We start from the raw sequence: 144,179 nt of genomic DNA, 5'->3' as shown, positions 1-144,179 counted from the left end.
CACTCTGCCTGTGATCAATGAGGGGGAAGGTGGGTCCGGCAGCTCTCTGCTTCAGATCGGTGGAGGGTGGGGGAAAGGGGAGGGTCCGCTGCCACTCTGCCTCTGATCAGTGAGAGGGAAGGGGGGTTCTGCTGCCACTCTGCCTGTGATCAGTGAGAGGGAAGGGGGGTTCTGCTGCCACTCTGCCTGTGATCAGTGAGGGGAAAGGGGGGGTCCACTGCCACTCTGCCTGTGATCAGTGAGGGGGAAGGGGAGAGGGGGCTGCGATCGGTCTAAGTGGATGTTGGGTGGGGGGATAAGGGAGTCAGTAATGTTGTGGGGGTGGGGCAATGTTTGTGGGGGTCTGGGGGAGGCATTATCCAATCCGGGAGGGAAGTGGCAAGCGAGCCGCATTCTATCATTTTTTTTCTGCGCATGCGCAGTTGAAGGGGCCAATTGGAGCTGCAGGATTTCGGGCGCATTAATCCCCACCCACAGGCTTGTGCAGCGCAATTCAGAATCGCTGATAATTTTTCACGTCGAGTGCTTATGGGGGCACCTGAGAACGGGTCTAAAAGTCGGATCTGAAACACTCCCAGTTTCAAGTATCCCAGCACTTAGAATCGAAATGGTAAAATAGGGCCCATCTGTCTGGTTTTTGAAAGATTTTGCAAGTAGCGCACCAGCATTTACAGAATGCACCAAGAGATGGAGAGATGAAGGAAGGTCACTTGGATGGGGTACTAGAAATTGGACTGATTCCGGGGATTTGGACTGATTCTGGGGTTTGGACTGATTCCAGGGAATTCCATTCCTTCCACAGTCCGAAAAACCTGCTGGCTAGGAGTATTGGCCATGCTAAATTCTCCCTCTGTGTACCCCAACAGGCGCCAGAGTGTGGTGACTAGGAGTAACTTCATTGCAGTGTTAATGTAAGCCTACTTGTGACACTAATAAATAAACTTAAACTTAACAATATTAGATGGAGCATTTAGCAGTCAGAAAACATGCTATACAAAAATTTAAATTTTGTTGTCCTATTGCACTGATTTACTGCAGGCATCATCCAGTAATTTTGGGATTATAAATCTTTGGAAGTATAAAAGATTAAGGGGTGATCTGATTAAGGTATGTAAAATGATGAAAGGATTTGATAGGGTAGATGGAGAGAAACTATTCCCTCTGCTGGGCAAGTCCAGAACAAGGGGACATCAGCTTAAAATCAGAGCAAAGCTTTTCAGGTCTCATGCCAGGTAGCAGCTCTTCACGCAATGCTTAATGGAAATGTGAAACTTTCTCCAGAAACCGTTAAGATCAAGTTAACCGAAAATTTCAAATCTGATTAGTCGGCAGCTCTCGAGAGGAGGCTTTCCTGAATCTGTGGCGGAAGTCCCACTCTCAGCTTCTTAAGTTTAAAGTTTATTTATTAATGTCACAAGTAGGCCTACATTAACACTACAATGAAGTTACTGTGAAAATCCCCTAGGGAGCATTGAGCATGGCCAATGCACCTAACTAGCATGTCTTTCGGACTGTGGGAGGAAACTGGAGAACCTGGAGAAAACCCATGCAGACATGGGGAGAATGTGCAAACACCACACGGACAGTGAGCCAAGCCAGGAATCGAACCTCAGTTCCTGGTGCTGTGAGGCAGCAGTGCTAACCACTGAGCCACCGTGCCGCCCTAAGTCTACTCCCACAGTATTATCTTTGTATGTATGCTTTGCCTGTATAATGCGCAAGAAACAATACTTTTCACTATACACCATGACATGTGACAATAATAAATCAAATCAAATTATCGCCGCCCTTTTTAAAGCTGGCAAGCTGCTGATCAATTTTACACCCTGTGAGGCAAGCGATACTCCTTTCTGTAAAATTTATCTTTTCATGTGGGTCTTTGAAGCTGCAATGCGGTGGTGTCACAGCGCTTAGAAACTGGTCTCATTGCAATGCTGGATAAAAGCAAATCACTGCGGATGCTGAAATCTGAAACCAAAAGAGTTTTCCAGCATTTTCTCTTTTGCTCTCAAGGCAATGCTTACAGGTTTGGATCACTACATGTGAATCTTACGTTGTATATAGAAGCTGACCTCCTGTGAATGCTTGGGCCAGCTGCCTGTCTCTTGAGAGGAAGTTTAAAACAAAGAACAATACAGCACAGGAACAGGCCTTTCGCCCACCAAGTCTGTGCCAATACAGATGCCTCTCTAATCTAATATTTTCTTGCATCTACGTGGTCCATATATCTCTATTCTCTGCCTATTCATGTATCTATCCAGATGCTTCTTGAACGTTGTTATAGAACCTGCTTCCACCACCTCCTCTGGCAGCACTTTCCAGGCATTCACCACCCTCTGCCCCTTACATCTCTTTTAAACTTTCCTCCTCTCACTTTCAACCTATGCCCTGAGTAATTGACCCTTTGACCCTGGGTAAAAGATTCTGACTGTCCACTCCATTCAAGACTTTCATAATCTTGTAAACCTCTATCAGGTCCCCCCTCATCCTCCGACGCTTCAATGAAAATAATCCAAGTTTGTTCAATCTTTTTTCATAGTCCATATCCTCCAAACCAGGCAGCATCCTGGTAAATCTCTTCTGCACCCTTTCCAATGCATCAACATCTTTCTGGTAGTGTGGCAACCAGCATTGTACACAATACTCCAAATGCGGCCTAACCAAAAGTCTTATACAGCTGCAACATGAGTTTCCAATTCCTATACTCAATGCGCTGATCGATGAAGGCCAGCATGCCATACACCTTCTTGACCGCTTTGTCCATCTGAGTTGCCACCTTCAAGGAATTGTGTGTCTGCACACCTAGATCCTGCTGTATGCTAATATTGCTAAGAGCTCTACCATTTATTGTATACTTTCTTTTCTGCAGCAGACCTTTCAAATCACATCACCTCACATTTGTCCGGATTAAATTTCATCTGCCATCTTCAGCCTAGGCCTCCAGCCGATTTATATCTTGCTGTATCCTCTGACAATCCTCCTCACTATCCGTTACTCCCCCAATTTTTGTATCATCTGCAAATTTACTAATCAGGCCACTTACGTTTTCCTCCAAATCATTTACATATATTACAACACCGCTTGTCACAGAGCTCCAGTTAGAAGAGTACTCTTCCACTGCTGCTTTCTGTTTTAAATGCCCAAGGCAGTTTTGTATCCACCTTACCAGCTCACCTTGGATCCCACATGACTTCACCTTCTGTATCAGCCTGCCATGAGGAACTTATCAAAGGCTTTACTAAAGTCCATGTATACAACATCCACCGCCCTGTCCTGGTCAATTTCTTGTCACTTCCTCAAAGAACTCAATCAAGTTTGTGAGACACGACCTCCCCTTCACAAAACCATGCTGCCTATCGCTAATAAGCCAATTCTCTTCCAGATGTGAGTACATCCTGCCCCTAAGAATTTCTCCAATAATTTCCCCACCACTGATGGAAGGTTCACAGGCCTGTAATTTCCCGGATTGTCTCTTCTGCCCTTTTTAAACAGGGGAACAATGTTACCTACTCTCCAATCATCTGGTACCTCACCCGTGGCTAAAGAGGATACAAAGATTTTGGCCAAGGCCTCAACAATTTCTTCCCTCGCCTCTCTCAGTATCCTAGGATAGACCCTATCTGGCCCTGGGGACTTGTCCACCTTAATGTTTTTGAAAACCTCCAATACCTCCTCCCTTTTTATCCCAACATGTCCTAGAATGTCAACATCTTCCTTTCTACACTCACCATCCACCACATCCTTCTCCTTCGTGAATACTGATGCAAAGTACTCGTTAAGGACCTCACCTACCTCATCTGGGTCCACTCACAAATTCCTTCCATTGCCCTTGAGTGCACCCACCCTTTCCTTAGCTACCTTCTTCCTCCTTTTATACGCATAAAACGCCTTGGGATTCTCCTTAATCCTGCCTGCCAAGGACATTTCATGATCCCTTTTTACCCTCCTAAGTCCCTGTTTAAGCTCTTTCCTGCTCTCCTTGTATTTCCCAAGAGCCTTATCTGTTTTCAATTTCCTAAACTTTATGTATGCCTCCTGCTTTTTCACAAAGCTCACAATATCTCTTGTCACCCAGCATTCCTGAATCTTGCCATCCTTATCCTTCATTTTTACAGGGACATACTTGTCATGAATTGTTAACAGCTGGCTTTTAAAAGACTCCCACATATTGGATGTGGATTTACCCTCAAACAGCTACCCCCAGACTACATTACCTAGCTCCTGCCTAATACTGTCGTAGTTAGCCTTCCCCCAGTTTAGTACTTTCACTCTGGGACTATTTCTATCCTTTTGTATAAGTATCTTGAAACTTATAGGATTGTGATCATTGTTCCCAAAATGGTCCCCCACTGAGACTCGTTTCCCAGAACCAGGTCTAAAACGATCCATTCCCGAGTTGGACTATCTACAGATTGCGGCACCATAGTTAGCACTGCTGCCTCACAGCGCAAATGTCCCAGGTTTGATTCCCTGCTTGGGTCACTGTCTGTGTTGAGTTTGCACGTTCTCCCCGTGTCTGCATGGGTTTCCTCCAAGTGCTCCGGTTTCTTCCCACAGTTCAAAGATGTGCGGGTTAGGTGCAGGAGAACCAATCTACAAGCTGTTTCTATGGGATGCCATAACAGCGTCATCAGCAAATAACGACACATAAACCATGACATTACGCATTTTGGTCTTGGTGTGCAATCTTGCCAAGTTGAACAGATTGCCTATAAAATAAGGCTCTAACAAAATGATTAGTTAATAAGGGGACTGGTGTAAAATGAATGTGATTTGCCTTACTTGAGTTTGTAGAACTTATAAAGAATGACTGGCTTGTCTTAATGGTAATGTCCCCTGTGTTCCATGTGACATGAAAACACAGGGCAGCAAGGTGGCACAGTGGTTAGCACTGCTGCCTCACAGCGCCAGGGACTTGGGTTCAATTCCCAGCTTGGGTGACTGTCTAAGTGGAGTTTGCTCGTTCTCCCTGTGTCTGTGTGGGTTTCCTCCGGGTGCTCCGATTTCCTCCCATAGTCCAAAGATGTATTGGTTAGGTGGATTGGCCATGCTAAATTGCCCCTTAGTGTCTGGGAACTAGCTAGGATAAATACATGGGGTTATGGGGATAGGGCCTGGGTGGGGTTGTTGTTGGTGCAGGGCCGAATGGCCTCCTTCTGCACTTTAGGATTCTATGAACAAAGGACAAAGAAAATTACAGCACAGGAACAGGCCCTTTGGTCCTCCAAGCCTGCACCAACCATGCTACCCGTCTGAACTAAAGCCCCCTACCCTTCCGGGGACCATATCCCTCTATTCCCATCCTATTCATGTATTTGTCAAGACACCCCTTAAAAGTCACTATCGTATCTGCTTCCAATACCTCCGCCCGAGTTCCAGGCACCCACCACCCTCTGTGTAAACAACTTGCCTTGTACATTTCCTTTAAACCTTGCCCCTCGCACCTTAAACCTATGCCCCCTAGTAATTGACTCTTCCACCCTGGGAAAAAGCTTCTGACTGTCCACTCTGTCCATGCCCCTCATAATCTCCTATCAGGTCACCACTCAACCTCTATCATTCCAGTGAGAACAAACCAAGTTTCCCCAACCTCTCCTCATAGCTAATGCCCTCCATGCCATCTTTTCTGTACCCTCTCCAAAGTCTCCACATAGAATCTGCTTCCACCACCTCCTCTGACAGCGCTTTCCAAGCATTCACCACCCCCTGCCCCTTACATCTCTTTTAAACTTTCCTCCTCTCACTTTCAACCTATGCCCTGAGTAATTGACCCTTTGACCCTGGGAAAAAGAATCTGACTATCCACTCCAGTAGTGTGGCGACCAGAATTGAACACTATATTCCAAATGTGGCCTAACTAAGGTTCTATAAAGCTGAAACATGACTTGTCAATTTTTAAACTCAATGCCCCAGCCGATGAAGGCAAGCATGCCGTATGCCTTCTTGACTACCTTCTCCACCTGCATTGCCACTTTCAGTGACCTGTGTACCTGTACGCACAGATCCATCTGCCTATCAATACTCTGAAGGGTTCTGCCATTTACTGTATATTTCCTATCTGTATTAGATCTTCCAAAATGCATTACCTCACATTTGGCCGGATTAAACTCCACCTGCCATCTCTCCGCCCAAGTCTCCAACCGATCTATATCCTGCTGTTTAGGATACATCCTCTGATGGTCCTCATTGCTATCCGCAAATCCACCAACCTTTGTGTCGTCCGCAAACTTACTAATCAAACCAGTTACATTTTCCTCCAAATCATTTATATATATTACAAACAGCAAAGGTCCCAGCACTGATCCCTGAGGAATGCCACTTGTCACAGCCCTCCATTCAGAAACGCGCCCTTCCACTGCTGCCCTCTGCCTTCTATGACCGAGCCAGTTCTGTATCCACCTTGCCAGCTCACCTCTGATCCCATGCAACTTCACCTTCTGCACCAGTTTGATTCCATGGTTCTATGAAACTTCCAAAGAAATTCATCTGTTTGTTCCAAAATGATCCTCAATCAACTTAACCACATGATGGTGCTGTTGTCCACAATTTGTTTGAGGCTCTGGCACTTTCACGCTGAAAGCTTCGTGCGGTTTATATAGGCTTTCAATTCAACATTTCAAATCATTATGTATTTTAGCCTTGCTGGGTACAAGCATACAAGCATTTAACGTGCTTACATTACACAGGAAAGAATTTCATATTGACATATTACATTTTTGAACACTAGTATCACACAGTGAGATGTTACAACTCTGAATCAATTAAACTTCCTAATAATCCAGAGTAAAACTGACACCACTACATCCGACAAATGAAATTATTAACTGGTCAATATCAGACATGGGTTAGAAGAGACATAGTAACATGGTGACACAGTGTTTCATACATGAGAAGATCTTTGTTCTACCCGCCTATTCCAAACTGCCCCCTGGTTTATTTCTTTCTCCTGAGTTCTCTGCCTGAAGGTGGATCTGATCATCACCACCACAATCTCCACCACAGATAAGGGAAGGAAGCAGTTCCAATATCCACACCATCCAGAATGGGGATCAAACGCCCTGGTACTGGCACCAATCTGATCCACACAGGCCGTCCAGCCAACATAACTTTGGTACTTAACCTGCTTGGCTGCATTATGAGTGTGCCTTCATAGAAATCATAGAAACCCTACAGAGCAGAAAGAGGCCATTCGGCCCATCGAATCTGCACCGACCACAATCCCACCCAGGCCCTACCCCCATATCCCTACATATTTACCCGCTAATCCCTCTAACCTATGCATCTCAGGACACTAAGGGGCAATTTTAGCACGGTTAATCAACCTAACCCACACATCTTTGGACTGTGAGAGGAAACCGGAGCACCCGGAGGAAACCCATGCAGACACGAGGAGAATGTGCAAACTCCACACAGACAGTGACCCAAGCCGGGAATCGAACCCAGGTCCCTTGAGCTGTGAAGCAGCAGTGCTAGCCACTGTGCTACCATGCCACCTTCCTCGACCCCACCCAGTACTGAAGTAGGGCTTGCACACCCAGCTCCTGGCTCAGAGGCAGGGACGCACCACAAGATTCCCAGTGTATTTCTATTAACCCTGAATCCCATTTGTTGGCCAGAACCTGTCTAGTTCCCAGTCAAGAAATGTAAGTTTTTGTGTCGGTAACTAATGTTTTTATCGAGTATATTTATTGAAGGACCATGATGCAGGACACTAACAAAATGCAACGGTTAAGTGACACTACATTCAGATTTTATTCGCTTAAAGATTAAGGCTGGTAAGGAGTTTCAAAGTTTTTGATTTCAGCGCGGTTGGAATACAAAGGATCGGGGGGAGGATAATTACGCAGGTTTACAGATTTGAAGTTCTGTAGGAAGACAAGGCCAGTTGGAGATGAAAGTCCATAAAAAATGAATAAAGTAGAGGGGGAGGGAAAGAATCGTTTTAATGATCTGAGGTTTTTGACAAGTTAACAGAGAGTATGGATGAGGGTAATGTGGTTGCTGTGTTGTACAGGGATTTCCAAAAATCATTAAATAAGATGCCACATTGTACACATGCCAGAAAAGTTGAAGCCCATGTAATAAAGGGAAGAGTTGCAGCAGGGTTATGGATTGGCTGAGTGACAGGGAACAGAGCAGTTGTTTTTTGGGGCTGGGGGCAGATGTAGCATGGACTATGTATTAATGATTCAGACTTGGGTGTGCAGGGCACAATTTCAAACTTTGTAGCGGTCACAAAACTTGGAAGTATTATGAATTATGAGGAGGATAGCGATAGGCTTCAAGAGGACATAGGCAGGCGGGCAGACTGGGCAGTCATGTGACAGATTAAATCGAATGCAGAGAATTGTGAAGTGATGCATTCTGGTTGGAAGAACGAGGGGAGACAATATAAATTAAATGGCACAATCCTAAAGTGGGTGCAGGAACACAGAAAGCTGGGTGTATATACACACAAATCAGTGAAGGTGACAGGACAGGGTGTGAAAGTGATTAAAAAGGCATCTTGGATCTTTATAAACATCTTGGGCTTTATAAACAGTGTCATAGTGCCAATGCAAGGATGTTATGATGAACTCTTATAAAACACTGGTTCAGACTCAGCCGAAGCAATATGTTTAATTCTGGGCACCGCATTTTAGGGAAAACGTAAAGATTTTAGAAATAGTGCAAAGAAAGGATTTATGAGAACTGTTCCAGGGATGAAGGACTTCAATCATTTGAATAGACTGGAGAAGTTAGTTTTGTTCTCCTTGGAGGAGAAAAGATTAAGAGGAGATTTGATAAAAGCATTCAAATTCATGAGGGGTCTGGACAGCGGAGAGAGGGAGAAACTGTTCCTATTATTGGTAGGGTCAAAAACCGGAGGACACCAATTTAAGGTGAATGGTATAAGAACCAAACATGGCACGAGGAAAAATGTCTTCTTGCAGCAAGTAGTTAGGATCTCGAATGCACTTACTGAAAGAATTGTAAAGGGAGGAGCAATTGTGGCTTCCCGAAGAGAATTGGATAAGCACCTGAAGGGGAAAAAAATTGCAGGGCAATGTAGCATAAGCATCTGGCACACAGAGTAACCTGGACAGAGTACAGTATCGCACACACATCGATGTAAGAGAATCATAGAGACATTACAGTGCAGAAGGAGGCCGACTCTTTGACACAGCATCTTACCTAGGCCCTGTCCCCCGCTCTATCCCTGTAACCCCACACATTTCCCATGGCTAATGCATCTAACCCATTGCAACAGGTCAGTGTAGTGTTGAACAGAATCATGTGTCGAAGCGTGGGTACAGTTCCTATCCTGAATCTTCACTGTACCTGTGTATATAGTTTCTAGTACTTAATAAATAATTCCTGTTAAATACTTAAGATTAAGAATACCTAATAAGACCTATCGAACTGCACCCAACAGCTTAAAGCAGGCGATGGGAAAGGGTGGGGGAGTGGGACTAGCTAAATTGTTCCTGATAGAGTTAGCACAGACTCCACAGGCTGAATGGCCTCCTTCTATGATTCTCTGGGCAGGATTTTCATGCTTTGCCAAAGTCAGAATGGCGATCGACTTTGCCTGAAAATACCAGAACTGGTGAGCGAACATGTTTCCCAATCCTGTTCATGGTGCTTGCCATTGTGGCTGAGGTAGATTCATGACCATCAGGGTTGTCCCCACAGGACAGGCAGCTCATTAAGAACCTTGTTAAAGGTAAGTTTAGAAGACTCTGGAATTGTCCAGGTGACCTCCAGTTTACTGATATGACGGCGAGGTGGGGGCGGCTGGTGACAGGGATTGGACGGTAGCAGATCAGCTGCCTGGAAGTGGGTACCTGACGATAGGCCAGCAGGATATGCAGGGCTCGACGCAGGTCTGTGGACCCTCCCAGCCTGCCTGGGTGTGGGTGCAGCTAAAGGCTGCTCTGTAGAGAGCTCCACCCTATTATAGAAAGGATATTATTAAACTAGAAAGAGTGCAGAAGAGATTTACTAGGGTGCTACTGGGACTTGGTGGTTTGAGTTATAAGGAGAAGGTTGATAGACTGGGACTTTTTTCTCTGAAGCGACGAAGGTTGAGGGGTGATCTTATAGAGGTCTATAAAATAACGAGGGGCACAGATCAGCCAGAAAGTCAATAGAGGTTTACAGCACGGAAACAGGCTCTTCGCCCAACTTGTCCATGCCGCCTTTTTTTTTAAACCCCGAAGCTAATCCCAATTGCTCGCATTTGGCTCATTTCCCTCTCCCCATCTTACCCATGTAACTGTCTAAACACCTTTTAAAAGACAAAATTGTACCCACCTATACTACTACCTCTGGCAGCTTGTTCCAGACACTCACCACCCTCTGTGTGAAAAAATTGCCCCTCTGGACACTTTTGTATCTCTCCCCTCTCACCTTAAACCTATGCCCTCTAGTTTTAGACTCCTCTACCTTTGGAAAAAGATATTGACTATCTAGCTGATCTATACCCCTCATTAATTTATAGACCTCTATAAGATAATCCCACAGCCTTCTACGCTCCAGAGAAAAAAGTCCCAGTCTATCCAACTTCTCCTTATAACTCAAACCATCAAGTCCCGGTAGTATCCTAGTAAATCTTTTCTGCACTCTTTCTAGTTTAATAATGTCCTTTTTATAATAGGGTGACCAGAACTGTACACAGTACTCAAGTGTGGCCCTACCAATGTCTTGTACAACTTCAACAAGACGTCCCAACTCCTGTATTCAATGTTCTGACCAATGAAACCCCAAGCATGCTGAATGCCTTCTTCACCACTCTGTCCACCTGCGACTCCACTTTCATGGAGCTATGAACCTGTACCCCTGGATCTCCCCTAGAGAGGTTAGAGTAGTCTTAAGAATTTCTTCCCTGAGATAATCTTCTAGGTATTTTCAGCATCTGATCTCCTGTTGACATTTTTCTCAACAGGCTGTTCGAGACTGATTTAAAACTCAAAACATGAGGCTATTATTTCTGGGATAACCCCCGTGGGGTCCATGGGGAATCACTGATTGAACACCCTGTGAGGCTTGCTGACTATGAGTTCCCTGACAACAGGCAGTGGCCTGCCCAGCTGGAATTCATTACCTGGGCTTTTTACAAGGCAGGCCCAGGACTGGGCCTGCTGAACTGAAGTCCCAGGCAGGCCCTATTGTGTAGATACACCATAGACGTGTTTTTACTTTGCATTCTGTAATAAACTATGTTCCTTTTCATTTGGGTTTCCTGACTCATTACAATTTCCCAACTCCAAAGTCATTTCTGTAACAATCTACGTAGTGAGTCCCTTATCTTTTTATAATAGATGGTTGTCCGTGCAATAAAATGCATCCTAAAACAACTCCATTTTTTAAATAGGAATAGAGGGTCCACAATTTCCCCGTGAGGACTGATGGCAGAAGAGTCAAACTTGGCAATGTTGAGAAATGATGTGGAGATGCCGGCGTTGGACTGGGGTAAACACAGTAAGAAGTTTAACAACACCAGGTTAAAGTCCAACAGGTTTATTTGGTAGCAAAAGCCACACAAGCTTTCGAGGCTCTGAGCCCCTTCTTCAGGTGAGTGGGAATTCTGTTCACAAACAGAACTTATAAGACACAGACTCAATTTACATGAATAATGGTTGGAATGCGAATACTTACAACTAATCCAGTCTTTAAGAAACAAAACAATGGGAGTGGAGAGAGCATCAAGACAGGCTAAAAAGATGTGTATTGTCTCCAGACAAGACAGCCAGTGAAACTCTGCAGGTCCACGCAACTGTGGGAGTTACAAATAGTGTGACATAAATTCTGATTCTAGGATCGCATGATCTAGGATCGCATGATCTAGGATCGCATGATCGCATAAATTCTGATTCTAGGATCGCATGACAGGCCTCAGTGCTCAGCGCCAACAACTGCCAGTTTCCAGATGCAATTTTACATCTCATCCGCTTCATCCTGGACCACAATATCTTCACCTTCAACAACCAGTTCTTCATCCAGACACACGGAACAGCCATGGGGACCAAATTTGCACCTCAATATGCCAACATCTTCATGCACAGGTTCGAACAAGACTTCTTCACCGCACGGGACCTTCAACCGGTGCTATACACTAGATACATCGATGACATTTTCTTCCTTTGGACTCATGGTGAACAATCACTGAAACAACTCTATGATGACATCAACAAGTTCCATCCCACCATCAGGCTCACCATAGACTACTCTCCGGAATCGGTTGCATTCTTGGACACGCGCATCTCCATTAAGGACGGTCACCTCAGCACCTCACTGTACCGCAAGCCCATGGATAACCTCACGATGCTCCACTTCTCCAGCTTCCACCCTAAACACGTTAAAGAAGCCATCCCCTACGGACAAGCCCTCCGTATACACAGGATCTGCTCGGATGAGGAGGATCGCAACAGACACCTCCAGACGCTGAAAGATGCCCTCATAAGAACAGGATATGGCGCTAGACTCATTGATCAACAGTTCCAACGCGCCACAGCGAAAAACCGCACCGACCTCCTCAGAAGACAAACACGGGACACAGTGGACAGAGTACCCTTCGTTGTCCAGTACTTCCCCGGAGCGGAGAAGCTACGGCATCTCCTCCGGAGCCTTCAACATGTCATTGATGAAGACGAACATCTCGCCAAGGCCATCCCCACACCCCCACTTCTTGCCTTCAAACAACCGCACAACCTCAAACAGACCATTGTCCGCAGCAAACTACCCAGCCTTCAGGAGAACAGTGACCAAGACACCATACAACCCTGCCACAGCAACCTCTGCAAGACGTGCCGGATCATCGACACAGATGCCATCATCTCACGTGAGAACACCATCCACCAGGTACACGGTACATACTCTTGCAACTCGGCCAACGTTGTCTACCTGATACGCTGCAAGAAAGGATGTCCCGAGGCATGGTACATTGGGGAAACTATGCAGACGCTGCGACAACGGATGAATGAACACCGCTCGACAATCACCAGGCAAGACTGTTCTCTTCCTGTTGGGGAGCACTTCAGCGGTCACGGGCATTCGGCCTCTGATATTCGGGTAAGCGTTCTCCAAGGCGGCCTTCGCGACACACGACAGCGCAGAGTCGCGGAGCAGAAACTGATAGCCAGGTTCCGCACACACAAGGACGGCCTCAACCGGGATATTGGGTTTATGTCACACTATTTCACATAAATATTTCTGCTTTTTTCCTCCTGAGTCTTTATCATGCGATCCTAGAATCAGAATTTATGTCACACTATTTGTAACTCCCACAGTTGCGTGGACCTGCAGAGTTTCACTGGCTGTCTTGTCTGGAGACAATACACATCTTTTTAGCCTGTCTTGATGCTCTCTCCACTCCCATTGTTTTGTTTCTTAAAGACTGGATTAGTTGTAAGTATTCGCATTCCAACCATTATTCATGTAAATTGAGTCTGTGTCTTATAAGTTCTGTTTGTGAACAGAATTCCCACTCACCTGAAGAAGGGGCTCAGAGCCTCGAAAGCTTGTGTGGCTTTTGCTACCAAATAAACCTGTTGGACTTTAACCTGGTGTTGTTAAACTTCTTACAATGTTGAGAAAGTCAGGGAGGACATCCTGGATTTGGTCAAACAACGTGGAGGGGGAGGTTGGGGGAGGGGGAAGGCATCGGGGTCATGATACTGCATAAAAAAGTTCTTCCTTATGTCCCCTCTACACATACTGCCACTTATCTTGAATCTATGTCCTCTGGTTCTAGAATTCTCCGCCAAGGGAAACAATTTTATCCATCCATTATCTCTTCCCCTCATAATTTTGTACACCTCTATCAAGTCCAGAAGAGTAGGGGCCGGTTTCCTAGTGTCCTGGTTCATACTTATTCCTTGACCTACATTAATTTTTAGTTTTACATCAGTTTTATCACATTTGTATCAAAACATGTCATGGTATTTCCACTGGACGAACTAATATCAAATTAAAATATATTTTCAAAGTACAAATTCCATTAAAATCCAAGGTGATGATTTACAAGGAAATACTTTAGAATCATAGAATCCTACAGTGCAGAAGGAGGCCATTTGGCCCATCGAGTCTGTACTGACCACAATCCCACCCAGACCCTATCCCCGTAGCCCCATGTATTTACTCTAGCTAGTCCCCCTGACACTAAAGGGCAATTTAGCATGGCCAATCAACCTAACTCACACATCTTTGGACTGTGGAAGGAAACCAGAGAACCACGCAGACACAAGGGGAACATGCAAACTGCACATAGACAGTCACCCGAGGTTGGAATTGAACCCGGGTCCCTGGTGCTGTGAGACAGCAGTGCTAACTAACCACTGTGCCACCATGACGCCCATACTGATTGCAGAATAATGTATTGTCTCTTGACTTAAATGCCACATCAGACCAATGGCATTCAATGTGCTCGGTATTGAATAAATCATTGGAAAAGCACAATTGATAAGGATCATTGCATAACAATAATGATGTGCAGCAAAATAAATCAGTGGATAGTTAATAATTCAAGTCTTGCTTTAATATCATAATGTTTATAATAGTGCATGACAAATTGTTTAGTTACAAAATACAACTGATTGCAGAAATCTATTTAGCAACAAGGTTACAATAATTAAAGCAAGCTCAAAAGTTGCAAAGAGAAACATTAATAAGTTAATTCAGATTGATTCTCTCCTCCTTTATTGTTTCTTTATGGTTGAAGTGGTAATAAGCAGTTATTAATTGGATCCAGCTGTTTCCTGCTTAATCTTATTTCTGAGTGCACACAGTTTGACATGACGGGTCAAATATTTCTTCCTACAGCTCCCTCCTGTAGCTGTCGGAGGGGGAAGGAGGGGGTGGGATTTTCTAACTAGTTAGGGCAAACAGCCCTACCCTGTCGAGAGACATAGGCTTGCTCTGAAGACTTTTCCTGCTTCACTTAACACTGGAGCTTGTGATTCTCTGTCTTTGTTTCGTTGCATTTCAGGGGAAAAAAATCACGGCCTGAATTTTACACTTTTCCCACCGGCAGGTTTTTAGGTTTGGGGGGGGTGGGGGGAGGAGAATGGGGGACGGATTCCCTTTGGGTTCCCGCCCGCCCCAACTGTCCAGTGATTTTATGCTAGAGCGGGATCGTCCTCAGATGGGAAGCCCATGCTTACCCCAAAGGAGGCCCTGAAGAGCAGGTCACCACCCACCCTCAATTTTTATGTCGGTGGGAATATTGAGCCATTGAACCTCCATGCTGAAAAGCTCAAAAGGATCACAGTTAGATCTCTGGTGGGAGGTGGGTAGGGGAGACTGCGCCTCCATGAAAAGCTCCTTTCTGATACCCTCTACCAGGATGGTAGCACAGTGGTTAGCACTGCTGCCCCACAGCACCAGAGACCCGGGTTCAATTCCCAGCTTGGGTCAATGTCTGTGTGGAATTTGCATGTTCTCCCTGTGTCTGCGTGAGTTTCCTCCGCGTGCTCTGGTTTCCTCCCACATTCTGAAAGATGTGCTGCTTAGGTACATTGACCTGAACAGGCGCCGGAGTGTGGGGGTGACTAGGGGAATTTCACAGTAACTTCATTGCAGTGTTAATGTAAGCCTCAGTTGTGATTAATAAATAAACGTTAACTTTTAACTTTACTTAAGGCCCGGTGACCTCCAGACTTCGCTGCCACACACTCCACGGCCTCTCTCCCGAGACCCAGCTCACCCCCCTCCCCCACCAAGCTGCCACCTTCCCCCCTCCCCCACTCCAGTAACCGACCAGACTTTCCCTGCTCCCCACCGCCCCCTGCGCCATCTATCTCATTAGCTACTTCTTTCAAGACTTCAGGGTGAAATTCATCCAGACCCAGGGATTTGTCAGCCTGCAGATCCAACAATTTGCTCAGTACCACTTCCCTGGTGATTGTAATTTTCCTGAGTTCCTCCCTCCCTTCCATTTCCTGATTTATAGTTATTCCTGGGATGTTACTTGTGTCCTCTATATAGTGAAGACTGATGCAAAATGCCAGCTAATTAATAGTATACTACAGACTAATGCCAAAAAAAGAGATCCTGGCAGCTGAGGAAGGTTTAAAGATAAAATATCAAATGGTAACAAAATAACTAAGAGCTACAAAGAATGTATGAAAAGGAACTTGCAAGGGATATCAAAATCAACAATTATAACAGTTACATTAGGAAGTAGAATGTGGTCAGAGGCAATGCGAGCCCTTTGAAAAGTGATACTGGTGATGTTGTCAACGAAAATAAAGGAATGGAAGATGTGCTAACAATTACTTTGTTTCAGTATTTGCAACAGGAGAAGAATATAGGATATTGGACATCCTAAAGAAAATAACACTGAGGCAAGGACACAGGGACTCACCAAAATTAATGTAAGTAAGATAACAATAATGGAGTAATGAATGGCTCTAATGAGTGACAAATTCCCAGGATGAGACAGTTTTCATCCTAGGGTTTTAAAGGAAGTAGGTGAGAACATTGCAGATGCCCAAGAGATAATCTTTCAAAGTTCCCTCAATTTGTGAAGTGTTTATTTAAGGTATTGTGTATGTCCCTCACTGATTAAATAAAGTTGAGAAAGAGAGAAACTAAGGAATTATAGAGCAGATGGCCTGATTGTTATTGTCAGGAAATGACTGGAATGTATAATTAAAGATATAGTAACTAAAAGCCTTGAAAATGGGATAATGGTATCTAAAGAGCAGTGGGGGGGGGGGGGGGGGGGGGGCGGGAGCCGGCGTTACGGGGATCACGGGGCTGGCCAGCGGTCAAACTGGCCAGCAATTGGGAGGCCATCAGTGCGGGGCTACTATGCATGCGCCGATCTCAGCACTGACAGATCGGCGCATGCGCAGTGGCCCACTCAGCACACTGATTTCAGCGTCTCTCGTGGGAATAGGCCCCACCCTCTGAAATTTAATGATATTCATGCTGGTGGCCTCTGCAGTGTACAAAGTGTGGGAGATTCTTCCCTGAACTCCCACTGAAAAAAACAATGTGAGTTATTCCAGTTTTCACACAACTTCGACACTTAGAATTTTTTTGGGAGAATTCCATCCCTCGACTCTAAAGACTGAATTACAAGGAGCAAATAGACAAATTCGAGTTTGTATTCTCTGAACTTTAGATTTTAAGGGGTGATTTCATCAAAGCCCAGCCATTCGTACCTCATATGGACACATCTTTTGTTGCTTTACTTGGCTAATTTCCACAAAAGTTTTGTTATTTAAACTCTCCGCCGTCCACCCTATCACAAATCTCCTCTTTTGTTATTCCTTCCCCTCCCTTCTTTCACTTGATCAACATCTTTTACATTCCTCTTTCCTCAGTTCCGATGAAGGGCCACCATCAACCTGAAACCTTTCTCTGCACAGATGCTGTTCGACCTGCTGAGTATTTCCAGCATTTTCTGTCTTTATGCTCAAATCACAAGATGCTCAATGTGGAGATTGGAAAAAGACAAGAATTTCGGGAGAGAAATTTGGTGAGAAAGGCATCGTTAGCAATTTGGTATTTTTGGTGTTATCTGTGGTGCTGTACTTGATTAGCCCTGAGAATGGCAACTCATTTTCCTTCAAACAAAACATCCTCATATCAATGAGCATTTTCTTTAATCAATGAATGTATTTTGCACATGTACTCATGGGAACTCACGGACCCTGTGTGAATTTCTAGTAAACCCATCTTGAATATGTACGTATATTAAGAACACAAATGCTCAGCACATTATCCAAGTGCTCTGTTCACAAGTGAATAATGCTCATCTTTGCCCTCAAGACAACAGGTGTTGTAATTGCAAACCAAGCTCTCCAGCCGTAATAGTTTATTTCCCAAAATGACGGAGACCACAGTTCAATTTGAAATAATTGCGGTAGACAATCCTTGCTGTGCTCAGTCCAATCCATTCAATACAAGCTGACAGTTTATTATAGAAGATAAATGAAGCAAGGGGCTAAGCCTCAATCATAAGAAACACTGAAAAATCAGAATTATTTCTTAATTGTGTGCATTAGAGGGTGATGTTTGCTGACCTTATACATGTAGACATTGCTCCCATGTGGAAAGTGATTGAGGAACAATTCCACAAATTTAAGGTCCATTAAGCTTCCAACTAATATATATTTCCTTTCCGATCTTCCTTACAAATGAGAGAAGGTTTGCCATAACATTTGTGTCTATGCAGAATTTGAATAAAAAAAGACTATATTAAACAATTTAGCCTTTTGCTTTGCTTATCTTTATCTAGATTATTAACGCACCATCTGTTTGGAGCCAAATGAAATGTACGCCAATGATCATAGCTTTTGTTTATCGAAGGAAATCTCTTCACAAAGCATCAGGCATTTTATCCCTCAGTCATAGCTTAATTTTCAATTGGTTAAGAAATAACCATCTGTCCCCTCAACATTAAGAAAACCAATTCAGAATTGAGATATTGTGAATGGAGTGCTACTGAGAAAAGCTAACAACTGAAAATTACTTTGTCGCATTTTTAAACCTAACTTCTAGCAACTTGATTCTAAATATTTCTGTTGTGTATTCATGTTTGTTTAATTTAAGAGTCTGATCACATGACATATCGCTGATGTCATCAGCTGTTTGCAATATACAGATTATCCCAGCAGCCTGTGGAGTAAACGTCTTTCTAATAACGCTCTTGTTTGTTTGTACCCCACAATACCCCACAAAGAAAACTGGCGACGAGGTGGTCGGAACCACACTGGCAGACTCCCAATGCAATAAAAAAAATAGAAAAATTGTTGATCCATGTTGCAGATATCTGAATATGATTAATAAGATAAAAACATTGCTACACCAAATCTGGTGACGGAAGGGTGTCAAATAGCAGCAGCCATTGAAGGAACCAAAATGTGAATGAAGATTTTGGAAAAAATAATATTGAAAAGAAGCTCATCACGTGCTCTGCCCAGAAAGATCTGGAACAGTACAGGGAGCATTATGAGTAGGAAAAATACGCTGGAACAATAATTTAGAGCTGGAGGTGTTGCAAAACTTGGAAGGAAACAGGCTGAGCTCAGGGTTATCTTGTTTGAAAGAAAAAGAAGTGAGGTAGTGCTGAAAGGTTTGTGGCACATTGTGCTTACGCAAGCCTTTCCCATTGTAAAAATGGCAGGGGGTTTTGGTGCCATGGAACCATATGATGAGAGCACTGAGCGGTGGAGATCATACGTTGAAAGATTTGAACACTTTGTCCAAGTGAACCAAATTATGGAGGACATAGTTGTCCCAACATTCCTGAGCACCATTTGGGTGGGGAGGAGAGGGGGGAGGGGGGTGGCGAGGAGGGGGGCGGGGGGGAAACATTCTGGAACAGATTTTAAAACCTATGATGAGATAGTGGATATCTTGCAGGGCCAGTTCTCACCTAAATGTTTGATCATTGCCAGGAGGTTCAGGTTCCATAAATGTAACCAACAAGAAGGTAAATCAATCGCACAGTTTGTAGCTACTTGAAATAAATTAGCTGAATACTGTGGATTTGGAAATGTTTTGAATGACACCATTTAAGACAGACTAATGTGTGAGTTAAGAGACTAAGCTATCCAGAAAAGGCTGTAAACAGAAAGTAACTTAAACCTAAAGAAGGCTTTAGAAGTCACAATCTTTATGGGATTAGCAGCTAAGGAAGCCCAACAATTAAGCTTGAGCACTAAAGTCCATAAGATATTGGCTGATACCCGAATACAGACACAGGTTCAAAATGTGCAGAAACTGGACACACAGCAACTGTGTAAAGATGCAAAATGCAGTAATTGTATTTAAAAAGGGGCACATCGAACGTGTATGTTGGAGAAAGAAACAACATGTTCCAAACAAGAATTATAAAAAACAAGAACCAAGTGTATTAAATGGAAAACCGGATAGAGGGAAAAAGATCCCTCTTTTTGGCTCAATCTCGTGTGGCTGTATGCCACTTCTCCGTCTAAGAAGTTGGACGCGGACCGCTCAGGGGTCACGTAACTATTTAGCATGGAGATACAAAAGGGCCATCAAAAAGGACCAGAGACACAGTCAGATGGTAAACAGTCATTGAACATTCTGACCATTGTGGCTGCCACAAACCATTACTGGGTCACTCTTTTGGACAGACAACCAGTAAAAATGAAGGTGAACACTGGCACTGCCATCTTGTTGGGTACCAGAAAGTGTTACTGAGAGAAATTATGACATATCTTAAAACCCTCAAAGATAATATTAAAAACCTATACTGGGGAAGTGGTTCCATTGAGGAGCCATATCAATGTAAATGTGCAGTTAAATGGACAGACCACAGACTTGTCTTTGCACACCATTGAAGGTAACTATCCAGCCTTACTGGGAAGAACCTGGCTGGAGAGAATCGAACTAAACTGAGCCGAGGAGAATCTCCTGTCAGAGTCTGAAGCAGGTCTACTGAAGATTTTAAAGAAGCATAGCATTGACTTTAAAGGAGAGCTGGGAAGCTTGAAGGAGATCTCAGTCATGCTAAAGATTAAGAACAAAAGCCAAGCAAGATGCTTAAAGGCTAGGTCAGTGCCGCACGCCACCAGGCCTAACTAAGGTCAAGGCACAATTAAAGAGGCTGTGCAAGAAGGGGATCCTCAAGCTGGTTGATGTGAGTGACTGGTCCATGCTGACAGTACCGCCGGGCATTGGTCAGTGCCAAGCGGTTGGGGCCCGAGGGGGCAGGGCCGATAGGGATGGGTGGGGCCTGGATAGGGGCAGGGCATAAGGGGAGGTGGGGGAGGATACTGCACACTTTGCAACTGGGATTGGGGAGGGGGAACACTGTGCACATTGTCACATAATTCAGGCTTTCATTCTGATCCTGTGGAACCAAACAATATAATATAAACTCCAAGCAGAGAGCTGACAAAAAGGAGAATAGGTTCTCAGTCCTTTTCCCACCCTGCTGTTAATTCCTTCTCAAGTCTATTACTCTCTCCATGGCTGCTGTCACACCTGTTGTGTGTTTCAATTGCCACCGGCAATTGACCGGGAGGTGAGGGGGTGGCATTCGACCAGGGCAGGAGTCAGGGGTGGGAGGCGATCGTGGTGGGGGGAGGCCAGTGATTGCAGGGGAGGAGGCCAGTGATTGTGGGAGAGAGGCCAGCAATAGTGGGGTTGGGTGCCGGACAGATCCCTCGCTGTTCTGTTGCACAGAACAGAGAGAGATCTGCGCATGCACAATGGCACCCTCTGGTGTGATCTGCTGGCTTTCTGGGAAGCTTAGGCCTCGCCCCCTCCCCTACTGGTGGGAAACACATTTTCTTCATTTTTTGCTCAGAGTGCCATAAAATTAAATGTTTAACTCGCCCAAAAAACGGATCTGAAGCTCTTCATTTTCACATTCATTTAGGATGTAGAATTTCTTTCTTAAAATTGTCCCTTGTGTTTTTCAGAAAGGCCAGGAAGTATTGGCAAGGAATTATACCACCAGTGAGAAGTGGATACCTGCCATTGTATTAGCACAGCCATCTCCTGTCTCCTACACTTTTCAAACTCGGGGCAATGTAGTGCAGAAAAGACAACCCTAATCAATTTTTAGCAACTAGAATCAGTTTATCAAAGTCAACTGAGAGTCAGTAACAAACTGTGCCAAATGAGAACCTGGCAATACCAGAAACAACTATGAAAGATAGTACCTCAAACCTCCGAACGCTATGTCGACTCCAATTGAGCCAACTATGGATGATGCCCAAACTCAACAAAAAACACTGGTTGCAATCAACATGAAAAAGTGGATATCTGACATTCACCAACAACCACACAGGAATTGAAATCTTCCAAAATGTATAATTTATGTTTATTAATTGTTCATTTTGTAAATTTTGATTGTTAATGTTATATTGTGTTTCACTACAGAAACCTCTCCTATAAAGGGGGAGATAGGCGTTGCATATACATGTTTGTTCCTAAAAAAAGTCACTTTAAGAGTCCAATCATGTGATGTAATGAGTAGATCATCGACCATTTGCACGGGCAGATGGGCAGCCTATCCTAACAGACTGTCGACTAAACAACTTTCCAGTAAAGCTCTTCTTTGTTTGTACCTTCCTGATCTGCAAGGCTAGCCTTTAAAAATACCACAAATTCCCAGAAAGCTCAGTTGGGATCTCAAAAAGATAAATATGTTAATGTTTCAAGTGGAACCCTTCATCATGTCTAATAAAGGTGTACATTTGAAAATTTAACTTGTCTTTCCTGTCATATACTAAATGATCAACTCTGCCTTTCCAATATTATCTGGTCCTGAAATTCCAAGAAGGATTTCTTCCCATGAGGGAGACGGATAGAACCACTAAAAAGGAATTAGTTGTATCCAAATCCAAGAGTATGCTGATACAATTTCAGGACTTGTGATTTACTCTCCAACATTCAATGTTTGCAATTGTTTAAAGTACCAAAATACATATATTAATAGCATTCTTCCTGCATATTACTGTGCAGAGTTTGGCAGACAAATGTTTGAGTTTTTTACCTCAGATTCATACATTTTTAGAATTCATCTAGGAATGAAACTTTGAGACGTTAATCAAGGACAAAATTAATTGATACTTTGAAAAATATGGTTTACAAACTGAAAACTATTGTGGAGCTGTTAAATGTAAATCACGTTTGACTAAATTGATTGAGTTCTTTGGCAAAGGAGGTGTTGGATGAAGGTAGTCTGGTTGATGTTGTGTACATGGACTTTCAAAATATGCTTGATAAAGTACAACATAATAGATTTGTTAACAAAATTGAAGCCCATGGAATTAAAGGGGTATCAGAGATTAGTGGTGAAACAGTTATCATTCAGTGTGCCCTGGTGTTGACATAGAAACTTAGAAAATAAGAGCAGGAGTAGGTCATTCGGACTTTTGAGCTTGTTTTGCCACTCATTATGATCATGGTGGATCATCCAACTGAATAATCTGTTCCCGGATTTCCCCCATATCCTTTGATCCTTTTCATTGCAAGAGTTATAGCTAACTTCTTCTTGAAAACATACAATGTTTTGATCTCAACTGCTTTCTGTGGTAGCAAATTCCACAGGCTCACCTCTCTGGTGGCATGGTGGCACATGGGCAGCATGGTGGCAAGTGGACAACATTGTGGCATAGTGGTTAGCGCTGTTGCCTCACAGCACCAGGGATCTGGATTCAATTCCCGGCTTGGGTCGCTGTCTGTGTAGAGAATGCATGTTCTCCCTGTGTCTACGTGGGTTTCCTCCGGGTGCTCCAGTTTTCTCCCACAGATGAAAGATGTGCTGGTTAGGTTCATTGGCCATGCTAAGTTCTCCCTCAGTGTCCCCGAACAGGCGCCAGAGTGAATAGGGGATTTTCACAGTAACTTCATTGCAATGATAATGTAAGCCTCCTTGTAACTAATAAATACATTTTAACTTCAACTTTTTCTCTCTGGGTGAAGAAATTTCTCCTAAGTGGTTTACCCCATATCCTTGGACTGTGGCCCCTGGTTTTGGACACCCCTGCCATTGGGAATGTCCTTCCTACAGCTACCCTGCCTAATCCTGTTGGAATTTTATAGGTTTCTATGAGCTCTGCCCTCATTCTTCTGAACTCCAGCAAATATAATCCGAACCAACTCAATCTCTCCTCATACATCAGCCCCGCCATCCCAGAAATCCGTGTGGTAATAACCTGAACTTAGGTATATGGGACATAGTTACAAAGGTTACAGGTGACACGCAACTTGGAAATGAAATAAACAGTGAGGGAATTAAAAACAGACTTCAGGAGGACATAGATAGACTGGGGAAATGGGTGCACACATGGCAGATGAAATGTGAAGTGATTAATTTTGGTTTGAAGAATGCATGGAACAAGTGTGGCTTTAAAGGGGGTGCAGGAACAAAGAGCCCTGTGGTATAGGCACACACTGAGGTTTTTGAAGGTGGCAGGACAATTGAAGAAGTCTGTTAAAAAGGTTTATAGGCCTGTAACTGCCTCCGAGTGGCAATCACTAGCAGTGGATTGCCACTCTGAAGGAGCTTAGCCTCATTGAAGTTCCAAAGCCCCTGTCTTGACCGACCTTCCTCTCTCAGGCTGAGTGAGACAGAAGCAATGAAGTGTACCCCCGGCTGCAGCAGCATGGAACAAGTGGAGTGCAGGGAGGAAACACACGCCCCTTTTTTATGGCACTGGTGGGACCGGGAGTTGGGGATGGGTGGCAGGATGGACTGGGAAGCAGTGGGGGACCAGGCATTGGACAAGGAAGTAGTTGGGGGGTGGGGGACCTGGGAAGCAGGGGGGCTGAAGTGGGAAAGGAGGAGAAGGGGTGGTGAGACCTGGAAGTGGGGGGCGGGGGGAGGGGTTCAGAGCTAGGCCAAGCTCAAGACCTTTGACAAAGGGGCATCCGGACTCGAAACGTCAGCTCTTTTCTCTACTTACAGATGTTGCCAGACCTGCTGAGATTTTCCAGCGTTTCCTCTTTTGGTTTCAGATTCCAGCTTCTGCAGTAATGTGCTTTTTCCAGTGGGACTAATAATTTATTTCTTACAGCCAGTACGGGTGTGCTCTGCTTGGGGACCTCCCATTTGCGCTGTGCCATTCTATGGTTGTATGAAAACAATCATGTGACAAAATTGCCCTTTCTTACTCAACAACTAAAGCAGCAATTGACCCTAAGAGAATAGTCACTACATTGGATGTTAGATTCTAATGGGTTAACATAACTGGCTGCCACAATGAAACTCGAAACTGAAAAGAAATGAAAATATTGGAAATACAGAGGTAGCAGCTGAACTTGGAAGGTGGGTGAACCCCTTTTTTTCTGTATTTACAGTCCAAGCTTTCGGTGTCATCCTGCATCATGTAATAATGGCTGCTTTCTTTCTTCCCATGCAGATTAACTAATAAAAAACTAATATTTCAATCCAAGTCATCTTAGAAATTGTAATTTTTCCCAAGAGAATACCAGTTGCTGCAAGATTATTCAATTTATCAGAATTAACTGAAGCAAAAATTGTCACAATCAGCTCCGATTGGAATGTATTAAAAGAATGAGAAGCACAGATTTTTTTCTTTGGTCATCAGTGTGCCATATTGTGCAGAGATTGGAGAGCCCTTCTGCTTTGTCTGAGATGAGCAAAGCTTAAAGTATTGTAATTCTTAAGGATTAGACATTGAAGGAAGACAACAACCGAATGTACAACAGGCTGACCGCTCCTATATATTTTCAAAGGAGCAGTTTGACATAAAAAGATTAATTACAGGAGACTTTTAGATTAAATCTTTGATCTATTTTAATGTTAGTGATTTGCAATTCTCTACAGGGATAAGAGAAGTCTGTAATATACTAATAACAATAAATGGGACAATTTAAGAAAATGTTATGACACCACTGAGTTTAGAATGCAGTCAAAATATTGCATAATCACATACATACTCCAGGTATTCCACTTTTTAAAATATTTTTTTATTTTATTAGTGTCACAAGTAGGCTTACATTAACACTGCAATGAAATTACTGTGAAAATCCCCGAGTCGCCACATCCCGGAGCCTCTTCGGTTACACTGAGGGGGAATTGAGCACGGCCAATCCACCCTAACCTGCACGTCTTTCAGACTGTGGGAGGAAACTGGAGTACCTGGAAGAAACCCACACAGACACAGGGAGATATGTGCAGACTCTGCACAGATAGTGACCCAAGCCAGGAATCGAATCCGGGTCCCTGACGCTGTGAGGCAGCAGTGCTAACCACTGTGCCACCGTGCAGCCCTAAACTTGGAAGTTTATCAAAATATAACATTTACTAAATTATCTAATTTTGCTTTCTACATATCTAATCATCACACATGTGTAATACTGTTTAATAATTCAATGAACCCTGGTGAAGATGAGTCAGTATTATTTCAGCTGGTGCAACGGCTCATACTTCTGTTAATCTATCTGCCTGTGGAAATTTGATGCGAACTGTTGCTACTGCCTTGGCACCATAACTGCAAGACAGACAATTCTAATAATTTTAAGAGTCCTAGGTAAAATAATTTTAAACATTCATAACCAAGTTTCTACTTGCCACAAGTCCAAAAAAACTATAATAAGGTGAACATTTCAAAGAGATCACAGCTGTTCTGAAATATAGTGAAATATTCAGTAGCTGCTGTAGAAGATGCAATTTTGGGGGTTGGAGTACATTTTGGGCAATATACAAAAAGTTTTATTCTGCAACTAACCCATACTGTACTTGAATTGGAGTGTCTGATGCTGATGTTAGTGTAATTATGCGGAACAACGTTCCATTCTGAAATGTTAATGTGCATCCCCTTGATTAGCATAGGCCCAGGTCTTTCTAAAAAATAACAGCATTTGAGTGACAAATGCTGTTATTAATGTGAAAATCGTTCAGCAATTTTTAGTGAGCAATATCCTGTGAATTGCAAACCACCAGAAATTGCTGGCTGATTTGTCCCATTCCAAGGTTAGCTTTGCTACATTGGCACTTTGCATTTAGCCACCCATAATTTTCACGAGGGTGCTGCATTTGCAAACTAAATTTATCACAGAAAGTTATTTAGATCATTTAACAGGGTAAGTGCTCTTTTACAAAGTGATGGTTGTTAATGACCGCCAATCAACCTCTTTTGCCCAGAAAAGGAATAGTTAAATGTAAAGCATCTGATTCCTTCAAGTCATGAATTATTTTAGAAGGTTTCAAAACTTTAATATTTTAAATACTTTAATATTTTTCCTTACATTGCCTTTTCCTCTTTAATCTAATCTATCTTTCCCTCTCCTTATTTTGTTTTCTGAACATGATTTGATATTGATTTCACCCTCCATTTCACTTCCTTCTCTTTTAATTTCTCACTCTCTTAATTGCATTTGTTAAGGAGTCAGACTGTTTGTCCTGTTGCTTAGTAAAGTCCTCAGTGCCCTGTTGCCCTTGTTGCACCATTATCAGCTTGCACTTCCAGCAACTTAATTAACAAAACATTTTAAAATCTAGTCATGCTTAAGCAAGTCTGACAGGGCAGACCATGAGATGTCCTGTCCTAGGAAATCTGGGCTGTGAAACTCATTTCACATCTTCTAAAAAGATTCATTAATTAATTTAAATTATAAAGTATAAAGAACAGAGGCATGTTCCTTCCATGAAAGGGAAGTGTTCAGGTAAGTATTTATTTTTGTTCCTTTGCTATTGAGAGTTAGATCCTGATGTGAGAAGTAGAAGCTGGATACTTATAAATTTTGTTGCATATTACCAGCTCTGAGGCCAGAGTGGCCAAAGCTTTAGAAGAATATAGAAAATGTAAATGAGTGGATACAGAGTGGACCTGTGAGAAGGTGATGCTAAGTAAGACATTTGCACCCATTGCCATGAATAGGGCTGTTTCCCTGGGAATGCCAATAGTTTGAGTTCTAGTTAGGAAGAAGTCAAGCTTTAAGAGGCGGAACTATGTAAAAGAACGCCCACAAAGAAAATTATTAATGGGCAAACAGATGGCAGAAGGGGCAATGGAGGTTGATTTCTTATAGACTATATTTTATATATTCTTTGATTTTGATATTTTATATCAAGTATCCTTAAATTTATTTTCTGAATATGGAAAAGAAGTTTTGTCCTGAAATGATCTGACCTCTTTCCCAAGAAATGAAATGATTTGTATTATTCTCTTACAGAGACCCATTTGGAAATCCAAAGGATTGTCTTATAAAGTGCAGCTTTGAGCCTAAGTACTACAAGAGCCTAATCCAACAATAATGATGGATGAAAAGGAAACATAAAGCTTAATGTACGATGTCTTCGGACATACTGGGCTGCAACATCTGAGTTCCAAGGCAGTGTAACTGGGGGGGATCCCAAAAATGCACTGGAGAACATCCTCACTCGCTACCCCAAAAAGGTTCTCGGTAAGCTTTGTATGTCAATTGCTTGGGAAGGGCAAACCTCCAAAGGGAAATAACCCTACACTGAGAGCCATCTGAAAAGGCGATTAAAATCACCAATTTTGGATGGTTCCAACTGTATTGCATCACTAATTAGCAGAAAAAGTTAAAAGGAATAAAACCACTTCCAACTTCTGGGTAACAACTGTACAGACCCATACCAACACCCCACGGGACTCCACCCACCCCATCTGCCCCCCCCCCCCCTGCCAAAATGGGGACTCTTCCCCCATCCTCTATCGCCTGACTCTCGACTCTTATCCACCGCAAACACAGACCCCCTCACCCTACTTCCAAACCCATCCCCTCCTCCCCTGGCCGGACTTGACTCTCAGTTGTCATCTTGACCCAATGTGATCCCCAATCCCTTGGTCTGACCTGACCCAACCCTCCCACCGAGGCTCGACCTGACTCCCCTCCTCCCCACCCACCGCAAGCCTTGACGTACCACCACCCCACCGAGGTCGGATCTAACTCTACCCTTCCCCAAATCACGTTGTTGAAACAGAAGTATAGATTTTGTTTGGGTGAAAGGGTTGAAAGCGCATCCAGCTTCTTTATGAAATGTGAATAAGCTCAAGACCAAGCTGCATTAAATAACATGTTGGCACAGCAGAATAATGAGTGACATGTTGGATAAAGTTAAGATTATAATTGCATGTTGTGGTAATGGAGCTTTTGTTTTCAATGACTGCATTCAAGGACATGCATTCTTTTTTTACGTGGGGTGTGAATTTGAGGGATGTCACTGCTCAAGTGGGAGAAGTGAAAGAGCAAAGCTCAGATATCCAGCAGGCTGGAGGAACTCATCTACTTCACTTCCATTCTGAATTATGTTCGACCTTCCCGATTTCACGTGAATGCAAAAGTTGCGAACAACGGAACTTTACTGTATAGAAATCATGCGAGTGTCTAAGGAAATTGAGACGTTCATGAAATCTCTACAGTACAGAAGGAGGCCAAACAGCCCATCGAGCCTGCACAGACAACAATCCCACCCTGCGCTATCCCAGTAAACCCACATATTTACCCTGCTAATCCCCCTGACACTAAGGGGCAATTTAGCTTAGCTAATCCACACATCTTTTGGACTGTGGGAGGAAACTGGAGCACCTGGAGGAAATCCACGAAGACACAGAGAGAATGTGCAAACTCCACACAGACAGACACCCAAGGCTAGAATTGAACCCAGATTTTAAACATAAGAAATAGGAGCAGGAGTAGGCCATCTAGCCCCTCAAGCCTGCCCCGCCATTCAATAAGATCATGGCTGATCTGAAGTGAATCAGTTCCACTTACCCGCCTGCTCCCCATAACCCTTAATTCCCCTACCGATCAGAAATCCATCTATCCGTGACTTAAACATATTCAACGAGGTAGCCTCCACCACTTCAGTGGGCAGAGAATTCCAGAGATTCACCACCCTCTGAGAGAAGAAGTTCCTCCTCAACTCTGTCCTAAACTGACCTCCCTTTATTTTGAGGCTGTGCCCTCTAGTTCTGGTTTCCTTTCTAAGTGGAAAGAATCTCTCCATTTCTACCCTATCCAGCCCCTTCATTATCGTATATGCCTCTATAAGATCACCCCTCAGCCTTCTAAACTCCAACGAGTACAAACCTTATCTGCTCAATCTCTCCTCATAATCTACACGCCTCATCTCCGGTATCAACCTGGTGAACCTTCTCTGCACTCCCTCCAAGGCCAATATATCCTTTCGCAAGTAAGGGGACCAAAACTGCACACAGTATTCCAGCTGTGGCCTCACCAATGCTTTGTACAGATGCAGCAAGACTTCTCTGCTTTTATATTCTATCCCCCTTGCGATAAATGCCAACATCCCATTTGCCTTCTTGATCACCTGTTGTACTTGCAGACTGAGTTTTTGTGACTCATGCACAAGGAACCCCAGGTCCCTTTGCACAGTAGCATGTTGTAATTTTTTTCCATTTAAATAATAATCCAATTTGCTATTATTTCTTCCAAAGTGAATAACCTCGCATTTGCCAACATTATACTCCATCTGCCAGATCCTCGCCCACTCACTCATCCTATTCAAATCTCTCTGCAGACCTTCCGCTTCCTCCACGCAATTCACTTTCCCAACTTATCTTTGTGTCGTCAGCAAACTTTGTTACCCTACACTCAGTCCCCTCTTCCAGATCATCTATGTAAATAGTAAACAGTTGAGGCCCCAGCACCGATCCCTGCGGCACGCCACTAGTCACCATCTGCCAACCAGAAAAGCACCCATTTATTCCAATTCTCTGCTTCCTGTCGGATAGCCAATCCCCAATCCACGCTAACACCCTACCCCCAACTCCGTGTGCCCCAATCTTCTGCAGCAACCTTTTGTAAGGCACCTTATCGAATGCCTTTTGGAAATCCAAAAATACCACATCTACCGGTTCCCCTCCGTCAACCGCACTAGTCACATCTTCATAAAAATCCAGTAAGTTCGTCAAACACGACTTTCCTCTCATGAATCCATGCTGCGTCTGCTTGATCGAACCATTCTTATCCAGATGGCCTGCTATTTCTTCTTTAATGATGGATTCCAGCATTTTCCCAACTACAGACGTTAAGCTAACCGGCCTGTAGTTACCTGCCTTTTGTCTACTTCCTTTTTTAAACAGCGGCGTAACAGTAGCCGTTTTCCAATCAGCTGGCACTACCCCAGAGTCCAGTGAATTTTGCTAAATAACCACTGACGCATCCACTATTACCTCTGACATTTCTTTCAGTTCCCTGGGGTGCATTCCATCCGGGCCCGGGGACTTGTCCACCTTCAGTCTCGTTAGTCTACCAAGCACTGCCTCTCTAGTAACAATAATTATATTGAGTACCTCTCCTCCTACCAACACTTGATCGTTAATATTCGGTAAACTACTGGTGTCTTCCACCGTGAACACCGACACAAAAAACCTATTTAAAGTCTCAGCCATTTCCTCGTTTTCCACGATTAAATCCCCCCTCTCATCCTCCAAGGGTCCAACATTCACTCTTGCTACTCTATTCCTTTTTATATATTTGTAAAAACTTTTACTATTTTTTATGTTTAGAGCTAGTTTAGTTTCATAATCTATCTTTCCTTTCTTTATCGCTTTCTTAGTCATTCTTTGTTGTTTTTTAAAGCTTTCCCAATCATCTAAGTCTCCACTATTTTTGGCCACTCTGTACGCATCGGTTTTTAATTTAATACTCTCCTTTATTTCCTTCGTTATCCACGGCTGGCTATCCCTTTTCTTACAGTCCTTCTTAATCACCGGAATATATTTTTGCTGAGTACTGAAAAAGATCTCCTTAAAAATCCTCCATTGTTCCTTAGCTGTTCTACCTACCAGTCTGGTCTCCCAGTCCACCCTAGCCAATTCAGCCCTCATCCTATCGTACTCCCCTCTGTTCAAGCATAGGACATTGGTTTGGGACCCTACTTTCTCCCCCTCCATCTGCAACAGAAATTCGACCATATTGTGATCACTCGACCCAAGAGGGTCCTTCACAAGAACATCCTTAATTCTACCTGTCTCGTTACACATTACCAGATCTAAGATAACTCGTTCCCTCATAGGTTCTGTAACATACTGTTCAAGGAAACTATCCCGACAGCATTCTAAGAACTCTTCCTCCATCCCACCACGTCCAACTTGAGTCAGCCAATCAATATGCAGGTTAAAATCCCCCATGATTATTGCCGTTCCGTTTTTGCACGCATCCATAACTTGTTTGTTATAGCCCTCCCCACCTCAACATTATTATTTGGGGGCCTATAGAACATGCCTACTAGTGTCTTTCTCCCCCTACTATTCCTTATCTCCACCCATAATGATTCCACGTTTTGCTCCTTAGAGCCTATGTCGTCCCTCACTACTACCCTGATATTATCCTTTATTAACAGAGCTACCCCACCACCTTTTCCATCCTGTCTATCCTTCCTAAATGCCTGATACCCCTGGATATTCATTTTCCAGTCCTGGTCACCCTGTAACCACGCTTCTGTAATGGCCACTAGATCATACCCATTTGTGCTGATTTGTGCCATCAACTCATTTACTTTGTTCCGAATGCTTCGTGCATTCAGGCAAAGTGTCCTTATTCCAGCTTTTATCTGGACCCGAATTGTTGAAATGTTATTAACCTCCTCCCTCTTACACTGTCTAAAACCCTTCTCTGTTTGCAAGCTAACTTCCTCGCTCCCAGTCACCTCGTCTCGATCCCCTCCCCCCAACCTATCTAGTTTAAATTCTCCCCAGTAGCCTTAGCCAACCTTCCCGCCAGGACATTGGCCCTCCTGGGATTCAAGTGCCACCTGTTTTTTGTGTACAGGTCACACCTGCCCCTGAAGAGGTCCCAATGGTCCAGGAACCGGAATCCCTGCCTCCTGCACCAGTCCCTCAGCCACACATTCATCCTCCACCTCACTCCATTCCTGTCCTCACCTTCCCGTGGCACAGGCAGCAATTCTGAGATTACTACCCTTGCTTTCCTTCTTCTCAGCTGTCTTCCTAATTCCCTATACTCTCTTTTCATGACCTCTTCTCCCTTCCTACCCACATCAGTGGTACCAATATGTACCGCTACCTCTGGCTCTTCTCCCTCCCACCTCAGGATTTCTGGGACTCGCCCAGCGACATCCTGGATCCCGGCCCTAGGGAGGCAGACCACCATCCGAGACTCCTGCCTGCCTCCGCAAAAACATCTGTCCGTCTCCCTTACTGTCGATTTTATTTGATTTATTATTGTCACATGTATTAACACACAGTGAAAAGTATTGTTTCTTGCGCGCTATACAGTCAAAACATACCGATCATAGAGAAGGAAACGAGAGAGTATAGAATGTAGTGTTACAGTCATAGCTAGGGTGTAAAGAAAGATCAACTTAATGCAAGGTAAGTCCATTCAAAAGTCTGACAGCAGCAGGGAAGAACAGCTTTTTCCCAGCTGCTGTCAGACTTTTGAATGGACTTGCCTTGCGTCTTGGACTTGATCTTCCTCTACACCCTAGCTATGACTGTAACACTACATTCTGCAATCTCTTGTTTCCTTCTCCATGAACGGTATGCTTTGGCTGTATAGCTCGCAAGAAAAAATATTTTTCACTGTATACTAATACAGGTGACAAAAATCAAATCAAAGGCTCCCCTGCTACATCGCTCATCTCCACATCATCGCTCCTGGGCCAGATAATGCCTCCCTCTGGCCCCACAAACATTGCCCCACCTCCACAACATTACTGACCCCCTTATCCCCCCCACCACTCAGACCAATCACGGGCCCCTTCCCCCTCACTGATCTCAGACAGAGTGGCAGCGAACCCCTCCTTAACTCTCACTGATTACAAGCAGAGTCGTCCCCCCCCCCCTCCCCCACTGATCTCAGGCAGAGAGCTGTTGAATGCTCGGCACTTACCTCGCCACTAACTGGAGCGCCCAAATCAGATTTTTGTAGAGCATGCCTGTTTCGCGCCGATTCTGGATGGGCGAACGCGGTGGTAAAGGGGGAAGTGCCGGTAAGGTTGGGCGTGCAGCCCATTAAGTCAATCTAAATGCCTGCAAATGCATTTAAATGGCCGTACCGACCATTTCGGGTGCGATCCCAATCGCGGCCACTTTCGGACCTTTGTAAAGGGGGAACCGACGCAGAAACATGGCGGATCGCACTACTTGCTTCACGCCTGACTTTACCAAGTTTTCGTGCCCAAAAACAGGCACAACATGATGGTAAAATCGGGCCCAATATCTCAAGTCCAAATCATTTCTTCGTAAGAAGAGCTTTGCATGGGTTCGTAGTGCAGTTGAGGTGGAAATATTTAGGATTTGAGTGGTAGAGAGTTAGAACAATTTCAGTCTTCCCTTATTTCTGTAATCTGCATCATTTTGCATCCTAGTTTGACATCATATAACAGTATTAATCAATTTTCAACCTTCCCACTGTCCTGTGCTAGTCATTTCATCTAAGTCCTTTAATTAAAAATAAATAAAGACAATTGCATACCTATGTTGCAAAACAAGATCCAACGCCATTAATAATAACTATAGAAATGTGGATTTTCCTAATGAATCCCATCAGTGTTCATAAAACGCCATAGAAATTCTTTCAGAGTTACATTTTGTTCACATTTTGTGTGGCCTGAAAGCTTTCAGAATTCAATAAAATCCTGCACTTTTGTTTTCAATAAGACGTCTTGTAGCTTTGGCATGAGTACGCCTCCAGAAAGGGCACTTTATGTTCGGATTTTCTTCTCAACAGTTGAAGGCAGGTCTGTTGACACAAAAACATCTTGTCTCATTTGAAAACATTTTCAGTTAATTAATAGACGGCGTACATGGAGCGGTGCTCAGAGAAAAAAAAGATTTCAAATATTTGCTGAAGTGCTGCTTGCTCCCAATTATATCTCACTGCTTGCAGTCCTCATTATTTAAAACTATCCACTATATATTTTAAAAATCCTTAATCGGAGACATGAATGCACCCTCCTGCTTTTGACAGCATCAAATTAGCACTAAATGGAGCAGACTGAAAGAGTTACTGTGTTTGAACAAAGGCATTAATGAGGTAATTTCATTAGAGCGGCTCATCCAAGCTTGTGTAAAAGGGGAGTAAATGGAGAGAGGAAAGCTGCAGAGGAAATTAGGGTTTCCCTGTGTGCTAATTAATGCTTGGTCACTTATTACAAGCACCAAATTAACTGCCTGAAGCTGGGGCTTTTTTTTATTGGAAGAGAAATACATTGTTGCCCTCCCATGTCATTATTAGATAGTACAAATAGAGCCTTTAATGAATGTAAAGCTGGCCTTTAACTTATTCTGTCTGGCCACTGAAAACATGGCTTTGTTGATGAATTTTTTTGCAGTGGTTTAAGTAAGCATTCAGCTGACAATATGCGATTGTCTGGGCCCTTCTGCTTTGGAAGCTCAGAGCAAGTAGCTTCTGAATGGGATCTCTGAGACTCCCAGGAGGAACAGCTTCCCAGCAAAACAGAATTAGGGCTTAAATGCATCCGAAAGGAAAAAGGTGAATGGCCCTGGAACAGTCAGCAGTGTAAATCGTTCAATGTGTCTTAACTACTTAAATGACGTTGTACAGCTCTCTCTCTCATTGAGTTATCTTTACACTGCCTTTGTCTCTCCTAATTGGTGCTGATGAGGCACTAATTGGTTCCTTTTTTAAAAAAAACACGCTACTTAAGCATTTAGGCAGCATGAGTGGAGTTAATGAGAGATTTGCTAACAAAAGAGGCCCTTTCAGAGGAAAGGCCTGTTTGTGAAAACATTTTGCATTACTGCTAGGTTCACTTGGCTTGGATATGTTGTGTTGCAAAGGGTATGACCATAATTTGCTCATCATTATGTCTGATGGATTATTATTAGATCAGGCACTGGAGCTGGGAAACGTGTAAGATCAGATTGTGTCCACAACTGTGGGAGGGTTTACAGCTACTTCTGTATTGTTTCATTCTGGTGCAGCGCTGCCTGCTCTCAGCATTTGGGTCTTGCACAGCAGGCATAAGGGGAAAGGTAAGCTCAGCAAATTCACTCCAACCCCGGCTCAGAGGTTTACTTATGCACTCGGTCTTTGTGATGGCCATCTAGCAAGCTTATTTTAGCTCAGAAGTGAAATTTCCTTTCATTTTAATAACCTCTATTCAAAAGAAATAGAGTAAAAAGGTGGTCCTCCATGTTTCTTGCCATGGTACCAAGATATTTAAATTGGAAAGGTCCAAGGTTTGGCCACAGTATGTTCTGAGTTGGCTGATCTCCGGCAGGCTGGGAAGGAGTGGCTGCTGACATAGTGGATGCTGACATAGTGGATGCATTTGTTTTAATTTTCCAAAATCCTTTAGATTCTGGAAAAGTCCCAATGGATTGTAAAATAGTGTGTGTGACTGGCCCCATTCTAGATTGGAGGGAGACAGAGAGCAGGAAACTATAGGCCAGTTAACTTTACACCTGTCATAGGGAAAATACCAGAGTTTATTATTAAGGAGGTGAGAGCAGGGCACTTAGAAAATCTCAGGGCAATTAGGCAGAGTCAACTTGGTTTGTGAAAGGGAAATCATGTTTGACTAATTTATTTGCATTTTCTGAGGATGTAACTAGCAATGTGGTTGAAGGAATACCTTTGGATGTGCAGTACTTGTATTTCCAAAAGGCATTTGACAAGGTGCCACATGCAGAACATGATTTACATATTAACATAGAGGATTGGTTAGCTAATAGGAAACATAGAGTAAGAGTGAATGGGTCATTTTCCAGTTGACAAGATAATTTGAGTGGAGTGTCACAGGGATCAGTGTTGGGGCCTTAACCACTTACAATCTATAACAATGAAGGAACCAAATGATGATGATACAAAAATCAGCAAGAAAGTAAGTTGAGAAGTGGACGTAAGGAATCTGCTAAGGGATGTAGATAGATTAAGTGAGTGGGCAAAAATTTTGAATGTAATGTGAAATTGTCCGGTTTTGGAGGAAGAATAGAAAATCAGCATATATTTAAATGGAGAGAGATTACAGAACTCTAGGGTACAGAGGGACCTGGGTGTCCTGGTACGTGAATCACAAAAGGTTTGTTATAGCAAGTGATTAGGATGGCAAATGAAATATTGCTGTTTATTGGAAGGGGAATGGCATATAAAAGTAGGCATATTTTGCTACAATTAGTGAAACCACATCTGAAGTACTGTGTACAGTTTTGGTCTCATTTAAGAGAGGGTATAAATGTTAGAAGCAGTTCAGAGAAGGTTCACTCGACTGATACCTGGCATGGGGAGTGTTATCTTATGAGGAAAGGTTAGACAGGCTGGGTCTCTATCCATTGGAGTTTAGAAGATTTGAAAAGTGACCTTATTGAAACACATAAGATCCTGAGGGACTTGACATGGTGGATGCTGAAAGGATGTTTCCCCTTGTGGGAGAGATTAGAACTAGGGGACAGTTTAAAAATAAAGGGTCTCCCATTAAAATGGAGATGAGGAAAGTTTATTTTCTTTCAGAGGGTCATAAGTCTTGGAACATTCTTCCACAGAGATGGGGCAGAGCCATTGGATATTTTTAAGGCAGAGGTAGATAATCCTTGACTAACAACGGAGTCTAAGGATATTGGGGGCAGGTGGGAATCTGGAGTCGAGGCCACATTTGGATCAGCCATGATCTTACTGAATGATGGAGCAGGCTTGAGGGGCCTAATAGCCTACTCCTGTTCCGAATTCGTATGTTTGTAAATCAAGGGCCCACAACTGTATTGTAAAATGACCAGATAATTAGTGGCTGAGGGATAGATATTGGCCAACACGTCAGGAAGAACTACTCTGATTTTTGAATAATGCCATGGGATCTTTTTCATCCACCTTTCAAATAATAAAACATTCCAAGGTGCTTCACAGGAGGGTTATAGAGCAAGATTTGACACCGAAACATAAGAGATATTAGGGCAGATGGTCAAAAGCCCAGTAAAGGAGGAGTGTTTTAAAGTAAAAAAGTGATTTGGGGAGTTTAGGGAGGGAATTCCAGTACTTGGGGCACTGGCAGCTGAAGGTACACCTACCAATGTGGACCAATTAAAATTGGATGTTCAACTGACTGGAGAAAGTGAGTTCAGCTACCTTTGGAGAGTTGTGAAGCTGAATAAAATTGCAGAACTAAGGAGGGGAGAACACCTCTGAAGGATTTAAAAACAAGGATAATTTTAAAATCAAGATTATGCTTGGTCAGGAGCTAAAGTAGGTCAGCGAGTGCAGAACTTTGAGAATCATAGAGTTCCTACAGTACAGAAGGAGACCATTCGGCCCATCGACTCTGTATCAACCACAATCCCACTCAGGCCCTATTCCCGTAACCTGACACTTTTACCCTGCTAATCCCCAACTCTGATAAATAAATAAATTTGCAAGGCTATAGGCATAGAGCAGGGGAAATGGGACTGTCTAGATTGTTCTCTACAGAGCTGATATGGATTTGATGGGCTGATTGGCCTCCTTCTGTGCTATAATGACTCTACGACTAAGAAAGGGCAAAGAGCATTTCAGTTTAATATTAAATCCTTAAGATGGTACACCCAATAGTCTTTATTTTTATGCTCAAGTCTGGAGTGGCACTTAAATCCGCAACCTTCTGGCTCAGTGATGTCAACTGAGCCATGGCTTGCAGTGGAAACACAGGTGAAAGTAGCTGAAAACAAAAACGTCAGAGAATCAGTGGCCGAAGGAAGAAAGTATGAACATGTTTTCTGACAAGTAATCATGTAATAAAGTGCAAGTGTTTAGAGGCCAGTTCAAATGGGTGGAATTATTTGACTTCAAATGGGTAGACACATTAGTTTTACCTCTATTGCCTTCGAGATTGTGGACCGACGCATTTATATAAAGTCAACAAAGAGACATCAGCATTTGAGCATTCAAAGCAGTTAGTACATGAAATACAGACCAAAGTTCATACTCTCAACAGAACCTGACCTCGCTGAATTATGTACATGTGAAGCAAAGCACTATAACGGTGATTCACAAACTATTTTCTGATGTGATTCCATTTTATCTCAACTCCAGCTTCTTAAGGGCAATTATGAATGGGCGGCAAAAGCCGGTTTTCCAGTAATACCCACATCCCTTGAAGCAATATACATATTTAAAAATGAAAATTAACATTACCTCAGTCACCAGAAAAAACAAAACAGAAATTAAATGGTATAGTAATATTGGATATGTTATTATTAAAGTTTGTGTATTATAAATCAACATATACAGCCTTATCCAACTTTTTCCACACGGGGGATCATATTTCATTTTTTTCTCATTTAGGAGGCCCATGCATAGATTTCAGAAAATAAGTTTGGCACAATAAAGGAAGTTTAATAATAGAATCCTTACAGTGCAGAAAGAGGCCATTCAGCCCATTGAACCTGCACTGACAACAATCCTATCCAGGCCAATCCCCATAACCCCACATATTTACCCTGCTATTCTCTGTAACCTACACAGCTTGGGACAATAAGGAGCAATTTAGCATAGCCAATCCAGCTAACCAGATGGGTCCAATGGCTCTCTGCCTGAGATCGGTGGTGGTGGGGGGGGAAGGGGGGTCCGCTGCCACTCTGCCTGAGATGGGGAAGGGGGCTATGATCAGTCTTGGGGGGTGGGAGGAATAAAGGGGTCAGTAATGTTGTGGTGGTGGGGCAATGTCTATGGGGCCTAAGGAGAGGCATTATCTGGCCCGGGAGCAATGTGGCAGGAGAGCCGCATTCTATCATTTTTTTTCTGCGCATGCGCAGTTGGAGCCGCCAATCGGAGCTGCAGTGTTTCAGGTGCATTAAGCCCCGCCCACAGGCTTGTGTAGCGCGATTTGGACTTGTTGATAGTTTTGCAGACAGAGTGTGTATGGGGGCGCCTGAGAACGGGCCTAAAAGTCGGATCTGAAACACTCCCAATTTCAAGTCCGCCCAGCACTTAAAATCAAAATGGTAAAATAGGGTCCTCTATCTCTTTCTCACACACATTAGATTCAAAGAAGAAGAAGAAGATTCAAAGAAGAAGATTCAAAGAAGAAGAAGAAGAAGAAGATTCAAAGAAGAAGAAGAAGAAGAAGAAGAAGAAGATTCAAAGAAAAAGAAGAAGCACACAAATTGGCAAGAAAAATAATAGATTTTTTAAAAGATTTATTACTCACAAGTAAGGCTTACATTAACACTGCAATGAAGTTACTGTGAAATTCCCCTGAGGATTGGAAGCAGTTTAAAATTCAGCAAAGGTGGACCAAGGGATTGATTAAGAAGGGGAAAATAAAGTAAGCCAGCAGGGAACATAAAAACTGACTGTAAAAGTTTCAATAGGTATGTAAAGAGAAAAAGATTGAACAAGCCTATAATAATACATAAATATGTAAATCTGTGTTTTTAAAGTATTTAGTAAAAACATTATTTTATGCATTTATTAGTTTCAGCTAAGCTCCTCCAGCTGCCGTTCCACCTCCTCTTCTCTCTCGCTGTCAGTAGGCAGCTGCGGCTCCTCCTTGCCCAGTACCACTTGGATTCTCACTTCTGGGAGGGGTGGGGAGCCACCCTCCAAAGGGACAGCTCAGGCCCTGGGGGCTCAGATTTTGGCAGACCAAGGAGCAGTGCTGGTTTCCACCACTGGGCAGTTGGGTACTGCCAGAGTCCTGAATAGTCCAAGGTAGCGCTGCTGAGACTGCTCCCAAGGGCTGGTTGTGGTTCAGACCACAGCCAGCTGGAATCTCCCTCCCTTCCTTTGAGTGGCAGGCTCCAGTTGGGTTGGGGCCAAGTTCCTCCATTGGTACTGGGGCCTCAGGGTTAGGCAAGAAGATTTAACTGTCTTACACCAGTGGCAGTCGGTCTTGCAGCGAGGGTGCTACAAGGAAGATAGCTCAGCACAGGAAGGCATTCTGCAGGCTACACATAAAGTAAAGTTTATTTATTAATCACAAGTAAACTTGCATTAGCACTGCAATGAAGTCACTGAAAATCCACTAGTTGCCACACTCCGACACCTGTTCAGGTAAACTGAGGGAGAATTTACCATGGCCAATGCACCTAACCTGCACATCTTTGGACTGTGGGAGGAAACTGGAGCACATGGAGAAAACCCACGCAGACATGGGGAGAACGTGCAAACTCCACACAGGCAGTGACACAAGCCAGGAATCGAACTCGGGTCGCTGGCGCTGTGAGGCAGCAGTGCCAACTACTGTGCCACTGTGCCACCTCACAGCAACAGCAGTCACTGGGAATGTGACATATATGTCTCTCAATCACACAAAATGAATCAGATTGAAAGATTGGATTAGATTGAGGAGGAAGGGGCCAAGCATTGGATCCCTGGGCCAGGCATCAATAGAAAAAGAAATGAAAGGGCAAACGTTGGTGATCTAAAAGTTGGAATTCTGCCAAACGCCGGAAATTCCTCATCCCTGAGTGTAAACATTTGCAGCATATTGGAATTATCATTAATATGATGATTTGAAATGAAACAAGTTTGCCAAATTTAGGTTTGCACAGATGGAAGACCTGCTTGAACTTTGTCTCACTATCAGCATGACTCAAATTCACAAGAAAAAAGCTGCACCCAATCAAATGTGAAAAGCTGATGCAGCAAACAGTATTCAATTTCTATGATAAATTTCTGGGTGCTATTCTGTTGTTGGAGTGTGCACGAACTTTCAGTTTTCAAGTGTTAACTATAATGATTATAGAATGAGGAAATGGAGGGAAAATACGGTAATGGTCCCTTCACGCCTTCCATTCAGGGATTTTCTGTCAAATTTTGTCTGACAACCTTTAGCTACATTAAAGGAACTGTACAAATCCAAGTTGTAATCATTGTAATAATGTGTGTTGTGTTGTCATTAATGGAAACTGCTCCTCCCCCCGCCCCCTCCCCGATAATTTGCTTGTAAAAGCTTGTTAAACCTTGTTGTTAATGACCTATCATGAGGTAATGCTGTAGCTTACCGCGGCAAATAAAATTGAGTTTTTAAAAACTTGGAGTTAAAATTATCGTGACAGTGCAACAGCCATGTTTGGAAATGACAAGTTAGCATTGGTAGAATAGATTAGGGGGTCCTTACTATCCAGTAGAGCAGCTTTAGGGATGTCCTCAAATCATCCTGAAGAATCAAAACACCCCTCTCTCCCCAACTCATAGACAAACCTTGGCTTGTGACTGACCAAAATGGAGAAGGTTCATTCATCATGGCACCAAGCACATCAAGAAACTTCATTAGGAACATGCAGAGGCAAAGTCAAAGCCTCTCAACAGCTCAAGAACGACCCACATGTGGCAGAGTCTGCAGATCGCACTTTAGACTTATTAACCATCTCGAACCACATTGAACTGGAGTGGAAGCAAGCCAGCCTTGATCCCAAGGGATCGCCTAAGAAGAAGAAATGGCCAGCCTGAGATTACAAGTAAGACACAAACCTTCCAAAACGCACAGAACACACTCCTATAGGAAAGGGAAGAAATCAACCTAAAGATTTCAGCTGGCTGCTTAGTGAAAAATAGTTGTCAAAATTCTGTCCTACAATCCAAGTTGTGCTAAGCTTTTGAGCTTCTACCTTATTTTGTAACGTTGGTCCACATTCATTGCACAGTATTAATGTAAAATATTTTGATACATCAAAATTACATTGATGTGAATTTTCTAACATGTTGCACTGCTATGGTTCTCCAATCAGACATGCACTAAAATCAAAGTCATATAGCCAAGCAGACATTGATATGCAGTTCAGGAACTTGAACTTGAAGCTTTCTGGTTGGGAGTTAATGCTCAACTATCTCACCACCAAAGGAATTAAAACATTGAAGGCGATATTTATAGATGGCAATACCTTTGGAGCTTAGCACAATCATTTAAATACTGATAGCATGTTGTACATATTAAACTGATGTTTGCAATCGTCCAATATCTATTGTGTGACAGGAAAGATTCGGATGTAGTTCAAACTGTGAAGAAAAATTACTCCTTAAATTTCTCCTCTGCTAGGTAAAATTCAGATCAAGCTTAAGCATTAGCTTCAGATAGTATGAGCTTGGCCAAATGTTTACTGCAACCAACTGTGGTGACTTTCAGAGTTGAAAGTCCTGTGGATTCCTTTGTTCGTTTACATGGGTACAACTTGTCTTCCTTTGTGATGTGAATGATGGGCTTCCGTCCAGCTGTGTGACCACACAGTTTGCTAAAGTCAATGACTTCATGAATGTAATTCCATTTCCATTGCTTTGTCCCTAGTATACACTGAGATATGGTTGTGTGCACTCTTAATCTACTTGTGTTCCATAAAAATCACAAAAAGCTGTTCTTAATTGGTAAACCCAATTACGCTGAAAGTACTGGTAGGTTTTTATTATTTAATTTCTTCATGCCTACTGTGGAAATACCTTGAAATCTGCGTCTTAAAAAATGGCCCTTATTCAAAAGTGAACCTGGGAGATACAAAATGCGAAACTCCAACTTCCGGTTTGGTCCACATTGTACCCCATGTTGGGAATGACACACAAGCACACACGCATGACTTCTGGGCAGTGGAAACCGGCCAGATTGTACCATCTGACTTGGCACACGATTTACAAACTTGGACCAAGCAAGTCCGCTCATATTCGTTTGTCATTCACCAAAGAACATTCAGGAAGCTGCAAGAGGAACCTAAATGAGTGTTATTTAATTGGCCAAGTATCCTCACAAGGAGGGCAGAGGTTTTAGTAACCTGACCACGCACAGGCTGAAACAGATAAGGGGGCTTTAATTAGAGTTTCTCTGGGCTTGAAACATTACAGGTAGATGGAGCAGAGGCTGCGCAGAAAGTAAACTCCACACAATGCCCTCTTACAAGTTGGAGGTGGATTCTTCTATGCTCCTTCACAGTAACAGGATTTTCCATCAGGAAAAAGATACAAAAGTCTGAGATCAAGTACCAACTTGAAAAGGAAAAAGATACAAAAGTCTGAGATCAAGAACAGCTTCTTCCCTGCTGCCATAAGACTTCTGAATGGATCTACCCTATATTAAGTTGATCTTTCTCTACACACGAGCGGTGACTGTAACACTGTATTCTGCATTCTTTCCTTTCCTTCTCCCCTATGTAAAGTTTAAAATTTTAAGTTTATTTTATTAGTCACAAATAGGCTTAAATCAACACTGCAATGAAGTTGCTGTGAAATTTCCCTAGTTCACCACACTCTGGCGACTGTTCAGGTCAATGCACCTAACCAACATGTCTTTCAAACTGTGTGAGAAAACCAGAGCACCTGGAGGAGACCCATGCAGACACGAGGAGAACGTGCAAACTCCACACAGACCGCGACCCAAGCTAGGAATTGAACTTGGGTCTCTGGCACTATGAGGCAGCAGTGCTAATCACCGTGCCTCCCCCTACATACGTACTCTATGAATGTTATGTTTTGTCTGTATAGTGCAAGAAACAATACTTTCCACACAATAATAAATCAAATCAAATCACCTAAAGCTCCTCTGTCTGCTACTTGCATTCCTTTATTTAAGATTATGTAGCTTAATTTTGCCAGTGTCGGATCGTTTCGGGTCTAAGTCTTAATTTGTTTTGCTGAAATTGGTAAGGTATTCATAAAATTTAATGCCATGCATTACGACTTGATCCACTTTTGGTGATGATGGTAAGCTTGTGGGCAAAGGTAGGCAATGCATGGTGTCTGCATCTGGGACGTGTGCCCCTAGTCTATGTTCCAGGGTATACTCACAGACGCCTAATAATAGTGCCCATCGCTGTATTCGGACTGAGGCTATAGGAGGAATCATTTTGGGCTTGGAACAAACCCCAACAGAGAGTCGTGATCTGTTATGATGGCAAAATGTCAACTGTACACATATTCGTGACTTTCTTCACTGGGAAGACCATTGTCAAACCCTCCTTTTCGATCTGCGCGTAGCTTCTTTCCACGTCAGCTAATGTACTTGAGGCATATGCAATCAGGCACTCCATCCCGGTGCTTCGTTGGTGTGACAGCACTGTATCTATTCCATAAGGAGAGGTGTCACATGACCAACAGACTTTCCGGGTTGAAATGGGTCAACATATTGTCTGACTGCAATTGATGCTTGACCCTCACAAAAGCGTCCGCCTGTGGTGCTTTTCATGCCCACTTCTGATGCTTTTCAACAAACTATGTAGGGGCGCCAGTATGCTTGCCAATAATTTATGAGGCCAAGAAACGATTTTAATTCCGTCGTATTCCTTAGTGTTGCAGCCCCTTTTATGGTTCTTACCTTTTTCCTCGACTGGGTGTAGGCCATATTTGTCAAACCTGTATTCGAGGTATGTTACTTCAACTGCTTGAAAAACACACTTTTGTTTTTTTAGTCTGACCACGGCTTCTGAAATCTGTTGTAAGACTTGCTCTAAATTTTCATGGTGTTCCTTGACAGTGGTTCCTATGATTAAAACATTGTCTAGTTAACTGCCACCCTGGGCATTCCTGCAATATGACTTCCATTACTCTTTGGAACATGGCACACGCCAATGATACCCCAAATGGGAGGCGAGTGTATTTGTGTAAACCCTTGTGCGTGTTTACTGTCATATACTTTCTTGATGACGCTTCTAGTTCTAACTGGTGGTACGCATGACTCATATCTATCTTTGTGAATCCGGCCTCCAGATAATTTTGCATAGAGGTCGTCTATTCGCGGCATCGGATATTTGTCCAAATGAGATGCTCTGTTCACCATCATTTTATAATCACCATGGAGGCAGATTATATTGTCCGGCTTCAACACCAGGACTACTGGTGTGGCCCACTCAGAAAATTGCACAGGTCAAATTATCCCCAGCTCTTCTAATTGCTTCAGTTCAGTCTCTACTTTCACTCACAGTGCATATGGAACTGGTCTAGCCTTAAAAAATCTTGGTTGAGCATCCAGGTCTACGTAAATGTCTGCCTTAACCCCTTTTTAATTTTCCAAAGCATGTCTGGAAAACCTTTGGGCACTTACCTATTCGATAAGTTACCAGTGCCCATTTTGAAAAGTTGCCACCAATCAAAGCGGATCTTTTGTAACCAGTCCCTTCCTTACTACTCGTAATGATTTTCCTGTATAAGTTGCCCATTGCCTTAGTATCCCTAAACTTGAGTGAAGAGATGCCCAATCATAATCTTCTAAATTCCCACTCCCCGACAAATAATACTGCTGCCCTTGTGTCCACCTCCATATTCAATGGGGTGTCCATTCACTGTATCTGTATTGGAGCCACTTTTAGTTTAATTGTGCTAGTTCCTCCTCTTCAGCCTGATTTATCTGATATATTGTGTTTTGGGGTGACTTCGCCCTTCAATATGGGCACTGAATGCTCTGCTTGTTTTGGTAACCTTGCTTGGGGCGAGCTTCCTGGCTGCATGCACAGTGTTGTTGCACTAGCCATTCCCTAAACTGTGGGACTCCCTCTTGTCCCATGCCGGGATTCCTTGGTTTCCTTGCTTTTCCTTGCCCAAGACTGGGGATCATGAGGATGTTCAACTGAGGACTTGGACTTGCGCTAGGAGGCTTGTTGAAGCTTAAGGATGTCATTATCTATAGGTTCTTGCAGCTCTTGGGCACCTTTCTGTGCATTTTCATGAGATAAGGCCAGCTGTATGATTTTTTAAAAATCTAGGTTTGGCTCTGTCAAAAGCTTTCTTCGGGTTGCTAGATTTATGCCATATATGCTACGTAGATTTATGCTACGAGAGGACACAGGTTTAAGGTGCTGGGGGGTAGGTACAGGGGGGATGTCAGGGGTAAGTTTTTCACTCAGAGGGTGGTGGGTGAGTGGAATCGGCTGACGTCGGTGGTGGTGGAGGCAAACTCGTTGGGGTCTTTTAAGAGACTTCTGGATGAGTACATGGGATTTAATGGGATTGAGGGCTATAGATAGGCCTAGAGGTGGGGATGTGATCGGCGCAACTTGTGGGCCGAAGGGCCTGTTTGTGCTGTGGCTTTCTATGTTCTATGTTCTATATAATAACAGTCTCTCAGCATTTCTGATAATGCTGGGCCACACTCGCAATGCTGGGCCATACTCATAATGCTCTGCTAATTTTTTTAGTCGCATCAGGAATTCCATCACAGGCTCCCCTGCAAATCTGGTAGTTGTATTGAACCTGTACTAATGCAAGATCACAGAAGGTTTAGGATTGTAATGATTTGCCACCATTTCCACTAACTCATCCAAAATCTTGGAATCCAGTGTTGCCGGATATGTCAGACTTTTTATCACACTGAATGTTACAGCACCACACATAGTCATCAGGATGACCCTTCACCGATATTTTCTTCTATTTTGTTAGCCTGAAAGAAGTATCTCATTCTCTCAGCATATTGTGGCCATTCCTCAATACCCATGTTGTATGGCTCCAAATTCTTGAAAAATAGCATTACAAAAACTGAACGATACTGGCTTACCAGGATCCAATGAGCAGCGTTACTAAAATGTTCCTTTTACCTCGTCGCCAGTATAATAACTCCAGGAGTCAGCTGTAAAGGAACAGTGCTATATTGCACAAAATAAAATAAAACAAAATAAATAAAACAAGCCTGTGGTGAACCCAAACAGGTCCCAACCGGGACAATGCAATGATGGACCTACTCAGGGGCCTGCTTTACGCAGGGTTCAATATACGAGCTCCACCTGGTGAATTAATTACCAATCCCCAGTGAGCTTGTATTCAACGAGTCCTACAGGGATGTCAATCAGTGATTTCGCCACGAAACTTCTTGGGGTCATCAAAAGTAGAATGGGACTGTGCACTCTGGAGTTTAGAAAAATAATCCAATTAAAAGATATAGGCCGGAATTCTCCGGCTGTTCGTGCTCCACCGCCGCTGCCAGAGAGGAGAGAGAACTTGGCGCTCAGCCAAATCTCCATTCGCTGCAGCAGGACTGGTGTGAATGGCCAGAGAATCCCGCCCATAAGATTCTGCAAGACCTGAAAAGGTAGATAGGGCAAAGCTGTTTCCCCTAGTTAAAACTAATGGGTATAGTTTTAGGATAGTGGGCGGCATGGTGGCACAGTGGTTAGCACTGCTGCCTCACAGTATCAGGGACCTGGGTTTGATTCCCGGCTTGGGTCACTGTCTGTGTGGAGTTTGCACGTTCTCCCGTGTCTGCATAGGTTTCTTCCGGGTGCTTTGATTTCTTCCCACAGTCCGAAAGATGTGCTAGTTAGGTGACCATGCTAAATTCTCCCTCAGTGTACCCAAACAGGTGCCGGAGTGTAGCAACTAGGGGAATTTCACAGAAACTGCATTGTAGTGTTAATGTAAGCCTTACTTGTGACTAATAAATAAACTTTAACTTTTAAAGAGATGGCCATTTTGGGCTGAGATTAGGAGAAATTTCTTACGTGAGAGCTTTGTGAACTTTGGAATTCGCTACCCCAGCTGTGGAGCTGTATTGAGCAGGTATTGATTATATTCAAAGCTGAGATGGGAAGATTTTTGGATTCAAAGGGAATCGAGGTTTCTGGGGATTAGGCAGGAATGTGGAGTTGAGGGAGAGGAAGAGGCATGATCTTAATGAGAAATAAATATTGAAATGGCGCCTGGGCCCTTAATGAAGCTATTAATCTATCTTGAAAGCAATTTGGTCAAAATTATTGATAATCTTCGAGAGATTTGCATGGGTGTGAAAGGGTTCAAATTGCCTCTTGTTCTGACGCTTTAATTAAATTAAAATCTTATTTAGATTTTCAGGCCATGAGGTATTAAATCTGATTACCACAAGGCTGTCAGGTTATGTTGTGCTGAAGTTATTCTATCTGCAATTAACTGAATGCCCTTGATTTTTTTCTTTTTATTTTTTATCCTTTGAAGAAACGTTTGTTGAACCAAATTGTAATGTTCCCAGTTCCCAGAAGCAGCCTCTCAAAATGCCGATTGACAAGGTTAATTAAACTAATCTGACAGATTGTTGACCCGTAACCATTTGAAAGCAAAGGGAAACTTTTTGGTTTCTGAGCGAGCTCAATTTTGCATTTCTTGGAAAATAAAGCTGAATTCTACGGGTTGCGAATGCATGAAAACTGTATCTGCACAGGAAACAGAGCAGGCTAAAATCATGGGTTCAAATCCCAATGTGTGGTTCAAGTAGCATGAGCATGTGTTGCTACTTTGCTTTCAACCCTCACAATTCGTACCATGTTAGATTGGTACATGAAGGAAAACAACTCTCCAACCTGTAGGTATCAATTTGAGGGACAGGTTGAAAACTGTCAAGTAAAGAACATTTGTCGAGATTCCTCAGGCCAGGTTTCTACGTTCGTCAGGTAAGTAGTGATTAGACTGACAATAATGTCTGCTCAATGAAACTCAGTAATGGTCTGAATGTTATTCCAGTTGGGTCTTATTGACATCAAATTGGTGAGCACCAAATGAGTGCTGAAATGTGGTCCACTAAATGGAAGATTTGAGGTGGTAGGGGACATATAGAACATAGAACATAGAAAGCCACAGCACAAACAGGCCCTTCGGCCCACAAGTTGCGCTGATCATATCCCTACCTCTAGGCCTATCTATAGCCCTCAATCCCATTAAATCCCATGTACTCATCCAGAAGTCTCTTAAAAGACCCCAACGAGTTTGCCTCCACCACCACCGACGTCAGCCGATTCCACTCACCCACCACCCTCTGAGTGAAAAACTTACCCCTGACATCTCCTCTGTACCTACCCCCCAGCACCTTAAACCTGTGTCCTCTCGTAGCAACCATTTCAGCCCTTGGAAATAGCCTCTGAGAGTCTACCCTATCCAGACCTCTCAACATCTTGTAAACCTCTATCAGGTCACCTCTCATCCTTCGTCTCTCCAGGGAGAAGAGACCAAGCTCCCTCAACCTATCCTCATAAGGCATGCCCCCCAATCCAGGCAACATCCTTGTAAATCTCCTCTGCACCCTTTCAATAGCTTCAACATCTTTCCTGTAATGAGGTGACCAGAACTGCGCGCAGTACTCCAAGTGGGGTCTAACCAGGGTCCTATAAAGCTGCAGCATTATCTCCCGACTCCTAAACTCAATCCCTCGATTAATGAAGGCTAGTACGCCGTACGCCTTCTTGACCGCATCCTCCACCTGCGAGGCCGATTTAAGAGTCCTATGGACCCGGACCCCAAGGTCCTTCTGATCCTCTACACTGCTAAGAATGGTACCCTTCATATTATACTGCTGCTTCATCCCATTGGATCTGCCAAAATGGATCACCACACACTTATCCGGGTTGAAGTCCATCTGCCACTTCTCCGCCCAGTCTTGCATTCTATCTATGTCTCGCTGCAACTTCTGACATCCCTCCAAACTATCCACAACACCACCTACCTTGGTGTCGTCAGCAAACTTACCAACCCATCCCTCCACTTCCTCATCCAGGTCATTTATGAAAATGACAAACAGCAAGGGTCCCAGAACAGATCCCTGGGGCACTCCACTGGTCACTGACCTCCATGCAGAGAAAGACCCCTCCACAGCCACTCTCTGCCTTCTGCAGGCAAGCCAGTTCTGGATCCACAAGGCAACAGCCCCTTGGATCCCATGCCCTCTCACTTTCTCAAGAAGTCTTGCATGGTTGGATGAAGTAAAAAAAAAAATTTCTCTCTCAAGATCCTGAGTTGGAAGAATCTTTTTAAAGGGGATGGGCAGATCCCAGAGGTGGGGCCACACAAGGACAGTAAATGAATGGAACAATTTTTGTGGAGCCGGGAGGATCTCTGGTTAGGCCACTGGATGCTCATGACCAATTGGTGGGACCCCATCCAGTGCAAGTCCAAATGGGGAAATATGGCGTAAGATCGTGACTTTCATATGTTAAAGAGGCTCCAGTTTCCAATGGGAGGGCTGGATGCCTATGTTGAGGGCCAAAAACTAAGTTGGGTAGGCCACATAATTTTTTTTAAAACTTCTTTTAAAATTCCTACTGCCATAAACTAAGTGCCAAATTGTTAGCTCTTAATACAAAAGTTGGGCTGTTGGCAGACAGAAATGGTCTCACTTTTTTCCACACACGTTTTTCTTCAATTTCCCACTTTGTCCTGAAGCTGAAACTATTGCTGCAGTACATTTGGGTATTAGACATGCATGAGTCTAGACAGCAAAGGGTAGAACTACCAGAATTCAGGTCCACTCCTATTTAGATGAGCACAAGTGAATCTCAAATTAAAGCCCACTAGCTACATAAAGTATCACACTTAATATGCAATTAACAGATTTGCTTCTCCCTTTGAATTAAAATTAGACTTTATAGATCATTACGGACCTTTACAGAACATTTCTCTGCCTACAACCCAACTTTTCTATTAAGAGCCAACAATTTGGCACTTAGTTTATGACAGTAGGAACTTGAAAAAAAGTTTTTAAAAAAATTTTGTGGCCTGCCCAACTTAGTTCTTGGGCCTCAACATAGCCATCCAGCCCTCCCATTGGAAACTGGAGCCCCTTTAACATATGAAAGTCATGGTCCCAAGCCATGTTTCCCCATTTGGACTTACACTGGATGGGGTGCCAATAATTGGATGTGAGCATCTAGTGGCCTAGCCAGTGATCCTCCCGGCTCAAAACACTGGGCAGAATCGTACCACAAAGTTGCAAAGTATCAGGGTCGGACTGAAAACTGGCATGTTTCCCTTCAGAGAAATAAGCAGGTGTTTTCTCTCCAGATTGTACGGCACTTTATCAAAAAAACGGGGCATTTTTCACATGTCATGTTGAGGGGTGGGATCCTAATATGCCAGTAAGGTCCAGCTACAATGAGGCAGGTGCGCCATTTTTAAAGAGCGCCCTGATCAGAGAAAAAAGTAACCTCTGACCACACAACCACCCCACCACAAATGTCTCAGGGGCTCCCTCCACCCCGTGATCAAAGCTGGAATTCACCCCCTATCCCCACGATCAAAGCTGGCATCTCTATGCCCCCCGAGGATCAAAGCCAGCATCTCTCCCCACTCCCTCCAGGATCAACACCATTGATTGGACCTCCTGTCCCCACCCCCAAGGAGTCATTGCTGGCATCCATCACCCATTCTTCCCAGAAAATCGGACCCCTTCCCCCATCCTCCCCAAACAGTCATCACCGGCAACTCTTACCATTCCCATGTCCTTTCCCGCACTCACCACCACCACAATAAATGAGTAACCCCCATCCACTTGCCTTGTGAGCAGTGAGAATACAGTAGACTAAAGGGAAAGAATGACAAGTAAATTGCTGCTTCAAGGAGCTTTGGGGCCATGAACAGTGAGGAGGTAAAGCGGCAGGGGTTACACCTCTTGCAATTGCATGGAATGATACCATGGGAAGGGGATGAGTTGTTGGCAGTGGTAGGGGTCAATCCATGGCATTTTCTCACTCATTTTTCTGCCGGGTGTATATTATCCCACAAAGAGTGGTCGTCGACAACATTTAATGGCTATATTACCTTCAGTACAATATCTCACTTCAAATATTTGACAAACAGAACCCATTTACATTGACCACAGAAGAGCAAATGTCTCAGCTAGTACTTTTAACAGCTTTTTTTTTTCATCTGCTTCCCAAATTAAAGGACAACATTTTCCATTCTCACCCATAAGAAATATGAAACCAGGTTTACTTGAGTATCCATCAGGAAGGGAATTATGTGAAGCATCACCAAAATGATTAGCTTCATGTTCTTTGGATTACCTAAGGATGGAATTTAACAGCAACAACAACTTATGTTTATCTAATACCTTTAATATAGTGAAACATAATAAAGTGTTTTACAGAAACATTATAAGATAAATTATGATATCAAGCCACATCAGGAAATATTAGGCCACATGAGGCGTTGGTGTGGTGGTATTGTCACTAGATTAGCACTCCAGAGACCCAGTGCAAGATCTGGGGACCTGGGTTCAAATCCCACTACAGATGATGATATTTGAATTCAATAAAAATCTGGAATTAAAGATGACCATGAAACCATTGTCAATTGTCGTAAAAACCCATCTGGTTCACTAACATCCTTTAGGGAAGGAAATCTGCCGTCCTGACCTGGTCTGGCCTATATGTGACTCCAGATCCACAACAGTGTGGTTGACTCTCAAATGCCCTCTGAAATGGAGGTCGGTTATGAATGGGCAATAAATGCCAACCATGCCCACATCTCGCAAATGAATAAATGACCATAAGCTTGGTCACAGTTGTAGATTTTAAGAGTCTTGAAGGAGGAGATAGAGAAGTATAGAGATTTAGGGAGAGAATTCCAGAGCTTGGGGCATAGGCAACCGAAGGCACGGCCCATAGAGCAATTATGATTAAGAAGCCAAAATTAGTGGAGCACAGATTGTGCGATTGGAGGAGTTTATTATAAAGATAGGGAGGGGCAAGGCAATGGAGGGATTTGAAAATAAGGATGAGAATTTTAAAATCAAAGAACAAAGAACAAAGAACAGTACAGCACAGGAAACAGGCCCTTCGGCCCTCCAAGCCTGTGCCGCTCCTTGGTCCAACTAGACCAATCGTTTGTATCCCTCCATTCCCAGGCTGCTCATGTGACTATCCAGGTAAGTCTTAAACGATGTCAGCGTGCCTGCCTCCACCACCCTACTTGGCAGCGCATTCCAGGCCCCCACCACCCTCTGTGTAAAAAACGTCCCTCTGATGTCTGAGTTATACTTCGCCCCTCTCAGCTTGAGCCCGTGACCCCTCGTGATCGTCACCTCCGACCTGGGAAAAAGCTTCCCACTGTTCACCCTATCTATACCCTTCATAATCTTGTACACCTCTATTAGATCTCCCCTCATTCTCCGTCTTTCCAAGGAGAACAACCCCAGTCTACCCAATCTCTCCTCATAGCTAAGACCCTCCATACCAGGCAACATCCTGGTAAACCTTCTCTGCACTCTCTCTAATGCCTCCACGTCCTTCTGGTAGTGCAGCGACCAGAACTGGACGCAGTACTCCAAATGTGGCCTAACCAGCGTTCTATACAGCTGCATCATCAGACTCCAGTTTTTATACTCTATACCCCCTCCTATAAAGGCAAGCATACCATATGCCTTCTTCACCACCTTCTCCACCTGTGTTGCCACCTTCAAGGATTTGTGGACTTGCACACCTAGGTCCCTCTGTGTTTCTATACTCCTGATGACTCTGCCATTTATTGTATAACTCCTCCCTACATTATTTCTTCCAAAATGCATCACTTCGCATTTATCCGGATTAAACTCCATCTGCCACCTCCCCGCCCAATTTTCCAGCCTATCTATGTCCTGCTGTATTGCCTGACAATGCTCTTCGCTATCCGCAATTCCAGCCATCTTCGTGTCATCCGCAAACTTGCGGATTACACCAGTTACACCTTCTTCCAAATCATTTATATATATCACAAATAGCAGAGGCCCCAGTACAGAGCCCTGCAGAACACCACTGGTCACAGATCTCCAGCCGGAAAAAGACCCTTCGACCACTACCCTCTGTCTCCTATGGCCAAGCCAGTTCTCCACCCATCTAGCCACTTGTCCTTGTATCCCATGAGCCTTAACCTTCTTAACCAACCTGCCATGTGGGACTTTGTCAAATGCCTTACTGAAATCCATATAGATGACATCCACGGCCCTTCCTTCATCAACCGTTTTTGTCACTTCCTCAAAAAACTCCACCAAGATGTTGCTTGACTGGGAGCCTTTAAGTGTGGGCTTTGATCCAGATTTTTATTTGCCCGTAAAATATGCTCTTTAGCATGTTTCACCATAAAACGTAACTTCAAAATATCGAAACAAGCACCTGATCTAGTCTGGATTTCTGTATTTAAGTATCTAGTGTGGGATGCAAACTCATAACATTCTGACTCAGAGGCAAGACTGATACCAACAAGAGCCATGATTGGCAATCTTCTGATCAAGTCTGCCTGCACAACTAGTTCAACCAATCAAGCTTCACCAATTGTTCTTGTTCTTCTTTAGATCATCTTTATTGACCTAATATGGTTAACTGGAGTAGGAGTGGGGCTTTCTAAATAGGATTGTTATTTCCTTTCACAAAGACCACTGCTAAAAGGACTCTCAGCCATAGTATTTTTTTTAATTTCAAAAATATACTTTATTCACAAAAAAAACCTCTCAAATAAGACATTTCAAATGACAGATCCAACAGTTACAAACAGTCCAATAAATGAATCATTTTTACCCTACAATACAGTGCTTATTTACAAAACATTACATTCATTACATTTCACTACTTAAAACTATGTACATGCATCATCCGAGTTTACTGTGTGCCGTTATTTTCCAGATTGGCACACAGTTACGCAGGCCGAGGGTGCTCTACAGTTACCAGGCCCTCGGTCTGCCTCGGTTGAGACGCTTTACACGGTGGCTTTTCCCCATTGTGCCTTTGCGGCAGCTGCCCCAAGCTTGAGCGCATCCCTGAGCATGTAGTCCTGGACCTTGGAATGTGCCAGTCTGCAACACTCGGTCGAGGACAATTCTTTCAGATGGAAGATCAGCAAGTTTCGGGCGGACCAAAGCGCGTCCTTCACCGAGTTGATGACAGTCCAGCAGCAGTTGATATTTGTCTCGGTGTGCGTCCCCGGAAACAGCCCGTAGAGCACAGAGTCCTGCGTCACCGAGCTGCTCGGGACGAACCGCGACAAATACCACTGCATCTCACTCCAGACCTTCTTTGCAAAGGCACATTCCACAAGGAGGTATGCGACCGTCTCATCAGCCCCGCAGCCGCTTCGAGGGCAGCGTGCGGTGAGGTTGAGCCCTCGGGCGTGCATAAAGGATCTGATGGGGAGTGCCCTTCTCACCACCAGCCAAGCCAGGTCTTGGTGCTTATTTGTGAGTTCTGGTGATGAGGCGTTCTGCCAAATGACATTGACAGTCCGCTCAGGGAACCATCCGACAGGATCTTCCGTCTCCTTTTCTCTCAGGGCCTCAAGGACATTACGTGCTGACCACTGCTTGATAGTCATGTGGTCAAAGGTGTGTTTCCGGAAGAATTTCTCCACAAAGGACAGGTGCTGCAGTACGGTCCAACTACTTGGAGCGTTCCGCGGCAATGTGGCCAGACCCATCCTCCGCAACACTTGGGACAGGTAGAACCTCAAAAAATAGTGGCACTTGTTGTTAGTGTACCGAGGATCTACACACAGCTTGATGCAGCCGCACATAAAGGTGGCCATCAGGATGAGGACGGCGTTGGGAACGTTTTTCCCTCCGTTCTCTGGAGATTTGTGCATCGCCACCCTCCGGACACGATCCATCTTTGATCTCCAGATAAACTTGAAGATGGCCCGGGTCACTGCTGCTGCGCAGGATTTGGGGATCGGCCACACCTGCGCCACGTACAACAACACAGACAGTACCTCGCATCGAATCACAAGGTTCTTCCCAGTGATGGAGAGGGAGCGTTGCTCCCACAATCCCAATTTTTGTCTGGCTTTGGCGATGCGCTCCTCCCAGTTTTTGGCGCATGCCCCTGCCGCTCCGAACCATATCCCCAGCACCTTGAGGTAGTCTGCCTTGATGGTGAAGGGGACAAAGGATGTGTCAGGCCAGTTCCCAAAGAACATGGCCTCGCTCTTACCCTGGTTGACTTTGGCCCCCGAGGCCAGCTCGAACTGCTCACAGACTCGAAGAAGCCTGCGAACAGACGAGGGGTCCGAGCAGAAGACAGCCACGTCATCCATGTAGAGGCAGGCTTTGACTTGCGTCCCTCCGCTCCCTGGGATTGTAACCCCTTCGATGCCTGGGTCGCTTCTAAGGGCCTCGGCAAAGGGTTCAATGCAACACACAAAAAGGACGGAGGAGAGAGGGCAGCCCTGCCTGACTCCAGACCTGATGTGAAACATATCTGATTCCCACCCATTGATTGAAACTGCGCTACTGATGTCTGTGTAGAGCAGTTGGATCCAATTGCAGATTCTAGTTAAAACTAGTGGGTATAGTTTTAGGATAGTGGGCGGCATGGTGGCACAGTGGTTAGCACTGCTGCCTCACAATATCAGGGACCTGGGTTTGATTCCCGGCTTGGGTCACTGTCTGTGTGGAGTTTGCACTTTCTTCCCGTGTCTGCGTGGGTTTCCTCTGCGGGCTCTGGTTTCCTCCCACAGTCTGAAAGACGTGTTGGTTAGGTGCATTGAACCGAATAGGTGCCGGACTGTGGCAACTTGGGGAATTTCACAGTAATTTCATTGCAGTGTTAATGTAAGCCTTACTTGTGACTAATAAATAAACTTTATGGGTGGCACGGTGGCACAGTGGTTAGCACTGCTGCTTCACAGCTCCAGGGACCCGGGTTCGATTCCTGGCTTGGGTCACCGTCTGTGTGGAGTTTGCACGTTCTCCCCGTGTCTGCATGGGTTTTCTCTGGGTGCTCCGGTTTCCTCCCATAGACCAAAGATGTGTGGGTTAGGATGATTGGCCAAGCTAAATTGCCCTTTAGTATCCCGGGATGTGTCGGTTAGAAGGATTAGCGAGTAAATATGTAGGGATACGGGGATAGGGCCTGGGTGGGACTGTGGTCGGTGCAGACTTAATGGGTCGAATGGCCACTTTCTGCACTGTAGGGTTTCTATGATTCTATGAAATGAATGTACTGATTGGATAAAATAGAGCAACAAATTTCCAAAAATAATTGCCTTATCATGTTTCATTTGTGCCTTTATCATTGATTTACTTAACAACATACGCTTCCCACCTACATCAGTATTTATGACATGACTTACTCCAGCTATTTTGCATACAGCTACAACTCTCTTTAGTGACCTCAAGGAGTTGCCATTGCCATATTCCTTAACCTTGCATCGATCCTTACTACTTAGTGAACCAAGATAAGGTTTTAATCACTCAGTTTGCACTGGATGTATGTTTTGAAATGTAAGCTCACTTTGAAAGGAGCACTTTCTTCAAAACAGAAGAAAATAAATATTATGCCAAAAAATGTTGGCATACTGTTGTCGGTGTCATTGCTGTAAAAACATAGTTTTAAATCTTCAAGAATGTTGAAGAAAGTTTTAGAACTTTGAAAGCATTTGAAACAGTTCTGACTTCTTAAAAATAATAACGTTTATTAACTTCGGAACCGGATTTCAAACTTTTTGCAAACTTAGGAAATTGTAAACATTTCCAAAACTGTTATTTTAGACAGCTTTAAAAAGTTTTCTCAAATGTATTAAAATTTTTAACCTTTTCCAAATATTTTTTCGAAGTTTTAAAATCATTTTAAAGTTTCCAACCACCATTGTGGTTTTCCCACTGCCTCCATCAAGTACAATCTAATACTGCACAATTAAAGGAGCCTGTGATTAACCCTTTCATTATAGGAGTAAAAATCCTTATGACCAATATAATTTGTCTGGATTGATCACTGTTTTCATCCTTTTCCTCAGAATTTTCTTCACGTTTCATTTTAAGAGCCCTGCCTTTTCGCTTTGGGCAGTTCATTGCTTCTCGCTCTTACTGACGAGTTCATCCCAGATTCAAATTGCAGATTCCACCCACGAAGGAGCACAACTGACATTATCTGCACTGTGTGGCAACAACAAGAGAAATGCAGCGAATGGCAACAATCCTTGTACATCTCCTTTGACTTCGCAGAGGTCTTTGACACTGTCAACCATGAGAGATTATGGAGTGTCGGGCTACCCCCCCCCCCGCCCACTGCCCCACTCCCGAAAGATTTGTCACTATCTTCCAGCTGCTGCACAATGACATGAAAGTTGTGATCCTGACCAACAGGTCCACCACAATACTAGATCATGTTCGTACTGGGGTCAAGCAAGGCTGTGTTATTGCACTGAAGCTCTTCTCGATCTTCCTTCTTGCAATGCTCCTTCTCCACTTCAGCAAGCTCCCGCTGTTCAATCTCCTCCATCTGCAGGCAAGACCTAAGATCGTTACATTCTCTGTATGCAGAAGATGCTTGCGTCCACACACACTCAGAGGCCGAACTCCAAGCCATTGTGAACAACTTCACTGCGGCATATGAGAGCACGGGCCTTACACTAAACATCCGTAAAATAAAGGTCCTCTACCAACCTGACCCCAACACACAGCTCTCCATTATCAAAATCCGCCACAAGGCCTTGGACTATGTGAAACACTTTCCATGCCTTAGCAGCCTACTGCCAACAGGGGCAGACATCAACATTGAATTTCAACACCACCTTCAGTGTGCCAGCATAGCCATTGGTCAGCTGAGAAAGAGTGGGCGAAATGGCATAGTGTTGGTTCTGGCGCAAAAAACTGAATGTTTCCCACCGATGGCGCCGGCATGTTTTTGGTCCGAATCTTATGGCTCATTAGTATTCATTTCTATTCCGTGAGTTCCACGCTGTTCCAGTGGTGTATTCCCTCTGATTCGCCCGCTACTTAAAGACTTAACTGCTCCAAGCATTGGGGAGCTCCATATAAATGGCTGCCTAGCACTTGTTCCACAACAGCTCTAGGGGATGGCAGCCAAGAAACCAGCACTGTGCCTTACAGAGGGGGACCCTCACCAGGCTGCTCTTCCAAAAACCATCTTCCCCACCTGTGACAGAAACTGTAGTCGTGCTTTGGACTCCTCAGACACCAGAGAACCAATTTTTAGTGTGGAAGCAAGTCATCTTTGACTTCCTAAGAATGTATGATACTTCAAGTGACACCTGAAGCACCAATTAACCGTCCCTCTGGCATTCCAGGGATTCATTCATCTATTTTTATTCTAAATTGTCTTCTACTGTAATAGCCATATCTGCTAGAGTTTTTTGTATCCTTATTCTGCCTGTCTTTATTTCTTCCATTGTAATGTTGCCTATATTTGGTATCTGGATTATTTCAATGAGCCCTCTAACCTTTGTGCTGCTGTGAAATGTCTCATTTGATACATGGAAGCTGAAAGAAATGACTGTTTCCTCAGGAATACTTTTAAGGCACTAGGCATCATGATCCAACAGTGTCCATTTCATTGAGAACAAAACACCAGTTAGAACCAGTTGCCTGTGCATTTAGGACATCCAAATACATTCCAATAACCTGAAAGCTGGTACCAATCCAAGGGACCCCAAATTGGACTTTGTCTAACTTTTACATAAGCTTATGAAACCCAAAGTATATTCTTCCATGGAATGTTCATCTGCATCTGGAATTTATCAAAGTCTGACCATTCCGCATAGGCATTTAACACACCATCTTTCTTGTAGATTTCATCTAGGAACTCTTTTAGAATATCCATATATCAATCGTGATCCAACTGATTGTCACCCATCCCAAATTGTTCTTCCTGTGGGAAGCGACAACACCAAGGCCATATCTTGTTTCTCTTTGGTAAAGTCAAAACCTGTGTCCACATGTCCACTTCATTCTTTCACTGGTTGTACTCCAAGTACATTGGAGCACAATCATACCCCAACAATGACATTTGCTTTTTTTGCTATTTTCCACAATGGACACTAGGATTTTAGTTTTATATCTGAAAAAATTATGAGTTTCCATCCTTCATCTTCAGGCAACCATCCTTTGCCAAAATGTTTTACTCCAGATGTGGAAGGATAGAACTGGAGTTTAATGTTTATGTATGTACTATTAGCTTTTATTTATAGGGATAAAATTTACAAACACACAATTCCAAAACCCAACAACTACAGTTTCAGTCTGCTTCCATTTATAGGAGGACAAATGCAAATGTCCAACATCTGTAATTAAACACCCAATTACCGTACAATTAAAAATCTGAACCATTGTGGTATCTTCTGACAGTAGATTTCAGGATTGACTTCCACTCACTTATCCACAGAACAGGAAATGGCATGGAGAAGGAGATAAAAGAGAAAGCAATCAATAGAAAAATCAGAAAAGGATACAAATTTATTTTTTGAAGAACAAACAACTTTTATTTATCTTTCCATTAAGTGGTCATTTAAATACACTTATTGGAAGTGCATTGTTGTGACTAAACATGTTCAGCTACACTGCTCATAATCAATCACACCCATTCAAGCAACTTAACAAGTTTGGTAAAGAAATTTTCGGTGTACTTTGCATTGACTGAACTACTAACGATCAGATTTATACTCTTTCAGAAACCGAAGTGAAGAACCAAGACCCATTTTGCAGAACACCACCAACGCTGACAAGGTTACAGGAGTACAGGAGGTAAATTGAGAAATGGTAGTTAGGTGATGCCAAGTTTGGGTTTCAGCTGCCTGCAGATTGTAGTCGTAATTGAAAATTGAGAGCGATAAAACAATACTATATGTTTGATGTTCTAGATTAAAGTAGGAGATGGTAAAATAGCTTTCTATTTCAACGCTGTAAGAATGTAGCAAGGGAATATGTAGGGTGGCATGTTTGCAATTCTGGACAAGGACGCAGCATTTGTAGGAGCACTGTTTATTCCATCCACTTCCATTTGCCAAGCTTCAATGTTTCAGAACTGACAACCATTCCCAGTTCATTAACTGACTGACCTCAGCATTAACACCCCTGCCGCTCGGGTTGCCTTGGAAACAAAGCTTCCTGTACGTAATCCCAGATTATCCTGCTCCTTATACTACATGTGACCCTTAATTACTTGCTAAATTAGAATGTTTTTTTTAAATCACAAGAGGAGGTTAATATGTTCTTGCAGAGCTGGTCAAGCCAAGATGACACAGCATTCAAGGTGATTCTGATTACATGATCCCTGAAGGCGTCTCTTTCAGACAGAAGCCAATGTCTCCCAGTGGGTGGCACTTTGAAATAACAATACTTCTGTCATTCATTTTCTTGTCCCTATCTCTTCACCTATAATACAGTCTGAACACATCACTTCTATACTGTGGTAAACTGAAATCACATATTCATTCCTTCACTTTCATAGCCCCAAACTTTATATCCTCTTATTCAACCTTAGTTTCATGGCACCACTAGGAAAATGAATTTATTTTCAATTACATGCTACTTGACACCACAGTGTGTTTTTGTTGCAGAAACCTATTGTATTCATGGTTATTACAAAACTTTCAAAATGGCCATCACGGGAAGTGCAATAATATTCAATTTTTCTACACAGGTCATGTTGGACTCTGAGATGCTTCAATACAATAAAAGGAACTTACAGACATTTTGAAATGGTCATTACAGAAAGTGCAATGATATTTAAATTATCTACATAGTGATCATGTTGCACATGTGGTACATGTACTGTTTACTGAGGAAATTCAATGATTTATACAAGAGGTTCTATCTAATTTCCAGCTTGGCGCACTATGGCTGAAAAGCCTTAGCAGTGAGTGGCCTTTCCCCATTGCACCTTTGCAGAGGCTGCTCCAAACTTTACTGAGTCCCTAAACATGTAGTCCTGGACCTTGAAATGTGCCACCCTTCACTGCAGATGTACAGCAACAAATTTATGAGGTTTGGCAATCCAGCCAAGTATACTGTCCAGGACAATAAAAAGAATGGAGGGAGCCCAACTCAACATTTGTAGATTTATGATTCTCCTGCGAAGTAAATTGAGACATTTTATTAATTTAATAGTTCTGTAAAATATAACAAAAACAGAAAAATGCTGGAAAATCTCAGCTGGTCTGATAGCATCTGTGGAGAGAGAGTAGAGCCAACATTTTGAGTCCAGATGACCCATCATCAGAGCTACTCATCTATTAAAATATAAGTTGTTGTTGAACCCATTTCCTGAACCCAAGTTGGGATTTTCTTGCCCTGCCTGCTGCAGGCATTGTCCAGTCCCGCTGAAAGTCAATGGACCTTTGGCTGGGCCCGCTGTATCTCCCACCATTACGGGGCCAGAAAATCCCAGCCTCTGTCTTGTTAAGTGTACTCCATTGTTATATCACTCCTCATAACTACTCAGATTACAATAACGCCCATTCTTCACCCTCATTTCCTTAGCTGCCCATTTATCCATCCAACATTGCCACTCAACCCAATCTATATGTAATATAGTGTCACTTCAACATCCTCAATTACATATCTGTGGCACTCATGGTGCATCTGGCTGATAGATGTCCTCATGAAATGCACTTTATCCATTGGTTGAACACATGCCTACTGGCACTCAAAGGTCTATTGCTCCTCCTTGCAGAAGAAGAGAACACATGGTATAAGGGAGGGGGATTGGACCAGAGATGATACACCATACATAGTGCAGCTGACATCATCAAGGAGACTATGGAGATCAATAGTATCTCTGTATCCCTGACCATCAGAAATCCACTACAGTTTGCCTATTGCCGCAACAGGTCCACAGCAGACGCCATCTCCCTGGCCCTGCACTCAACCGTGGAACATCTAGATAACAAGGACACCTATGTCAGACTCTTATTTATTGACTACAACTCAGCCTTCAACATCATTATTCCCATGAAACTCATCTCCAAACTCTGTGGCTTGGGCCTTGGCACCTCACTCTGCGACTGGATCCTGAACTTCCTAACCCACAGACCACAATCCCAGTAAGGATAGGCAACAACACCTCCCCGATCATCCTCAACACCAGTGCCCCACAAGGCTGTGTTCTCAACTCCCTACTATATGCCTTATACACCTATGACTGTGTGGCCAAATTCCCCTCCAATTCGATTTTCAAGTTTGCTGACGACACCACCGTAGTGGATCGGATCTCAAACAATGACGAGACAGAATACAGGAATGAGATAAAGAATCTGGTGAACTGGCGCGGCAACAATAATCTCTCCCACAATGTCAACAAAACGAAGGAGATTGTCATCGACTTCAGGAAGCATAAAGGAGAACATGCCCCTGTCTAAATCAATGGGGACGAAGTAGAAAGGGTCGAGAGCTACACATTTTTAGGTGTCCAGATCACCAACAACCTGTCCTGGTCCCCCCATGCTGACACTATAGTTAAGAAAGCCCACCAAAGCCTCTATTTTCTCAGAAGACGAAGGAAATTTGGCATGTCAGCTATGACTCTCACCAACTTTTACAGATGCACCATAGAAAGCATTCTTTCTGATTGTATCACAGTTTGGTATGGCTCCTGTTCTGCCCAAGACTGCAAGGAACTACAAAAGGTCCAATCCATCACGCAAACCAGCCTCCCATCCATTGACTCTGTCTACACTTTCCTCGGCAAAGCAGCCAGCACAATTAAGGACCTCATGCGCCCCAGACATTCTCTCTTCCACCTTCTTCCGTCAGGAAAAGGATACAAAAGTCTGAGGTCACGTACCAACCGACTCAAGAACAGCTTCTTCCCTGCTGCTGTCAGACTTTTGAATGGACTTACCTTGCATTAAGTTGATCTTTCTCTACACCCTAGCTATGATGTAACACTACATTCTGCACTCTCTCGTCTCCTTCTCTATCAACAGTATGCTTTGTCTGTATTGCGCGCAACCAACAACACTTTTCATTGTATGTTAATATGTGTGACAATAATAAATCAAATCAAATCAAAAATCAGAAATGGAGAAACCGGGACTTGACACCTGCCTGATAACATCACCTCATGTCCTGTATAATGTCGTAAGAAGTTTAACAACACCAGGTTAAAGCCCAACAGGTTTATTTGGTAGCAAAAGCCACACAAGCTTTCGGAGCTCTAAGCCCCTTCTTCAGGTGAGTGGGAATTCTGTTCACAAACAGAGCTTATAAAGACACAGACTCAATTTACATGAATAATGGTTGGAATGCGAATACTTACAACTAATCAAGTCTTTAAGAAACAAAACAATGTGAATGGAGAGAGCATCAAGACAGGCTAAAAAGATGTGTATTGTCTCCAGACAAGACAGCCAGTGAAACTCTGCAGGTCCACGCAACTGTGGGAGTTACAAATAGTGTGACATGAACCCAATATCCCGGTTGAGGCCGTCCTCGTGTGTGCGGAACTTGCCTATCAGTTTCTGCTCAGCGACTCTGCGCTGTCGTGTGTCGCGAAGGCCGCCTTGGAGAACGCTTACCCGAATATCAGAGGCCGAAGTTTAAATCAGAGGCCGAACGTTCTCCAAGGCGGCCTTCGCGACACACGACAGCGCAGAGTCGCTGAGCAGAAACTGATAGCCAAGTTCCGCACACACGAGGACGGCCTCAACCGGGATATTGGGTTCATGTCACACTATTTGTAACTCCCACAGTTGCGTGGACCTGCAGAGTTTCACTGGCTGTCTTGTCTGGAGACAATACACATCTTTTTAGCCTGTCTTGATGCTCTCTCCATTCACATTGTTTTGTTTCTTAAAGACTTGATTAGTTGTAAGTATTCGCATTCCAACCATTATTCATGTAAATTGAGTCTGTGTCTTTATAAGCTCTGTTTGTGAACAGAATTCCCACTCACCTGAAGAAGGGGCTTAGAGCTCCGAAAGCTTGTGTGGCTTTTGCTACCAAATAAACCTGTTGGACTTTAACCTGGTGTTGTTAAACTTCTTACTGTGTTTACCCCAGTCCAACGCCGGCATCTCCACATCCTGTATAATGTCACCATCTATGTATATGTATATATAAAATTACTTCTATAATATCACCCAACTTTGCTCATATCTCAACTTATTGGCTGTTGAAATCCACATCCATGCCATGGATAGCTCTGGATTTGACTATTCAAACATTTCTCAGGCTGTTCCTTTAATTCTGACCTCTTGTGCATTCCTAATTTTTATCACTTCACTATTGGTGGCTGTGCCTCCAGCTGCCTAAGTCCTAAACTCTGAGAATTTTTTTCCCTAAATCTCTCCATCATTTAACCTCTTTCTCCTCCTTTAAGACTTCCTTTAAAACTTACTTCTGCAGTCAAGTTTTTGGTCACCTACCTTAATATTTCCTTACATATCAAATTATGTGGGGTATCACAGGGAGATGGCAACATACTCGTAATTCAGAAGCTCAGATTAATATTCTGGGGGCATGGGTTCAAATCCCATCAGAGCAATTGCTGGAGTATGGACTCAATTAATCAAAACTGGAATTGGAAATGTGGTCAGGTGACCCATGACCGCCAGGATCATTACAGAATATTGATATTTTTTCATGAGAAAATAAAAACTTGAAATGTGGAAGCCAAGTTTAAACCTAGCCAGACTCCTCAATTTGCAAACTGCAGAGCTGGAACAGCCAGGCCTTGGACAATCAACTTCCTGTCAAAACCAGACAGGCCTGGAACTGCCTGGTCAGGTGCTAGCAGCCACATTGTTTCAGTATGGATTGTTGTTTCCACTTCCAGTGAACTTGCTTTGTTAGAATGCTGCACAGACTTGATGCCACCCAGTTCAAGTAGGAGGCCAGAGGCATAATGCAACAAGGATTGGACACAGGGCACAGAATCTTCGTGAAGGGCATAAAGTGAGCAACCTGGAGCCCTAGTTCTATCTCTCTCTCTCTGTCTTTTTGCACTTTCTTCAATGGCGTCTCCAGAGTGCACATTCAACTGGCAGCAGAGCAGCACAACCTCTCCAGCTGCCTGTAACCCATGGCGCACATCATCAGACTAACCAGACCCAGAAGACCACCCTAGTGAGAGGAACCAAAGGCCAGAACCAGCCCTAAATGAGAGGGAAAGCCCAAATCGATGACTACAGAACCTGAAGACCAAGGAACAGTCTGTCCCAGTCTCCTTGAACAAGTATTACCAGTCTTTTCAGACAAACAGTTCAAATATCATGATAGGGTGTGGTTAGGGTGCAGCGAATCCTCGGAAACATGTGTTAGAAGTAGATAACTGGTCAAGGTTAGTCAGGGTACACTTACTGACCTTTCACTTTACAACAAAAGCTAGTCTCAATAAATAGTGACCATGAAACAATCGTTGATGCCCACAAAAACCCATCTGATACCCCATCAAGATGATAAAAGGTATGGATAAAGTAGAAGTGGGGCATTCTAGGATGAGAGGTCATAGTTTTAGGATAAGGGGAAGCAAATTTAAAACAGAGTTGAGGAGAAACTACTTCTCCCAAAGGGTTGTGAATCTGTGGAATTTGCTATCCCAAAGTGTGGTGGATGCTAGGACAGTGAGTAAATTTAAGAAGGAGTTAGACAGATTTTTAATTGATAATGGGTTGAAAGGTTATGGGGAGAAGGCAGGAAAATGGGGATGAGTATATCAGCCATGGTAGAATGGCGGAGCAGACTCGATGGGCCGAATGGCCTAATTCTGCTCCTATATCTTATGAACTTATGGTTCACTTCCGTCCTTGTCAAAGTAAGGTGATGCACTGAAAGCAGACTATGCCTGACTGAGATGTAGAGTGTGTTTTTGGAAATTTGGTTCAACTGGGAATTTGGTGCAGATGGGCAAAGAAGTGCTCCTTTTTTCTCACCAACCAGTAGTTGGTGAGCTTTCTTTTCTGTCTCCAAGCTAGGTGAATACAACTTTCTATAACTTTATCTGCATAAGTCACTAACTAATTGACTAATTACATAAATAAGATAGAAACTTCTGACATTGTAGCTGAACTCTAGAATGTTTGAGAACAATTCCACAACTGAAAAAATCCCACTCTTTTATTTTCTGTTTTATTTGGAAGCATTTAAGAAAGCTGAGGAGCCATGGGAAAGTTGCCAGTGTTGAAAGATTGACTGCATCCTAACTTCATCAAATTAAGGTTCCAACTGATGGAACTCTCTGTGGATCATCTCCCAGCACCAACAAATAGGAATGTTAGACACAAAAACCTAAAAATGATCAATGAGACACTGAATCCCACACAAAACAAACATGCATCTTTCTTTCAAACTCTGATTAAAATTATATAGAATGTTCAGCATGAGAACAGGTCTTGCTCCATGCTAGTTTTTCTACCCTACACAAGTCTTCTCTTATTCATCTGACTCCATCAGCATTTTTTCTATCGCTTTCACACCCCCCATGTTTTTTTTTATAAAGCTTTCAATTAAACTCACCGATGCTATTCAACTCAACTACCCCTTCTGTTAGCATGTTCCGCATTCTGGGTGATGGTGCAATGCTCACTTCCAGCATTATAAAATTTTACAATTATTAGGGATTTGCCCTGCACCAATTCATTTTCACCTGTGCTTCTGTCATCATTTAGAGGGCTGGATTTTTGTAGAGTTGGGTGAATCTGGAAACCCTTAAAAATGACGGACGGGACCTGCATCCCTTTCCCTTTTTTCTAATAGATTGCACTTTTCCCAGCAGATTGATGGGGGAGTAAGAAACATGCAGGCGGGAAACCCAAAACCAGCAAGGCCATTTGAAATTAGTACTGAGTTCAAACAGACCATATTTTCGGTGTTCCAAAGACCTTAATCCACATTGAATTTATGGAATAAATGTGAAAAGTTGTGAAGGGCTATTTAAGTTTAGTCACCTGAAGCTTTTGTAGTCCCCAACCCTTTAAACATGAAAAGGGAGGTTGAAATTATCAGTTAGATTTTAAAAAACACTTTTGCTGGACTACTTTGATTGACAGGCCATCTGATATAGGTTTTTAAAAAGTTACCCACAGTTTCAATAGAGTCCTTTGCTGACAATTCCTAAGATATGCTATTTTTTATTCATTCGTGGGACATTGGTGTCACTGGCTGGCCAGCATTTATTGCCCATCCTTAGTTGCCCTTGAGAAGGTGGTGGTGAGCTGCCTTCTTGAATCGCTGCAGTCCATATTCTGTGGGTTGACCCACAATGCCGTTAGGGAGGGAATTCCAGGATTTTGACCCAGCGATTGCGAAGGAACGGCGATATATTTCCAAGTTAGGATGGTGAGTGGCTTGGAGGGGAACTTGTAGGTGTTGGTTTTCCATTACAGCTGAGGAGAGTATGAATGCTTGGCTGAGTTTCAAAAGATGAAGAAGCACATCTCTCAGTGGTGGTGCTGGGTTCACATTTTGTTTGATAGTTATAAAGGGGCTAATAAAAAATTAGCTATCCTTGATGTGGTTACTGAATTGAACTTTCCTCATCGCCACATGGCTCCTGAGGTCTGTCCATTGTGCATACTAGTGAGCAGCTATGCAGGAGGCATGGGTGTACGAGGTGGTATGAGGGATATGAGGAGGCATGGAGGTGGGCGGAGGTATGAATTGGCATGAAGGGGGCAAGGGAGTCTGAGATCAAGCCCTAGAGAATCAAGGTGGCCTTCTAACCAGCCTTGGTGCTTAACTGCCACCAAGGCAATCTAGCATCTGCTTTTAGAGTTGGCGGGCCTCAAATCCCACCTCTGCTACCTCAATGCAAACGACTGCTGTAACGGATTCTTTAAAATGAGAATGGTCTGCCAAGTTGGCAAAGCTACACGCCTCAGTCGGAAAAATCTGGCGAAGAACCAAGCTACTTCAAACTTATAAAGATCAAAGTCTGATAATATTATACAGTTAACATGTTTCTTGTTTGAAATAAGTAAACAGATCAGTTCTCATGAAATCACAGTGCTGTGTCTTACTGGAGCAGTTGTCCCTAGTTCAGTTAATTTTTACTACTTTCTTACTCAGTCGTAATTGGTATTTGAGTATGAGTTAATTAAGCATTTAATTTAATGTACAAAAGCGGCTTATGTGACTTCTATTTGTTTCAAATGATTATTTCACAGAAACATGTAAAAACCATTAAAGAATAGGATTGAAACAGCATTGCCTCTAATCTTATAATTTACAATATAATCCTGTAAGGGTTTTGAAACCAGCTAATAAAGGAACAGAAGCCAATTATTAGTTGTTTAAAGCATTCTAATTCCTAACTTTCATAATAGCAAGGCAGTTTAACATAGAAGCAGTCAAGAGTTTAAAGCTCTTGTCCTATGATGTATTTAGCACTCTAACAGGATTAGAGATACAGTTTGCTATTTTAGTCTAATTAAATAAAAATGGACTAAAGGTTTTGTCTGGACCTACGTCGCCCATGTACGAGGCATTAGAAATCAAATTGGGAGCTTTTATGCTTTGTTAATGTTTCTGCTGATATAAAAACAGAGACTAGGAAAACTGAAACTATTTAATTTGCTCTACAGAGCAAGTGCCACAGATTACCCATTTTTCTTCACATAAACTGGCAGTTTTTGGAAAAATTAGGATCCTATATAATCAAAATGCATGTCACATTGGAGCATAAATTGCATAGTAGTAAAATTAGCATGACTCAGTTAAAACTTTCTCATTGTAGAAGCAATGAATTCTTAAAAGCAATTTTTTAGTAATTTGACAATATTTGAATTATGCATAATCTTATTTAGGCATCAACTCCTAGTCCACATATACCTATGTAAAAATTGATCCCCTGTTAAAAATTGATCCATGAATTTTGGCTTTAAAAAATCATAATTTTCATACACTTCGTGAAGAATTCGACTTTAGTTTTTCAGGGATCAAGGCCTAAGAATTTCAGGATTAAAGTACAATCCTGAAGAAGTTAATGATTCAATTTTATTATAAATAATAATGAAAATTATTGATTAAATACTTAAAACAGTTATACAGTTTAGTTTGTACTTTAAATCATTAAACTAATCATATTATCAATGAGAGGCCATGTTGTGATTATTAATTAATTATAACGGTTCATTTATTCAAAGACACAAGCGGGAACTTTCCGATTTCGGTCAACGTGATTTTAACAAATTAACTCAATGCCCGTAATTCAGATCGACTGCATAATTTATCAGGGTACCTTCAAGAAAGAATGAGGATTTTAAGCAATTGGGAAACTTAAAAAATCTATTAGATAATAAAGGTTGGGTAAAACATTTAAGTGAACTTCCCTATATTTAAGTGAGTTGGCAGAAGGGAAGTAAGGAGCTGGTAAGACTTTTTTATACAGCATGTTTTATTATCGAATAGATAAAGGAACGGAAAGGAAGTTCTGACTTCTCATAATATTCTGTATGGGAACTTCAGGACACTTCCTGTGTCCTCACTGACCATATGTGCAGGAAGTGTCAACAATAGCTGCAGCTTGAGCTGAGTTTTGAGAACATGGACCAAGCTAATCACAATAATTTCGTAGATGCAATCTGTTCTGACTTTGCATCTATTGAAGGTGATTTGCAATATGAGCCCCTCTTTACTCCCAGTGTATTTACTATCTCTTCTGATGCACTAGATTCATTCATGGCAGGTTGGGAGAATTTAGGAGAATCAAATCTTGTAAAGCAAGTGTTCATGTAAAACTCTGCTGCCCATGTCCTAACATGTACCAAGTCCAGTTCACCACCACCTTTTACACACATCCAAGGGCTAAACAACACTGGTAAGACCACTGCAAATAACTATCAGCTAAAAGCTATAGTTCAAGTACTTTGGAGGGGTCAGTTTTTGTTCAATGTGTGCAGGAAGGCTTCCTGACACAGTATGTAGATAGACCAACAAGAGGCGAGGCCACATTGGATTTGGTACTGGGTAATGAACCAGGCCAGGTGTTAGATTTGGAGTAGGTGAGCACTTTGGTGACAGTGACCACAATTCGATTATGTTTACCTTAGCAATGGAAAGGGATATTTATATACCAAAGGGCAAGAGTTATCGCTGGGGGAAAGGAAATTATGATGCGATTAGGCGAGATTTAGCTGTCATAGGTTGGGGAAGGAAACTGCAGGGGATGGGCATAATTGTAATGTGGAACTTGTTCAAGGAACAGCTACTACACGTCCTCAATAAATATGTACCTGTCAGGCAGGGAGGAAGCAGACGTGTGAGGGAACCGTGGTTTACTAAGGAGGTTGAATCTCTTGTGAAGAGGAAGAAGGAGACTTATGTTAAGATGAGACGTGAAGGCTCAGTTAGGGCACTTGAGAGTTACAAGTTAGCCAGGAAGGACCTAAAGAAAGAGTTAAGAAGAGCCAGGAGGGAACGTGAGAAGTCTTTGGCAGGTAGGATCAAGGAAAACCCTAAAGCTTTCTATCGGTATGTCAGGAGTAAAAGAATGACTGGGCTAAGACTAGGGCCAGTCAAGGACAGTAGTGGGAAGTTGTGCGTGGAATCTGAAGAGATAGGAGAGGCACTAAATGAATATTTTTCGTCAGTATTCTCACTGGAGAGGGACAGTGTTGTCGAGGGGAGTACTGAGATGCAGGCTGTTGGACTGGATGGGATTGAGGTTCATAAGGAGGAGGTGTTAGCAATTCTGGAAAGGGTAAAAATAGATAAGTCCCCTGGGCCGGATGGGATTTATCCTAGGATTCTCTGGGAGACTAGAGAGGAGATTGCAGAGCCTTTGGCTTTGATCTTTGTGTCGTCATTGTCTACAGGAATAGTGCCAGAAGACTGGAGGATAGCAAATGTTGTCCCCTTGTTCAAGAAGGGGAGTAGGGACAACCCTGGTAATTATAGACCGGTGAGCCTTACTTCTGTTGTGGGCAAAGTATTGGAAAGGATTATAAGAGATAGGATTTATAATCACCTGGAAAGGAATAATTTGATTAGGGATAGTCAGCACGGTTTTGTGAAGGGTAGGTCATGCCTCACAAACCTTATTGAGTTCTTTGAGAAGGCGACCAAAGAGGTGGATGATGGTAAAGCGGTTGATGTGGTGTATATGCATTCCGGCAAAGCGTTTGATAAGGTTCCCCATGGTAAGCAGAAAATACGGACACATGGGATTGAGGGTGATTTAGTGGTTTGGATCAGGAATTGGCTAGCTGTAAGAAAACAGAGGGTGGTGGTTGATGGGAAATGTTCATCCTGGAGTTCAGTTACTAGTGGTGTACCGCAAGGATCTGTTTTGGGGCCACTGCTGTTTGTCATTTTTATTAATGACCTGGATGAGGGCATAGAAGGATGGATTAGTAAATTTGCGGATGACACTAAAGTCGGTGGAGTTGTAGACAGTGCCGCAGGAAGTGGCAGGTTACAGAGGGACATAGATAAGCTGCAGAGCTGGGCTGAGAGGTGGCAAATGGAGTTTAATGCGGAAAAGTGTGAGGTGATTCACTTTGGAAGGAGTAACAGGAATACAGAGTACTGGGCTAATGGTAAGATACTTGGTAGTGTGGATGAACAGAGGGATCTGGGTGTCCATGTGCATAGATCTCTGAAAGTTGGCACCCAGGTCGATAGGGTTGTTAAGAAGGCGTACGGTGTGTTAGCTTTTATTGGTAGAGGGATTGCGTTTCGCAGCCAGGAGGTCATGTTGCAACTGTACAAAACTCTGGTGCGGCCGCACTTGGGAGTATTGCGTACAGTTCTGGTTGCTGCATTATAGGAAAGATGTGGAAGCATTGGAAAGGGTGCAGAGGAGATTTACCAGGATGTTGCTTGGTATGGTGGGAAGATCGTATGAGGAAAGGCTGAAGGACTTGAAGTTGTTTTCATTAGAGAGAAGAAGGTTAAGAGGTGACTTAATAGAGGCATACAAGATGATCAGAGGCTTAGATAGGGTGGATAGTGAGAGCCTTTTTCCTCGGATGGTGATGGCTGACACGAGGGGACATAGCTTCAAATTGAGGGGTGTGAGATATAGGACAGATGTTAGAGGTAGGTTCTTTACTCAGAGAGTAGTAAGGGCGTGGAATGCCCTGCCTGCAGCAGTAGTGGACTCGTCAACATTAAGAGCATTCAAATGGTTATTGGATAAACAGATGGATGATATTGGAATAGTGTAGATTAGATGGGCTTTAGATTGGTTTCACTGGTCGGCGCAACAACGAGGGCCGAAGGGCTTGTACTGTGCTGTAATGGTCTATGTTCTATGTTCTATCACTGATATTGGTCAATGGTATATCATTGATTACATTGTCAACAGGTCAAATTTTAAACACATGTGCAAAGCCTTTTACTTTACGCTTGGTCTCAAATTCCACACTTCTTTAATCCAGTTCTTGCAATTGCCTTTATCCATCCAGCCTTTCTCATGAACATGAATGACAATGCTTTTCTGAAATTTCTTCTCATGGAGTTTTTTGCTTGAATATCACCATAGGTTTTAATTTTATGCCTTCTGTTGTACAAGATAGAACCACTATAAATTGTGTCTTCTTATGGCCGGTTGTCTTTACAAGGTTGTATTTTTCCCCCCACAAGTCTTGAGACTAGTCTTATTTGCTGGCATGGCTTGTTTGTTGGTGTTTCACCCATTTTTCCAATGGAGACAAACTGATATACATTTTTATCTTTATGTCAGATGATAAATCAATGGAATTTGGTGATTTTTATCGTCAAGTGCAGGTGGTAGATTCTGATTTTTTTTTGGATTTCTGGCACTGTACTAAATCACGCCTTTTCATAAATATTGTGCGTCACCCGGCATTGGCTTTGAATTCTTAAGGTCATATTTCTTCTCTTTGAGGGTGGAGTCAGATGGCTATATGAGCGATAATATGGCCATTTGCTCCTCAAAGATGTTTCACCATTCACTGAGATCAGGGCAGATCTGCATTTTAACACCATCCATCTGCCTTGGCTCCATTTTTTTTAAAGCTTTGTCTACGACAAGATATTAGGTCAGATGACCAAAAACCTGGCCACAGAGGTAGGTTTTAATAAGTGTTTTAAAGGATGAAAGTGAGGTAGTGAGGCAGAGAGATGTGGGAGGGCATTCTAGGCCTTAGAGTCTATGCAGCTGAAGATACAGTCATCAGTGATAGAGCAATTATGATTGGGAATTCACAGGAAGCCAGAATTAGAAGAGCACAGATATCTCTCGGGTTGAGCAGTTGGAGGGGATTATAGAGATAAGAAGGGCAAGACTATGAAGGGATTTGAAAATGAGGATGAAAATTTAAAAATCACTACATTGTTTAACCGGAAACAAATGAAGTTTAGCGAACACAAGGTTGATAGGGGGAAAGGGCTTGCTGAGAGTTGAAGCATGGGCAGTAGAGTTTTGCATGACCTCAAGTTTATGGAGGGTAAAATGTGGGAGCCAGGAATGCGATGGAATAGTAAAATCTAGAGGTAACAACAGCATGGATGAGGGTTGCAGCAACAGATAAGCTGAGACAGGGGTGAAGTTGAGAGCAATGTTACAAAGGTGGATAAAGGTTGTCTTACAAATGGTATGAATATGCAGTCAATATCTCATTTCAGGATCAAATGTGAGACAAAGATTGCGAACAGGCTGCCTTAATATCAGACAGTTGCCAGAGGGAGCAACGGAGGTACTGGAGAGGTATGGGAGAGGTGTTTCAAGTGGGGACGGAAAACAATTTCCTTGTATTTAATGAAGAAAATTTCTGCTTATCCTGTATTGGGTGTTGGATAAGTAGATTGAAAAGTTTGCAAGTCGCGGATTTGAGATAAGTTTTGGTAAATAGAGCTGGGTGTTATCAAATGATGTTGCCAAAGGGCAGCATGTAGGTGAGAAATGGGAATTTTCTAGCAAACATCTATTGATCTCAGATTTTAAATTCCTTAAAAATGGCATGCCTTCTCATAAGGAAGTATGTAATAAGGGTGCATCATGTTCCTGAGCTGTAATTCTTAGATTATAAAATTTTTAATGTATTAATTTAATAAATTTAATGTAATGTATGTATTAAACACTGAAACATAGGAACAAATAACAAAATGCCATATTGTTTTACTGGCATTTACAGTGCTATCAGCATGGTACTAACCCTACCCCCCCTCCCCCCACCCCCCCTTCCTCCGTCAGTTTTGTGAATCAGCAGTGCTAATGCCTTTCTTAGGTACTGTGTCTTGAATGTAGTGATTGCACTTTGATTCATAGGCTGGATTAAAACTGTAATGTTCACTAGGAGATATTCAACCTTCCTGTTATCAGACAAATCATACAAGTTTATAGGATGACCAATGGCATTTAGAAACAATGATACTTTATGGGTAACTTTCATCATGATCTTCAACAACAGGGCAGAAGAAGTAACCCAATCTTGAAAATTCTTCCCAATTACCCATGCTTTCTTGTTAGACTGCCAATTAACAGGAAGAGAAGCCTTAACATGCCCCTTTAGAGCCTCTGGATTTTCACTGTGGTATATAAGCATAAGTTTCAAGCTAGAATCTCCCTCAGCATTAGATCCAAGAAGAACTGTCAAACCTATCTTTTGCAGCCTTAAACCAGGAGCATGCCCTTCATCTACTGCAAACTAAGTTCTGTTCTATCATTTTTTTCCAATAGACACCTGTCTTGTCAACATCAAGGACTTGACAGAATAAATCACCTCCCTCCTCAATATGTCTTTAAAGTGAAGGATATGCATCTGAGGCAGTTGAGGCAACACTTGCTCCCTCACTAGTAAACTTCAGGAAATGTAAATTTGCCCTCTTGAAATGCTCAAACCAACCTGACCTTGCTTTAAATGATTGATTTGAACCTGCTTCATCCTCCTTTAATTTCAAATCTCAGTGACGTCTAGCTTTCATCTATCTGACTTTTAACTGTGCTTAAAGGAACTCACCGTAGGCATTGATCTTCAATCCAAATGCCCAGTAAGTGCTCCATTTTCTCCATCATATGCTTACACAGGTGTTGTAACCTCTTGGCAGTTGAAGGAGCTACACTCTGACCACTGATTTTTATCTTATCTTGATTTTTCCTTACAGTATGCCCTGTAGATTCATCCAGGTTCGTGGAATTAGGAATATCAATCACACAATCACTTTTCTCAAACACGTTATACTTAACTTCTAAATTAATAGTCTTCCTTGGGGAAGTTGAAGTAGACTGTCACTTAGGCATAATTTTATACAGCACAGAGTAATTACACTACTGCACAGTGCAGCAAAGCTAGATTCACAATTTGCAATTAATGTTAAATAAAATATTAAAACTGTAAGTGAAAATAAGGTACACATACAGATATGCACAATCTTCAACAGAATGAGGGTTTGTAGCACATCGCTGAAAATTCAGGCATGATTCCTGATGCATGCACAATAAGCAAACATGGTTCCCGCTGTGGGGCATTCTTCTTCATAAGCATGATTCCCAGTACGTGCATAGTGGACAACCAAATCTATGTTTCGATGAGCAGAATCCATGCAATAAGTTCCTCAACTTTATAATTCAACTAAAATGAAAATGTATTATTGGAACTTGCTTTAAATGCAGGGGGGTTGTGAGTTATGAAAGTTAGCATCTAGTCAACATTGTCAGAAAGAATTTCACACTTCCACCACCTTTTGTGTGAGGTAGTGTTTCCTAACTTCTCTCTTGAGCGGTTCATTTCTAAATAGCCTATCAGTTCTCAATCATTTTGATTTTATTCCTTCAGGGGAAGGGGCTTTGGGCATCACTGGTAAAGTAAGTATTTATTATCCATCATTACTTGCTCTTGAGAAGGTTGAGCCATTGCATCCACGTAAATCAATTTCACAATATCGGAGTGATTTGCATGCCATTTCAAAAGGCAGATAAGAGTCAATCACATTGCTGTGGATTTGTGGTCAGTTAGGCCAGACTGGGTGAAAAGACCAGGTTGCTTTTCCGACTAGACATTAGTGAACCAGATGGGTTTTACCACAACTGATAAGAGACTGTTTAAATGTCCTGACTGTGAGAAGTACCTGTTGTTGCAGGTCACCATTACTAGTACTAGCATTTTTAATTCCAGGTTTTAATTAACTGAATTTTAATTTCCGAGCTGCTGTGTTGAGATTTGAACTCACATCTACAGATAGTCCAGTAACATAACCATGATGCTATCATAGCTGCTGTAAATACCCCTGAATATTTTATATTACAGGGAAAGTAAGCCTACTTTTTGTAGTCTCATCTAATACTTAAAGCATGGTAACATGCTAGTGAATCTATTCTGCAGTCCTTCAAAGACCAATATAACCTCAGGTGCAGTGCCCAGAACTGTACACAGTGCTTCAAATGTCATTGAACCAGGGCTTTGTTTTGCTATGGCCAAACTTCTCTCCCCTTACATTGTAGTCCTTGAACTAGAAAAGTCAATACCTTCAGTCTTTTTTTAAATATTGACTCCTGCAATTATATTCTGATCTGTTCATGGACCCATAAATCTCTTTGAACCTCCACTTTTCCTAGCATTTTATCATTTATTCATCAAGACATCCAGGTAGTGCCTCCACTGGGGGAAGAATGTAATTTCAGCCCGATAAGCTTTTGAATTGCAGGTTGATTATCAATGTAGACATAGGAATTTACAATGAAGAGTTGACGAGTTCCAGGTGTGAGTTTTTAATATATTATCAATCTCCTGAAGTATGATATGATGAATCAGAGAATATTGTCACTTATTGATAAGGAGTAAATATGGGGATTCAACAATATTGTGGGAAGGGGAATGATAATGGGAGGAACTCATGTGGCACACAGACCAATTGACTGAATGTTTGATATCCGTGCTTTAGATCCTATGCAACTCTTATCTGTCTCTGGTACACTTGCATTGCTGCTTCTCTCTATTCTGCTTTCCTCTCTTCTTTGTCTTAGTTCCCTTGAGATGGGTGGTAGAGTAGTATTTCAAAGGATATGTGGGAATCCTATGTTTACATATTTAGCGCATCATAGTCTATATTGACAAAAGTCATAATAAAGGACATTGACATTTACAATTGAAAAAAAGTTGACAAAAATTGGGGTAAAAACATAAGAACAGAAAATCAAGTGGTGCAGAAAAAAAAGGCAAACAAATGTAAGGTTTCAACAAGATACATTTTGATAGATGGTGTGATAGACTCATAATGAGTATGCCCAAGATATAAATGATTTATTTTTATGGTTCCTCCCATAACTGAAGAGTCTGATATGTGAAATTGCCATGGACCAGTGAACTGGCACTTCACGTTTTCATAGGTGCTTGGGAGAACTTTTGCAGCTGCACCATCTCTGGCTGTTCTCTGGGCATAGTAAGAAGTCTCACAACACCAGGTTAAAGTCCAACAGGTTTATTTGGTAGCACATACCATAAGCTTTCGGAGCGTGCTGCTCCTTCGTCAGATGGAGTGGTCCCGTTCTCTGGGCATGCCAGGTGTTGCGAACTTGGCATGAATAATCCTTGAAGCATGCTGAATCACATTTAAGTACTTTGCTCCATGCGGTTCAGTTGGCTGCAGTGTTTTCCCATGTAAGATGGTCTGCAAAGCAATAAGACTGTTGTTTAAGATGTCTTGTACCATTTGTACTGACCATGTTGATGTCATTTGTCCTGAGTCTGTTCCCCATGGAAGACCCACTTAGGGATTGTGTAATCATTTACTTGGGTGACATGACCTGCCCATCTAAGTTGGGTCTTCTGAAGGCTGGTCTTCATGCTGTTGAGACCAGAATGATGAAGGACCTTGTTGTTTGTGAGTTCTTTTCCCTTATATCGATAATAATGTATATCATTTTCATGCTTCAAGATTAAGGCAATGAAGAAGTCGTGCTTAAAGGGCACAGTTCCTGTCTGGGGAAATTAGAAATCACCCAACTTCAAAACTAGGCCTGTCATTACATTCCACGTATAATATAATACACTTACAATCTGCCTCCTTGACGCAACCCACTGCTCCCTCACCACTCTGCCCGCTTGCTAACTCAATGTTGCGCACTGATCCCCAGGTCATGCTGGTCCCCACCACAGAAATACAAACACACACCTCTTCCAAACAACCTCCCCCCCCTGCACACACATCTGCTAAAATGCATAGCTACATCAAAGATGCCAAGAGACAGTACCAGACCAAGCTAGAGTCTCAGGCTAGTCACAAGGACTTCACCAATGATGGCAAGGTCTGCAAGACACAACAGGCTACAAGATGAAGGCATGTAGAATCGCTGGCACCATTGCAGCACTCCTTGATAAGCTCAAAGCATTCTATTGAGCAAGAGGTCAGCAAGAGCACGCCTTCCACCCTGGAAGCCTCATCCGAACCAGTATTCGAGGTCACCATTGCAGACATCAGATCAGTCTTCTCAAAAGTCAACCCATAAAAAGCGAATGACCCAGATGGTGTACCCAGATGGGCACTCAGATCCTGCACAGACCAGCTGGCGAGAGTATTCACAGGCATCTTTAACCTCCCCTTACACAGATCTTAAGTCCCTAACTGCTTCAAGAAGACAACCGTCATCCCTGTACCTGTAATGCGGCACGGTGGCACAGTGGTTAGCACTGCTGCCTCACAGCACCAGGGACCCGGTTCAATTCTGGTCTCGGATCATTGTCTGTGTGGAGTTTGCACGCTCTCCCTATATCTGTGTGGGTTTCCTCCGGGTGCTCCAGTTGCCTCCCAGAGTCCAAAGATATGCGGATTATGTTGACTGACCATGCTAAAATTGACCCTAATGTCAGGGGATTAAATTTGAGGGGCTAAGGGAATAGGGCCTGGGTGAGTTTGTGGTCGGTGCAGACTCGATGGGCTGAATGGCCTCCTTCTGCACTGTAGGAATTCTATGATTCTATGAGAAAAGCCAACATGCCTGAGTGACTATCGCCCAGTGGCTCTGACATCCATCATTATGAAATGCTTTGAAATGTTAAGTCATGGCATGGACCAATTCCAGCCTCCGATTGTTTGGATCCACTACAGATCTACAGCACAAACAATCTCCCTCGCCCTACACTCAACCGTGGGACACTTGGATAATGAAGACACTTATGTCAGACACATTTATTGACTACAACGCAGCTTTCAACACCATTATTCTTACAAAACTCATCTCCAAACTCCATGGCCTAAGACTCGGCTCATCCCTCTGCAACCGGATCCTAGATTTGCTAACCCACAGACTACAATCTGATTTGATTATCCTCAACCCCAGTGCACCATAAGGCTGTGTCCTCAGCCCCTTATTATATTCCTTTATACACCTATGACTGTGTGGCCAAATTCTCCTCCAATTCGATTTTCAAGTTTGTTGATGACACCACCGTAGTTGGTCGGATCTCAAAAAATGATGAGACGGAGTACAGGAAAGAGATGGTGAATTGGTGCGATGACAATAATCTCTCCCTCAATGTCAGTAAAATGAAGGAGATAGTCATCGACTTCAAGAAGTGTACTGGAGGACATGCCCCTGTATACATCAAGTGGAAATGGTCAAGAGCTTCAAGTTTCTAGGTGTCCAGGACACCAACAACCTGTCCTAGTCCCTCCATGCCAACACTATAGTTAAGAAACCCCGCCAACACCTCTACTTTCTCAGGAAGCTAAGGAAATTCAGCATGTCCGTTACAACTCTCACCAACTTTTACAGATACACAATAGAAAGCATCCTTTCTGGATGTATCACAGCTCTTATCAAGAACGTAAGAAACTACAAAGCGTTGTGAACGTAGCCCAGTCCATTACACAAACCAGCCTCCCATCCATTGATTCCGTCTACACTTCCCACTGTCTCGGAAAAGCAGCCAGCATAATCAAGGACACCACACACCCCAGACATACTCACTTCCACCTTCTTCCATTGGGAAAAAGATACAAAAGTCTGAGGTCACGTGGCAACTGATTCAAGAATAGCTTCTTCCCTGCATCCATCAGGCTTTTGAATGGACCTATCATATATTAAACTGATCTTTCGCTTTACCCTTTCTGTAACTGCAACACTATATTCTGCACCCTGTCCTTTCCTTCTCCGCTTCGTACTCTATGAATGGTATGTTATGTCTGAATAGTGCACAAGAAAAAAAATACTTTTCACTATATCCCAAAACATGTGACAATAATAAATCAAATCAAAGTTTATTCCTCAGGTCAAAGTTTATTCCTCAGGTGACAATAATACAACAACAGATGAAGGGACACCACTCGACAATTACCAGGCAGGAGTGTTCCTTTCCTGTGGGGGAACGCTTCAGCGGTCAAGGACAGTCAGCCTCCAATCTTCGGGTAAGCCAAGTTCCACACACGAGGGTAGCCTCAACCGGGATCTTGGGTTCATGTCACACTACGTGTAACCCCCACCATTTGGCCTGGGCTTGCAAAATCCTACTAACTGTCTTGGCTTGAGACAATTCACACCTCTTTAGCCTGTGATTATCCCTCTCTCCACTCGTATTGTCTGTACCTTTAAAGACTTGATTACCTTAAAGACTCGCGTTCCAACCATTATCTTGCAAGCGAGTTATTGTCGATATATGCCCTGCTTGTGAACCCACCTCTCCACTCACCTGATGAAGGTGCAGCGCTCCGAAAGTTGTGATTACAGATAAACCTGTTGGACTTTAACCTGGTGTTGTGAGACTTCTTACTATGGCAAACACCACAGCAAAAGAAAATTCAAGGCATTGCCAAGGGAAAAAAAAACTTTCCAAGCTGCCAGCAAATCATGTGGTTACCAAACATTTTGTGTAACTGGTTCAAAAATAAATAGGAATAAACCTGTTGGACTATAACCTGGTGTTGTTAGACTTCTTACTCTATTCCCTCTTCACAGATGCTGTCAGACCTGCTGAGATTTTCCAGCATTTTCTGCTTTTGCTTCAGATTCCAGCATCCGCAATATTATGCTTTTACCAGACATGGAGCTGATAAATTGAGACATGGGGCTTACAGGTTAAGAAGTGACTCTGCATTATTATCAAACATAGAGCTAACAGGCTGAGAAGCGAGTCTGGGCATTGAGGGGGAGCTTGCTGACACAGGTGTTGCCCCCGCAGGTGTGGGCCAGTCACCCTGTGCCCCTTGACCCCGGGCCGGACTGTCCAATCGGAAAGCGCCGTGTTGGCTTTAGCAGGTTTCCCGGCATGCCGCGGGCGCTGCCTGCGCGAGGTGAAGATGGCGGCGCTGCTAACGGTTCCCGGCGGATTGCTCCTGTTGCAGCTGCTCCAGCTCAGCACTGGTTCCGCCGCCGAGCTGCCCATCCGCCGCTTCGAGTACAAGTACAGTTTCAAGGGGCCGCACCTGGTGCACAGCGACGGCAGCATCCCCTTTTGGACGCATACGGGCAGTAAGTGGTCACTGGGGTAACCGGCGGCGGTTGCTTCTGCTTCTTCTTCTTCTTCTTCCCCCCCCTCGGGAGGGAGGCCCGTGTCAGTTACTGCCACCGCCGCCTGCTGCACGTCACCCACTGTCCCTTTCACTCCGTCTTTGCAGCTTCCCCAGAGCTGTCAGCAGCTGTGCAGAATTTGGAGGTGGGAGAGGTTGAGCCACTCAGCATTTGGGAGCATTTTTATTTAAAGTGTGGGTTGCACATCCGAAGTTTACAGTATGAGCCACTCCCACAGAGGAGCTGTCACATTTTATTTTGGCCTTTTATTTCTCATTGCAAAATCTTCCTGTCTAAACATACACCGTTAAATGTAAATGTGATTGTCATTTTTCTTTTTGGTACATTGAAACTCCAGTGTTGTGTGTGCCACAAGTGCCTAGAGATCTGTCGTCCACTCTTGCTTTGGATCAAATTTCAAGTTCCCCTTGATTCGTCGTTCTAGGTGCATTCAGCCATCGGTGCTACTCTGCGTGACCTGCAATGTATTGATCCTAGTCTGGAATTAAACATGCATGGCAAAGAATTAAGATTATTTTAACATTGAGTCTTGGGCAGAAAAGTGAGAAATTGCATTTAAGACAGGACTATGAGGTAATGTATCTGGAGAGGTCAAAAAAGACTACATAGTTTACATACATGGGGCCTACATAGTAAATAGTAGGATTCAGAAAAGTGCAGAACAGTAAAGGGAGCTTGGAGCCTGTCGTCTATTCTCGGCAGGCAGTAGGGCAGTTAGACAAGGTAGTTAAAATTTGTGGGACACTTTATTTGATTGAGTAAGAAGTCTCACAACACCAAGTTAAAGTCCAGCAGGTCTATTCGGAATCATGAGCTTTCGGAGTGCTGCTCCTTCATCAGGTGATTGATTGAGACCCCGAGCATATGAATAGGGAAACTATGCTAAAACTGTATAAAATACTTAGTTTGAGGAGGGTACAGAGGCTACAAAGACAGGCTAAGTGAATGGGCAAGAAATTGGAAGATGTGTTATAACATGGGGAGATGTGGGGTTATTCATTTGGGTAATAAGAATACAAAGGCAGACTATTTTAAATGAGTAAAATCTCTAAATGTTGATATTCAACTTATACAATTATCATAAAGTACAAGAATAAGGAAATTTGCTACAGTTGTGCAGTGTTTTGATTTGATTTATTATTGTCACATGTATTAGCATACGGTGAAAAGCATTGTTTCTTGTGCACTATTCAGACAAAGTATACCGTTCATAGAGGAGGAGAGAGTGCAGAATGTAGTGTTATAGTCATAGCTCGGGTGTAGAGAAAGATCAACTTTATGCGAGGTAGGTCCATTCAAAAGTCTGATGGCAGCAGGGAAGAAACTGTTCTTAAGTCTAATGTCCGGGATGCGTGGGGTCCTGAATTATGCTGGCCGCTTTTCTTAGGCAGTGGATGGGAGGCTGGTTTGAGCGATGGTGAGACTGCACCGGGTGTACTGTGTGCCATCTTGGTCTCTATAGCTAAGGAAGGATATACTTACCCAGAGGCGCAGACTCATGATAAAAAACTGATCCTTTAGGACTTGGATGAGGGAGAAACATCACAGTTTGTGAACAATTGGAATTCTGTATCCAGAGAGTTGTGAATGTTCCATCGTTGGATTTATTTAAGCCTGGGATAAATAGATTTTTGACTCTCACGGAATCATGGGGAGTAGGTTGGAAAGTGGAGTTGAGGCAGAAGATCAGGCATAATCATACTGAATTGCAGAATAGGCTCGAGAGGCTGTACTCCTGCTCCTATTGCTTGTATTCTTGCGTAGTTGGACTGCAGCTGGAGTAATGTGCGCAGTTCTGGTCGCCGCTTTACCAAAAAATGTGATCGTGCTAGAAATGGTACAGGGATAGAGTTTTAAAATTCCCTGGGACAGTGAGCTAATTCACCCTCAAGCCCCCAAAAAGACCCAGAAAATCCAACTATGGGACAACTAATGAAAGAAGGGCACCTGATACATGGGACACCACCACCTGCAAGTTCCCTCCGAACCACTCGCCATCCTGACTTGGAAGAATATTGCCGTTCCTTTGTAGCCGCTGAGTCAAAATCCTGGAATTCCCTCCCTAACAGCATTGTGGTTCAACCCACAGCAGTGTTTCAAGGAGGCAGGTCACCACCACCTTCTGAGGGCAACTAGGGATGGGCAATAAATGCTGGCCAGCCAGCGACGTCCCATGAATGATTTTTAAAAATGAAAGAAAAGTTGTCTCTGTATATATGATGAGCTGCTCCTCCAATCTTAGGTTTAGTCTTTGGAGGAACAGTGAGGACAGAAGACCTGGGAACCAACTTATTTTCCCAAACAGTTGCTGCTTTCAAACTGCCCCATTAAATGACAGCTAGGGAGAAGCAACGAGCGGGACGGAGGGGGTCTACTTCCTTCCACTACCTGTTGATAACATATTCTAAGCATTCTCTGTGGTAAATGCCGTTTTTTACTCACTTGGCCGTGTAGTGGTTATCTGTTTTATCATCGACATAAAATAATAATGTGTTGTATAGTAGGATTAGAAGGATAATTTGAGCATATAAGTTGACACATGTCTGGAACTGTCAGTTAATGTGCCAATAAGACAGTATATGAAGATGTATTGATGCAAACAAGGTGTTGCAAGAACACCATAACATACTGCCAGATCAAATCAGATATGTCAGCACTGAGTTGGCAATACTTTTAATCACAGTGCATTGATGTGACCATAAATGCATTATAAATCAAGGAGGTTTTATACACGTTCAATGCTTCTTGGCACTTTGGTGATAGAAGTGTAGATTTTCCATTGTGGGTGTAGTGTAGACCCACATGTACCAAAGTTTAGCATGGTGGGATTTGAAATCTGAACACCTAGTTTGTTAGTCCAGTATCACAGAAAGAAGTAGCATGCTTAATTTTCTGCATGTTACACTCATTCCCCAGCCCCTAGTTAACTGAAGTCTGATCTTGGGTACTTTGTGGAATTCCTTTGCAGATTCCAATTTGAAAAAGCAATGTAGTAATAGTTATAGTTTCCACGTGAAGGGTTTTTATGTAATCTAGTGCCTGGATTGCAAAGTAGAAATTTGGTGGTTATCAGAATTTGAATTAAGTGGTGTAGACTGTACATCATAACTAAGCAACATGTTGAGATTATAGTTTACTATCTTCTCATCCCTGCTTTACCCTCCAGTCTATGTGCTATATATAATGTATAAATTGCTAGGTTTGGTTCATTTTGTGTACTTTTTGCCAGTACTTGCTGTAATAGCAGATGGCACTGCTGTAATAGAACCAAGCAATTTGAAATAAATTTAGGTTTTATTTCACTGCATCGCAGCATGTGACAGCATGGCATAGCCTGCATTTTATATTGCCACATGATAAATTATTGAAGTGTGTTGTTCACAAATCACCATGTCCCTTTGAAATCATATGTTGTAACTTATAAAAGAATTGTGAATTTTAATTCTATTGAGATTGTGCTCCTGATTGTGTTATGACTAAAACAGTTTGTGTTCAGTATAATTGTGAAGTAGTCGTAGTCATACAATGCAGTTAAAGGCCCTTCGGTCCATCAAAGTGGTGCACTGAAATTTCAATGTGAAAATCTATGCAGATACAATAGCAATGTCGGGCAAGATGTTCTGCACAACCCACTGCGTGCTTCGCGGAGGTGGCCTTCTATTGGCCGGCGATGGGATCGTCTGGTCCTTCTGTTGTCAATGGGGTTTCTCATTGAATGCACCTCTTGCCGTTGGGGAACTTGCAGCAAAGGTATGCCATCGGCAGGACAGCTGGAAAATTCTGGCCAGTGTGTTTTTGTTGGGGATGGGGTAGCTGATAATTTTGGATAAACATCAAGACTTAATTTTTTCATGTGCAAAGCCCACATGGTAGACCTGTAATATTTTTTGAGTGGAATTTGCTGCTTCAACAGCTGTTGTAAACATGTAAAGTCAAATGCTCGCTATCGCATCACCAGTTAACACAAGTCATTATTGGGATACTCTAATCTGACTTGGCATTTATTGGTTTGGTGTTGGTAAATTTACTTACATTGCATTGTGAAACTGATAAATATTGTTCCTTGTAATATTTACTAGTTTAAATTCAGTAGAAATTTGCATGATAACTACATTAATCCAGAATCCTGGACTAATTATTCCAGAAATAAAAAGACAAAAAGGTGAAAAAACTCAGCAGGTCTCATCTATGGAGAACTGGCAGCATCTGTGGAGAGAGAAATAAGGACTCAACATTAACATTTCCTGTCTCCAAAGATGTTGTAAGAAGTTTAACAATGCCAGGTTAAAGTCCAACAGGTTTATTTGGTAGCAAAAGCCACTAGCTTTCGGAGCCTTAAGCTCCTTCAGGTGAGTGGGAATTCTGTTCACAAACAGGGCGTATAAAGACACAAACTCAATTTACAGAATAATTGTTGGAATGCGAATACTTACAGCTAATCAAGTCTTAAAGGTACAAACAATGTGAGTGGAGAGAGCATTAAGACAGGTTAAAGAGATGTGTATCGTCTCATAGATTGTAACGACCTTTGATGGATGGTTGATGGGTCAGGCACAGACACTGTTTGGTTTTAATATGCCCAATTCTTTAATTTAGGATATCCAATTTTAAAAGCCTTAAAACTAGGCCCTGTTTATATCACCACAATTCCAACAGCCACAGTATTTTGCGTTTACTTTGTCAGTTTGAGAAATTAACATTTGAAAATAAAACAGTTGGCGAAACTTAAAGCATTGTAAAGACCCAACTGATCCACTGGAGTCCCTTTTGGAAAATTTCCTTTTCTGGACTGACCTATATCTAACATTGACAAGGTTAAATCCACAACTTTGAAGCTGCTTCAAGCCACAGTTATAGATAACTGTTAAATGTCAGTTTTTGTTCAGCCTATTGTTAAATGAGAAATCACGACCAGTGCCCTCAAACCTGACAACCAAATATTAATTAACAATCTTGCAGATTTCAGAACAACAACTCAAGCCTCCATATTGACACTCTTCAGAACCAAGTAACAGAAGAGAGGAGTCTGGGACAAGGTCCTCCTCCTCAACATCAAGGCATTTTCTAGGCCTAAGTGAATCCATCTTGAACAGGAGTATAAGCTGCATTGAAAAATATTTACAGAAGTAGAACCTCAAGTCAACCTCAACATCCATTGTATTCCATTTTGCCACAAGAATACCAAGTGCTCCCTGAAAGTGCCCTTGTGTGGTAATATCATGCAACATGATAGTACTCTCTCCTATCTCCTGAATGCAGCTGAAACGGACGCTAACCTTCCATAACCATCTGAATAAGCTGGCTGCTTGGAGACCTGGATCAACCTGATCAAGAAATGGGCAAACATGCTGGACAGCCTCAGTACTTTGGATGTCAACGGTGGTCCTTTTGTGTACTGTGCATTGGTATAGACCAGAAACGATCATATTTGATGTCTGAAAGATGTACATTTTGTTGCTGGAACCTTGACTTACACCGTGGCCACCTGTGCTGTTGCCTGTTGCATTAATGCCACAACACTTGAGGAAATTCAGGAAGTCAAGGTCTCTCTGTCCACCAGGACAGTGGCAATATCCCTGTCATTTAAGCTATTTTGGGAAATACAGCCAATGCTGGTGAAGTTTGGAAAGCTGAATGGAGTTTTCAAAGTCACAAATGCCTCTTGAAAGTCATAACACAGAAGATGCCTGGCTTTGTTCATCCTTGTAGTCCATGGTCAGCCCTAAAATCACATCCACACAAACCGAGGTAGATGCAGATATTTGCAAGCAAAATACTGTGGATGCTGGAAATCTGAAATTAAAAAGGGAAAATGCTATGGCTATATCTGAGACTGAGTAAATATTTCATCAGAAAATTATAAATCTCCTCTGTGACTGTGATCATCCAGAACAGACAAATGTTTTACTACTTAATGTCTGATTTTACACGTACATGGAGACATCATAATAGCGCACTCCACTATTCCTGATGCAATTATTTGGCTTAGCCGCAGCCATGAGAACGAAACCATACGGACTGCAATGGAGCAAGATGTGGGACGTGAGCAACTGGGGGATGGGCAATCATGACTGATTTTGTCAGAGGATGCCCCTCCCCAAATATGGGATCAATTAAAAATCAGTAACTTCTCATCTGTAGCATTTGAGACATTGTTAATGATCATTCTTCTGGCTCCAGCATTTGTCATGGGACTCTGAAAATGCTTTCAAATTGGCAAGTAACAGGCAAACGACTCGTCACACACCAAAAAATAGAACTAACTTAGTCTATTGGGTTGAACAATGAGTAGAGACAGGTCCTTATGAGAGGAGTTGCTACAGAAGTGTGCCTGTATTTTCTTTTTAGTTTATTTCAGTATTAATACATCCCACCTGTGTTGCACTGCATGTAGCCTGCTTTGTATTCTTGTGAACACTTATCGAGGTTTGCAAGGCTTTTTCTTTCATAATTCTAAAATCACCAACTCCATTGGTAAAATAGGGAGTAACTGAGCCATAAAAATTAGTTGCGTCCTTAGACTTGGACCCATGTTAACACCTTTCTAACTGATATTGGCGAGAGTGGTACTAGTGAAACAGCAGTTGACTTCCCCCTGGGTTAATCAACCTTTGAAAGACACTGGCAGAATATGCATGATATCAAGAAAAAAAAACCATTTGGGTGTGGTTTTGGTAGCTGTGTCGTTGGTAGTCTAACATGGAACTTTTGGTGTAACTTAATTGTGTTTTATCCTGGTAGTAATCAAACTTGCAGTTTGAGTGCTTTCAGAATTCTCTCCTCATACGTTTTGAGCCTGATTCTCCCATCAGGACGCGCTACTGTTTTGGCATGTCGGGTTTGGGAGACGCGCGTGTTGGCCATTTCACGGGATTCATGCATACATTCCTGATGCATGCGCGTCTCCCTCACCGGAGAGCAGGCGCGGTCGAGACCACGCTGGAAACTGGCAGGAAGACCAGGGAAGTAATTTTAATCTGTTAATGTAATTTAAATGTCATTATCGGGCCCGGGACTGAATTCTCCGGGCCCAATAACATCGCCCACCCCGCCAGGAACATTTCACTCTGGCGGGGTTTAGAGTAGCTCCCCACGTTCGGGGAACGAGCGGGAGACCCTGCTGGAGTGAAGGGGGGACAATCGGGGCCTCCCCCCCCCCCCCCCCCCCCTCCCCCCAAGGGTTGGTGGGTGGTGCCCCCTGGGCAAGGGCACCCTGGCAGTACCAGCCTGGCACTGCTCAAGATGCAAAGTGCCCATGCTCAGGGGGCACCTTGGCACTGCCCATCAAGCATAGAACATTACAGCACAGTACAGGTCCTTTGGCCCTCGATGTTGCGCCGACCACTGAAACCAATCTAAAGCCCATCGAACCTACACTATTCCAATATCATCCATCTGTTTATCCAATGACCATTTAAATGCCCTTAATGTTGGCGAGTCCACTACTGCTGCAGGCAGGGCATTCCACGCCCTTACTACTCTGAGTGAAGAACCTACATCTGACATCTGTCCTATATCTATCACCCCTCAATTTAAAGCTATGTCCCCTCGTGCTAGCTATCACCATCCAAGGAAAAAGGCTCTTACTATCCACCCTATCTAATCCTCTGATCATCTTGTATGCCTCTATTAAGTCACCTCTTAACCTTCTTCTCTCTAACGAAAACAACCTCAAGTCCCTCAGCCTTTCCTCATAAGACCTTCCCACCATACCAGGCAACATCCTAGTAAATCTCCTCTGCACCCTTTCCAATGCATCCACATCCTTCCTATAATGCAGTGGCCAGAACTGTACGCAATACTCCAAGTGCGGCCGCACCAGAGTTTTGTACAGCTGCAACATGACCTCCTGGCTCCGAAACTCAATCCCTCTACCAATAAAAGCTAACACTCCGTACGCCTTCTTAACAACCCTATCAACCTGGGTGCCAACTTTCAGGGATCTATGCACATGGACACCGAGATCTCTCTGCTCATCCACACTACCAAGTATCTTACCATTAGCCCAGTACTCTGTAATCCTGTTACTCCTTCCAAAGTGAATCACCTCACACTTTTCTGCATTGAACTCCATTTGCCACCTTTCAACCCAGCCCTGCAGCTTATCTATGTCCCTCTGTAACCTGCAACAACCTTCCGCACTGTCCACAACTCCACCGACTTTAGTGTCATCCGCAAATTTACTAACCCATCCTTCTACGCCCTCATCCAGGTCATTTCTAAAAATGACAAACAGCAGTGGCCCCAAAACAGATCCTTGCAGTACACCACTAGTAACTGAACTCCAGGATGAACATTTCCCATCAACCACCACTCTCTGTCTTCTTACAGCTAGCCAATTTCTGATCCAAACCACTAAATCACCCTCAATCCCATGTGTCTGTATTTTCTACAATTGGGCTGCATTGGGCAGTGCCAAGGGGGTCAGGGCCTATTGTGGGTGGAGCTTAGGGGCAATCGGTGTGGGTGCGGGCTCCTGCTGTCATTCTGCATTGGAATTTGGTCAGGGCTGCAGGGAGCCCAGTGTTTGGGGGGGCGGTCTAGAGATTGGGGTGCCCCGGGACGGGAGGGGGAGGGAATTGGGGCTGGCTTGGGAATGGTCATAGGGGCCTCGATCGGGGGCGGGTTGCTGGGGAGGTGCAGCACTGCGAGGGTCCCGGACTGGCCAGCAATTGAGTTCACCAGCAAACGGGAGCGTGTCAGTGCGGGGCCACTGTGCATGCGCAGAGTAGGCACCACCACCCCCCCTCCCCCCATGCTTTTAATAATATTCATGATTGTGACCTCTGCATTGCACAGAGTGTGGGAGATTTGAGTTTGATATTGCACTGGAAAAACAATCATGAATTGCACCATTTTTCCTGTGAATTCAGCACTTAGAATTTTTTTGGGAGAATCGGGCTCTATCTTTGACTGAAAGTTCCAAACATCTTAAATGTTTGTTTTTAGAACATGGAATCTGTAGCAGCGTCCATCTTTATGGTTTTCTGCACTGATCAGTTTAACAGGAGTAAAATGCCATCGGCTACTGAAATTGCTGGTGTGTGACTTGTTTTACAGGCAGATGTTTCAATGAGAGATCTGAAGCAAATTAAATAGCTATGCTCGTGGCAAACTGTTTTTGATTCCAAAAATGGCTTTATAATTAGTTTTATCATGAATTCCAGTCTTTGCTGAGATGTGAAATAGCAGAGTACCTGGTGAGTCAAAATATCACTGATATCCATTCTAAAGCTCCCATATATTACAGCTTTTGGCTTGTTGCTACTGATTGCTTTTTGTTGAATGGTTTCACTTTATAAGTTGCTTCTGTGGCTCCGGTTTGTAGTAAGGAACACTTTTTACTAATAATCAAACTTAAGAAAATCTTTACTTCCTTTCATCTAATTATTTCTCCATGTTGAACGTGATGAGTTTGGATTTAATAATGCTTTGCTTGATTGAACTTTCACTAATGCTGAAAGAGCAGAGTTCTTTCTTTGGAGATCTATCTTGTAGTTGGTTGCCTCAGAATCCCTACAGTGCAGAAGGAGGTCATTTGACCCATCGAGTCTGCACCAACAACAATCCCACCAAGGCCCTGTCCCCGTAACCCTATGTGTTTATCCTGCCAATCCCCCTGATATTAAGGGGCAATTTAGCGTGGTTGATCAACCTAATCCTCAAAGCAATTGAGTGGACTGGATTAACTCTGGGCTGAGATTATTCGAATATGGTCTGTGGAAGGAACGGGTTAAACCTTTAATCATTTGCTGTATTTGTATGTATTGAAATTTTTTTTTTCTTCTTTTTAGATGCTATCCCGAGCGCCGATCAAATTCGTATAACACCATCACTAAAAAGTCAGAAGGGATCCGTTTGGACAAAAAGCAAATTTAGCTTTGAAAACTGGGAAATTGAAGTTACTTTTCGTGTGACTGGGAGAGGACGGGTCGGAGCTGATGGGCTGGTAACGACATCTTAAATTATTTATGTTGTTGAAAATTACTGTGCGATTTACTCTCATGCACTTCTCCCATTTCTCCTGATTTAGGCAATCTGGTACACGGTAGATCAAGGATTGGATGGCCCAGTTTTTGGAGCAGCTGATTTATGGAATGGTGTTGGTATTTTCTTTGACTCCTTTGATAATGATGGAAAGGTATGTGGATGTACAAGCACAAATGACAGTTATAATTCCTTTCAGTAAAACCATATTTAGTGTATGAGTAGATGTATTCCCTGATGGGTAGTTTGAAGTTTACTATCGAATAGGATTTTATAAGAAAACGGAACAGGCGTAGGCCATTTGGCTCCTCAAGTCTGCTCTGTCAGTCAGTAAGATAATAACTGGACTTCTCCATTAACTGCACTTTTCTGCTATTTCCCTTTATTCTCTTAGTGCCCTACCAATGGTGCATATTCATTTTTGAACCACAATTGGCAAAGGCTCGCTCTTTATTTTTCAGCTCTCCAGCTTTTCACTAATTGCACAAATTGTGGATCTTCCATTATTTCAGTGTTCACATTTAACAGACACATTCTAAACAGTTTGAATCATATATTCCTCCCCAAGCACGGTAACGTGTGCTGTAAAGAATTGACTTTAACCATATGAATGTGAACCAGTTCAGACTCAAAGATATTTGAAATGACCCATATTTGTAACCTTTCTGAACTGGAAAGGATTACAGTATCAATTGCATTTAATATATGCTTACAATTTTAAAAAAACATGAAATTAAAACCCCAACCTATCTTGAGTACAAAATGTTCTATTATTGTGTCCAAGCACAAATTTGACTTTCCTCTTTTTCAATAGTGCTAAAATTTCAAAGTGACACAATTTTACTTTCTTGATGCAGCTGCATTTTTGTTGATTATGAGGAGAATAATACACAGCTCTTTCTAGCTGAACTTAAATGTAAAGTGGTTTCTGGGATGAGAGGGTGTGCTATGATGAGAGGCTGAGTGAATTGTCTGGAGTTTAGAAGAATGAGGTCTAATCTTACTGAAGCGTGCAAGATACTGGAGAAGCTTAACAGGGTGTTCACCAAGAGATTGGTTGGAGAATCTAAAACCTGGAGGCACAGTCTCTGGATAACAGAACATAGAAAAAATACAGCACAAACAGGCCCTTCAGCCCACAAGTTGCACCGATCATGTTCCTACCTACCTAGGCTTATATATAGGCTTACCTATAACCCTCAATCCTATTAAGTCCCATGTACTCATCCAGAAGTCTCTTAAAAGACCCTATCGAGTTTGCCTCCTCCACCACCACTGACGGCAGCCGATTCCACTCATCCACCACCCTCTGAGGGAAAAACTTATCCCTGACACCTCCTCTGTACCTACTCCCCAGCACCTTAAACCTGTGTCCTCTCATAGCAACCATTTCAGCCCTGGGAAAAAGCCTCCGAGAATCCACCCGATCTATACTTCTCAACATCTTGTACACCTCTATCAGGTCACCTCTCATCCTTCGTCTCTCGAAGGAGAAAAGACCGAGCTCCTTCAGCCTATCCTCATAAGGCATGCCAACCAATCCAGGCAACATCCTTATAAATCTTCTAAGGACCCAACAATTTATTTGTTAAGAAATTACTTCACCAAAAGGCTTGTAAATCTTTGGAATTCTTTACACCAAGTGGTTATGGATGCTCAAATCATTGAGTACGTTTAAGGCTGAAGGTAGATTTTTTTGATGTCTCAGAATTAAGCGATGTGAGGATTGGCAGGAAAGTAGCATTGAAGCCGAAGATCAGCTAGTAGGGTCAACCTAGTACTAAATAGCGGAGCAGGCTCGACAGGCTGTATGGTCTTCTCCTATTTCTTGCTTTGTTAGCGTACTGGATAAGGTTCTAGATTTCGATGATATCCCATTTACAATTACAGAATCTGCTTTTAATGTGTGCCATCCATGTAGATGCATTGAATTCTGCCACTCAATGTCTGCAATCTCTTTTTGGATCTTGATAGTTGATGTTAATATTTTTAATTCCAAAGTAATTCTATGCCCAATATTTGGGTATTTTTAACCAAGCACTGAGATATTTAATTCAAGGGTAAAAAGGTTTCTATTCAAATTGTGTCTATGTTGAGCTGCTGATGTGGAATCTTTTAAGTGAAAAGAAGATGTGTATGGTTGAAGTTTCTATCTTGAGCACTATTATTGCAGAATAATGATTGAAGAAAGTTAACCTGAAAGTTTACTTATTTGTAATTTGCAGAAGAATAACCCAGTGTTACTTGTCGTTGGAAACAATGGGCAATATCATTATGATCATCAGAAGTAAGTTTTTACAGTCATTCCTGCAGCTGTATATCCTTTTTGTAATTAATGTGGATGGACTAGGACACAATTTTGGGTTAGGTTGGAGACGATTGACGGCGGTTTGCTCTGCATTTAATGGGCTATATCTGACCTGGAAGTGCTTGAAGCTGAATGCCTGAAATAGCCTGTGTTCCATTTACCAGTATGGGTAGCTCTCATTTTAAGAAACAAAGCCATTTTTGAAAAATAAAATAATTAGTTTTGCACGTAAAATGCAACATCACATGTCCTGGTCTTTGTCTTCTGAACTCTGAAATAAAATCAACAAGAGAGGAAATTGACAGGAAGGGAGGAATTTTGAGACCAATCTCAAGTTTTACGTTGACAAATTTAACCAACTATCTTCCGATAAATATCTTGCGTTCTGTAGTAGTCAGCCTGCCGAATGGCCTCCTCCTGCAGTGCAGAGATTCTATGATTATATGATTATAATGGTTATGTAGACCAAATATCTCTAACACTTGGTCACTAAAAATGGATAGCACGAAAACAACAAAAAGAAAAGTACATTTAAACCAAAATTTAGGAAGCATATGTAACTACACCAGAATTTTATTTTGGCTTGTTGATGTGCTTAACCTCTGTATACCTTTCAAATTGTTGCTGTGTTTTGATACTGGAATAACTTGCTTCTGCAGTGATGGTGCAACACAAGCATTGGGGTCTTGCCTGAGAGACTTTAGGAACAAGCCTTACCCTGTGAGAGCTAGGATAATCTACTACAGAAAAACACTGACTGTAAGTCTCTTGTATTTTGACATGTTCAAAATATTGTGTAGCCTTGATTTCTCCATTTTATCAAAGAAATGTCCATGTGAACAATTATATTAGGAACAATCATGGTTTCTCTAGGATCTAAGTTTAAAATGTGTTTATAATTTTTTTCAATAATACCCAAGATTCAGAAGACAAAATCAAATAAATGGGTTGTCAAACAAAATATTTCAAAGATTTTAAATCTGTGCTCTAAGACTGGCTCTTTTAACGTCATTTGTAAGGTGTGCTTTATATATCTCCTTTTCTGTGTGCAGTATTTTGTTTTGCTTGTCTATGTTACTTTTCATTATTGTGCCCACTTGCATATTTGGTCAAAATCTTTGTGTGCTTTCTGGCATGATTCCTGGAACAAGTTTTCATCTATCAGTTTCCTATCCATTAGGTCTTTTAGAACTTGAAGGGCATCCCAGTGTCCCTGAGTTTTTATTTCTAAAATAAACTTTCCCAACCACGTTAATGTTGATTCCTGGATAGTGTAAAGATAATTGTCAATGAAATCGATTATCGGGAATAAATTTATGTTACATTGTAAAATTTACAAGTTTGTAGTTGCTGGTGCTGTCTGCATTGCAGTATTAATGTAAGCCTACTTGTGACTAATAAATAAAACTTAACTTATTCTTGCTTGATTTTAAATACAGAGCAGCCCCACCACTTGCTGTTCCTTGCCTATCACACTCAACTGCCTACATTGGGCAAATGACCATTTAACATTACAATTCGGGTAAATACGTAGTGGGTCGGATCTCAAACAATGATGAGACAGAGTACAGGAATGAGATAGAGAATCTGGTGAACTGGTGTGGCAACAATAGCCTCTCCCTCAATGTCAACAAAACAAAAGAGATTGTCATCGACTTCAAGAAGCATAAAGGAGAACATGCCCCTGTCTACATCAATGGGGACGAAGTAGGAAGGGTCGAGAGCTTCAAGTTTTTAGGTGTCCAGATCACCAACAACCTGTCCTAGTCCCCCATGCCGACACTATAGTTAAGAAAGCCCGCCAATGCCTCTACTTTCTCAGAAGACTAAGGAAATTTGGCATGTCAGCTACGACTCTCTCCAACTTTTACAGATGCACTGTAAAAGCATTCTTTCTGGTTGTATCACATCTTGGTATGGCTCCTGCATACCCAAGACCGCAAGGAACTACAAAAGGTCGTGAATGTAGCCCAATCCATCACGCAAGCCTGCCTCCCATCCATTGACTCTGTCTACACTTCCCGCTGCCTCGGCAAAGCAGCCAGCATAATTAAGGACCCCACACACCCCGGACATTCTCTCTTCCACCTTCTTCCATTGGGAAAAAGATACAAAAGTCTCAGGTCATGTACCAACCGACTTGAGAACAGCTTCTTCCCTGCTGCTGTCAGACTTTTGAATGGACTTGCCTTGCATTAAGTTGATCTTTCTCTACACCCTAGCTATAACTGTAATACTATATTCTGCACTCTCTCATTTCCTTTATAAACGTTATGCTCTGAGTATGTAGCGCACAAGAAACAATACTTTTCACTGTATACTAATACATGTGACAATAATAAATCAAATCAAAAATTAAACATGAATTGGTCATATTAGGTACTCCTGACTATTGCAGTTCAGGTCAAGCAGTTAAAGGACCCCACTCACAGTAAAGTCTTTGGGCCATAACTTCCTAGTTCCCCAGCATTGCATTTGGAGGGGTACCCAAGATGCGTTGGGGAATCCCTCTACGAAGTTCCCACAAGGGTTAACCTGGCAACTGGTAAACAGCAGGGCTAACTTCTCAAAGACAATTGCACAGGGCTGGGAACCATCCAATAAAGCTTTTTAAATTGTTAACTTTGGATGGTTCTGCCAGTAATACCCTGATTGTTACTCTGAAAGAGTTAGAAGAAAAATAATTCTATTTTTAGAAAAACTATTTGAGACCCAGGCTGAGCTGCCCCCAGGTCCAACTCAACTCTAACCTCCTCCTGGTCCCCTGATACGAGCTCATGCGGTAAAAAGGAATATTCCTTTCCACTCTGTTCTCCACTTAGTCCATGCCGATGCAGCCAGGGGCACGCCTTGCTGCTTCTGTCTCAGCCAGCCTGAGTGAGGAAGATTGGGGTAAGTCGAGCTTGAGAATTTCAACCAGGGTAAGGGCAAGTCCCTCCAGAGTGTCAGTCTGCCGGTGATTACCACTCTGAGCAAGTTACAGGCCTCATTTTACTTCTGTGTTTAATGAGGTTAGCAGGCTGCTTTTGTATTTGGAGGAAATAGTCATTCAGCATATTTTTTTTTGTGTTGACTCTTTGTTTTCAACCTGTTTGCGCCTTTCGTAATCTGCATGTTTCTGGAATATTGGAAGAGTTTTCATTTTGCTGTTTTCAGCCTCGTTCCTATGCCCTATTTCCAGGTCGTTTTTGTTCTCTTGTCATTTTTTTCCCCTATAGTTTCTTGAAAGCATCCCTGTAATCCATTGTTTTCAGTCACCAGTCCCCACTCAATGCCATTCCCTAGCTTACTGACTTCGATTTGATATGATTTATTGTCACATGTATTAGTATACAGTGAAAACTATTGTTTCTTGCACGCTATATACACAGAGCATAACGTTTATAGAGAAGAAAATGAGAGAGTGCAGAATGTAGTGTTACAGTTATAGCTAGGGTGTAGAGAAAGATCAACTTAATGCAAGGGAGGTCCATTCAAAAGTCTGACGGCAGCAGGGAAGAAGCTGTTCTTGAATCGGTTGGTACGTGACCTCAGACTTTTGTATCTTTTTCCCAACAGAAGAAGGTGGAAGAGAGAGTGTCCGGGCGTGGGGTCCTTAATTTGCTGGCTACTTTGCCGAGGCAGTGGGAAGTGTAGATGGAGTCAACGGATGGGAGGCTGGTTTGCGTGATGGATTGGGCGACATTCATGACCTTTTGTAGTTTCTTGCAGTCTTGGGCAGAGCAGGAGCTATACCAAGCTGTGATACAGCCAGAAAGAGTGCTTTCTATGGTGCATCTTTAAAAGTTGGTGAGAGTTGTGACTGACATGCCAAATTTCTTTAGTCTGCTCATTTTGCTTCTCAGTAACAGTCCTAGATTAAGCCAGTCCATTCTCAACCTTGGTGTTATATTTGACTGCTCCCTCACCAAGTTCTTCTCCTGCAAGAAGATGGCCTTAATCCTGGCACCAGGCAGGCAATACAATCTTTGGAATGCATGTTTTCAGCTGCAGAGTATAGTATATGTTCCGCATCTCTACCACATTCCTTTATGCTCCCCACACTTGGATGACATCCTGCATCTTGGTCAGTTTGCTCATTCACCCTGCTGTCTTTATTCTCATGCACACAGCTGGTGCCTTGTACATGTTGGGCAAAGTTCAAGTCTTGAGTCTCCTCCAATACTGCATGCTGGACACCATGCCTCCCTGACTTGTCACACCATCCTGTTCCTGACCATTGATGACTTGAATTATAGAACATAGAACAGTACAGCACAGTACAGGCCCTTCGGTCCTCGGTGTTGTGCCGAACTTTGTCCGAAACCAAGATCAAGCTATCCCACTCCCTATCATTCTGGTGTGCTCCATGTGCCTATCCAACGACCGCTTGAAAGTTCCTAAAGTCCAACCACTCTGAGTAAAGAACCTACCTCGGACATCCCCCCTATGTTTCCCACCATGAACCTTATAGTTATGCCCCCTAGTAACAGCTACATCCACCCGAGGAAATAGTCTCTGAATGTCCACTCTATCTATCCCCCTCATCATCTTATGAACCTCCTATTAAGTCGCCTCTCATCCTCCTCGGCTCTAAAGAGAAAAGCCCTAGTTCCCTCAACCTTTCCTCATAAGACCTACCCTCCAAACCAGGCAGCATCCTGGTAAATCTTCTCTGCACTCTCTCCAATGCTTCCACATCCTTCTTATAGTGAGGTGACCAGAACTGCACACAATATTCCAAATGTGGTCTCACCAAGGTCCTGTACAGTTGCAGCATAACCCCACGGCTCTTAAACTCAAACCCCCTGTTAATAAACGCTAACACACTATAGGCTTCTTCACGGCTCTATCCACTTGAGTGACAACCTTCAGATTTCTGTGGATATGAACCCCAAGATATATCTCTCCCTCCACATTCCTCAGAACCCTGCCGTTGACCCTGTAATCCGCATTCAAATTTGTCCGACCAAAATGAATCACCTTGCACTTATCAGGGTTAAACTCCATCTGCCATTTTTCGGCCCAGCTCTGCATCCTATCAATTTCTCTTTGCAGCCTACAACAACCCTCCACCTCATCCACTACTCCACCAATCTTGGTGTCATCAGCCCCCTCCTCCAAGTCATTGATAAAAATCACAAATAGCAGAGGACCCAGCACTGATCCCTGTGGTACACCGCTGGTAACTGGTCTCCAGTCTGAAAATTTTCCATCCATCACCACCCTCTGTCTTCTATGAGATAGCCAGTTACTTATCCAATTGGCCAAATTTCCCTCTATCCTACACCTCCTTACTTTCTTCATGAGCCGACCATGGGGAACCTTATCAAACCCCTTACTAAAATCCATGTATACGACATCAACTGCTCTACGTTCATCTACACACTTAGTTGCCTCCTCAAAGAATTCAATCAAATTTGTGAGGCAAGCCTTCCCCTTCACAAATCCGTGTTGACTATCCCGGATTAAGCTGCATCTTTCCAAATGGTCATAAATCCTATCCCTCAGGACCTTTTCCATTAACTTACCGGCCACTGAAGTAAGACTAACCGGCCTATAATTGCCAGGGTCATTCCTATTTCCTTTCTCGAACAGAGGAACAACATTCGCCACTCTCCAGTCCTCTGGCACTATCCCTGTGGACAGTGAGGACCCAAAGATCAAAGCCAAAGGCTCTGCAATCTTATCCCTTGCCTCCCAAAGAATCCTAGGATTTATCCCATCTGGCCCAGGGGACTTATCGACCCTCAGGTGGTTCAAAATTGCTAATACATCTTCCCTCAGAACATCTACCTCCTCCAGCCTATCAGCCTGTATCTCACACTCATCCTTAAAAACATGGCCCTTCTCCTTGGTGAACACTGAAGAAAAGTATTCATTCATCGCCTCTCCCATCTCTTCTGACTCCATGCACAAGTTCCCACTACTGTCCTTGACCGGCCCTAACCTTGCCTGATCAAATCTAACACTTGGCCCGGTTCATTACCCAGTACCAAGTCCAATGTGGCCCCACCTCTTGTCAGCCTATCCACATATTGTGTCAGGAAACCCTCCTGCACACACTGTACAAAAACTGCCCCATCCGAACTATTCGATCTATAAAGGTTCCAATCAATATTTGGAAAGTTAAAGTCACCCATGACAACTACCCTGTGACCTCCACACCTATCCATAATCTGCCTTGCAATTTCTTCCTCCATGTCTCTACTACTATTTGGGGGCCTATAGAAAACTCCTAACAACATGACCACTCCTTTCCTATTTCTAACTTCAGCCCATATTACCCCAGTAGGCAGATCCCCTTCGAACTGCCTTTCTCCAGCTGTTAAACTATCCTTGATTAACAATGCTACTTCTCCACCTCTTTTACCACCTTCCCTACTCTTACTGAAACATCTATACCCCGGCACTTCCAACAACCATTCCTGTCCCTGTTCTAACCATGTCTCCATAATGGCCACAACATCGTAGTCCCAAGTACCAATCCACGCTCCAAGTTCACCTACCTTATTCCGGATGCTCCTTGCATTGAAGTAGACCCACTTCAACCCACCTTCCTGTCTGCCGGTACACTCCTGCGACCTTGATACCCTCCTCAGTACCTCACTACACTCAACACTGGCTTCTGGACTACAGCTCGTTTTCCCATCCCCCTGACAAATTAGTTTAAGCCCCCACCCCCCCGAAGAGCCATAGCAAATTTCCCTCCCAGGATATTGGTGCCCCTCTGGTTCAGGTGCAAACCGTCCTGTTTGTACAGGTCCCACCTTCCCCAGAATGTGCTCCAATTATCCATGTAACTGAAACCCTCCCACCTACACCGTCCCTGCAGCCAGGTATTTATCTGCACTCTCGCCCTGTTCCTCAACTCGCTATCACGTGGCACCGGCAACAAACCAGAGATGACAACATGGTTTGTCCTGGCTCTCAGCTTCCACCCTAGCTCCCTAAATTCCAGTTTTAAATCCCTGTCCCTTCTCTTACCTATGTCGTTGGTACCGATGTGTACCAAGACTTGTGACTGTTCTCCCTCCCCCTTAAGGATGTTGAAAACACGGTCCGAGGCATCACGGACCCTGGCACCCGGGAGGCAATGTACCATCTGAGAGTCTCTTTTGCTGCCACAGAACCTCCTATCTGTTCCTCTAACTATCGAGTCCCCAATAGCTATTGCTCTCCTGCTCTCCCCCTTCCCTTCTGAGCCACAGGGCTGGACCCAGTGCTGGAGATCCGGTCACCGCGGCTTACCACTGGTAGGTCGTCCCCCTCAACAGTATCCAAAGCGGTATACTTGTTGCCGAGGGAAACGACCACAGGGGATCCTTGTACTGACTGCTTCCTCCCAGCCCCTCTCACCGTCACCCGTCTATCTTCATTCTTCGGAGTAACTACATCCCTGAAGCTTCTATCTATGGCCACCTCTGCCTCCCGAATGATCCAAAGTTCATCCAGCTCCAATTCCCTAATGCGGTTTTTGAGGAGCTGGAGATGGGTGCACTTCCCACAGGTGAAATCAGCAGGGACACTGACGGCGTCCCTCACCTCAAACATTCTGCAGGAGGAACGTTGCACTGTCTTCCCTGCCATCTCCTCTAGATAACTTACGGATAAAACAAGAAAAAGAAAGAAAGAGCTTACCTGATATTCACTCACCCCCTTTAGGTTAGAGAAAAAAAAAGCTTACCTGCTCTCACTCCGAGTCCTTTTTTTTAGGTTAGAGGAGGGGGGAGGGTGGGAGACGTTGTACGTGTAGGGTCTTGGGTTTCCTCCCCGTTCAAGTTCTACTTCACGAAAAGGGTGTATCTGCCTTCCAGAAGTGTCCATGTAATTCTTCTGCCTTTGTGATGCCACACAAAGTCTACAGTTTGAGTTCTAGCTTAGCAACTCTGAACTGTATTAGTGCATTCCACAAACTCCCATACACTGCAGTCACTGCATATCACCCGAGCTGCCACATCTGTCCAACTTTATTTGATCACTTTATTAAATCTTAACTAGTTAGATAAATTAATAGAAAGTTGGTGTCCTAGATTGGAGACAAAACTAAAATATTTAACAGCTGATGAAAATGAAACAAAAGAATAAAAAACAGCATCTCCTTTTCCACCCCCACCCGAAATTCCCACTTGCACCAAACTCTTGACTTAACACTCTGTTTCCCCCAATGTACTTGTACGGAATGACTTGTCTCTGAATTACAACTGCTAAGTAATTTAACACTTATTTAGGCAACCACTTAGTTATATAAACAGAATTTGCTGGAAATACTCGAAGTCAGACATGACTCTCCATCAGAACTCGCTTTCAGTTGACTGGCAGTAAACTGCCACTGCCTGGTAGTTTCAGATAATTATTTATCTTGACTAGCCTGCAGTTTTGAAGTTCTAAGTCAGATTCAAATTGTTAATCTAAATTACCATTTGATAAATACTTACCAAAGGCACACACTTGCATCAGATTCCTGACCACTTTAAGCACTTCGTTCCTGGCTCACTCTGTGGCAGCAAATACTCCAAAATGTTTTCTCTAAATTGTGTGGCTGTACAAAAAAAACTTGGGACCAATGCACTTAAATGAATCGGTCACACTACAAAACATAAGGGTATGTTGCTTCTGAGGATTTTTTGCATCCCGTGAATTTATCCATCTTTCTTAGACCTTCAGACATGATGATGCACCTCATTTCCTTTACTTGTTTCTTCATTTTCATTGAAGTCTGAGTGCTTCTAACTGTCAGATCAAATTAAGCTTCATTCTGTGGTTGATGTCTCCAGGATGTCATAGCTTCTATATATTGAAAATTTTCTAGGTTACGAATAAATATTGGATCAAAATGAGAAATGCCTATCAAGACTTGTTTCAAAAACTGGCCAAGAAAACCATATATATTACTGACAATTAAACTGGGAAGAAAAATGACTTCGTCTTATGGGAGATTTAAATGAATCTAACATTAGAATTATTTACTTTGTTCTCACACAGCCTTCTTATCTATACAGGGAGTAAGTTGTCCTTATTGATTTGATTTATGTTGACTATAATAAATCACTGGCATTAATTGAATTTCAACATTCAAGATGTCTATCAGAGTAATTCTTTTTGTAGATTTCTGCACCTCTCAGCCTTGACTTTTGCCTCAAAGGTAACTAACCATATATGTACTGGACCAGTAAGAGCACCCACAGGCAAAAACTGTGCTAAGTCGGGCAGGTATTCACTGAGCCATTAGGACTGCTCCAATTTTAAAATACCAACAATTGAGTAGCATAGTTTCTGGTTTAATATTTATTTAATTAAAATCATTCCTATTTTTGTATTTTTTAAACCACTAAATAATTGAAAGATAACCTTACTTCATTCTGTGGGACGGTTTCCTCCTCCTGCATTTTCTGCCTTGTTGTGGAAGCTCCCAATGTACATTTTTTTAAAGTCGTGTTCTGAAGGCTTCTCTTAAAATAGGATATAATGCTTTCTTTCTTTTATAGAAAGGAGGCTTCCACTAACCGCCAAAGAGGATCCCTTTTAAGTAGTTCTTTTATTCAGTCAGATCTACAGCATGTTTTGTAAAAAAAAAATAAGACCGCCTCCCTAATTAAAAAAAACTAACCTAGACCACTATTGTACATAGTCATAAACTTCTCAAAAATACATGTCAATGTCTTCTGTTGTAGGTTATGCTACATAATGGCTTTACTCCGAATAATGATGATTATGAACTTTGTGCCAGAGTAGAAAATATGGTGCTTCCATCTGAGGGTTATTTTGGAATCTCTGCAGCAACTGGAGGTCTTGCAGGTGGGGTTTTTTTATTTTAGCAAAAACATTAGCTGTGCAAAATTTATTTTCAAGTGTTGCAGAAAAGTTTGTTTGAAACTGGAAATGGTGTGTAGGTTATTATGAACTTTACTATCAGACTTCTAGATAAAACGTTGCATTTTTTTGTTTCTTGACAGATGACCATGATGTCTTGGCTTTTCTGACATTCAGACTTTTGGAACCTGGCAGACCAGCGGTAAGATTTTACTAAAATAACTTATTAATTGAAAATGCTGTATGCTGAGCCAAAGCAACATACACCTGCAAGTCAGAATGTGTGTTAATCGTCAGTGAGAGAGCAGAGAAAGACTGAGGATGAACACGTTTAAACATTTTACTTGTAGTGGGTGGGGAATTCCATTTTTCTCACGTGATTTAATGCAAATTATTATGGTCAACCTTTTCTTGAAGCTTGCATGTATTTGTGGTATTAAAAAGAGGAATTTTATAACTTGATTTTTTTGATTTGATTTATTATTGTCACGTATTAACATACAGTGAAAAGTATTGTTTCTTGTATGCTATACAAAGTAACTTAACTTGCACTTAATCCGCTAGATGTTGAACATCCTGAATTTTCTGAATAGGCTCGCTAATTTTGTTTTGTTCATCTACTGATATAAACCAGTAAAATAATAAATTACTCAACCTTTAGAATGGTTGATTAAATCGTGCACTAATAATTAACTTTGAACCACGAATGTAATCTTAATCATCTTTCCTAATTTCTGTTATATTTTGGTTCAATTGCTTTTACTTAATGTCTTTATTTTTTCCTGTCTCAATGACTATTTTGAAAAGGGGTGGAATGCACATATTGCTGAAAGTCAGTTTACAGTGGAAACATTGCAAGGGAGAAAAGTATTCAACTCTTCATGCCTGAGATTTCCATTTTAATAAAATGTGCTGCAAATTCAGAGTACGTTTTTGAATGTCGTAATTAATGTTTCATCCATCATGCTGGTGCAGGACATTAAGTATATCAACCGATTTTTTTCTCGCACTTATCTTGAGATGATGATTTGTGCTTGGTTTAGATTTCCCGATCAATAGAAATTATTCATTTTCCTCTTCTCCTTCTTTCATCAAAGCCGTCCTCCACCTTTAGTTGGATGGAATGCAGCTCCAGTTATTTCAGTCTTCCTTCAAACTTCAACCCCTCATCGGTGGTGCCATTCCACTTAAATTTGATTTGCAACTTTTGTAGAGCACTTGCATCCCTGTAGTCAGGAACTCCTAAACATACACAGTATTGTAAGTACGGCTTGGTCATCATTTTGACGAGTCATCAGCCAGGAATTTTCTGTAATAGTGTTATTGATGATTTACCATAAGTTGGGCTATGCTTAACAATCCTCCAGTGATCAGCTAATGCCACTGTTTATTGCAAAGGTGATTGTCATGTGCCACAACAATAATAGTAGTAAATCACAAGCAGCACAGCAGATAATGCGATCCTTTCCTCTGCCCCAAGGCTTCAGGCTTTCTGATGGCTTGTTTCTTTAGACAGAGGCATTTTTAAAAAATCCTAATATTGGCACTTGTGGGGGGAGGGGTGCAACACTGTATACTTGCCTCCAGTATGAAAAACAACTCCTTTCTACTTGTGTCCCTTAACCATTTTTGATTCCACCATGCCATTGTAATCCATGGATTCATATGACATTAATTGCCTTAGTGAACCACACTTCATGGTCCTCTTGCAACTACCTACCTTTAAACTGCTCTCCTTTTACATTATCAAGGACTGTCTACCTATTTGAAACCAGACTTGAAGTGGACTACCTGCCTTTCACTGTTTTTGTCAACCTGTGAAATGACCACTATCTGAAATGTATATTGCTGCTCCTTGTAGCTAATCCTACCTAGAAGTATAGTGTCACGTTCATCTTGTACCATCCTCTCTCATCCACAGTACCTCATCTGCAACTGCTCTGTGACATCCAGCATCTAACTATGCCGGGGTTAACTCCTCCTTTCTGTTGCTTTTCACTTTGCCCTCTAGATGAGATCTCTATAGATTTCCAGTTCTGATCAAATGACCAAAATACTGACCTTTTCTTTTTGTAATTTCAAGCGCAGTTTTAGTCTGTGTAATTTTACCATTTGCCTTGTCCATCCTTTAAAATGTGGATGCTATTCATTGTTTCTCCTTCAAGTATTGAAGACAATTTCATTTGTCATCCAGGAGTAGAGCTGTGTGGGTGCAAACCTATCTTGGCACAAAAGGTGCAGTGAGGACAGGAAAATGAGGCTGGCAGACAGTTGGGAACACTGTACTCATGGATTTTACGTGCCTTGTACTTTTTTTGGGTTGATATCGTTGTTCTTAGTATGCAGATGCACCTTTGGCAATTGCTTTCCTCCAGGCTGAACAATCCTGGGCAAGTGTCTTCCATGATGCAGTCTCAATTTTCAAATCCTTGAGATTGCAGGTACTTCTGCTCCCAATTTGTTGTGTTTTTCCCTTGTGTGCAATAGTTTGATTCCAAGTAATTTGGAAGAATACATAGGATGTGATAGTTTAACAACTTTGCAACGTTATCATTGATCAAAGAATACTATCCCAATTTGAAACAAAAACAGAAGATGCTGGATGATCTCTGTTTTTGTAGCAACCTTATGTGGTTTTGTAACCTAAACCAGCAGAGAAACAATGAGAAGTGTTAACAAAGAGAGTGCCTGGATAACAAAGACACCTATGTCAGACTCCTATTTATCGACTACAGCTTAGCCTTCAACACCATTATTCCTACAAAATTTATCTCCAAACTCCATGGCTTGGGGCTCTGCTCCTCCCTCTGCGACTAGATCCTAGACTTCCTAACGCTCAGACCGCAATCAGTAAGGATCGGCAACAACACCACCTCCCCGATCATCCTCAACGCTGATGCCCACAAGGCTGTCCTTGGCCCCTTACTATACTATACACCTTATAAACCTATGACTGTGTGGCCAAATTTTCAAGCTTGCTGATGACACAGTGGGTCGGATCTCAAACAATGATGAGACGGAGTATAAGAAAGAGAGAATCTGGTGAACCGGTGCGACGCAATAACCTCTTCTTGTCAGTGAAACGAAGGAGATAGTCATCAACTTCAGGAAGTGTAGTAGAGGACATGCCCCTGCCTACATCAAAGGGAGCGAAGTGGAAATGGTTCAGAGCTTCAAGTTTCTAAGTATGTAGATCACCAACAATCTGTCCTGTTCCCTCCACACCGACGCTGTGGTTAAGAAACCCTACCAATGCTTCTGCTTTTTCAGGAGGCTAAAGAAATTTGGCATGTCCGTTGTGACTCTCCAGTTTTTATAAATGCACCTAGAAAGCATTCTTTCTGATTGTATCACAGCTTGCTATGGCTCCTGCAAGACCACGAGAAACTACAAAGAGTCATGAACAGTGCACAATCCATCACACGAACGAGCTTCCCATCCATTTATCTCTGTCTACACTTTCCGCTGCCTCGAAAAAGCAGACAGCATAATCAAGTACCCCACGCACCCCGGACACACACACTTCCACCTTCTTCCATCAGGAAAAAGATACAAAAGTCTGAGGTCACATACCGACCGACTTGAGAGCAGCTTCTTCCCTGCTGCCATCAGACCTTTGAATGGACCTCCCTCGTATTAAGTTGATCTTTCTCTGCACCCTAGCTATGACTGTAACACTACGTTCTGCACCTTCTTTCCTTCGGTATGCCTTGCATAGCCCGCAAGAAACAATGCTTTTCACTGTATACTTGTATATGTGACAAATCAAACCAAAAATGCCAAAGAGCAAATATTCGTGACTGTCCACTGAATTGCTCAAGTAGATCCATGCTTGAAGTGTTTTTTATGTGAAAGGAGCTTGGTGGGAATAGTTTCTTTTTGCTTATCAGCGAAAAATAATGGTACGAGGAAGAGTCGTTCCACCCCCACAATTCTAACCCCATACAACTATGAATTGTCTGTCAAAAGCTCAAATTAAATATTATAATGGATTGTAAAGAATCAAATTTGAGGTCTAGCTATTTATGTAGTAAGTAGTCTAGAATAAATGGAGGTTAATTTTATTAACATTGAATATTGTAAATCTTTACCTTGTTACAATTGAGGTTCATAAGATTATGTTTAAGGGCCATGTCTTTAATTTGGGGTAGGTAAAGTGAAGAAGTCATGTGACCTGTTCTGGAGCTTACCTGACGGCAAGTCTGGGTGATTTGATTGCTGGAGATTAAGGGGGGCCCCGATTTTGTTTTACTGGGAAGAAGGTGCAGGGTGTTTATGCTTGGAGACAATGGCAGAAGCTAATGTGATGAACTCCAGAGTGCTAGATGAATCTTGAGAAAGTCGGATTGTAAATAATTACCCTTTAAATTGCCCATTGCGGATAGCTGACCTGCATTTTTGCCTAAATATGAGACTAATGTTATCATGCAGATAGGCTGAGAGAGGGTACAAGTTTCTCGCATGTCGCTGAAAACTCTCTCACGGTTTGTCTGCCAGGATCTGGGAGGAGAGCAGCAGTAGACAGCAAGATGCTGAAATTCATGAAGGAAATTAAACCCTTGGAAACTAAGAATCAATTTGGACTGATTCTAGGCAAATTGGATATTACTTAAATGTCCGAAGTGTTTTTCTTGGTTTGCTTTCAGTTCTGTTACCTAAAGTTCAAGTTGCCTGGAAAATAGTGTTTGGTCAATAGTGCTTTTAGTGTTACAGGAGAAGTCTTGAGAGTGAAATCGTGTTATCCTTCCAGCTATGGATTAGAAGTTTTACATTATTGGTTTCCATAGGAATAGTAACAATATTCTCAGCGGAGATACTGAAGAGTAGAATCAGAAGAACAATGGTTTCTCTAATGCTGTTGTCAGCTCCAGAATTGAAACGTGTCATTAAACTGTTTATAAGCTGCATCCCATTGTGCTGTCTCTCTCAATTTTGCAAAGTTTTTTTTGCCAAAATCTTTGTTGGAAAGATTGCAAGCTCACTATCAACAAAATTACCTGACCTTCAATGTTCAAGGTGGCCCATGTACTCGGGTCCATGCCAACAGAACTGATATATTCGTGTAGACTCCTGCAAATACCATGTGAAAAATATACAATGACTAAATCCAAAAGCATGTTAAGTAAAACTAGAAAAATAGTGCTGTGGAGATACAATTGGCTTCATAAATAACTGGGCCAGCTTGATTTTTAAAATTAATGTCCTTAAATTGTTAATATTTGCTTTAAATATGAATAATTTTTTTGATATCTGGCATAGGAGGAGCCTGCTGATTCAACAATTCCCCAAGAAGAAAAAGAGAAATATCGTGAGGAGTACGAAAATTTCCAACAGGCACTTGATAAAAAGAAAGAAGAGTTTCAAAAAGATCACCCTGATGTTCAAGGAGAAGCAGGTTGGAAGGGTTTTGAACATACGTTTGGTTTCATATATTAAAAACAGTTGGGTTTTGTTCCATGCGATTTATAGTTATCGGAAATGTTGAAATTTTAATGTAAATTCCGCTTCTCTAACGAGAGGAGGTAAAAGTGCTTGATTTGCAATCTCAGACTAATACAATGGTATCTAGAATGGCTAAATTGAAATTTTTGTACATGTGCAGTGTGTAATTTGTATTAGTTATCTAGTCACCATTCTGTGTACATATCAGATTGAATTGGGATTTATCATTCGTTACCTGGATTTGTGAGATATCTAAATTATTCGCCTTTTCGCTGTTTCCGTGCCCTCAGGTTATACTGATAACGATTGAAGCCCAGTCTAACTTCAGCAATATTGCAGTACAATAGCGTTCTTAAATTTCCATGATAGCACAATTAATACTGTCATCCAGGATTACTTAGTTTATTGACTAGCTCTTTGACCAGCAGCATCAAGACGCATGCCTGATCTGGTCATTTGGTCTTTCTCTTAAGGGATGGTTAAGAGAGCTTGGAGCATTTTTTATTCATCCCCACCCTTCCACTTCAATATAGCACCAATTGGAATGATACTATTGCAAAATTAGGTAAAGTCTGCTAACTGTACCGACCAAGGAATTAATTTGGAAACTACTTGCTTTGTAGAATACAACTTTTTACTGAGTAAATTCACTGCTGTAGAAGCAGCCCAATAAAAGGGAAATTCTTAAAAGGCATCCAATTCTTGCATGGCTACGTAATTGGCTACGTAATTGGTATATTTCTATTTTGTTAATGTAGAATTTCAATCTAGTTACGAGCAAGGTAATATAAGGTTCTTGCAGAAATAGTTCAATCTTTCTGAAGGAGAGAATTTATTTTTTAAATTCTTGATTCCAATACCTATCAATACATTTTGTTTTTCAGTTCTGAGTGTTAATTTTGTTTTCTGGCAGAGAATTTGTTAGTAATTTAGGAGCATGCCATCCAAGATTTTCATTTCAAATAATGGTTGGATAATCATTGGAAATTTGTGCACATACTGCCAATGATGCATTCCTGAATTGTGGATATTTGGGTATGTTTTGTAGTGAGTATTAAGTAGTTTTTTTTGTAACTGGCAAATACTCAGTAAATTAAAGTGAATGGAATCCAACCTAGGTTCACTTTATTTCTGCAGCTGATTTGTTTGAAACGGTGAATGAGCGGGAATTGAGACAAATCTTTGAAGGTCAGAACCGTATCCATCTTGAAATCAAACAGTTGAACAGACAACTCAGCATGATTCTGGATGAGCAAAGGAGGTATGTCTCCTTAGCAACAGAGGAGATGTCAAAGAGGGGAACTAATACTGCACCCCAAGCAGGACAGGTAAGTACTGAAATATATGGCTTGAGTTTAGTGTTACAGACGAAAAGCAATACTCCAAATTTCTTACCACAGTAAGGAGATCCAGGGCTGAGAGGTAAGCTGTCAACAATGACTTAGTGGTAGCACTCTGGCAAACATGTTCCTCTTGTACCTTGTATCATTGCTGAAACAAATACATTATGTTGAAGCTTTTAGTTTTTTAATCAAAAGGACAGTTGCAAGAATATCAGTGTTGGGGGAAACAACTTGTATGGATGATGAGAGTACTGATTGGTTGGTACATGTACTCTGATAGGTGCATTGCCATGGAGAACACTAAACAAAATAAGCGATAGCTACATGCTGGTTCATTTCTCAGGGCACTACCATGATCAATCAATCATATTGCCTGGGAGTTATTCTTTCACTATTAACTGGTGCATTCTCCAGTCAGAGTGCACTTGCCTCTATCAACCAGCAACCTCCTCTCATACAGTGTGAAGTTGATGTTTTCCCCTAACCAATGGTATTCTTGCAAGTTGTCCTTTTGTGCGCAGACAGAAAGTTTTGACAATGTCTTTTTTCAGCAATATTCTAGTTTTGTACTAACAAATGACTTTTTATCAGCCTCAACTCTGTTCTTGTGGGTAGACTAGAAAGAACTGTCTTCTGTGTCCACAAATTGATACATTTGACAATCTAACCAACCAGGACCCAGCCTGTGAAAATACCTAGTTTGGAAAATGGGAACATTCCATGCATATAACAGGGCTGTGTTACTTTTCTGAAGTTGAGATAAAGGGATAATCTGGTACAAAAATACAAGAAACTTGTAAAAACTTTTGATCAGTGTTTGTCTATAGCCTAGGCATTTGATGTCCTTTTCAATTCAACAAAACTGTAATCCTCAACTTGAACTCAATTACAAAAATATGCAAGTCATATTCTCTGTTCTGTGTGTACTATTCCAGTTTTCCAGTTGTTCAGTGTGATGTTTTCAGTCAGGAAATAGACCAACATTTAAAGGATTTTAACATTAATATCAGCTTATTTCTTTGTAACTGTTGCGCTCACTTCTCTCTGCTGCCCTGAATAGCATTGAGTAAACTCATTCCACAGGCAGTCAAGTGCTGGATGAAGCTCTTGTCCAGCAAAACATTTCCGTTTGCAGACCAGATATCCTTGTAACCACTCTTGAGAATAATAAACTTCAACTAAATTATAGACTTTTTTGAATGTTGTGCATCAGTACCTATTTAGAGCTAGTGAGGTTGTCTCAAACTTTCACCTACAGAGGTTAAATGTCATTTATTCCAATGATCAAGGTAAGATTTAAGGTCTTGGTTAGAAGTGAAAAACATGTCTTTCAGATCATGCAACATCTGTGAAAAGCAACATTTAAAAAAATAATAATAATTGAGATCTTTTTGAAAATTTGAATAAGAGGAGCAAGAAATAGATCCATGAAAGGTGCTTGTGTTATGCCAGTATAAATAATGAGATATAATCATAGAATCTACGGCACGGAGACGGGCCCTTAGGCCAAAACTGGTCCATGGCAACCAAAATGCCTATCTAAGCCAGCCCCATTTGCCTGCATTTGGCCCATACCCTTCTAAACCTTGCCTATCCATGTATCTGTCCAAATGCCTTTTTAAATGTTGTCAGTGTCCCTCCCTCAACCACTTCCTCCAGCAGCTCATTGCACATACATACCACCTTCTGTGTTTTTAAAAAAAAAAGTTGCTCCTCAGGTTCCCATTAATTTTTTCCCCCTTAATTTACACCTATGCCCTCTCGTTCATGATTCCCCAACCCTGGGAAAAAGACTGAGTGCATTCTGAGCTGCTTTATATGTTGTATATGTCTACTTAACCATTGAGCCAAACATGTCATAACATTTACACATAAAAATGTGTACTTGTGTTGGTGAAATCGTGGCTTAGCCCAATTTTACTAAAACATCCACTTTTATCATAAAATTTTACATATAGTTACCCACCCTATAAATAACATTTGAATAGAGGGGTAAGTGCAAGACAAAGCTTTTAGGGTGAATTTGGAGTTGGGGGTGTGAATTTGGAGTTGGGACTATGGTGCAGACATATGATTTAGTGCCCATTTGAAGTGATGTTTTCTGTGCCTTGTTTCATTTCGATAAAAGTTTCCTCCATTTATGTTTATAATGGAAACTGCCATATAAACGTGGCACAGTAATTAGTCTCTTGCCAATGCTGCAGTACCTCCATTGGGTGTGAAGGTGTAATTAGTGACATTTGCAAGTGATCACTTAATATAGGCAGGTGTACATATTTATAATGGAAAAATTGACATGTTCAGGCAGAATTTATTGATATGAAACTGCATTTTAATAACCTGATACTGTTTTTAGAAACTTTAATGGTAGAAAAAATTTGGATGGACTTTTTTAAGCTGCTTCGTGTTACATTGCTGTCCTATTAAGATTTAACTTTGTTCCTGTTTTTTTTTGTTTCTGTTTTAGCTCCCTCAAGGAGAACTTGACAATATTGTGAGATACCAGCAAGAAGTGCTTAGGCATGTTGGTGAACTGAAGTGAGTAACAAATGGTCCCAATAATGTTTTTACATGTGAAACTTGCATAATTGGTGTTTGAATCTTGTGTTCCGAAAATTGTACTTTTGTGTGTGATGAGTAGTTAAATGCTTGGTGCTCATCCAATCATTGCTTGATGTCCCTATGATCAGCATCTTTAAGGTGGAGTAGGACATTTTGCCCTTGACCAAAAACTTAGCTGAACCTGTGGCTGTTGGAGCAGGCCAATGGTTGGATTATCTGGGGTGATTGACTCCCCCCCAAACATGGTAAAACCTGTCCATGACCAAAGGGCGCACATCAGAAGTATGATGGAATACACTCCAGTTACCTAGATGTATGCAGCATCAACAACCGTTTGAAAAACTTGACAACATCCAGGCCAAAGCAGTCCCCTTTGTTTAGCACCCCATTCCACCACTTTAAATGTTCACTCCCTCCACTATCAGCACATAGAGTGGTAGTATGTGCCACTTGCAAGATGCGCTGCAACAGTTCACCAAGGCATCTTTGACAGCATCTCCCAAAAATGTGACCGCCACTGACTAGAAGAAGAACAAGGGCAGTATGAAAATACCACTTTCAAGTTTACTGTAACGTCATACACCAGCCTGACTTGGAAACAGATTTCGGTCCTTTCATTGCCACTGGGTCAAAATCCTGGAACTCCCCATCTAATAACAGTCCTGTTGTCCTTGGTCATATGGCAGTAGCCTAAAACAGCTCACCACCATTTCGAAGACGAATAAGACTGAACAGTAAATGTTACCCTTGGCAGGGATGCATGCAGCATGGTGGCTTAGTGGTTAACACTGCTGCCTCACAGTGCCAGGGATCCAGGTTTGATTCCTAGCTCGGGCCATCGTGTGGAGTCTGTACGTTCTACCGGTGTCTGCGTGGGTTTCCTTCTGGTGCTCCAGTCTCCTCCCACAGTCCGAAAGACATGCTAGTTGGGTGCATTGGCCGTGCTAAATTCTCCCTCAGTGTATCTTAACAGGTCCCGGAGTGTGGCAACTAAGGGATTTTCACAGTAACTTCATACATTGCAGTGTTAACGTAAGCCTACTTCTGACTAATAATATATAAACTGTTTACTTCCCATGAACTAATTAGACAAACGTACCTTCCCAAAAATCAAAGTATTCTTAAAAAAGATGTCTGTCTCAGCTTGACTTGATTTATACATTGTGTTCCCTCTCTCTGCCTGAACAGCTCTATAAAGAATCACTTGTTCAAATCTGACTGCTTTATCAGTGAGGAAGTGAACAACCAACATTATCACTTCAACTTGTGATTTTGGATGTATGTAAATTTGTTTTTGCAGTTTAGCTCGAATTTCATGTTGTAACTTGGTCGTATTGCTTGAGGCATGTTCCTTTTTCTTATGGGACAAGCCCCTGTGCTTGCGTACATGTAGCTTTTACCAATCTAAATGAGCCACATTACAAGCCCAACTGATTATCTTAAATTGAATGTTACTGCAATTCTTGACACACTCTGGATTGTTGAGCAAGTGCTGTCCAATCATAAAATCACATCTAATTTATGTATTACATTGTGTACTGAGTTTTGTAAACATGGGTTGGTTGAGCACAATCTGCACTTATCTCTTGCAAAGAGCCAAATGGATGTGCTGTTTAATATAGTCCTCATTGGGGTGATAAGATCATTGCTGATTGTGTACTGCACATACTCACAAATGGGCCTATGGCCACCACTCGGACCTGAAAAGTGTCCAATCTACCTCCAAGTCATCCTGGAAGGGTAAGATCTCTCAATCATTTGAGTAGCAGGTGAACTCGCTGTCTCATGCTGCTCCTATGCAGAAGTGACATGAATAGTATTTTCCATTAATTATGTTGTAGTTAAGCCAAAACATTCTGTGAGAGGGCGTGGGATCCAAGGGGCTGCTGCCTTGTGGATCCAGAACTGGCTTGCCCAAAGGAGGCAGAGAGTGGGTATAGATGGGTATTTTTCTAAATGGAGGTCGGTCACCAGTGGTGTGCCCCAGGGATCTGTTCTGGGACCCTTGCTGTTTGTCGTTTTCATAAATGACCTGGATGAGGAAGCGGAGGGATGGGTTGGTAAGTTTGCCGACGACGCGAAGGTTGGTGGGGTTGTGGATAGTCTGGAGGGATGTCAGATGTTACAGAGGGGCATAGATAGGATGCAAGACTGGGCGGACAAGTGGCAGATGGACTTCAACCCAGATAAATGCGTCGTGGTCCATTTTGGTAGGTCAAATGGGATGCAGGAGTACAATATAAAGGGAAAGACTCTTAGTACGGTAGAGGATCAGAAGGACCTTGGGGTCCGGGTCCATAGGACTCTAAAATTGGCCACGCAGGTGGAGGAGGTGGTTAAGAAGGCATATGGTGTGCTGGCCTTTATCAATCGAGGGATTGAGTTTAGGAGTCCAGGGGTAATGATGCAGCTATATAGGACCCTCGTCAGACCCCACTTGGAGTACTGTGCTCAGTTCTGGTCGCCTCATTACAGGAAGGCTGTGGAAAAGATTGAAAGGGTGCAGAGGAGATTTACAAGGATGTTGCCTGGATTGAGTGGCATGCCTTATGAGGATAGGCTGAGGGAGGTCGGTCTTTTCTCCTTGGAGAGACGTAGGATGAGAGGAGACCTAATAGAGGTGTATAAGATGTTGAGAGGCATAGATCAGGTGGACTCTGAGGCTTTTTCCCAGGGTGGAAATGTCTGCTACGAGAGGACACAGGTTTAAGGTGCTGGGGGGTAGGTACAAGGGAGATGTTGGGGGAAGTTTTTCACACAGAGGGTGGTGGGCAAGTGGAATCGGCTGCCGTCAGTAGTGGTGGAGGCAAACGCAATAGGGTCTTTTAAGAGACTCCTGGATGAGTACATGGAGCTTAATAGGATGGAGGGTTATAGGTAGGTCTAGAAGGTAGGGATGCGTTTGGCACAACTTGTGGGCCGAAGGGCCTGTTTGTGCTGTAGTTTTTCTATGTTTCTATGTATCTCAAAAATGAGTAATGTGGTGTATGAATTTCAGTGCAGACACAATGCCAGGTACATAGACTGCATGTCCAATGAGACTTCTTAAAACCTGTATCTTTTTTGTTTAATATCTGCATGTGGCTTGATGTTAGAACTTTGTTTAATGCTGCTATGAAGTGCCTTTTACTACGTTAAAGGCACTATATAAATTTGTTTTCTGTAAAATCTAATCAAAGTAAAGCACAAGTTCTCTTGCGTTGGAACAGCACAATTTCTGACCCATTGTGAGCAAGCTTTGGGAAATATATTAATGAATAAAAATTTGCATGTTGTTTGCATTTTGAAATGTGATCCGCACTAATTACAAAAAACTCTCGGGTAAGCACAAGTTGAAATTCTGTACTCTATCCAAAATTAGGTAATTTAGATCACCAAAAGGATTAAATGAAATCCAAGGTACAAAAAGTTCTGGATATTTTTGTAGCTTTCTCACGGTCACAAGGTGATCAGATCTTGTTGTACTTTGTGGAATAGCTGTACTAAATTAAATTTTTATCTGTTAATCATACAGTATAACCCTTGGGTAGAGGAGATTATCTGGATAAATCTTAATGCTCTAGGATACGTCTCGCAGGTGGCTTCACAATTTTTCTGAAGGGACTAGTGTCAATGTTTCTGAACATTGTGGACTGAGTTAATCCTTTATTTGAAAAAAAAATCTGCTGGAAAGCTGTATTGCATCTTGAAGCTTTTTCATCCTTTTTGTCATTGAAGTTTGTGTATTTGCCCATTTACGCCAGTTCCAAAACTTCCGTATATAGGTCCACAACTACTCTGAAAAGTAGTTTAAAATTTCTCTCTCTTTTTGTATCCTGTGAATCATTAACCTGTTGTGGGCAAGACCAACATTTATTGCTTGTAATGGGTGACTTGCAAGACCACTTCAGATGACAGTTAAGTGTCAATAACATTGAACTTTGACCTAGTGTTCAAACTGACCAGATTGAATAAGGCTGGCAGGTTTCCTTCCCTATTGTGAACCTATTGTCTTTTATAACTTCTTGGTCATATTTCTGTATTAGCTTTTGATTTTCAGGTTTTTTTTGAAAACCAAATTCAACTTCATTAATTACTGTTTTGGAAATTGAACTCGCATAATCTTCAAATGAACAAATGCATGTTTTTTTAAACAGTTTGCTGTAATTTATCTAGTCACAATACTAAGAAGCTACTTTGCTATTCAAAAATTGTTCTCTTAAATGTAAATTTCCATCGCCATTTGCTGAAACCCAAAATTATTAATGTGCAGGGAATCATTTGGTTTCAAAAGTCATCTTTGTATGCCTGTATTTCACTGCTCTTCATGGGGCCAAAGCACTAATTGTTAAATTGAGAGAGTTAGACAACTAAGGTAAATTTAGGAACAATGTTTGGAAGCTATTCTTAAACTAAAGAATGATCAATATGTGGAAAATTCAAGTTGGAAGAGTTAAAGTAAAAACCAAGGAATTATTAATTATTTTAGGAGCAATGCAGAATAGTTGAGCTCCTTTGCCTCGTCTCATCTATAATTCACTTCTTAATCTTTACTGAAAATCATTGGATGCAATAAGTTCTAAATTGCAGTGTGTGTATGTAAATGCATGAAGCATGGTAAATAAGGTAGAGCAGCAGGTGCAAATAGCCACATGGGAATATGATGTTATGATAATGGAAAACTGGCTCAAAAAAACATAGGACTGGGCACTAAATATTCTGGATTCAAGGTGTCCAGGAAAAATGGGGAAATAAATGGTGGAGGAGGGGTGGCCATGTTGATTGAAGGGAAATATTAGTACCAGAGAGAGAGAGACAATGGCTGGAATTTTATCGGCACACCCGCTCCGATTCCGGGGGCGAGGCTTGGAGAACAGCATTCTCCATTGGCCTCGGGCAGGATCCACTTGGGTGGACCTGCTGGTAAAATTCCACCCCATGTGTCCTGGAGGTAAAAGGACTGAATCCATTTAGTTAATAAGTCACCATTACACGTCTTAAGATTATAAAGGAGCAGATTTGGAGGAAGTTAGAGGAGTGTAAACCTATACAGTAAAACAGGGGACTTTGTATTATCCGAGTCTATTGTGGGATGATAGACAGCGGTGGGGAAAAGTGTCTGAAGTGAGGAATGAGGCATTGCTGGATCTTTTTTTTATTCATTTGTGGGACATGGGCATTGCTGGCTGGCCAGCATTTGTTGCCCAAGGGCAGTTGAGAGTCAACCACATTGCTGTGGCTCTGGAGTCACATGTAGGCCAGACCAGGTAAGGACGGCAGATTCCCTTCCCTAAAGGAGATTAGTGAACCAGATGGGTTTTTCTGACTTTCGACAATGGTTTCATGGTCATCAGTAGATTCTTAATTCCAGTTTTTTTTTTATTGAATTCAAATTTCACCATCTGCTGTGGCGGGATTTGAACCCGGGTCCCCAGAACATTAGCTGAATTTCTGGATTAATAGTTTAGCGATAATACCACCAGGCCATCACCTCCCCATTCTGGATCTGGTTCTCAGTAATGAGGTGGATCAAGCAGCAGTAGGAGAATGTTTAAGTTGTCCATGGAAAGGACGAAGGAGCAATCTGGAGGACCAATTTCCGAACAGACAAGCAAATTGGAATCAAACATTGGCAGGCAAAATTGTAAAGGAACAATGAATAGCCTTAAAGATGTGATGGTTCAATTACAGTCGAGGTATGTTCATACTTGGAAATTGGCAACCAGAGCTAAAGCTCCCTGGATGACAAAAGGGAACGAGAAAATGACAAATGTGGGTTAATTTAGGAAAGTCAGCATCGATTTGTTGGAGCCAAACATTTTTGTTAATGAGGGTAATGTAATTTATGTGGTGTATATGGATTTCTAAAAATCATTTGCTGCAAATCTTTTTTTGTGGCACTTTTATCAAAACCATAAAATAAAATAGATAAAGACAGCATGGGTATGAAGTTCGTTAAGTGACAGGAAACCATAGTAGTGAATGGTTGATTTTTGTAACTCGAACAGTGTTCCTGAGGATCACTACTTTTCCTGATCTATATTTAATGACCAAGATGCATAGGGCACAAATCAAAATTTTATACATGGCACACAACTTGTATTCTAAACAGTGAGGTTTATCGTGTTGAACTGCAAAAGGACACAGACTCGTGGAATGGATGGACATGTGGAAGATGAAATTTAATGCAGTGTGTGTGAAGTGATCTATTTTAATAGGAAGAATGAGGAAAGACAATTTTTGTGAAAAAGAAATGCCGTGCAGAAATGGACCCAGGGAAAATATGTGCACAAATTATTGAAGGTGGCATGGAAGGTTGAGGAGGTGATTAAGGCATCCATGATCCTGGACTTTATAAATAAAGGTGTAGAATTCTAAAGCTCATTCAGTGTATTTCTTCAGCACTAGTTCTATTTCTTCCTTCTCAGTTCCTACAGACATTGTGATGAAGGTAAAAAGAAGTGTTTGGCAAGGCTACCCATGTTGTTTCTAGTGAGTTCCTGAAGGTTGTCCTTAAATTTGAGTGGCAGATATTAGAGTGAAAGGAATTTTGTGTCCTTCAGGAGCTGAATTGTGGTAGCTGGTTGTTGTTTGTGTTTTGGGGTTCAATGTGGACACCCAGTTGCCGCCACAACTTGATCTGAAGGCCCCTTCAGACTGAGGCACCCTGGGACCCCACTCAAATCCTCCCCCCCCACCCCACACACAATCAGACCCCTGGTACTTATCTGAAATATGGCCCCAAGAGGCTGTTCCCAGCACAGCTTTACAGTAACTCTTCCAGCCATTGCGGTGCGTGGAGGGGCTGGAGAACTGTCAGCCAATCTGATTGGCCGATAACTCTCCGAATAGGGACTTCCATTCAAATGAGGACCAAAGTCTGAGGACTGCTGCCAATCAAAACTCAATGGCAGCAGGCTTACCGGAGTCGGCAGGGAAGCATTCTCCGCCAGTTCTCAGGATGATGGGTCCTGAACGCTCGCCATGCTGAAAACTCAGACCTAACTTGTGTAGGACATCTGTTTCTCTTTGCCATTCTGTACTTCTGCCACTGTTTTAAAATATTTATTGTGCTTGTGCAGCTCAGTGTGGAAAACTTGGTACCTTGTTTCTTTTTAAAAAAAGACTAAATATTGTTTCTTTCAAAAAGGGGCTTTCACTCGTGTCCAGTAGATTGTCGTTATTTGTAGCCAGTTGGGTAGCTTATATTTGTCATGTCATGTTTTTAAAAGTTTTGCTGTTATTGAATTACTGGGACAGCTGAGCAAAAATGATCATCTCCAGAAAATTATAGATTGCACAAATCAGCAACCGTATTACTTGTCCTTTCAACAGACTTTGATTTTAGTAATCTTGATTTTTATTTGAAGAAATCAGATTAGATTTCCTTGCAATTACTATCTCATCTCATTCCATCTTTTTGTTGCACATAATGTGCGTTGCAAAGATCGCATCTCTGATCACAAAACTTACTGGATTAAAGAAATCTCTGATAAAACATGAGCAATTGCAACCATGAATTTTTACATTTTAAGAGAACAACTTTGTTTTGGTTTCTAATGAATTTGCTTGTTGAATGTATGAGACTTATTAATCACTTTTAATCAGAACAGCAAAAATATATAGTACAAGTTGTAATTTTCAAGGCAACATCAACTCTTTATTAAGCAATGATCTCTATCAGAAAGATTAGAAAAAATGTAATCTGTAATACTCCCAAATTATAACTTTTTTTCTTTGTCCAAGAGGTTTGAGGCTTAATTTCAGGCATGTCTTTTTGTGATTTCTTTGTACGTTTGATCTAACAATTTAATTCCTAAATATCATTTCTAATTGCTTTTTGTAAGATGCTATGTAATAAGATGCCCATTTATTAATCTGTAATATCCTCTTAAGAACACCAGAAACTAGGATTGTGCTTTCAAGAGCTATCCAGAGGATTTTCTTTTTTGATTGACCAACTTTTTTGGTCATGTTGGAGCTTGGATCATTAATTATTTCAGGGGGAAAAAAGAAATCACCGCCCTTAGTTTTTTCTCTCTCCTGTTGGTAGCCAACTGAGTTAAAAGGATATTGAGTGAAATGGCTGCTGGATAGTACTTGAGAGCAGCTAGGTGGTGATCTTGTTCTTGTTGCTCTTCCTCTTGTGAAGTAGCCCTATTTCTGCCCTAGGTATAACGGCCACAGGAAAAATTTAATAACCTACCTGCTCAATTTGCACTTAATGGCAATTTTAAAAAATGTCCCTTTTGAGATAATGGCTGAGCCCAGCCAAAGCTGCAGGCAAGCGAAATCAAAACATTGGCACCTTCTGAATTATGTAATTGTTCAGGTCAAAGATCATCACTTGATCCATGTGGGGCATTGACGACTACTGGACCGATCATATAAACTTGTTCAATCAATGATGAGCTTCCATCTAGCACCATGATGTCATTAGGCTCAAAACTCAAGGAAGGTGATCGGTGTCTTGACCTTAAAGCAGCCTAAATGAAGAGGAAATTCTAAGTGTAGTTCACTACCACTACTGGATAATCTTTACACATCCAACTCTGTTCCAGAACAGTGGGATCATATAAATGCGCTGCACTGGATTCCAGACAATTGGGTTTGAGCATTATCATCGCCAGAATATGTTCAAGGAAAACACATGACCTGGAGCAAAGCAAGTAAACTTCATTTGGCAGAACAACTCGAGGTCAAAAATCAAAGAAGCAGCATTCCAACTGCTCAAAGCTGCAGCCAAATTCAAATATGGATGATAAATGCCATGTGGGAAGAGAGAGCCCCAAGAGACTTCTGTTCCTGTCCAGTTGTAACACCAACTGGGATTGTAAGATCAGAATGGAACTCTGGCTCAAAAGACCATAACTTAGAACATAGAACAGTACAGCACAGAACAGGCCCTTCGGCCCACGATGTTGTGCCGAGCTTTATCTGAAACCAAGATCAAGCTATCCCACTCCCTATCATCCTGGTGTGCTCCATGTGCCTATCCAATAACCGCTTAAATGTTTCTAAAGTGTCTGACTCCACTATCACTGCAGGCAGTCCATTCCACACCCCAACCACTCTCTGCGTAAAGATATCCGTCCTGTATCTCCCACCACGAACCCTATAGTTATGCCCCCTTGTAATAGCTCCATCCACCCGAGGAAATAGTCTTTGAACGTTCACTCTATCTATCCCCTTCATCATTTTATACACCTCTATTAAGTCTCCCCTCAGCCTCCTCCGCTCCAGAGAGAACAGCCCTAGCTCCCTCAACCTTTCCTCATATGACCTACCCTCCAAACCAGGCAGCATCCTGGTAAATCTCCTCTGCACTCTTTCCAGCGCTTCCACATCCTTCTTATAGTGAGGTGACCAGAACTGCACACAATATTCCAAATGTGGTCTCACCAAGGTCCTGTACAGTTGCAGCATAACCCCACGGCTCTTAAACTCCAACCCCCTGTTAATAAAAGCTAACACACTATAGGCCTTCTTCACAGCTCTATCCACTTGACTGGCAACCTTTAGAGATCTGTGGATATGGACCCCAAGATCTCTCTGTTCCTCCACAGTCTTCAGAACCCTACCTTTGACCCTGTAATCCACATTTAAATTTGTCCTACCAAAATGAATCACCTCACATTTATCAGGGTTAAACTCCATTTGCCATTTTTCAGCCCAGCTTTGCATCCTATCTATGTCTCTTTGCAGCCTACAACAGCCCTCCACCTCATCCACTACTCCACCAATCTTGGTGTCATCAGCAAATTTACTGATCCACCCTTCAGCCCCCTCCTCTAAGTCATTAATAAAAATCACAAAGAGCAGAGGACCAAGCATTGATCCCTGCGGCACACCGCTAGCAACCTGCCTCCAATCCGAAAATTTTCCATCGACCACCACCCTCTGTCTTCGGTCAGACAGCCAGTTACCTATCCAATCGGCCAACTTTCCCTCTATCCCACACCACCTCACTTTCATCATAAGCCGACCATGGGGGACCTTATCAAACGCCTTACTAAAATCCATGTATATGACATCAACTGCCCTACCTTCATCAACACACTTAGTTACCTCCTCAAAAAATTCTATCAAATTTGTGAGGCACGACTTGCCCTTCACGAATCCGTGCTGAATATCTCGGATTAATCCGCATCTTTCTAAATGGTCGTAAATCCCATCCCTAAGGACCCTTTCCATCAATTTACCAACCACCGAAGTAAGACTAACCGGTCTATAATTACCAGGGTCATTTCTATTCCCTTTCTTAAACAGAGGAACAACATTCGCCATTCTCCAGTCCTCTGGCACCATCCCCGTGGACAGCGAGGACCCAAAGATCAACGCCAAAGGCTCTGCAATCTCATCCCTTGCCTCCCACAGAATCCTAGGATACATTTCATCAGGCCCAGGGGACTTATCGACCTTCAGTTTATTCAAAACTGCCAAGACATCCTCCCTCCGAACATCTATTTCCTCCAGCCTATTAGCCTGTAACACCTTCTCTTCCTCAAAAACATGGCCCCTCTCCTTGGTGAACACTGAAGAAAAGTATTCATTCATCACCTCGCCTATCTCTACTGACTCCATACACAAGTTCCCACTACTGTCCTTGACCGGCCCTAACTTCACCCTGGTCATTCTTTTATTCCTCACATAAGAGTAAAAAGCCTTGGGGTTTTCCTTGATCCGACCCGCCAAGGACTTCTCATGTCCCCTCCTAGCTGTCCTCAGCCCCTTTTTCAGCTCATTCCTTGCTAACTTGTAACCCTCAATCGAGCCATCTGAACCTTGTTTCCTCATCCCTACATAAGCTTCCCTCTTCCTTTTCACAAGACATTCCACCTCTTTTGTGAACCATGGTTCCCTCACTCGGCCATTTCCTCCCTGTCTGACAGGGACATACCTATCAAGGACATCCAGTATTTGTTCCTTTTTAAAAAGCATGGAGGAGCAGCGTCACAGAACCGCTAATTTCTTTTTGTTAAAACTGTTTATTCGAATCCCTACAGTGCAGAAGGAGGCCATTCAGCCCATTGACACTTTGAAAAAGCATCTTATCCAAGCCCATCCACCCGCCCTAACCCTGTAACCCCATGTATTTACCACAGCCAATTCACCTAACCTACACATCTTTGAACACTAAGGGGCAATTTAGTATGGCCAATTGCCCTTTCCAGCGTAACAAATTAACACAGATTTAACATTGATTACAAGTATATTTTAAAGCAACTTTGTGTTACTAAGACCATTGTAGTTTAAGTACACAGTTAGCCAAATACACTCTGAATGTCTGTGGATATCTCCTCAAAATCCTCCCAGATGATTGTCACATGGTAGATTCCAAACTCCACTCCCAAAAAAACACACTTTAAAATCTTCTTTCACAACAATACTTTCTATCAGTGGTTTATGTTCCGATATCCAGTCCAGGTTTCACAAATTAACCTTTCAAACAAAGTTTCTGCTCTACTTTTAATAATATATCCAGGTTTTAAATTCTCCTGCAGGATTTCTTTGCATTAATTTGTACACATTGTTTACAATTGCTTTAACTCTTGATTCCAGACTCTATTGAAATGGCATCAAACTTTTGATTTACCTCCTGAAGTCTGCTCTCACACTTTAACTCTGGCTACCGCAGCTGTCTCTTTCACGCAGTACTTTGTCCACTTATTCCTCATTCTCCTGAAAAATACAATTGATCTGTTTTCTTAACTTTAGTCTTCCTAAGAAATTTTTAATGTCTCAACTCCCCTGGTTATCTGGTGGCATGGGCAACAAGATGGCACAGTGGTTAGCACTGCTGCCTCACAGCGCCAGGGACCTGGGTTCAATTCCAGCCTTGGGTGTCTGTCTGGAGTTTGCACGTGTTCTCGGTGTCTGCGTGGGTTTCCTCCGAGTGCTCTGGTTTCTTCCCACAGCCCAAAGATGTGCAGGCTAGGTGAATTGGCCATGCTAAATTGCCCCTTGTGACCCAAGATGTGTAGGTTAGAGTGATTAGTGGGGTAAGTGCATGGAGTTACAGGGGTGGAGGGGGTGGGTGAGCCTGGTTATGCTCTATCAGAGTTGGTACAGACTTGACAGGCCAAAAAGGCCATCAGTTGCTAAGCAATGGCCACGTGCTTCAATTTTAACTCTTAACACCATAAACCCCGCTGAGCACAATAAAACACAGTTCGAATTGAAACCTACCCCCACACATACAAACCACCTTTGTCCAGCATGAATCTAACTATAGGTTTTACCCTTCCCTTTCCTTACACAGAACATTAAATTAAATCCATTTAAATCTATACCTTATTTCTGAAAGCAGTGTTGCTCTCTTGCGTGAAACATATCATGCTAATTTATGATCCATAAAATGAGTTTCTGACCTGAACAATAACACTAATACCGTCATAACATGCAAACCCCTTTTTGTAGCCACCCAAGCCATCTGTAAACCAAGATCAAATGGGCAAAAAATTCCATGCTCACGTGATGGTGTTTCTCTTCATCAGGATGACAATACTGTCCATCAACACTGGGAAGAACATATTCTGCAACTCCTCAACCATGAATTTACTGTGGCAGCTGATGGGTAAAATCCATGGGTGAACTGAAATAGCAATGAAACAGATGAAGAGCGAAGTCTGTTGCCCCAGTGGTAGCTAAGGTTTTCAAAGTTGTTAAACTTTTGCTCACACCACTACTCTGTGCATAGTGAAGATGGTGGTGTAGTGTTAATGTTATTGGCTTGTAACCCAGAGGCCCAGGCTAATGCTCTAAGGATAGTTGTACAAATCCCACCACACACAATTTTATATCAGTTGATAAATCTGGACTATAATGCCAGTCTCTGATGGTTACCATGACAACTATGATAGTTGACTGTTGTAAAAACACTCCTGATTCACTAAGGTACTTTTGGAAGGAAGTTCTTACCTGGTCATACGATCACCGTCATTTACTGTACTTGCCTTTATGTGATCCCAGACTTGTCAATGACTTTTAACTGATCTCTGGAATAGTCTAACAAACCACTCCATTCAAAGGCAATTGGACGAGCATACAGCCAATGTTATTGTCAAGTATAGGCAAGATCCTATGAAAGGATAAAAGAAAACATATCCTACAGATATGGGAGGAAAAATTACTTTTTTTTCCCCCTCCCTCCGCTACTTCAAGAATGCAACAATTGTAATTATCTTCAAGAAAGGAGATAATTCGAGATATTTCTTCTTGCCCATAGCAGGGAAAATCTGACTCATTATCCTGAATGGTCTACTTCCAGTGGCGGCAAAATCTGACTCATTCTCTGGAACTGTCTATTTCCAGTGGCTGTGGAAACCCTTGCAGAGGGAGTGTGGCTTTAGACCATCCAGAGGAACCTTGACAGGGCCTTTGCTTGCCAGACAAATCCAAGGAAAATGGAAGAACCACACAAGGAACTCTTTGCATTTGACGAATAAATTGAGGCTCTGTGGATTGTGCTGCAATGATTTGGATGTCCAAGGAATCCCTACAGTGCATAAAGAGGCCATTTGGCCCATTGAATCTGCATCAATCACAATCCCTCTCGGGGCCTATTCCCATAACCCCACTTATTTACCCTGCTAACTCCCTGATACTAAGAGGCAATTTAGCATGACCAATAAACCTAACCTAAACATCTTTGGTCTGTGGGAGGAAACCAGAGCACCCAGGGGAAACCCACGGAGACACAGGGAGAACGTGCAGACTCCACACAGATAATCACCCAAGCCAGGAATCGAACCCGGATCCCTGGTGCTGTGAGGCAGCAGTGCCACTGTGCTGCCCTACAATTGCTTCATGGTGATTATGACTACAGCTGTCTTGATTGGGAGATTTGAAACAAGATGTCTTCAAAATCTAGACCAGAGTTGAACAAGGCTGTGTTGTCCTTGAATGTTGCACAACCAGCCCACACGTGGTCAATCAAATATTCCACCTCTTGTATGTATGTTGAAGAAGAGACATTGGAATTTGTTGAACACTTTTTCTATACCTTGGCTCATACCTACTTCTCAGTTGATGCTGCAGTGTTGTAGCCCTGTCTTCAATCTTCATCCTTTGTGGGTGTCGCTATTTGCTGAAATCACAGAACTGTCTCATTAAAATCTCTCTTGAAGGCAAATAATAGAAACAATATTAGAGATTAAAAGGCGTAATTGAAGACCGACCTTCCAGAAATTGCAAAGCTATTGAAAAAGTGCAGAAATATTTAGCCCTTTTTGAAGGTGGCTGAAATTCAACAGGGTGGAATATGTGTTACTGTCGGATGCTCTGGTAGGTCTTCAAGAATCTGCTGTTGAGGATATGGTAACCGGGTACTTAAAATGAGTGAATCTCTAATTATGATTTATGAAAGAAAAAGTGTTAAAGCAAATAATGTGAATGTTGGAAATTTGAAATTTTTAAACAAATTCAATACTCCGGTCAGACTTTTTCTCTCCATGGATTCGGAGTTAACTTTTCAGATCAATAAGTTTCATACAATGCTTATGTATTTTTAAATTGACATGCAACTATTCATATGCAAGGATCTGTGCTTGGATTTAATTGCTACCTATATCAATGACTTAGATACTTTACATTCCGTGACGTGATCATAAGTTTGCTGATACAAGTTAGGTGGGAAGGTAAGCTGTGAACGAAATGCACGAGAGGCTACAGTGATGTATAGGTAGGTTAAGCAAGTGGGAAAAAACATGGCAGATGGAAGATGATGTGGAGAAATGAAGTTAACTACTTTAAGAAAAATAGAAAGGCAGAATTTTTTTTTGAATGGCGAGAGACTGAGAAATTTCTCGATTTGAGGAACCTTGGTATTCAATTAATAACAGGAACATAGAATGGGCTGTAACTTTTCTAAGCTAGTCCAAAAAAAACCTATTCAACTTAATCCCACTTTCCAATTCTTGGTCTATATTATTATAGGTGTATATCCAAGTTTTTTTTTTAATGCAATTGAGGGTTTTTGCTTCTACCACTTTTTTTGGCCTGACCATAAACTCTCCTCTAATTCTTCTACGAATCTATACCCATTGCCTATTGACCTCTTGGTCACAGAAAAAGATTATTCCCATTCACTCTTTTTGGGCTGCTCATAATTTTGTACACCTCTGATTAAATTCCTCCTCCCCCCCCTCCCCCCCCCCCCCCACCCCCGGCTCACCTTCCTGTGGTTTCGAGGGACAAAACTGCAGAATGTTTTACGGTTTCCCTGTCTGTGTGGAGTTTACACGTTCTCCCCATGTCTGCGTGGGTTTCCTCTGGGTGCTCCGGTTTCCTCCCACAATCCAAAGATGTGCGAGTTAGGTTGATTGGCCGTGCCAAATTGCCCCTTAGTGACAGGCGGATTAAAAGTTAAAGTAAAGTTTACTTATTACTCGCAAGTAAGGCTTACATTAATGAAGTTTCTGTGAAATTCCCTGATTCGCCACACTCCGGCGTCTGTTTGGGTCAATGCACCTAACCAGCATGTCTTTCAGAATGTGGGAGGAAACCGGAGCACCCGGAGGAAACCCATGCAGACACGGGGAGAACATGCAAACTCCACACAGTGACCCAAGCCAGCAACCGAATCTGGGTCCATGGCGCTGTGAAGCAGCAATGCTAACCACTGTGCAACATGGGGTTACAGGGATAGGGCCTGGGTGGGATTGTTGTCGGTGCAGGCTCGATGGGCCAAATGGCCTCTTTTTGCATGGTAGGGGTTCTATGATTCCCAGTCCTGTCGTCATATATTTTACTTTATCTAAATATTCTTTTTGATTACATTTTAAAATCACTCTTCAGCTTTAAAAACATGAGCAATGAATTGAGGTACACAGAATAGCTGTAAAGCCTCAATCTAATCATTTGAATTTGGAAAATACAATAAAGGAATTGGTAATTAAAATAATGATGAAATCAGAAGTGAATGCACCGGATTTTGCCATCAGCAGTACTGTACTTGCCTATAGACTTTGTATGGGTTTTTTCAGAGTAATGGAGTGTGGTAACAGTTACTGGACAAATAATCCAGGCGCCTGGACCAAAGATCTAGAGCCAGAAGTTCTAATTCCACCAACAGCTGGGGAATGTAATTAAATCAATGAATCTGGAATAAAGCTAGTTTAGTTGTCACCATTACTAATACTACTAGATTTTCATTAAAACCCCATCCGGTTCAGTAATGTCTGGTCTGTATGTGACTCCCAACAATATGGTTTTCTATTGACTAAACTCTGAATGCCTACCAAGCCACTCGGTTACACCAAGAAGGCAGCTCACAACTTTCTTAAGGGCAAATCCAGATGCCCGTGAAAGATTAAAACAATCAGCTAACAGATTTAGGCTGTTATTTTAGAATGCAGGAACTATAGAATATAACAATAGATTACAAAGAGAAAGGAATGTTAATTGAAACTGATTACAAATCTATAATGTAAGTAATGCTTTACCCGCATCAAGCATGTTCTCTGGTTCTGCTGCTCTTCATTTATGTTGAAGTGCATTTCTTTGTAATTTTTTCCCTCCCACTAAATTATGCATTAGTTTAAGTTCAAACCTTTTGTTTGAGAAGTGTTCAATTTTTGCAGCTGTACTCATTTTAAAATGGCATCAAAACATGAAATGATTGAATGCTTGATAGCTGTAAAGTGAAATACATGCTTGGATTTACAAAATTACTATTTACTATCAAGAATATTCTTTTCTCTACTTTCCTATTGATATTTGACAGTGAGTAGAGATTTATGGGGACCCAATCTGAGAGAAATGTATGGTTTCAGACAGATTAATTGAGGAATGGTTTGAAGATCAAATTCATGATTGTGTATTATGTTAACAGACAGGGATTAAAGGCCCAATAAAAATGCCTCTAGCTTTCATTTTAATCTACTTTCGAACAGTGAAGAGGCATTGCACAATCTCTCGATGCCTTTTACTTAATAAAATCATTTATTTCCAAAAAATTGCAAATTGTTTTTTTAAAATGTACCGAATTTGAAGTATTTGCTCCCATAAGTGGAAGAGAAACATTCCCAATGTTTAAAAACTTTTTAAAAATCATGGATATTTTAAATCAGAGTCACCACTTTTCCCTTTGTGTACTTTACTTTCACAATATTTTTGTGTCTTTTCTGTTTATTTTTTAATGCTCATTAAATTACTGTCAACTCTCAACACTAGTATAATAGTCCAGCTTGTTTTAACATGAGCAGTTTGATCCTTCATCTGTATTCTTGTACTGCTTTAGCCTTGTTTGCTTCAATTGGAGTTGCTGGATTTTTTGGGCTGTCCAATTTTTAAAGCAAAGAGCTGACTATAGGCAGTAGAACTACCTTTACCTCAAACTGTTAATTAAAATATTTATGGGTATACTTGAACAAAAACCCACAGGAGCAGCAATCTTGCACCAGAGTCACCTCAGTTGGACTTCAGTTTTGATTAAAAGATTTAACTAAAATATCAGCACAGACCAGGTGAGACTGTTTGCCAGTCTCAAGGGATTGTCTGAGAGTGACCCTTATCTCCTAATGCATGAACAATATTGATGAAATCTGTAGCAATCTACTTGATTGGACAATTTGAACAAGGTGGGCCATGAAGTCAGGTTGAGAATTCAGGCCCCACTCCAGAGATTTAAACGCAAAATCATTGTAGTACAGAGTAGTACTGCACTACCTAAAGTTCAGTTTTATTTTTAGATGCGATCTTCAATGGAGACTCCATCTGCTTCCTTGGGTGGGTGTAAGAGATTCCATGGGGTTATATATCGATATTTATCCTTGACCAACGTCTGAAACAATTGACTTAATCATTGATTTTTATTACAGTTCGTGAAACCCAGTGTGCATGTTGGCTGCCAGGTTTCCTATTTTGAATCATATCCCTACAGTGCAGAAGGAGGCCATTTGGCCCATCAAGTCTGCACCGACTCTCTCTGACGGAGCATCTTACCCAGGCCAAACCTCTGCCCTATCCCCATCACCACACATATTTACCATGCTAATTCCCCTAACCTATACATCTTGGAACACTTGAGGGGTAACTTAGCATGGTCAAGCCACCTAACCTGCACATCTTTGGATTGTGGGAAGAAACTGGAGCACCCAGAGGAAACCAACACAGACATGGGAGCACGTGCAAACTCCACACAGACAGTGACCCAAGGCCAGACTTGAACCCGGGTTCCTGGTGCTGTGGGACAGCAGTGCTAACTAACCACACTGCCACCGTGCCACCCATCACCCACGCATTAGTGACTACAGCTGGAAAGTACTCTGGGATATTCTGAGGTTATGGAATATGTTTTATTTGCAATTACATAGCAGAAATGCTGTAAATACACAAAAGGTCAGGCAGCATCTATGGAACAGAACAGAGTTAACACTTCTGGATGATGATGACCCTATGTCAAAACTATATAATCTTAAACAGGTTATTAAATGTAGCAGATGTCTTTAAATATTCTTACTGGGGTTTGTATATTGTATTTATTAATAGGAATTCCGTAGCTAATGCCCTGAATCAAGCAGCTCAACTTCCAGGTGGTGCAACTGGCGGTTATGAAACAATGCAACATTTCACTGACATAAAAGAAAACCTTCATACAGTTAAAAGAGATCTAGCTGCATTAGTACAGAGAAATGTAAGTATTGCTTTTAAATCTAATATTTTATATTTTGGAAATTATGGTGGGATTTTCCAGCAGTGAAAACGGCTTGCCATTAACCGTGGGTGAAATATTCCAGTCCTGCCGAAGTCTACGGCATTTTATATGCCTGTCCTGCACTGTGACGGGGAACCCACCGGCAAGAAGGGTTGGAAAATCCCACCAAGTATTTTAATTTTGTACAGTAAAACATTTCATGCCCCAAATTATCTTTAGTTGACTGTAATTTTCTCTTTGTATTGTTCTGAAAAGAAACGCTAACTTATGGTCATAAATGCATGTAGGGTTTTACGTTGACCGCTTCTATACATCATATTAACAAGTTCAGTGAATCCAAAAGTAGGAATTTTTCAGAGGCCTAAGTATTATGCTGGCTTTTTTGTGAGATTTCTCTAAGCTCAGCAAATACAAAGAACTCACGGAGGCATAAATTCTAGTTGAAGATGTACTTTATTTTGCCCAGGCCTGGTCCACATATATGAGAGAGCAATTTACACAGCTCAAATTATTCTAATAAATTATCAAGACATTCTGTAATTATACTTCTTCAGAAATCATCTGTCTGCTTATTCTGTCCAGGTGGACAATCATGTTAATATAGATTATTTAGCTTGACCAATTGCATCCTACTGTCTGGCAACATGAGAATTCATTGGTCTGTAGAATCCGGAAGCTCCCACCCACTTGTCTCTTAGCAACCTCCAATACGTAAGTTATAGAGTTCAAAGGTAGTTTCTCACTGTCCGTAGAGTTCAAGAGTTGCCGTTCTCACTGCCTGCTAAGCATCCCTTATCAGTAGAAAATTAATTGTCCCATTCATTTAGTCTCTGGGAACTATATTAATAAAAATCTATGCTCTGTGGCCACATTGTTCTTAAAGAATGTTGTTCATCTCACTTAGTTTTCATCCCATTATACCTTCTGGAGTCTGTATTTGGCCAACATGTACAGAATTCTTTCAAAAATACATATTTAAAATCTCTAACAGTGGTTAGATGTGTTTATCTGCATCTGTACCTTTTGTAATTCCAGGTACACCCTACCTTTTCTGTACTATATTCATTTCTAAATTAGTCCATCCTGATTTTATTAGTCTTTTAATACCAGACTATCCTTCTTTCCTCTAGCACTAATCTTTGGTAAAATGGAAAGAACATGAAATTACAAATATTTTATTCTGTTGTGTAGGAGCGAATTTTAACAATACAAAACTCTTAAAACATTGCTGACTTACACAGTGCAACTTTATCCAACATTTGGTCCATTCCAGTAAGTTGACTGAAGCCACAAAATTGGTTTTGTGCATTGCTTGCCGTTTTGATTGTGGTAAATTAATTGCAGAATACAGTTTCCAGCCAAATATCCCATTTTTAATATTTAAATTGAGGTAAAGCATAAATGTTCTCTGGATTTGAGTTAAATGATTTATGGAACATGAAGTGTTTGTTTCCCTCACTTCACAGCCAGCCTTTGTTATATGCTGTCCACTTGCAACTTTACACATATGTTTTGACACCTTATGAGCATGCATCTAGTTCTTCTGGGCAAGAAGACATCTGAGGTTATGACATCCTCAAGAAAATATGCTAAATCTCCTCCACTCCATGCACTACACAACTCCAAGCAATCATCATCAAAATGCAAAATACTACAGATGCTGAGAATCTGAAATAAAAACAAAATGATGCAAACATTCAGCAGATCTGCAGAGAAACAAACAGTTAGTGACTCAGTTCAATGACATTTCTTTCAGCCTGATCTCCTAGTAACACAATGTATGCACAAGTCTTTTACATAGATTCTTTAGAAAGATTGATCCAAACATTCTACTGAACTCATTCTGGTCAGCCCTTACAGGAAATATTGTGCAAGATGATGCAGCGACTATAACTTTCTGAATCTTGACTGTGCAGCTGCAAATTTGTGTCTTTAATAGTGAATGGCTTGATCAATGGCCACAATATAAAATGCACAAGTAACTGTTCTATATAATCAGCTAATGTGTGTTAGTGTCATAATTGATCGTTGAGACAAATGTGCTCACTACAGATGTGTTTGTGCTTTTTAAAGGCAATCTTGAGGGCAGATTCCACTGTACCATAACCAATGCTAGTTTTAATTTGGGACTAATTGTTATTGTCTTCTTTGTCTTCTCTTTAACAGAATAACATTGAAAAGCCGAAATGTCCAGAATTGCCCCCATTCCCATCATGTTTGTCTACAACTCATTTCTTCATGTTTGTGGCAGTTCAAACCGTATTGTTTATTGGTTATATCATGTATCGGTAAGTATACTTGTATTGTTGAAGTAGATTTTTATTTATACTTTCAAAAATTCAAATGCCAAATCTAATTTCTAATGTATGCAAACTGTCAGAAGATATGTAGATGTGCTATGTTCACTACCATTTCCTCTTTGGCTAAATGCTGTGAAGTTCAAAGACAGTCCAATTTCTCTGAAAGAACATGGTCCAATGATGCAACCAAATTAGCTTTGCATCTTGCTGTTACAAAAATCTTAATGTTGCACTTGTTCAATTAATCTTGTGTATTTTTAATGGAAGTTCATCCTTTCCATTAGTCAAACTTTGAAAAATTATTTCTGTAAATACCTGATACTATATAGTTAACTTTTTTTCATGTGATGTTGACTTTGCTGGCAAGGCCAGCATTCATTGTCAATCCCGAGTTGCCCTTGAACTGAGTGGCTAGCCAGACTATTTCAGACGGCAGTTAAGAGTCAAACACCAACTAGAGTAACGAAAAGCCAGGCCAAGCCTAATACTGTATTGAACGCTGATTAATTTGTACAAAATGAGGTGAAATCAAGACGAACATAATGCTGGAAAAAGGCATCAACCTATAAAGCATGCTTCATCCAACATCCATTTATGATTAATGCATCATGGACTTTGTTCACTGCCACTATTTACAAAAATACTGCACATCTTGCCCTTAAAATATCTAACAAAACTGCTGCTCTCATGTTGTCCCCACTTTTATTTTCTCCCTACCACCACTCAACAGCTTATCTTTCCTCCTTGATCATTTTAAAGGTATCCATTCACCCCAAATTAAATTTCTACTCCAACTCTTTCACATACCCAGTATCATTTGGGAGAGCAATTCCTAATCTCTAATGTTCAAAGAATGTAAATTTTACATTATCTTGTAATGGTTGTCTCTTCATTGCTTTTGTCTTCCCTAATGGGTAATTAAAACTATTTTTGTTTTTAAGACCTGTATAATATCCTTTCGTGAAAATATTTAATAGCTTAATAGCCTTTCTTCATAACTTGGCCTTCTGATCATCCTGCTCATCTTTGAGATTGTTTTCAACTGCATATAAATGCCACAAAAACTGTATGTAGTACTCGAGAACTGGCTTCTTGATTGACCAACATGATTTAGAACTTCATTACAGCAAAATACTGCAGATTCTGGAAATCTAAAGTAAAAACAGGCCACTATCACATGTTTTGCCATTTTTTTGATCCATCAGTAAGGTTTTGTCTAATATCTATAGAAAATCTGTGTGCCATATCTATTGGATTAGCCTGGTCCTCAAGTTTAGCTACTTCCTCAAAAAACTTCAGTAAATTTGTCTGGTTTGACTTTGCTATTTATATATCCTTCCTGATTATGTATTCCATTGAATACCATCTAAAACATTTTCTCCATCACAGTTGGTGGACTAATTGATTTATAACTACTATGATCATAACCAACTCTGTTTTGAATATTGAAACTCTTTGTTATCCATGTCCATGCATAGTTGCACAGTGGTTAGCACTGCTGCCTCACAAGCCAGGGACTTGGGTTTGATTCCTGGTTTGGGTGACTGTGCGGAGTCTGCACATTTTCTCCGTGTCTTTGTGGGTTTCCTCCGGGTGCTCACGGTGTCCTCCCATAGTCCGAAAGATGTGCAGGTTATTGGCCATGCTAAATTCTCCCCCAGTGTAACCGAACAGGTGTCGGGGTGTGGTGACTAGGGGATTTTCACAGTAACTTCATTGCAACGTTAATGTAAGCCTACTTATGACACTTAAAAAAAACTTTATTTCAATGTTGATAGAGCTCTAAAATCATGAGCCAAAACATCACAAGTTTCCTCTTTTTAATTTCTTGCTGATTCTAGGAAGTATCACAAGTGCCTTGAGAATATTTAATCCATTCTTTATCTTAAACCCTTTTTTGTCTATATTATAAAATATCTTGTTATGATCAGAATTGGCTGACTTGCTGACAACTGATATTTTGATGAATTGGTTCAATATATTATATCCTGCTTCATCTCAGAGTCATAGTGTCTTAGAGGTTTACAGCATGGAAACAGGCCGTTTGGCCCAACTTGTCCATGCCACCCTTTTTTTTTAAACCCCTAAGCTAATCCCAATTGCCCGCATTTGGCCCATATCCCTCTATACCCATCTTAGTCATGTAACTGTCTAAACGCTTTTTAAAAGACAAAATTGTACCCGCCTCTACTACTACCTCTGGCGGCTTGTTCCAGACACTCACCGCCCTGTGGAAAAAATTGCCCCTCTGGACACTTCTGTAATAGTTTTACCGTTTAACCTGTTCTTTAGCATTCTTTTTACTATGAATGGTTATGAATTTTATGTATCTCTCTTGCTACCCTCTAACTGTATCTATTCCTCTTATATTGTTTGTCTATTTTATTTTTTCTGTGATTTCAAATCCCTTTGTAATTTAGTTGTATTCTTCAGACATTAATTTGCACATGTACAGTACCATTGGCATGACAAAAGTGAACTTGGTGTAAAATGCGTTTAAAAAGTATCAAGCACTATGATTATTTGATACACATTTAAAAAGAACAGAAAATATGCCTTTAGAATATCTCTAATTTGGATAACAAACATTTTAGATATTGGTGTGTGTTCTGAGAAATTGCTACTGATTTATTGCCCTTTTGTGATTACATCACAATGATTAATTCTTTGATGAAGAATTCTGCAAGAGATCAACTGACATGGTTCTAGCCTTTACGAAAAAGCTACTTTGTAAACTGGAAATGTTATTCTTCAGTCAGTCCCCCACCCCATGTTCTACAGCATTCTTGAGAACTTTCCTCCACTTGTATAGTACAATTCTGTAATCTGTGTGATCACAGTTTTTAAAACACTAATAATTATTCCTTTCTTACACAGGAGCCAGCAAGAAGCAGCCGCAAAGAAGTTCTTTTGACGTAATTGTTCTTAGTTTTTACTTTGTTAGTGTCCTGGAATGAAACAAAGGAAAACTGTAAATGATGGACTTTTTTAAAAAAAAATATTTTTCAACAAACTTAAGTTATTGTGGTATATTATTTCATTTTGAGAATTGTAAAGGCTATTTTGGGCACATTATTTTTCTGCAGCTAAAGATGAAGCTGTGGACGATTAAATTCATTTTTTTCAGTTCTGCATTGTGGAGTTATGAAGCTACAGAAGAATTAAATAGACGTTTACATTGAGGAAATGTACATTTTATAGGAAAACAGCAATAACTAAGATGCCGATTTCAGTTCATTTTGGAGATTCCTCAGATGAGTTGACAAGCACTGGATAGAAATACTTAGGTGCCAAAAAGCATTGTTTGGTTTTACAATTATATTGCTTCACTGTCTGTGCCTTTTTTTAATGCTTCACAGTTAGCATATTGTAAGAGTACCCATTTTACAACCATGTTTGAACTTTTTCCCTGTGATTTTTCTCCAATCTAGAATGTTTTTGTATTTCTTGCCCCTCGTGCTTTGGGAGTTGGGGGAGAAAATTACGCTTGAGGCTTTTTTAATTTTTGAATTTATCTGCAGATTATTCTTCTCTGTTCTGATCCTTTGACCTCTGATCGAAGTTTTACATCTACATTGTTAGTGGCTTCTGAAAAAATTGATTTCCTTTTCTTGTGTGTGTCAAATGTTTTCCTTGCAACAATTAAGTGATTTATAAAGCCTAAATATTTTGTAATTTTTCTATCCCTTCTTGATGGGACATCCAGATATTTGAACAACAAAAGATACCAAAATTTGCCACTCTGTAGTCCCAAATGTCTGTTTGAGCTTTATTTTTAATCATATGATGAGTGCTTCTTTGAACTTTCCTCTCCTCCGTCATCCTCCCAGCTGTCATCATATCTGACCTTCCTCTGCCATATATTTGCACTGTCCTGAAATTCAGATTTATGATACTGTCACCTGCTTTTTATTCCTTCTTTTCCAACACCTTTGACTTGTGTCTTCCTTTCTATAATTTAGGTCTTTTAAGCACAAGTATCTTGACTAACCATTATAATGACAACAAGGCAATAAATTATTCAAGCACTTATCTGAAGAAAAACTGTGTTTTACAAATGTCTCCATTTGACACCATTGGAAAAAATCATACATGAACTAAAGTCATTTGGTTAAGTGGAAATGCTGGAAATCTGAAATAAAAACACAACATGCTAGAAATACCCAGAAGGTCGGACAGCATCTGTGGAGAGAAATAATGTTTGGTAACTTCCTGTCTCCCCAGTGTCGGATTTGGGGGGGGGGGGGGGAGTGGTAACCCAAAATATGCGCTGGGGAATCCCTCTTGGAAGTTCTCAGCTAAGGGTTCATCAATTGTCCAGCAGTACTAACTTCCTCTGAACAATTGTGCTGCCCTGGGAACTACCTACAAAGCATTTTAAATTGCTTATTTTGGATGGTTTTGCCAGTGATGTGCAAATAGTTATTCAATCAGAAGAAATAAAACCACTTTGAACTTCAGCCTAACGATTTTAAATGCCCTGACTGAGCCCTGCAAGGGATACTCACCCCCTCAACCTGTGTCCACCCCCTCATGTACACCCCACACTTCCCATTCATTTGACTGTGGGCACTTACCACCAATGTTTTATGATTCTTAGTGCTATTTTTAAAAAAAGAGTATGTTCTCCTTCGCTCTGCTTCTTTCAAACTTTGTTACTGAAACCAGGGCCCTGCTGTGCTGCTCGAGTCAGACCGAGTCAGGAAGCCCAGGCCAGACAGGCGGAAGAACTTCAGTGCAGATAAGTCGGTATGGTGTGGAAAGCTGCAGCTAATTACAACTGAGGAAGTTGTGACCCAATGTTTCAGGCTCTGTTTCACTCCATAGATGCCGTCTGACCTGCTGAGTATTTGCAATAGTTTCTGATTTTATTACTGGTCATATTTATAAGGCCCACATTGGGCCCTGAACCTGAATCATTCCCCTCCATCACAAGATCCATCCACAGTGGCAGAATGGTGTGAATTATGACTGGTCTTCCAGTGAAGCTGGAGTGAGTACAGAGCTGAGGTTGAGGGGGAGGGGGGGGGGTTGTGGAGTGGGTCATGCCTGCGCCCCCCCCCCCCCCCCCCCCCCCCCCAACACACTATCCTTGTAGCGTGAAGGAGGAGGGTTTCTGCGGTGAATTCTCTCTGCTGCAGCCTTTGAAAAATGGCACCCCGATCCTCTTATCTAAATTGCTGGTGGGTTGGATGAATTGAGAGGCTTCTAGAAGTATCATAGAACCCAGGTTGGTTTAAAGAGCAAGAAGGAATCTGGACAAAATAAGTCTGAGTCAAAGGTTGGCAAGACAAACAGTGCTGAACGATGGGTTACCTTGAAAGAAGAGTTCAGGCTCAATAAAAGTAGGTTTTCTCAAAAGGGAATGCTAGGACAAGCAAAAGAGCTTGTTTAATGATGAGCAAGATAGAAATTATGGTAAAGAAGATCGTGTGTTTTTATGGTATGTCTGGTAAGAGCCAAGCAGAATATAGAAGGTTCAGAAGGAAGGTGAAAAAAACAAATAATAGAAGCAAGGAGGGAGTGTGAAAAGAGACTGGCAGCTGACCAAAGAAAACCTCAATCTTGTTGGTATTTAATAGTAAAAGGAGTAGGGGTGATTCGGGTCAAGAAGGAGATTTATGGATGGAGGCAGAGGGCGTAACTGGTTTTAAATGGATACTTTGTGTTCCTTCACCAATTCCTTCAGCAATTCACCCACATCCCATGAAGGAATAAAATAACAGATGGTTGATGAGAGCAATGTTGTTGTGTACATGCATTTCCAAAAGGCATTTGACACAGTGCTCAACAACAGACTTGTGAACAATAGTTTATGGGATAAGAGGGACAGAGGCAACATGGAAATTGGCTCAGTGACAGGAAACAGTAGTGGTTAGTGGTTGTTTTTAAGTCTGCAGGAAAGTTTACAGTGGAATTCTCCAGGGGTCAGTGTTGGGATCCTTGCCTTTCCTGAGTTTATGTTGATAACCTAGACCTTGGTGTACAGGGTACAATTTGAAAATTTTGGGGATTATAGAAAACTTGGAAGGATTGTGAACCGAGGAAGATCATACAGAATTTCAAAAGAGCATAGAGAAATTGATGAATGGGTGAAAAGGGTGGCAGATAAGAATATTCATTTTGGTAGGAAGAATATGGAGAGACAATATAAAATAAAGGGCACAACTCTAAAGGAGATGCGGGAGCAGTGGGACCTTGGTATATTTGTTCACAAGTCATTGAAGATGGCAGGGCAGACGGTTAACAAAGCGCACATATCCATAGGCTTTATTAATAGGGGCATAGAGTACAAGAGTGAGGAGGTTGTTGAACTTGTATAAGACACTAGTTCAAGTTCAGCTGGAGGGATGCCGCACTTTAGCAAGAATATGAATGTATTGGAGAGGGTGCAGAAAATAAATTCATGAGTATGGTTCTGATCGAGGTATTCAAAATATTGAGGTCTGGACAGGATAGATGGGAAGAAACTGTTCCTACTTGTGAAAGGATGGAGAATGATGGGGCACAGATTTAAGTAATTGGCAAAGGAAGCAAAAGCGATGTGAGGTGAAGCTTTATCATGTAGCGATAAAGCAAGTGGTTAAGGTCTGAAATGCACTGCCTGAGTGCAGTGGAGGCAGATTCAGTTGAAACATTCAAAAAGGAATTAAAACTATTATTTGTAGAGGAAGATGTGCAGGGTTATAAGGAGAAGGTGGACAATGGCACTAAATGAGTTGCTCCTACATAAAAAACCAGTGATGATGAGCTGAACAACCTCCTGCACTGTAACAACTCTGTGATTCGGTCACTTGTTTTGATATGACGATAGAAAAAAATGCCTGTAGAAGTATGCTTTCCCAAATGTCGTGATGTATCAGTCCGAAACAATAGTATGAAACTCTTGAGTGGAGGTTGATTGTGTGAACTGCTCTGTTTTCAACCGGGAGAATTATACCATGCCCAAAGTCATATATTGAGGGTCAGACATGAAATTTCTTGAAAATTGGGGGTTTTCTTTCCTCATTTCTTCCCAAAAAATGAAATATTTGGATGATGTTTTAATTTTCAGGCTATAAATCACACTTTAAAGAAAACACCTTGTCATGGTGAAACATAATAAAATGGTTCTGCATAGTTAAGCTATAAAGTTTTATTTTTAAAAATGAATGCTTCCATTACTGCCTCAGTCATTATCTGCTTTTAAAAACATGCAAACTCTGGGCAACAAAAATGACTTGATGATTGTGTCCTCTAACTACAGTTTAAAACCTCCAGGGAGCATGCAACCGAGTTCATAAGCAAACATAAAGGTTGGATGAATCTGTTTGTAAAACATGATCTGCACATTTCAGTCTATGGGGAAAACAGCTGCCACTGTTTACGGCGCCTCATTGCAAGAGGACTTCATGTAGCTAGTCTTGAGTCAGTGAATTAATTTTATTCACTGAGGTTAGCTGTCCAGCTTCTGATCTTTGTATCTGTATGCAACATTATATTAAAACGCCAAAAAACTGATATCTGCAAACTTAAAGAACAACTTCAAAACAGTTGACTTACCTAAAGGTGTTGAATTATTGTACATGACTGTTCATTGACTACCTTCAAGGAGCTCCATCTTCAAAGTAAAGTTTATTTAAGTCACAAGTAGCCTTACGTTAACACTGCAATGAAGTTACTGTGAAATTCCCCTAGTAGCCACAGTCTGGCGCCTGTTCAGGTCAATGCACCTAACCCGCACATCTTTCAGACTGTTGGAGGAAACTGGAGCACCTGGAGGAAACCCGCGCAGAACGTGCAAGCTCCATGTAGACAGTGTCCTAACCCGGGAATCGAACCCAGGTCCCTGGCGCTGTGAAGCAGCAGTGCTAACCACTGTGCCACCCGCCTAATGTTAGCAAATGCTATTATTGATTGGCAGCTCCCAAATGTTAATCACTGTGGTTAATATGTCCTTTTTCAATAGTTTAAGGTTTTAAGTTTATTAGTGTCACAGGTAGGCTTACATTAACACTGCAATGAAGTTACTGTGAAAATCCCCATTCCGGCGCCAGTTCGGATACACTGAGGGAGAATTTAGCATAGCCAATGCACCTAACCAGCACTTCTTTCAGACTGGGAGGAAACCCACGCAGACATGGGGAGAATGTGCAGACTCCACACAAACACTGACCCAAGCTGTGAATTGAACCAGTGTCTCTGGTGCTGAGAGGCAGCATGGTAACAACTGTGCCACCGTGCCACTCTGTAAAAGTAGAACAGAACAATAAAAGTAGAACAGAATTGATTAGAACGTGGAGTACTTTGACTCCAAAGACAAAGTTTTCAATATTATGTTTGGGCATGCAGGATGATCAGCACCAAATGTAAATACTTCACTCAGTGTTGCAATTAGTTTATCATTGCACAAGGTAGAGGAGATTTCCTCAGATATTTCATCGTGGACTGAAACATATCGGCCAAAATTTTCCAGCCGTTCACACCCCACCGACGCTGCCGGAGAGGATGGATAATTTAGGCATTCAGCCCAAATCTCCATTCACTGCAGCGGGACAGGAAAACCCTGCTGGCATTAATGGCTGGAAAATTCCAGCCATATACTGTATAATTTATATTATTGGTAGGTGTTCAACAGAGAACTTAGGTTTCCTCCTTTCGTCCCACAACTTTACAAAGACAGAAGGGAAGTTTGTCATTTAGATGTGTTCGAGCGAAGGGGGATGATTCCACTCCCAACTAGAATGTTTACAACATCAAAGTGAACTGCAGGTCACCATTATAAGGAACTCTGCTTTATGGTCTAACGTCAGAACTTTTAGGATGTTGTTACTTATGTAGCCTTTATGTTCTCAGGCACCTTGTAAACTGGACTGAGCCCCACTTGGTTGAAACAACTGGACAACAACTATTTTGGGTTATGTGTCTGCCAAGGGTAACTCTGGGAAAGTCTTATTCTATGCTGTCACTTAAAGATAGGTGCAGCACCTATTTCTACCACTTCCACAATCAAAAATTAATTTGATGTTTTATGAAATTGAATTCATAAAATATTGGATCTGGAAAACATCCATTGATGTTGTCCAGGAATGTTAGTGAGCTCCAACATATTTATTCGGAAGGCATCCATAATTCAAATATTCATCAATCTTTTTGCTTTGATTTGTGATTGGAAGGGAGGGTTTGGCTGGTTTATTCTAATTCTAGTTACAAGAAACATTTATAGATGGATCTTTGGAAAAGCAATTACAAGCTGATCAGAGAAGCATGGAATTTACTCAGAGCAGCTATATTAATGAGTGTTGTGACCTACAACTTTTCCCCCCTCATTTAATATTCTCTTCAAATTCATCACAAAATATGGTTATAATTAGCAGGTCTAAATCTCCTATGATATTGGTGGAGGAGAACTTAAGTTCTTTGCTGAATACTGTTTTATTTGATGACTGGATAACTATCATAGTCCAAAGATATGCAGGTTAGGTGTATTGGCCATGCTAAATTGCCCCTTGGTGTCCCAAAATGTGTAGGTTGGGGGGATTAGTGGGGTAAAGACATGGGGTAATGGGAGAGGGCCTGGGTGGAATCCTCTGTCGGAGAGTTTGGTACAGACTCGATGGGCCAAATAGCCTCCTTCTGCACTGTAGAGATTCTATGATTTGAAGAAATGTATGGAACAATGCAGGGTTTAAAATGAACATAACCCTTCCCTAAATCGTAAGGTCA

The 144,179-nt window shown here is 42.0% G+C and overlaps 1 protein-coding gene across 3 annotated transcripts; it reads left to right on the top strand.

The window, feature by feature from the left end:
• Positions 1 to 81,841: 81,841 nt before the first annotated feature.
• lman1 (lectin, mannose-binding, 1) lies at positions 81,842 to 138,933 on the top strand. Of its 3 annotated transcripts, XM_078220313.1 has the most exons (13): positions 81,843 to 82,043; positions 91,898 to 92,052; positions 92,137 to 92,244; positions 94,316 to 94,377; positions 95,058 to 95,157; positions 104,052 to 104,175; positions 104,334 to 104,392; positions 109,450 to 109,585; positions 110,770 to 110,960; positions 113,443 to 113,513; positions 132,009 to 132,153; positions 134,341 to 134,462; positions 137,352 to 138,933. In XM_078220313.1, exons 1-13 carry the CDS (start codon positions 81,872 to 81,874, stop codon positions 137,386 to 137,388), a joined length of 1,482 nt encoding a protein of 493 aa, XP_078076439.1. In that variant the 5' UTR covers positions 81,843 to 81,871; the 3' UTR covers positions 137,389 to 138,933. The 3 variants fall into 3 exon arrangements, with proteins under 3 accessions (XP_078076449.1, XP_078076458.1, XP_078076439.1); XM_078220323.1 differs by lacking the exons at positions 134,341 to 134,462; positions 137,352 to 138,933 and adding an exon at positions 133,366 to 133,446 and having other exon boundaries at positions 81,842 to 82,043; XM_078220332.1 differs by lacking the exons at positions 134,341 to 134,462; positions 137,352 to 138,933 and adding an exon at positions 114,726 to 114,815 and having other exon boundaries at positions 81,842 to 82,043; positions 132,009 to 132,148.
• The last annotated feature ends 5,246 nt before the right edge of the window (positions 138,934 to 144,179 follow it).

The sequence above is a fragment of the Mustelus asterias genome, chromosome 1 (genome assembly GCF_964213995.1).
Source record: "Mustelus asterias chromosome 1, sMusAst1.hap1.1, whole genome shotgun sequence".
Classification (NCBI taxonomy): Eukaryota; Metazoa; Chordata; class Chondrichthyes; order Carcharhiniformes; family Triakidae; genus Mustelus; species Mustelus asterias.
This window is presented reverse-complemented; position numbering and strand designations above follow the sequence as displayed.

What these genes read in the sequence shown, in the direction of transcription:
- lman1 (XM_078220313.1), top strand. Translation starts at nt 81,872, where the DNA reads ATGGCGGCGCTGCTAACGGTTCCCGGCGGATTGCTCCTGTTGCAGCTG. An exon ending in TATCATTATGATCATCAGAA is followed by an intron (nt 94,378 to 95,057) that starts GTAAGTTTTTAC and finishes TTGCTTCTGCAG; the next exon opens with TGATGGTGCAACACAAGCAT. An exon ending in AGCAACTGGAGGTCTTGCAG is followed by an intron (nt 104,176 to 104,333) that starts GTGGGGTTTTTT and finishes GTTTCTTGACAG; the next exon opens with ATGACCATGATGTCTTGGCT.